Raw genomic sequence first — 137,511 nt, forward strand, 5'->3', positions numbered from 1 at the left:
CCTTCTGTCTTGGAGGAAGGCTATGGGGCTGCCCCCTGCTGCTCCCCACCCAGGCCCAGTGGCTTGGCCTGGGGACTGGGACATCTCTGTTCTTGAACCAGCATTTAAGAATATTCCTAAAAAGGAGAATCCGGCAAGAATCCCAGAGCCTGGCTGTCTTTCTAACTGGGGATCGGCAGCCTGGTACACCTCCGAAGGGCCCCTGGGTCGGTGGGTGGCAAGTGCACTGCCCTCTGAGCCCCTCCAGGCTGCAGTCAGCCTTCCCTCTGCCCTGCTGGGCAGTGACCCCCAGGTCAGCAGCCCATCACCCAGGCAGGAAGCCCAGGGACACAGAGGCTCCAGGAGGGAGGACCAGCTCCTTCAGTTCAGCTCCCCGTCCCCCTGTCCCCCCAGCCTGTCCCCCATCCTCTCCTGTGGTGCGGCCAGGCAGGGCAGGGAGGCAGGCTAACTGCACCGTGCTGAGTTGGGTCAACACGGACGCCCTTCCGAAGGCAGACTCCCCTGTTCACCAGCAGGCTTCTGCCCACTGCGGCTGGGGTGCCCAGCCCTGCTCCACGGCTGCCTCCAGACACCTCCTCTGCCTCCTCCTTCAGGCTCCTGAGGCAGCCCCTGCCATTCTTCCTGAAGGACAATAGCCAAGGGGTCTCAACTGCTGGACCACCCCCAGGATCCTGCCAGCGCTGCCTCCCCAACCCCTCCATCCTGGTCAGACGCCAGCCCCAGGAGGCAAAGCCTGGGGCACCCACAGCCAGGCTGCCTCCTGCCCCGACACCAAAGGTGTTTCAAAATCATACTCAACATGGAAGTGACCTCTTCAGCCAAACTCACTGTCCACCTCCAGAGCTCCCCCAAATTCCCAAGGGGAACCCACGCACCCACGAGCACTAGCTCCCAGCCCGTGCCCGTTTGCCTGTCAGCACAGGGCCCCACCAGGGAGCTGGTCAGTGGGCAGCTTTGGTCCTTCTGCGGTCAGCTCCCCATCCCCCAGGCTCACCCACGCCTGAGGCTGACAGGAGGCCTGGCCAGGCAGGCCAGGAGCCTCACCCAGGAAGGGCTGGCAAGCCAGAGCGACCCCAGGAGTGTTTGAGGCAGGATGTTCCGGGAGGGGGCACTGGGGAGAGGCCAACAGCACACTGACCTCTTCAGGCTCCATGTGGACCACACTCAGAGGTGGGGATGAGGTACGTAGAGCTGTACCTGAGCCCTCCATCGGCTAGTGCCGAGCTCAGCACCCACCCTGTGCAGTTGGAAGGAGGAGGGCGGGGGCCGCCGGAGCCCACCCTGACCTCACTCCCCTAGCCGCTTCCCTCCCAGCCAGGGCTTCCGAACCAGCAAAAGAACTTAGGGCTGGTGAACACAGCCTTGTCCTGCGGGTCCCCACATTCTTGTGCTGACCCCTCTGGGCTGGCTGGAAGTGCCCTGCCCTCAGGGGCTGTGCTGGGAGGCAGGGACAGATTGGAAGTGCCCCCAGCATCCCACCCCATCTGTCATAGGTCCATTAGGTCCTGACAGCTGCTTCCCGTCTGTCCAGTTAGGGGCGGGGCTGAGGCTTCCGGGTGCCCATCAATCAAAGGCCCTGCACCGTGGTTTAGGCGGGGGCTGGGGCCTCTGAGGAAGGACATCATGAAAGCAGCCAGGATGCTGGAGCACGTGGAGGGGAGGTGGCTCCCCATACGAAGAACAGAGTTGTGCAGTCTCCAGTGCCCCCAAGGTCACCTTGGTGGACATCCAAAACCAGGGCACCTGCCAGCACCACAGGGAGCCAGGTCCCCCACCCCTCACAGCAATAACTCTGGGCCTCAGTTTGCCCAGTACCTGAGCCATGGGTGCCTGGGAGGCTAACCGGACCCCACGCCACCCTGGCAGAGTTCAGCCACTGGCCTCCTGGGGCTGATTACTGATGGCCCTAGGCTGGGAACAGAGAGGGCCAGTGGCTCTTCTGGCCTCCTCCACTGGCCACCCAGTCCCCTGCCCCACTGCCATCCTGGGGCTGCAGGCAGGCCCAGGGGCAGGAGAGGCCTGCCAGGCACTACGCGCTCCTGGCCGGGCCTGGCCAGGCCTGCCCGGCAGGCGCTAGTTATTTATACAACAGGCTGTTTATTTATAGGGCCTGAAGGGAGGTGCACTTCAGCCTGGGCCCCAGACACCCACAGCCCCACCGCAGGGGCAAAGGGCCCAGTCTCTTGGGAAGCAGCTTTCAAGTGCCCCCAGCCTCCTCCCCTCGTAGGGACACGGAGGCCACCAGGGAGGATCAGCCCCTGCCCAGGCCTGCCTCCAGGCCCCATTGGACCACCCTCAGAGGTGGGGTGAGGAACGTAGAGCTGGGGACTGGCCTTCCGGCTGCAGGCTCCAGGCTTGGGAGGCTGAGGTGGGCCAGGGCAGTCTTCTCGTGGTCCCTCCCAGGCAGTGCCCAGGACCCCTGGGCTGAAATGGCGTTGACGCGTCCTGGAGTCTGAAGGTGGCAGAGCCTCCGGCGCTCCTGTGCTCCTGTGCGCTGGATCCGGCTACCCTCCCAGGGCGGGGGCAAACACCTACCCTGGAACCCAGCAAGGGGACAGAGGGAGGAGCCCTCCTCATGGGGGGGCAGACCCTGGGTGCAGGAGAGGCCTGCCGGGCACCACAGGAGAGGCCAACCCACCTGCCCACCCCAAGGCTCTGGCTCCGTATTTCAACTGCCCACTTGCCCTGTACCCCGCCCCTGCAGTCAGATTAATGTGGGAAGGACAATGTTTGTATTAACCATTCATTTATTGACGTCTGCTTGCTGGGTCAATGGCCAAATTTATTTTCTCACAAGATGGGCCTTATCGAGCCACAGTCTCCTCCCTCCCGCCAGCCCAGGGTGGACAGACACTGTCAATACACAGACCGCTGACCTTGGGCCTGCCAGTCTCTGCTGTGGGCTGGGGAGGCAGGAAGGGGAGCAGGAAGCAGGGGTCAGCGCTGCACCCACCACGGCTGGGACACCCCAGGAAGCCACACCCACACTCACGGCTCATGACGCATTGCACAGGCCAGGGTCTGACCCAGGCAGGGGAGGCCAGAGGACCCAGAAGATGGGGCCCAGGGACAGTGTCCACACCCTCACTGGTACTTGCTGAGGCCAGTCCAGCTGCCAGTCTGCTGGGGGAGGCAGTCACCCCAAGTCCCCATGAATCAGCGTGGCTACAGAAGGCTAGTGTCCCCATGGAACTGCAGGTCACTGGGGCACCTAGGACAAGGAGCACAGGGAGCCGGCTTCCCTCTCCCTGGCCACCTGACTGTGACAGCTGGGCAGGGAGGAGCTGTGATGGCATGGACACAGGTCTGGGACACCTGCAGAGCAGGCTGGGCCCCCAGCCAGGCTGAGGGGGGGAAGGGGACAAGGACGGGAGAGCAGCCATCCTCAGGACTGAAGGGTGAGCTTCCACAGAGCCAGGGACTCCCCAGGCCCCGCCTGCGCTCCCTGTCAGGGGAAGTCCTACTGCCTTCAGCACACCCCACAGCCCTGCTCCGGGAACTGGACCCCGGGACCCAGACAGCCTGGGAGATGCCCCAGAGGAGCACTCAGGCCTGCCAGGCCCAGGAGGGGACAGCGGGGTTTGGCCAGGTGACCCTAGGCTGGTTCACAGGGTTTCCCAGCCCATCCGACCCTTGTTCACTCACCATTCATCTGGGGTGACGCGGCTGGGTGGGTGGATCTGGCCACAAAGCAGAGGGGGGCTGACAGGTGTGGCAGAGAGTGTTTTGGCCCCGGGACCTGCGCGCTCCAAGGCCCTGAGGCAGGGCAGGGCAGGCCGCAGGTGTTTTGCTGGGGCTGGAGAAGGGGTGCACTCTGGTGTCTTCCAAAGGAGGGTGTGAGGGGAGAGGACTGGGGAGGAGGAGCCGCCTGAGGGGGCGGAGAGCGGCCTTCCTCAGTCTCTGGCCCTCTGGGCTGTGTTGTGCTCACCCTGCGGCCGCCAGACGGCGCTCGGAGCCCAGGCAGGCAACAAGACCCTGGGGGAGGCGAGGATTGGTCCATGGGCTCATTTGTCGGTGGGCAGGGCAGTCGATGAACCTGGGGCAGCCGCGTGCTGATTAAGAGGCCACACTTGAGGTGGACCTTCCTGCAAGCCGTGATGAGCAATTGATCAGCTCATCAGGGGAGAAGGGAGGGGTGGGAGACGGTGGGACAGGGAGGGAGAGCGGGTGGGGGCAGAGCAGCCAGGGAGGGTGGGAGGGGAGGCGAAGGAGGCCCACATCCGGGCCCACCCACCCTGGCTCTTACTCATGCCTCTGTCCCCACCTGTGGCTTAGGGACTGGTGGATCCCAGCTCCTCAGATTCCCTTTCCTCTCTGTCCCTTCCAACAGGGACGGGGCCGCCCAGGTTCCCAAGTCTGTGTGTGAGAGAGACTGGGGATCGACCCAGGGTGCTCTACCACTGAGCTGCATCCCTGGCCATTTTTATTTTTTAGTTTGAAAGGGGTCACTCAGTTGCCCAGGGGGGCCTTGAACTTTGCCCTCCCCCTCAGCCCGGGGTTACAGTGTGCACCACTGCACCTGGTCCTGGGCCTTTTCCTGTTTCCTTCTACGCACATAACTAATAGGTTTTATTTTTTGAGCATTTTTGGATTTACAGAAAGGTGAGTGGACGCTCCCGTGCTTAGTCTATTACTATAGCTTGCGTGCGGGTGTCTGTCTGGTGTGACCGATGACCCCGTGGTGACGCACTGTGATCAGAGTCAGTCCACGCGGGCTCTCTCCGTGTGGCAGGAGATGGGGAAGCGGATGCCCCCCCCCCCCGCCGTGCAGTACGTCCATGCCTGTCCGTGTGGCCTCCACTGCCCGTCCACTCCTCAGCCCCCCAGCCAGCCCTTCTCTTCCTATCTTCGTGGCCCTCCATCTGCAGAGGTCCAGGTGGAACCGAGGCCAGGCAGCCTTCTCAGACGGGCTTCTCTCCTGGGCACTGGGCCCTTAAGATGCTCCCCTGTCTTTTCAGGGCCTTGTAATTCACTTCTCTTGGTGCCGAGTGGTATTCTGTCAATATTCGACCTGGCCTGTCACTTGTCACCTGCTCAAGGCACTTTGGCCATGACAGTCGCAGCTGTTGGGACACTGCTGGCTTTCATGGAGACCTGAGTTTCAGCTCCTGGTTCAACTCCGAGGAGCGCACCGCTGGAGCCTCGGGAGGACTGCTTTGTTCTGCGGTCTGAGGGCTGCTTCCCAAGAGGCCGGTGGGTCTGAGGGGGACCCACGCTTCCTACAGTCTGCGGATGGGTGTTCTCTCCACCGCTGCTCTTCAGACATCTGCTGCTGGCTCCCCTGCAGAGCAGGGCACTCCACTGCTCCCCCACCTGGTGGCAGCCTGGGTCCCATCGCTGGCTGTGGTACAGCCCCAGGTCAGGCAGCTCGCTCTGGCCACACAGACGCTGGACCCTGCAGTTGACCCTGTCCTGCAGTCAGGTCATCTCTGTCTCTCCACACAACCTGGCCTGTGTCCTGGCCTGCATGTGGCCTGACTGCCACAGTGTCAGTGTGTGACTTCTGGGCCTTCTCCCTTGAGGGCCCACCACCTGGGAAGACGTGGTCACTTCCGGTGGCTGTTCCCTGAGCAGCTCCAGGACCAGTGTCTTCTTCCTTCTCGGTTCCAATCCCATTTCTGGGCACGCTGCCCTCTCGCTCCTGCAGAGTGAGCCGAGGCAGGCAGCCTGCAGGCCTGGCAGCCGTAGAGTGCCCTGTGCTATGATCCACGGCCGACGCTGCCCTGCACAAAGCTGGCTGTCAGGGGCTGTGCCTCACCTCTCCCTCACATCAGGTCTCTTCTCTGATCCCCTTTTTGTATACCACCTGCCCCTGTCCTGCCAGAAGCTTCTAGGGTCTTCTCTGTCTTCAGGGTTGTAAAATGTCATGGTGACCTAGGTCTCCTTCCCTGTGTCCTTTGCACTCACAGGAGGAGCCCCGCTGCAGCCACTGGCAGGGACTTGGTGTGAAGGGGGACAGCTGCAGGCTCCTGGGACCCACCCAAGGAAGTCCCCACCTCTCCATATAGAAGGGGGGTCCCTCTGCAGGGTCCCGATCCCCATGCTGCCCCCACCATGCCCCAGGCTGAAGCTACCTTATGGGGAATCCAACAGACTGTCCAGAGGTGCTGGGCAATGTATCCTGGACAGCAGGGGAGAGGCATGTGGGAGGTCTTGGGGTGCACCTCTGGGTTAAGATGAAGTCCCAACCTCAGGTGTATTAGTCATGGCCTAGCAGAGTGGCCTGGAGCCCAATCCTGCCACTCCAGGTGTCTCTGGCGGACCAGGGAGGGCTGGCCAGCTGGGGATGCCTCTAGAGTCTCCCAGGGACCCCAGCACGGTGGGGCAGAAGCCATGGTGGAGTGTGCTGGGCAGAGACAGCCAGAGGGCGGCACCGCACAGTCACGCATCAGTGCTCTGCCTTTCCTGCACCGACTAGCCCACCTGGTTCCTCTGCCTGCCTGGGTCCCAGCAGGGCTTGCCAGGTGCCACCTCCCCCAAGGAGCCCAGCCTCTCTGCCACCTTCCTGAGGCCCTGGTGATCCAGCCACATGTCAGCCTGGCCCCAGGCAGCTTTCCCCAAACCCTATGAGTCATCAGGCACCCTCTGCAGGTCCCTGATTCTGGGCTGCTCCCTGCCCCGCACCCTACCTCCTGCAGCCCCCTTCTTGGGAATCACCCAGCAATGATGGGTGCCACACTGCCTTCCCTAGGGAGACCTCTGCTCCTTTCCTCCCCCTCCCGCCCCTGCTCCCTGAATGTCAAGTGTCAGCTGGGAACAGGTAGCAGCGCTGCTGTGTATTTGTAAAAATGCTGACCCTCAGGCCTGCCTCGGGCCTTGGAATGCCCAGGGTGGGGCTGGGAACATGCCCTTCGATGGCTCTGGGTGCCCAGGGTCTGAACTCCTGTCCTTGGAGGGATCCCCCTAGGATCTCCCAGAACCAGAGCCTTGGGAGGGGCAGCCACGGGTAGCTGAGGAGTCCGCTGCCTGGCCTCCCCTGCCACACTGGTGCCACTTCCTGGACTGCGTCCCTTCCCTTCCTCAATAAAACGTCAGCAGATTGGACTGGGAGGCACTTGAGCTGGACTCTGTTGCTTTGAGGACGCACACTGAGCACTGGCTGGGCTAAATTCTTTGCTTTAATAGTGTGCAGGCCACAGTCATTTTAGAAGGCTGTGCCTCAGAGCAGGAGCCCCCTCAGGCACCCGCCCCACTGCATCCAGTCCTGCACAAGTGTCTCCTGCAATTCCTGGCTGGGCTTCCTCCGCCTCAGGCCTAGGGTGCTGCAGATTGGCTCCCAGAGGCTGGAGTCCTGTCACAGACAGCCCTACCCCCCACTAGCGGCAGGATTCCAGGGTCTGCAGGGGACCTGCCTGAGGATCCAGGCCTCCAGGGGCTCTGCAACCTGACCAGAGGCCTTGCCTCTGCAGCCTGGCTTCAGTGGCCCAGTGACCACCCCCCAGCAGCCTCCACCCCAGCAACCCTACCACTGCCAAGCCCTCTGCCAAGGCCTGGAGAGATGCATGGCCCTAGGGTCTCTGCCACCTCCAACCATCACCTCTGCCCCCACCCAGCATAGGACAGTGGGAATGTGGCTCAGGCCACCCCACTGCAGTGAGGAGGGAGGGGACCCCTGGTCTGCCTGGCCCACTTCAGGGCCGTGTGGGAACAGCTCTGCACAGGGCCTCCCTCTGGCCTCTGCTCCTCAGAGGCTGCCCGCCTCACCCAGGGGCAGCCTACTATGCCTTCCTGCCCAGAAGGCAGGGGCTTCAGGGACCCTGCCCAAGGTCTGCTCTAAGCCCAGGACCTGCAGGGACTCTGGTCACCAGCACGTCCCCCTGGTGTCCGACCCTCAGGCCAGGCTTCTTTTCCTACTGGGGCCTCATGAAGGCTCTGAGACTCAGGGCAATCGCCCCTTCAGGCCAAGAGTCACCATCCTGGGAACTAAGCCACTGTCCTGGGGCCCCCAGCCTCACCTGCTCTTCCCTCCCTCCCGCTGTCCCCCTCTGGCTGCCTAAGCTTTCTGTAACCCCCCTGGCCTCCAACCTGGTCTGGAACAAGCTAAGATGAACCTTGGGGGGCCACACATTCAGGACCTGAAGGGGACACAGGCACCAGCCCTGACCCAGTCCTAGGCTGGGCCTGGCCCTGAATGAGGGGTCTCACAGGGCTGTGGGTTCTACTGAGTGTCCCATTGATCCTTTCCAGGGACCCTCTGGGCAGGGACTGCAGCCGAGCCACACCTGGCCTTAGGAAGCTTCTGCCTGGACTGTGTGGAGCTGCCTCCACCTGACTCTGGGGACCTGCTTGGGCATCCCTGCCTTCCCTGCCCAGTGCCCTTCCGGCTGGGTGCTCAGCACCAGGGACTCTGGCCAGCCCTCAGAGCAAGGGCTACTGCCCAGTTCTGTCGAGGAATGGAGAGTGGTGTCTGAGTTGGTCAGCGGCAGCAGGGGCAGGGCCTTGTTCTCCAGCTCTCCTTCAGCCCCGGCTCTGCTTTGCTTCTGGGCTCTCAGGACGCCTCTCTTGTGTCCTACAAGAACTCGAATCCTTTCGCCACCCCACCCCAGGGATGGCCAGCTTACCTGGGCCCCATGGGACAGCTCCGGACGGGCGGGAGGGGTCAGCGGGAGCAGGGGACCGGTGCAGCCCAGGGGCTGGACCCTGCCCACTCCGCCCTGGAGGCGCTCCCCGCAGGAGCGGACTCGCGCACGCGCACCAGCGCCGGCCAAAGCCGCGCCGCTGAGAGCAGACGGCTGCGCGCGCCGCGGTTCCCACCTCTCCCCACCCGCCCGCGTAGGGACAGCCGCAGGCACCGGCGGTGGCAGCTCAGCGTGTCACCTCCCCTGTCACCCGCGCGGTGCAGCGGTCACACTACCTCTCCAGATGCGCAGAACTCAGAGCTCCCCGCACTTCCCTGGAGCGGCGCCATCTGACGCCCCCCACCTCCCGCGCCCCTACCCCATGCCCGCTGCCATCTGGCGGCAATGGAGTGGCGCCAGGCCACGGGCTCAAGGCCAGGCAGGCGCACCCATCCCCTCCCCGGACACCATGTCCCCCAGTCTAGGGGGCCTGCCACTTCAAGGTGTGGCTTCTGGGCGGGGAATGCAGGTTGGGGGGTGGGGCGGGAACCAGCTGGACCTCCACTGGATCCTTTCAAGACCCTGGTCGGACCTTCTCAAATTGCTAAGATAGGGTTCAAGACCAGCCTGCCCTGCCCCACGCGTGGCCTGGTGGGGACCCCAAGCCCACTCACTGAGCTTCAGCTCCCCACGAGCCCTCACTAAGCACCTCAACTTGGGGGCCAAACCTCCCCAAACCTCTGGAGCCCCCTCAGTCGCCCTTCTTGACACAGAGCCAAGAGGAAGTGAAGGGGACTCTCCGTGGGGCACATTCTCCTAAGGCCCCACCCTGGGTTCCCCAGGTTCCTCTCTGCTGCCTGGGGCTCCTGCTGTGGGGGGGTCCCTGTCCCCTGCTCATCCCAGGGCAGGCTGACACCACCACCTGCTCCACAGAGGAGGAGTCAGCCCCAAGGGAGCCTGGAAGTCATGGAGGCGCTGGAGGGCTGGACAGAAGTGGAGGGAGGTCTGTCAAGGCCGGCCACCTCAGGCACCTCATCTCCTCCAGCCCTCCTTCTCCCCGCCCGCACCACCCTCCACACTCAGCCCCTCCTGCCTCCCCAGGGGCCTACGACGGAGGGGCTGCTCAGAGGAGAAGGCGGCCCAGGGTGTCCTGGCCACAGCACCTGCCACTGTGTCCAGGCCACCCCCAAACTGTGGCTACTGGGAGTGGGGAGGGAACCTACAGTCCAGAGGGTCCCAGAAGGTCAAAGGTGGGCTGGACCCTGTGAGGGGTGAGAGCCATGGACAGAGCCATGGACATCCACCATCTCGGGAAGGAGTGAGGCCTCCATCACTGGACCAGGCCCATCTAGCAGGCCACCGAGGGGAGGGCAGGGCAGGGACTCAGGATGCGTGTGGCAGGAGAGGTGGAGACCACGTAGCCAGCACAGGGATGGGTGACTGGACAGATGGTCAGACAGCAGAGAGGATAGGAGCGGAAGGCCAGGACCAGAATGACACAGAAGCTGAAAGACCAGGGCTGGGACGAGGATAAGGCCATAGGGTGGAGACCAGGCCAGTGGATTCAGGGCAAGGGGCCCCCAGTGGCTGGCAGGGTTTGAGTTTGGTGCTGGGGCCATTTTGGGGGCTGCAGAGCTGGCCAGGCAGGGGGTGCTCAGTGCAAGATTGCCCTTCACCCTCCTCCAGTCTCCATAAAGCCACTAATTAGCATCCTGACCACTCAATTAATTAGGCAGCACGTGCTTAATTATGATGGGGTGGGGGCAGCGCCATCAGCCCCCACGCCAGGAGCTGGGGTTTATGGACCAGAACAGAATTACTACGAGGCCAGCTCCCACCCACGACTGGCGGGGCACAGCGGGTGCAGGCGGGCCCTCAGCCCCAGGAGCGGGGGCTCCTGCACCGCCCACTGGAACCAGAGGTCTCCAGGGCAGGCTGTGGCCTCTGGAGTGGAGCCACACCCTGCCATGTCTTCTCCCTGCAGCCCCTGAACTAGGCCCACAAGGCCACCAGCAATGCTCTTCTCCTGCCAGGTCAGGAACCTGTGGGCCACCCTGTGTGATGTGTCACATGTCCTTCTAGACCGGCAGCCACAGTGGTGGGCCAGCCCAGCCTCAGGACAGCTCAGCAGGGGGCTCACTGCCCTGTGCCCACCAAGTTCACTTGATGTCTCTTAGGAGTTCAGGAGGTCACGTCATTTCTTAACTGGATCCCAAACTAGCAGCGCTGCTCTGGAGCAGGCGCCCCAGGGGGCACCCAGGGGTGATCAGGTGGCAGTGGGGTGAGTGCTGTGGTCTGGATTTCGTTCGAGTGTGTCCCCCAGGTTCACGTGCGAAGCCTGGTCCCCAGTGCGGTGCGGTGACATTGAGATGGAACCTTTAGGAGGGAGCTGGTGGGAGGGCCACAGTGTTGGAAGTGCCACCACTGACGGGGCTCGCTGAGTGCTGGCGGGAGGGGGCTCAGTGCTCTGGTGGCATGGGTCCAGGGTCGTTCCCCCTCGTGAGTCAGGCCAAGGAGGGGAGGACTCAGGTTGGATTTAAACAGCACTGAATCTCAAAGTTCTTAATTCATTGTGGTAAATTTTCTTCATAACCTATGTCTTCATTAGATGTACGTCCTTGGAGCCGCACTCCCAACCCTGAAGACTCTAAATGCTTAATTTATTTTGTTTCAAACTATATTTCCACCCATGTTGCTAGTATGTGGGTCCATGGAGTCACTCGGAATGCAATGACACAAGTCTCTCTGGGGATCTGCAAGCCATACAATTTTTTTTTTTTTTTTTTTGTACCAGGGATTGAACCCAGTGGTGCTTTTATTTTTTATTTTTAGACAGGGTTTCTCTAAGTTGCCTAAGGCCTGGCTAAGTTGCTGACTCTGGCCTTATGATTCTCCTGCCTCAGCCTCCTGAGCTGCTGGGATCACAGACATGCACCACTGAGCCCAGGGGAACGATGCAGTTTTAATGCTGGAAGTCCCAGTGGCTTTTTATATGACAGTCACCCACATATTCATTAAATGTGTAGAATTACTACAAGTGTTGAAAATAAACCTCAAAATAAATTAGAAGAATCCTTGCATATTAGAAAAGAGTGATAGGGATTGAAAAAAATGCCATGGTTATTAAGGGATTAAGGTGGTTCCATGGGACCCCCTGATTAGTTCTTTTGAGAGGCTGCACTAAAGAGCAAGACCAGCCCTTCCCTGCTCTGTTTGGCCTCCATCATGCCATGTGATATCTGCCTCCTGCATGCATTCCCTTCATAACTTCTGACATGATGTGGTGCAGCTAAGGGGCCCTTCAGACTAACGTGGCGATGGTGGTGGTGCTGGTGCTGATGATGTGATGGTCCTGGCAGTGATGGTGGTGCTGATGGTGGCAGTGATGATGATGGTGGTGAGGGTGGTGGTGGTGATGATGATGGTCCTGGTGGTACTGATGGTGATGGTCCTGGCAGTGATGGTGGTAATGATGGTGGTGATGGTGGTGATGGTGGTGCTGGTGCTGATGGTGGCAGTGATGATGGTGGTGGTGATGATGGTGGTGGTGATGGTGATGGTGGTGATGGTGATGGTGATGATGGTGGTGGTGATGATGGTGGTGGTGATGGTGGTGGTGATGATGATGATGGTGATGATGGTGATGATGCTGATGGTGATGGTGGTGATGGTCCTGGTGGTACTGATGGTGATGGTCCTGGCAGTGATGGTGGTAATGATGGTGGTGATGGTGGTGATGGTGGTGATGATGGTGATGGTGGTGGTGCTGGTGCTGATGGTGGTGATGGTGGTGATGATGGTGGTGAGGATGGTGGTGATGATGATGATGGTGATGATGGTGATGATGCTGATGGTGATGGTGGTGATGGTCCTGGTGGTGCTGATGGTGATGGTCCTGGCAGTGATGGTGGTAGTGATGGTGGTGCTGGTGCTAATGGTGGTGATGGTGGTGATAGTGGTGATGATGGTGATGGTGATGATGATGGTGGTGAGGGTGGTGGTGATGGTGGTGGTGATAGTGATGGAGGTGGTTATAGTGATGGTGGTGGCAGAGGCAGTGGAGGTGATGGAGATGATAGAGGCCAGGGGTTCTTGGGGCTGAGGGCGGTGCAGTCCACTCTGCCCTGCAGGGCCCTGCCTGGGGCATCCTCACAGGCTTTGGCAGCCTCTTTCCAGAACACAGCCTGGGACTGAGAAGGTCACTATATTTGTCTGGCAAAATCAGGGCAGGGTTGTGGGCTTAAGAGCTCCCAGAGGCCTGGGAGGATATTCGGGGTCTGGGAGTCCTGACCAGAAGTTCAGTGAGTTCTGGGGCTTCTGTGTCTCCTGAGACCTGGCCTGACCTCACCCTCTGACCAGGGACCCTCAGGGCAGGGTTCTGGCGACCTCCCACCTCTGCCAGGGTTGGTGTGTCCAGGCACATGGGAGGGCCCAAACACAGCTGACTTGCAGGAACCAGTCTGGGTGGATGTGGAGCAACTGCCCACAAAGGAGGCCCAAGGAGAAGGTCCCTCTGTTGTCCACCCTGCACAACCTGCTGGGCCGGAAGCCTCTGCATTCATTCCCTATTCATTGAACAGGTCTGCAGGGGCCACAGCCAGGCCCAAGCAGGGACATGCCTTAGCAAACCAGGCCAACCAGGGCCTGCATGGCAGAGCCACAGGACCCCGGAGCCACCCACAATGGGGCCTCAGGGCCCCTGGGGAATTTTGGTGAGCAAGCTGGACTCAGATGGGATCCGAGAGTGGCCCCCAGGAGGAAGGTCCTGCCCTGTTCCAGGCTATACAGCCCCTCCCTGGCTCTGGAGGGGGGCCCCATTAGGTCAGGGAAACTGGTGGCCTACAGCCCCTGCAAAGTCAAGGGGCCCTGAGCTGGGGACTGGTGGCAGTCCGAGGGCACAGCTACCTAGGCCTGGAGGGCAGAGGGCTGTGTCCCTCCTCGTCCATGGTGGATGCTCAGAGTCAGATGCAATTACTCACTCAGTGTATCATAATTACTGCAAATAGCCCATTAAAGAGGAATCATCATCAGTATGATATTAGCAGACAGCGGGGGAAATGAAGAAAGAAAAGTGCTTATTCTCCCATTGTCCCCTTAATGGGGACCAGGGATGGGAGGCAGGGGCAGCTCCTGTTGGTTGACCTAGCCCTCTGCCACTGCCTGGAGCCAGGAGAGGTCCGGCAGCAGGGGGGCAGGTGCTGGTCCTGCCTCAGCCCCCTCTCCAGCGGCCCCAGGAAGTCTCCCATTCCCTTTCTTGCCCCTCCCCAGCCTCTTGGCCCTGGGGTAGCCCTGGCCTGGGCTCCCAGAGGACCCCCCAGAGGGCCTGCAGGTCCCAGGAACCTGGGAGCCGGCCAGAGTCTCCCAACAAAACCGACAGAAATGTCAGGGAGGTGCGGTCTGTGGGGAAAGTCGTGGGGCCCAGGGGTCAGTGTCCCCAGGGCCAGGGGCAGAGCCCCAAGGCTCAGCTGGGGGCCTGGCTGGTGACCTGTGGTACAACTACCTGATTCCTCCGGTGGCCTCTCCCAGCCACAGAGGACCCTGGAGAAACAACCTGGGCCAGGCTCACCTGGAGGATCAGTGACAGTCCCAAACAGCACAGCCCTCCTCCTGTGAAAAGGCGCCCAGCAGGCAGGAGGGTGAGGAGCCCCCCTGAGAGACCTCCTGGCCACAGGGAGAACTGGACCCCGACTGCTGCCCTGTGCCCTGTGGGAAGCTGGCCCCACCTGGGGCTGGGGTGCAGTGTCTGCCCGGGACCCACACAGGAAGCTGAGCACCAGCAGGAGTGACGAAGGGCCCACCATGAGGAGAGCAGAGGAGGACAGCGCCACAGCCAGCCCTGTGGGGCCAGCACTGTGGACACTGTGGACATCGGAACAGAGCCAGCTGATTGAATCCTAAGGACACATCCAAGAGGTGAGGGCCACTGTCACAAGAGCTGAGTTGCAGCAAGGCCACAGGACCCCCCAACCAGAGTCATCAAGGACTGACTGGCCAGGGTTTGGGACATGCTGGCTGGCCCAGAGGGCACACGGATCTCAGTGGCAAAAATGAAACAAGCAAGATACAGAAAGAGACAGAGAGAAGGAGAGACAGGGACAGAGATGGGGGAGACGCCAGAGGAGAGACAGAGATGAGAGAGACAGAGACAGAAAGAGGGAGAGGCGGAGACAGAGACAACCAGAGAGGGAGAGATTCCAGTCAGAGAACCAGAGACGCTCGGTGAGGAAATGTGCCAGCCAGCCAGCCAGAGGACAGAACGAGTAACCGAAACAGGAGAGAAGAGTCAGGAAACATAAGGTGACCAGGGACAGCTTCTGAGAGGAGTGGGAAAAAGAGGGAAGGAAAGGGGGGTGGACTGGGGCAAGGGCGGGGCAGGAGAGCCAGCGCCGCAGGGGCTCCGGGAGACCCAGCAGGGCATCCTGGAGCCTCAGGCCACCTGTGCCAAGGGGTGTCCCAAAAAAGTCTCCAGAGAGAAAAAATGGTCCAAAGATCAGCAGCAAGAACGAACTCAGGAGCCAACGACGCGGCCCTGGAGGGAGCCGGCTCCTGACACAGTTCCACCCCAGCACCGCCGTCCGCTGTCCGCCAGCACCAAGGCCATCTCAGACCTGCCTGGGTCCTGCCCTCAGGAAGCAGGCAAAGAGCCCCCAGGAGAGGGGTGGCCGGGGGTGAGGCAGGAAGGAGGCCTGGCAGCTGCATGAGTGCTGTCCAGGAGTGGCTGGTGCCTGCCACAAGGTGCCCAGAGAAAATGGGCTCTACAGGCCACCCGACGGAGATTCTGTGGGAACCACCACGTCCACAGAGATTCCCAGAACCAGGAGAGCACTCGGGAAGAATCTGCGCAGACACACAGCAGACCTGATGAAGGAAAGCCGGGAGGCACTCATCAACTCCAGGAGAGCTGGATCCCAATAGATCACTGTTTAGAGGCAGAAACAATACCTATATAGTGTCATAAAGGAAACTTGGGGTATTTTTTAACTAAAAATACTGAAAGAATATACGAAGGATATGGGGAGGGGACAGTGAAAGTGTGACAGACTGAAGTCTTGGAATACCGTCCACCCATCAATCAGTACCTGTGTCTGAACTCAGTACGGCTCGGAGCAGCAATAGAAGCCTCTTCTTTGACTTGGACATGAATACTCAAACACACGAGTGTCGAGCCGCTTCCTGGGATGGAGGAACGAAGGCAGGGGCAGGAGACTGCGGGGGGGGGGGGGGGGGGGGTTCTTTTCTTTCTTTCTTTTCTTTTTTCTTTTTGGTACCACGGATTGAACCCAGAGGCTCTTTACCCGGAGCCATGTCCTCCAACCTTTTTCAGTTGTCAATGGGCCTTTATTTATGTATTTTGATGTGGTGCTGAGAGTGGAACCCAGGGCTTCACACAGGCTGGGCAAGTGCTCCACCCCGAGCCCCAGCCCCAGCCCCTCCCTATGCCTTTTTGTGTTTTTATTTTGAGAAAGGCCTCACCCAGTTGCTTAGGGTCTCACTTATTTGCTGAGGCTGGCCTTGAACTTGTAATCCTTCTGCCTCAACATCTGCAGTGGCTGGGGTTGTGGGTATGCCCCATCATGACTGGGTTGTGATTAACTCTCATCATATCTGAGTTTTTTAAGAAAACAGATGTGTATGTGACACTTTGAAAAAGTAAAATTAGATGTGGCTGCCGCACATTAATAAAATGACATTCCAAAAGGCCACAGAAGGGCCAGATGCTGCCCACTGCAAGGGGCTCAGCTGCCTTGGAGGCCCTAGAGACCCCTGGGGCTCAGGCCTGGTCTAGGACCTCTGGCAAACATGGAGTAGAGAACGGGCCAGTAGAAGGGTCACTGGAGAATTTTTTTAAATATTTATTCTCTAGTTCTCGGCGGACACAACATCTTTGTCTGTATGTGGTGCTGAGGATCGAACCCGGGCCACAGGCATGCCAGGTGAGCGTGCTACCACTTGAGCCACATCCGCAGCCCCATAGAAGGGTCACTGGAACCTGCAGAGCAGCTACGGGTATGGCAGGTCCCTGCCTGGGGCCAACCCTGGGGGCAGCAGGTGGAACTTGGATTTCAGCCCTGGGGAGGGTAAGGGGGGCACAAAGGGAACCCACTCAGGGAGCAGCCTGGGTGACCCTCAGCAGGAAGTGGAGCTGAGGGCAGGGACAGGAGAGGGGGTCTCAGGACCACCTGAGTAACCCCGACTCGCCTGGGTAATGGGAAGCCAGAGAGGGTGTAGAGGAGACCAGCGGGCCAGCCATGACCAGGACACCTGAGGCTGCTGTATGGAGAAGCGGAGTAGCCGGGCTTCCCCACCCCAGGGCCGCTGGCCTCTCGGTCCTTCCCTTGTCTGGAAGTTTATGGAGAACCTCTTGGGGCCAGAATCATGGCAGAGTCCAGGAGCCAGCAGTGTGCACGCAGCCCCACTTGCTGCAGGGGGCAGCTTGTGGTCAGGACAGGGCTAGCTGGGGCAGATGGAGAGGGGAGGAGATCCAAGACAGAAGCCCCAGGGGGCGCAGGGCCCAGCCTGGGGGTGGTGTGGAGGAGGCCACGGAGGGACCAGGGGCCGAGCGCGGCGGCCTGACCTGGCCCTCACCCCACTCTGGGGCACCCCTGGCTTCCCACCTGCCCTCTGGTGGTCTCTTCTTCGTTGCCTTAACAAAACCTCCCGGCTGACCGCTGGGTCCCAATCTTGACGTAGCCCTAAGCTCTCTGTCAGGGCCCTGGAATGTCTGAACTCAGCTCCCCAAACTCTCGGGTTGGGGTGGGTCCATCCCTAAAAAGGACCCAGGCTCACAGACCAGGACAGGGCTGGACTTTACCTATTGATGGGCAGTGCAGGCTGGGTGGGTGGGGAACAGGCCCAGACTGGACATGCAGAGAACCGAAGGAGTGAAGGAGCGCAGCAGTGGCCACTGTGGTGAGGGGAGGGGAGGCTGCAGGACCTGGGCAGAGGTCCACAGGTCAGGCCCCACAGGACAGGCAGCTCCAGGGCCTCCTGCCAGGAGCCAAGTTCCCCCAGCCTCTCTACAGACATGGTCCAGGCGTCTCTGCTGTGGACCAGGAGCCGTCCCACACACCTGCTCCACGCCTCCTCCTCCAGGAAGCCTCCCAGTGGGCAAAAGGCTTGCCAAGACCCCCTTGTGGGGACCTCACAGGGCCCGATGCAGATGGGGGTGGGTGGAACGGCTCCATTTCTCTTTACAGATGAGAGGAGGAACCCAGGGAGGTTCAGCTTCCTCAGCAAAGCCCAGACCCGGGAGTGGGCTCAGCCTCACCAGGGCCGGCCTCCAGTCTGGTGGGGACTGGGGCTGGAGCAGGGGAGGTGCCCACACTACCCGCACCATCCAAGCAGGACTGAGACCCTTGGCCCAGCCTCTGCCCACCCACCTGTCTCAACCCACCTCCAAGGCCAAGACCACCCTCTCCCAGGCACTCCAGAGAAAGGGCACCTGCAGGCCTTTCCAGGCTCACACGGTCCACTCCTCCCTGCGCCCCCCTTCCTCCCCACTCCCCACCATTGGCCCTCCCCCCTTACCTTCCCCCATCCCCCTCCTTCCCCTGCCCCTCCCCCTGCTCCCTCCCCCTGCTCCCTCCCCCTCCCAGCCCTGCCCTTCCTCTTCACTGTCCAGCCCCCCATCTTCCCTCACCCCCTCCCCCTGTGCTCCAAGCTTCCTGGGGCAGCCCCACCGCAGCCTCACACACCTGACCCTCACTGAGACCAAGTGCCTGAAGTGCCACCTGTCCACACCCTGTGCCCCATACCCAGGCAAAGCACAGCTCTCCCCAGCTGCAGCACAGGGGCAAGAGACCCCAGTCCTTCTCCACCTGCTGCTGGCCACCGCAGAGATGGCCTCACCCTGCAGCCTTCCTTCTCTGCCTGACCTACTCCCTCTGCCCCCAGTCAGGGTTTGGTGCCTGGCCTGGCCAGCAGCACAGAATGTAGGGTTGGCCCCCCGCCAGGCTGGGCGCTGGACACTCCAGGGACACACAAGCTGTCCACTGACCTGAGCCCCAGAAAAGAGCAGAGACTTGGGGGATTGGGATAAGGAAGAACACACCTAGAGGAAGAATCAGGGTACATGGAGCCTTAGGTGAGGGTCAGATCCTTCTGGAGTGCAGGCTTGAGGGTCCTGGGCAGCCAAGGAGGTTCTGCTTGGAGAGAACAGCCCTGGGGTTAAAGAGAGGAGACCAGGGACATCAGAGAGAAGTTGGGGTGGGGTCTGGGTGGATGACCCTTCTGCTACTCCCTTTGGGGCCTGCCTGCCTGCAACAGAAAGTGTGTAGGACAGAGAGATGGCAGAGGTCAGCCCAGTTGCTTCGCTGGGAAGGCGGAGGCTGACTCCAGTGGCCTCAGGTCACCTGACCCAGTATCACCTGGCAAGGGCACGGGAGTCATAGAGGCCAGCCTGGGGGTGGGGGCAAGGGTTGGGGAGCACAAGTCTGAGAGGGACAGCAGGAGGGCTGCCCTGAGGCAGGGCACGGGGCTGCTCTTGGGGCTGGCACCTCCTTCCCCCTTTCTGGGGGCTTGAGCAGGTCCCCCACTTCAGCAGCTCCCAGGACCCACCCCCTGCCCACACTCCCACAACCTGCGCAGTGCCCCTCCTGGCTGCAGGCTAATTGGCTGTGACAGCCGGAGCCCTCAGCAGCTGAGTGGTGTCACTGTGAATTAAGTAGGCGCTGAGCCCTCCAGACACAAATTACCCTGTCACTGCACCCTACAGACTGCTGAGCGTGCGCACTGCGAACCTGAGCTCTGGAGGTGCGGTGCGTGTGCAGCGGGTGTGGGGTGCGCATACCGTGCAGCAGGTGTGGGGTGCGCGTACCGTGCGGCAGCTGTGGGGTGCACGTATGGTGCGGCAGCTGTGGGGTGCGCGTGCGGCAGCTGTGGGGTGAGCGTGCGGCAGCTGTGGGGTGCGCATGCACCAGGCATGGGATGCCTGTGCAGGGGCGGGGAACGATGCCTCCTGCCTCCTGATTTGACCCTGGGTGGGCTCACCTCCATACCTGCCTGCAGACCTCGGCCTGCTCCCCTTACCCCACATAAGGGTCCACTTCCTTAGCTCTGACTTGCCCTCCCTACCCAGCCCCATCTCTTACACCTGCCCCCTTGGACCAGTGGGTCCTCTCCCACCCCTGCTGCCCTCTCCCTCCATCAGGGACTGAGCTCTGGCAGGAACTCTCATCTCCGTGGCCCCTAGGGTCACTGCTGGGTTCCTGCAAGAGCCACACACCCTCCACCTTGAGCTCCCCAAGAGCTGGGCTCAGCCAGGCCCCACCCTGCCCACCCCCAGCACCCCAGCCAGCCCTCCTTCCTTCCAGCCTTGGCCACAGCCTCAGGCTGTCCCTGCTCACGCACAGCTGTCTAAACTCCCCTGCTGCTGCCCTGCACAGTCCAGCTGCCAGGGCACCACTCCATGACAGGGGGCCCACCTTCCTGTCCTCTGAGGTCCCCAGACCTTGCACCCCTTCTCCCCTACTCGCCCCTCAGCTCCCTCTACCTCCCCAGGCTGCCCTATCGGGGTTCTGTCTCCCCCAGGCCCTGCCTGAGCACTGACTGGGATTCCTCCCACCACCTCCCACCAAATGATACCATTACCTCCAGGCGGCAGGCTCTGAGTTCATGTCCCCACCCCTAGAAGAGCCCTCCCGCCATACATGGAAGATGCTCAATCAATGTTCCCATAACAGAATCCTCCCCACCAGAGCCTATCCAGAGTTTTTCCCAGTTCACCCCTCCCTGGATTCAGGGGCAGCAGGATTGGGGAGGTGGGCCTCTGTGGGGACCAGGAACTGGGCTGGGCTTGCTTCTGCGAGAGCCTTGTTCCTGCACCCTGGCAGGGCCTCCCTGGGCCCTGGCCCAGCTCCGTGGCCTCAGGAACTGCTGACCAGGCAGCTGGGCAAGGGACAGGAGAGGCAGGGCTGGTCCTGCAGTCCGAGTGGCAGGCAGGGGTGGAGGATGGGCAGGAGAAGAGCAGTGGACCCTGCAGGACTGATGGCCCTCCCCTGTCCAACAGTCAGCTTGTCACCCCCACACCCAGCTTCAAAGCGCCCACGACCCTGCTTCCCAGAGCAGCTGGCAGGTGAGGGGGTGAAACCAGCTTCCTCCTGACACTTCCTGACCAGGTCCCCGGCCCTGGGTCAGGAGCCCCGTGCCAGGACGGGAGATGCTTCACCTTTCCTGGGGGCTGGGGCAGCAGTGTGGGGTCCCAGGCTCCTGGCCCTACTCATGACCCTTTCTGGAGGAACCCCTTGGTGTGACTGTGAGACCTGCTGGTGGACACTTCACAGCCTCCTGCCCAGGCTGACCAGGTCCCCAGTGAGCAGTCGGGCTGCCAATAAAGAGCCCCCAGCTCAGGCACAGACATAGTTGTTGGGCTGGCTGGAGATGGCCCAAGTGGGGGGCTGGTCTTTGTGCCCCTCCTTTGTGCCTGGAATGGAGCAGGACCCTAGGAGGGCCAAATTAGCTTCAATGGTGAGCAGCAGGGAGCAAGGCCTCCATCTAGAAGAGATATTAGAACTCCCTGGTGGCCTCAAGGACAGGCTGGGAGAGAGGTGGCAGACTGGCTAAGGGCAGAACCATGACTGGGTAGGCGGCCCGCATCAGAGCCTGCGGTGGCCACGTGAACAGAATGTGGTGTGAGGGGTCTGTGTGTGCGACTGCGTCTGCTGGCACGTGCCTGTGGGTCTGTGCCCTTGCTCAGCTGTGGCTGAGTCTGAGCGTGCATGTGGCCGTGTGTGCTGGGCAGGCCCAGGGGTGCACCTGTGCTGCAGGGGCCTCTCCTCTGGGGATGGGGAGGACACCTAGGCCTTGCCCTGCCCAGCCTTAGAGCCAGCTGTACACAGGAGGCCAAGGGACCTGCCTGCGGCCAAGGGGAAGCACAGGGAGGCAGGAGGAGGCAGCGCAGAGGCTGGAGGGTTGTGGGTGCCCCAGTGGAGCAGCCTGGGCCTCAGAAACAGGCTGCGACCGGCCAGCTTCAGGGACCCGAGGCCAGGATCGGCCTACCTGCAGCACTGGTGTCTGGGTCCAGGTCTTCAGAGGCTTTGTGAAGATCTTGACCCTCTGGAGGGTCAGGGGTCTGGCCAAGAACTGTGTGTGCTGTGCTGTTGGGGGACCCTAGTAGAAGCCCAGCTGGGTGTTAGACCAGCGTCCAGGGAAGGTAGAGAGTAGGGGCTAAGCTTCCTAGGGTGGTCTTGTTTCAGCTGGGGCTAGAAGCAGGGGTGGCTGGTGCAGGGGCTACCCTGGGCCCAGCATCTGGGGATTCCAGGGAAAGGAGCGCTGGGCATGGGAACCTGGTGGTCCTGTGGGAGCAGGGGCCCTATCCTTCCCCAGGCCCACCCAGTGCATGGACCACACGCTTCACCCCCTGCAGCCTCTTTCCCCCATGGTGGCCAGTAGGAAGTAGGGCAGCCCTGGAACAGAAGGTCCTCTTGCTGCCTCAGCCAATGCATCTGCTTCCTCCTTCTACCCACCAGAGCACAGAGGCCGCCTCCAGGTTTACTTGGCTGGTTTTACTGTCATTATTGTAGATCTTACTGGGACTTCAAGAGGCAGGAAGGGGTGAGGAGGTGGCCTGGTGGGCCCTGGGCAGCCTTGTCAGTCAGGTGTGAGGGAGGCCCAGCAGGTTCGGGCTCCAGATGTCACGGCTGGAGATACTGGGACACATAGGCCCTCCTCTTGGAACATCCAGGTGTCAGCAGGGCTGGAGAGGGGCTGGGGGAACCAAGAGCCAAGTGGACACTTGTCCTGCTGCCCTGCACAGTGGTCACCCTGGCCTCAGGCCCAGTTCCCTCTAGCACCCTCTCAGACCAAGGGCCCAAGTGGCTCTGGCCCAGAGCCACTGTGCTGCCACTGCCCCAACACACCTGCACAGACCCGCACACACCCTGCCGTGCAGACACACACACACTCCTCTCGCACTTGTATGCAGGCTTGCTCTGCAGTGGCTCTTCAGGAAACTTCCTGCTCTTGATGCCCAGAGGTCCTGCAAGGTGGGCTCTAAACCTGCCACTTTCCTGTCCCCAGCCAGCCCACCCAAACCTCTCTGACCAAAAAACTAGAGTTGTCTGAGCCTCCCCTTCCCCCACCCCGGTTCCCAGCTGGCCCACGGGGAGGCCTGTGCAGAGGAGCCCCCCAGCCCCACGCAGAGAAGAGCCCCCAGCATGTGCCGTGGCACCATACAGAGGCCAGGCGCTTCCCTCCACTGCAGGCCAGGGCTGCAGTCAGGTGCGTCCCACAGGGGCTGGGGCTGGGGATGGGGCTGGGGGCCCCCAAATGGTTTCTAGAAAAGGTCTGCCAACCTAAAGCAAGCACTCCTCTCACCCCACGCAGCCCTGCTGTCCAGTTCCTTTGTGGGCTCCACCTCTTCCTGGCTGGAAACCAGAAAAAAGAGGGAGAGGGGGCCGGGTTGTGGCTCCTGGTTCAGTGGTAGAGCGTTCGCCTAACATGCATGAGGCACTGGGTTCAATTCCCGGCACCACATTAAAATAAACAAATACAATAAAGGTATTGTGTCCAATTACTACTAAAATAAATAAATAAAACAAAAAAGAGGGAGAGAGGGAGGAAGAGGAAAGAGAAGTCGAACCCGCTGCTGCAGACCTGGGCCCTGGCTGCAGAGAAAAGCTGGTGGCTGCTGAGGTTGCTGCCAGGCTGCTTCGTCCTGCCCCAGCAGCCTGGCAGCCAAGCCCCCAGGCACCCTGCTTCCAGGCACCCTTAGAGGTCCAGAGGCCGGGTGCTGCGCTCTGGAAGACCAAGGCAGGGAAGGGAAGGTGAGTGCCGCTGCTGCCGCCCACCCCTCCCCCCACCAGAAAAAGACTGCCCCTGCACAGGACAGCCCCTGCACAAGCTGCCCAGTGTCCAGCCTTGGCCCTATACTTGCACTTTCTCTTCCAGGATGAAGGTGCTGTGTAAAGACTCCTCAGAATGGTGACCGCGGTGTCCCATGTCACTCGCTGCCCTCTTGGGAAAGTGTCTTCTGTGGGTAGATACTCTGGCCTGAGGAGACTTCCTGGACAGCCTGGCGGAGCCTGCAGTCCCCTGTCACACTCTCACACAGTAGCTTCTGAAACACTCCCTTTAACAAAGCCCCTGCCTGAGGGCCTGAATTCCTTCTCTTCCCTCGGCATTTCCTCCAGCGGAGACCCAGGCTCCCCCAATTTGGGATTTTGCTCAATCCCCACCAAGAGCAGGTCGGACCTGCCTTTTCTGGGACCTGGGATTGAGCCACCGAAGTGCTCCGGGGCAAGGGAACCTCTGCTTCCCCAGGCAAAAGCCACCCTCTGGGGAGAGGCGTGTCCTGGAACCTTCAAGGAGAGGTGAGCAGTCCCTCCAAATCTGACAGCAGGAACCCCAAGAACCCTGGCCGCGGTGAAGGGGAGAACAGTCAGCCCTTCAGTGGACAGAGGCCAGTGGCCACTCCAGAGGAAACCAGCAGGTTTGGGGGAGCTGGGACGGTTCCTGCCACCAGGACGTAACTGTCCTACACCCATCCTGAACCTCGTCGGTCTTGGTGGGAGCACAGGGCCAGAACCTTCCGTCGCTTGCCCGGCGCAGCCAGGTCAGCCTCCTCATTCTGCACAGCCAGTTTCCACCACGTTAGTTTGGGGTCACCCAGAAATAAAGCAAAGCCCAATCCAGGAATCTCCTTTTCTTTCTTTTCAGGGAGAAGCATGGCAAAAATGAAAGCCACAAACAAAACAGCCAGGCTCCTGAGACTTTGGATCTAAACGGATTTATTGTTTGTATGTGTTCTTTCCTCAGTTTCGTAGCAAATGAAAACAAAAACAAAACCAAAAAGCAGCAACGCAACAAAACTTTTGACGAGTGGCTGCTGCCCGAAGGCCCAGCAGGAGCCGTGGAGGGTACAGTGTCGCTGGAGTCCCAACCGTGGGCCTGGGAGAACCAGGTCCCCTGACCTGACGGCGGGAGCTTCCACCAGCTTAGAGCTGCCGCCTCCCGTTCTCTCTCCGGGACAGTCCAAAAAGCGGACAAGCTTTTTAAAAAGATTCCACAAACAACGAAACACAATTTAAATTAAAACACTTTCTCTACCCGACCATGCCAGGAGGTTCAGGCCTAACCCTCCTCTTTAAATTCTTTCTTTTAGAAATACTGTGCATTACTTTATTTTCTTTCACTTCTCTTGAGAGTTAAAATAAGATATATTTCCCCAGGAATCATAAATACGATCTGGTGCATAGAGATATAGCAGCGCGGGAGTCCGGGCCAGCCCCCACCCGGCTGAGCACAGGACCCCCACCCCCTCCCCCCGTCGAGTACAGCAGGGCAGCAGGACCGAACGCGGCGCCGGCGTCCCTCGGCTTCGGTCTCCAGGGAACGCCGGCGGGGTGGGGGACAAGCGGGCAGCCGGGCAGGCAGGGAACCGGCCCCGAGCGAGCGAGCGACGCATGCGGGGACTCGCGGACCGCGAGGGAACACCGGCTGGGAAAGGAGGGGGCTTCTTCTGGGATTTCTTTTCCAATCACCAAGCAAAATAAATAAATGCTCCGAAAACAAGACCGGTTTAAAAAGGAGGAAGAGTAAAAAAGGGCAAGGAAAGGGGAGGCAGAAAACAGGGGCGGCGCGCGGGGCAAGAAGAGGCTGCCCGAGAGGACACCGCCGCGCGGCCCCCCAGCGGGAGGACGGCCGAAGGTCGAAACGCAGAGCCGCGCTGACATATGTACAAGTGGACGCTTGCGAGGAAGTTAGACCTGGCCCGGGCTTCCCTGGACATCGCCGTCCTCCGCGTGCGGCGGGATCGCGGCAACGTCAGGGCTACGACCCCAAGACCGCGCGGAGCAGGAGGGCGCAGGCGGTGAGGAGGGCCTCCGCCCGGCACCACGGGCTTCGCGGAGAGGCGCGCCGGTCCCAGCGCAGGCTGACCACCGCGTATGCGGCTGCACTGGCCCCTTGCGCGCGCCCCGAGCCATTGAGTCCGAGCCGAGGACTCGGCTGCCTGCGCGAACTTTTCCCCGGTGGCGGTGCGGGCCCGGGGTCCGGCGCTCACAGGAAGAAGTCGGGCGGTGCACCCTTGGCCCCGCCGGGGCCGGGCTGCGCCGGCGAGGGCTCTCGCGGGAAACCGGCCCCGCCCGCGCCCCCGGGGCCGCCCCGGCCCGCCAGCTTCTCGTATTTCTCCTTGTACAGGTCCCGCTCCTTGGCCAGGCGCCCCACCTCCAGCTTCAGCTGCTCCACCTGGCTCTGGAGCTGGCACTTCTCGCTCTCCAGAATGTGCCGCTGCTGCACCCGCTTGAAGCGGCACGACTGTGCGTAGCCGCGGTTCTTTAGTGTGCGCCGCTTCTGCTTCAGCCGGATGACCTCCTCCTTGCTGAAGCCACGGAGCTGCCGGTTCAGCTCTCGTACCGACATAGACACCAGCTGGTCGTCGGAGAAGCGCTCCTCCAGGCGCACGTGGTGGCCCGCGCCGCCGCCGCCGCCATGGCCCGCCCCGCCGTGGTGGCCTGTGCTGCTGTGGTGGTGGTGGTGGTGATGGTGGTGGGCGGCGTGGTGGTGGTGGGCAGTGTGGTGTGCGCCGTGGTGATGGCCTGCGCCCATGTCGTCCGCGCCGCCGCTGCCCGCGAAGCCCTGGCCCCGGAAGGCCTCGTAGGCCGCGGCGGCCGGGTGATGTGCCCCATGGTGCCCGACGTGGTGACCACTGCCAATGAGTGCCTCCACCGCGTCCTCGGGCGTCAAGTTGAGCGCCTCCGGGTTGAGGTGGTGCTGGTAGCCACTCATCCAGTACAGATCCTCCAGCGCCGGCTTTCCAGAGGCGCCCCCGACGGCGCCTGGGCCTCCGCTCGGAGGCCCCGGGGCACCGCCGGCCTGTGCTGCGCCGCCGCCGCCCCCCGCAACGCCGCCGCCGCTGGTGCCGGGGCTGGGCGCACAGAAGCTGGGCGAGGAGGGAACGGAGGAGCAGGGCGTGCTGAGCGGCGTCGAGGAGAGCGAGCCGGGTGGCAAGCGGTGGCAGAAGCGCTCGGCCTCAGGCGGCTCCTTCTTCACCTCGAACTTCATCAGGTCGAAGTCGTTGACGTACTCGATGGCTAGTGGGCTGCTTGGCAGCTCAGCGCCCATCGCCAGCTCCGCGGCCATCGCCCGGGGCCCCAGCCCCGCCGCTGCACCCGGCCGCGCCCCGACGGGCGGCGGGGGTAGTAGCGGCGGGCCTTTCGCCTGCCGAGCTCCCCAAGGGCTGCGGTCCCGGCGGGGGCGAGCGGGGGCGGGGCGCGGGCTCCGGGTTGGGGCACCTAATGGCGCAGGGAAAAGTTTCGTACAGCCAACTCAGGAGTGGTGCGCCGGGAACGGTCGCCAGCCGGGCTTCTAGGGCGGCCCGGGGCCCGCTCCCGGCGGGCGGCGGGCGCACCGCCCGACACCTGCTCCTCCTCCTTGTCCTCGTCCTCTGCTGTCCCTGCCCGGCTGGTGGCTGTGCGGCCACGCCTCGGGCCCTGCCGCCCCGCCCCACGCCCCGCCTGCGCTGCTGTCCGGCCCCGCCTCCCACGGCCGAGCGCGGAGCCTCGCGTGCCTTTATAGAGCCGAGCGCCCAGGCCCGCCTCCCCGGGAGGGGGCACGCGCCCCCGGGCCAATCGGAGCCCCAGCCCTGCCGCTCTCATTTGCTTATCCCCATGGCAACCCGGAGCCCAGCTGTCAGTCTCCTGCGGGAAACAGCTGTGGGAAGGGGTGGGGATAGGCCGCCGGCAAGAGAAGCGGGCAGGGCCCCCTGGCGGCCGCGGCGGAGGACTGCAATCTCGGAGAGCCTGGGGGCGCGGTGGTGCCAGGCTGCTAGGCGGCCTGCGACCTCCCGCAGCCTCGCGTCCGCAACCCTGGGACGGGAGAGTTCCGGGAGCACAGAAGACAGTGTTCAGGAGACCCTTGGGCGCCTCAGGGTCCCTTAGGCCACCCGTGCGGCCGAGCCTCCGCGGTCCCCTCGGGCTCCGCCGGCCTGGAGCCACGTCCCGCTCCGCTGGCGGCGTCCGCACGCGGGGATCTCCGGGCATCCTGACACGGAATGACTGCGCTGTCCTCGAGCTCGGCGCGCCGGCTATTTTTAGACCCGCGGTTCGGGCGGGTTCAGGAATTCAGTCAACAAAGTTGCTGGCACCCCGGGCGGCGGGACGCCCTGCACGTGGGACTCGCTGGGCGCTGAGCTCGCGGCTCGGGCGGAGAGGAATGCGTGGGGCCACCGCGGTGCCGAGGCCCGGGTGCAAGGGGCGCGAAGGTCCCTGGAGCGTGGGGGACAGAGGGCCTACGCCTTGCTGCGTAGGAGCGGATGGACCGACCGTGTCAGGAAGCCGGTGACCGATGCTTCCCAGCACCGCGGGGCCTGACACCTGCGGGAGGCAGCCTAGCGCAAGGAGAAACCCGCAGGGTGCGGGGCCGCCCGGAGCCAGAGAACAAGGGGACAAGGATGGGGACCCTGACGATTAAAAAACTAAATTTTATTGTGATCCCAGAAACTGGGAAGGCTGAGGCAGGAGGATGGCAAATTCTAGGCCTTCCTTGGCAACTTAGTGAAAACCTGTCACAAAATAAAATAGAAAGGACTGGAGATGCAGCTCATCCCTATAGGGGGTAGAGCATACTGGGTTCACTAGCACCAGCACCACAAAAAAGAAAACACCAAAAACAGAACAAAAACTAGATTTTAAATGTGACCATCTTCAGGGAGGATGGTGCATACCTGTAATCCCAGCAACTCAGGAGGATGAGAGGCAGGAGGGTGGGCAATTTAGGGAGAGCCTATCTCAAAAATAGGAAGGGCTGGGGATGGAGCTCAGTGGCAGAGCACCCCAGGTTCAATTCCAAGTACCTAAAAAAAAAAAAAAAATGTAACCACCTATGCACAGAAAAAAAGACTGGAAGGGTGTACACAGGAAGTCACAGGGCTGGCAGGCATGCCAGCAGGTTGTCACCAGGGCTTTGCTATGCTCCCTCTACAAGTGTCTTTTATAAAAATGCCAAGCAGGGGCTGGGGGTGTGGCTCAGTGGCAGAGCACTTGCCTATGGAGACCCTGGGTTCCATGCCCACATCTGCAGAGAATGCCAGGGGTCTGAAGTGATATTCCAAGGGTGCTCTTTGACCCTCCTCACCGCCATTCCTCAGGGTGGGGCTGGGGCTGAGGATTTGGAAGTCCAGGCCTTCCTCTCTGAAAAGGGCCCCGGGCAGCCTGAGCTCCCACGGCCACCTCCGCCCCTGAAGGAGGCTGCCTTGGTGGAACACAAGCTGTGCCTGTGGCCTCACAGCTCCCTCCAGGTGATGGGGAAAAGGGGTTCTGAAAAGTAACGCGCCTTGCCAACGATGACCTGTGGCAGGTGCAGACCCACAGTCCCTGCCAGGTGCTGAGACTGACCACTGGGTTGGTCGGACATTGAGGCCAGGGAGTGGGTCCATTTGTCCACCTGTGTTCAGAGTAGGCTGTGGATCAGGTGGAGCAGCCCACTGTAGGAGTGGGAGCAGGTGCCTCCTGCAGCGGCCCAGCGGCCTGCTGGGTACTGCGTCCTGTGTGACGCTTAGGCACGCTGGAAAGGAGCAGAGGAAGGGGGGATGCTGGCATTGGGCAGGCTGTCCACCCGGGCCTGCCTCAGGTGTGGCTCCAAGTCCTGTGGACAAGGTGAGGGGGTTCAGTCACAATCCCAGGAGGGTGCCAGGGAGAGAATGGCGGAGGAGCCTGCCCCCAGGCAGGTAGGAGCTCTCCCGGGGCCACCGCTCCCAGCCTCAGGCCCAGGGATCCTGTGCTATGGTCAGCAACACCCCAAACCCACCCGGAGCCTCATCTTGCCACGAGGTGCAGGAAGCTGGATCAGGCTGGGACCGCTTTGCTGATTGGCCCTGACCCCTGTCCACCTCAACCCACTCCAACTCTTCCTCTAGCCAGGACAACCTGCCCTGGACTCTGGTTGTGGAACCCTGAGCCCGTCACCCTCACCTCTCCATCCCCCACCCCTGCCTGTGCCTGCACCAAGCACAGGTCACTCATTCATTTCCTCACCCAAGGCAGGGGTTGGGGGTCGCAGGAACAAGAGCCCTCCCGGCAGGGCAGAGGAAGCAGTTGGTACAGGAAACAAGGGAGGGCACTGTGGTGGGTAGAGGGAGGTCTGGTCAGCTCTCCCAGGACCACCCTGGTGACCAACAGTGAGATGAAGTGACCAGGGTGCCACCAGTGGTGGTGAGCAAGGACTTCAGAGCTAGCAGGTGGGAGATGCAGGGAGACGGCAGGGTTCAGTCCTCCTCTGAAGCCGCCTGGGGTGGTGGGGGCCTCCTGGGGCAGAGCACCAGCCCCTGCTTCCTGGACCAAGCTTCTTCATAGCCCTGGACTTGGCCTCTGGAGGCCAGCAGGTCGGACTGGCTTTTTAGAAGTTCCTTGAGCCAACAGAGCCACCTGAGCTCTTGGCCTCCACGTGGGAGCCGGGCTCTTGTCCTGCCTGTCACCTGTGTCCTCCTCGCCTCCCTGCAGCTTGTTAGCCCTTGGTGCTTGGTCTGAGGGCACAGCACCCTTCTTGTTTGTTGATCTGTCAGGCTGGGTGGTCCCCCCAGGAGAGGCTTCAGAGGACTCCCAGTCCAGCTGGACCCTGCAGACACCCTGCAGAGTGAGCTCTAGGGTCAGCAGTTCCTGCCTAGACTGGCCCCTGGTAGACCAGTGAACACTCCTGCCAGGCCCCAGGGGACTGGCAGAGAAGGTAGAAAGAAAGGCAGCACCCTGGGCCTTGGGGCTGCTTCCCATCACGCCCACCTCCCTGTCCTCAGAGCTCCTCAGAGGCTCCCTGGGGACTTGGTGAATCTTCACTGAGCACCTACTGTATGTCAGGGATTCCTTGTAGAAGAGCAAGCCCCTGGAGCTTAGCGTCTCAATGTGGCCTCTCACTGTGTCCACGGGGTCGGTCAGGACATCTGTCCTGGGAGTGTGGGGACAGCTGTCCCTAATCCCGACAGCTGAGAGGACTGGGAGGCTGGGGTGACGGGACTTTTGAGTGATGCAGCCATGGGCAGTGTCTTCCCACAGGGGCCTGGCGGGTGGGGCTGCAAGAGTGTCCCCACACTGTGAGCCTGTGCCTGGGGCCTTCCACTCAGCATGTTGGCTGGCTCCCCTCAGAAGCATCCCAGAGAGCAAGGCTGTGCATCTGAAGCCACCCCCAAACCTTACGGGGACACCCTTGGAAAATGCAGCTGCCAGGGCAGGCTTCAGAGGACAGAAATGAGCTCACAGGTGACTTAGCCAATTGTTTCCCACTGCTGGGGCACGACTCACCACACGCTTTCTGGGTCAGGGAAGGCTATTATGGTTTGGACATGAGGTGCCCCCCTAAAAGCTCACATGTGAGACAACGCAAGATATTCAGAGGAGAAACGAGTGGGTTGTAAGAGTCTTAACCCCTGACAGGGATCTACGGAGTGGTCAGTGAAGTGACAGAGTGAGTGTGGGTGGAGGATGTGAGCATTGGGGCGTGGCTATGGGACATATATTTTATATATAGATTTTTCTTTTTTGGTGGTGCTGGGGATTGAACCCAGGGCCTTGTGCATGTGAGTAGCACTCTACCAACTGAGCTGTGTCCCCAGCCCTGTATTTTTTCATCTTGAGAGTGCAGCCTCTCTCTGCTTCCTGATCACGCTGTGAGCTGCTTTGCTCTGCCACACTCTCCAGCCATCATGTTCTGCCTTGCCTCGAGCCCCAAGGAATGCAGCGGCCTCCTATGGACTACGGCCTTCTATGGACTACGACCTGAAACTGTGAGCCCTCAAGTAAACTCTCCTCCTCTGAAGTTGTTCTGGTTGGGTCCTTTAGTCACAGCAGCAAAAAAGCTGACTAAGACCAAGGGTCCTCCCCAGCACAGTCTGGCTGCAGAAAACACCATTCCTTGCTGGCTGGCGGCTGGAGGCTGCCTGGGCTGCTTGCCACGTGGGGCTCCCACCACGGTCTCCAGCTTCCTCAGGCTAGCAGGGGCTGTGCCACTGGTCTTAGGTCCAGTGGTGACTGACAGTGACAAACCCAACCCAGACCTCCCTCCGCCTCGGCATGGACTATTAGTGAATAGCAGGCCACAGGTGCTGCTCCCAGGAAAGGGCACCTGTGATGGTCTGGATATGAGGTGTCCCCCCAAAGCTTGTTTGGAGGTGAAAGCTGCTGGGTTGTGAGAGCCTGGTCACCCCAAGCCAGGGCTGCGAGGAGCGATCACTGCAAACGCTGGGGCTGGGGCAGCGAGGCCTCAGGGCAGGGCCGAGAGAGCCAGCGCACACAGACCGGCTTCCTGGAAGTGGCCTCAGCTGCTCCCCGCCTGGCAGCCTCCTTGTCCTGCCCCAGCACTTACAGGGTACCTGTTGCATGCTAGGAACCTTCCTGGGGTATGCACCCAGGCATGAACATATCCATGCTTCCCCCCTCCTGGGGACAGAGTGCTGCACCAAGTGACGTAAGTGCCCTCTGCCCTGGGGAACACCGGGGAGAGAGCAGCAAGACCAACCAGGACAGTGCAGAAACAGAAAGAGGCTCCAACTAGCCAGGGGGACAGCCTTCCTGGCTCCTCCCAGCCCCAGGTGAGTCCACCTCTTCCAGGCACAGGGGGGTGGCAGAGCCACACCTGGGGGTCACATTTTGCCTATACCCCCAGGCCCACTTCCCTCTGCCGGTTGACTCTGCCCCACCACCTCGAGGCGTCCCTGAAGTTCCCTGGAGAGGATGCCACAGCCAGGGCCTCCTGTCAGCTGTGGTGGGAAGACACTTGGCTGGGGGCTGGACAGTGGAGCCCTGCATGGAGCCTTGTCCCGCCCTGCCAGCAGTCTGAGGACCGCCCAGGTCACTTACAGCCTTGGGGTCCCACATGTTTCTGCTGCAGGGTCCCTATCCAGCTGGTCCCCAGGCCACCAACCTGCTACTGCTGGTGTGGACCTGGGTCTGCCTGTGTTCCTCCTTGGGACTGGAAGGGAAGCCTGTGTGAAGATAGGCCACAGGCTGGCTGCCCACCCGACATAAGGCAGCCTACGCCCCATGTCCCCCGCATCTTGGCTTTGGTACTACCAGCAGGTATCCCCGCCTCAGCCTCAGGAGCCCTCAGCCCTCAGCTGTCCTAGGAGGCTCGGAATGGGGGCCTGCTCTAGAGACCCAAGGGAAACTTAGGATGAGTTGGTCCCAGGTCCCTCCTAAATGTCATTTTTACTACCCCCAGTCTGGGTGGGTGCTTGGCTGACCCCACCTGCCTCCAGGTCTCTGCTGGCCCCAAGCAGTATGAAAGTCATGGTCACCATGGAGCCAGGGGCAAGTGGCCTCCAGGGTCCTTTGGTCAGTCTCTATCACCTGATGATTGACATGTGCCCAGGGTGACCAATGGGCTTGGAAGAAGCACAGGGGCTGTAATCAGGCAGGGCCCGCAGCTACACTGACCCCCAATGGCATCCCAGAGCAGTGGAGAACCAGGACTCAACGCAGCTCCCGGAGGGCAGTGCCACCTCTTCCTGGGCCTCAACCAGCAGCTGCAGGCAGTGGACAGCACCAGGGGCAGGGGCTGTGGGCCTAAGCCAGCACCACACCTCACCACCTCCTGTGACGCCCAGTCCTGTGTGGGCCATGTGGCTGTCCAGTGCTAGTGGAACTGGGGCTACAACAGCAGACCTGCGGGGTGGGTCTCCCTGTGGTTCCTGGCAGGCAAATGGGTGATGGTTGCCCGTATGGCTGTCTCCTGGGCTGCTAGGACCCAATTGCAGTGGAGACCCACTGGGGGCATGACCACGAGGATTGAGAATGTGCCCACATGTCCACCTGTGACCACCTGTGAAGCCAGAAGTTTCCAGGGAGTCTTGACCTGCAAGGCCAGCCTGAGTCTACTTTGCTGGTGGTGTGCGCAAACCACTACAACTCTCTGGCTGGCTGGCCAGACCTGTGTCCCCTCGGCCCAGGGAGACAGGGATGACTGCAAGCTGTCAAAGGCCTGCTCTCCGTGGGGAGCCTGTGGGAGCAGGTGAGGCAGCCCTGCAGGCTGGCCACCTGGGACCAGAGCCACCAGTGCTGTTATGGGTAGCACTTCTGAGTGGCCTGAGGGTGCCCTCGCCTCTGCCATCTCCTGGGTCCGTCCAGACTGTCCCGGCAAGCGGCTCTATGCCCTGGCCGTCTGGCCTTGGTTGCCAGAGCCTGCTGCTGCTGTGCAGGCCCCAGCCCTGCAGTCCCTTGCTAGCCCCCAGCCTGGACCCTGCCCGCCAAGGCAGGCAGGCTCAAAGGCAGCCACCTAACAATCTGCTCACCCCATGAGGCCATGTGGGCATGAAAGGACCCTAGCAAGGTGGCCAGGGGTGGTGTGTGGTCAGGCATGGACACGGGCCTTGCAAACAATTGCCCCCAGGTGTATCTGGAGGCCACTGGGAGGCCCTCTTGGCTCAGGCTCCAGAGGTCAGCAGCAGGGACTCTCTTCAGCAGGGGCTGGGGCTGGGGCTGGGGCTGGGCTGGGGCTGTCCTTCCTGCCAAGTCCAGGTTCCAGCATCTGCTATCCTCTCAGATACAGCTGCAGAGGGCCCATGTGGTGGGGACGGGACCAATCAGCCTTGGTCCTGGCCCCCTCTGAGGCTGGTGTCATGATGCCCACTTCATGGGCAGAGGTCTGGTGGACATGGTATGGTCAGAGGTTGAGGGGCCCATACAGCAGTCTGAGGTTCCGGATGATCACCCCAGAACTGTTGAGCTGCCTCCCTGGGGGGGGGGCTCTGGGAGAGTCTGCAGGGTAGATACCCCAATAGCCCTGTGCCCTCCAGCCTCACCCTGTACCGAGTCCTCTCTGGGTGGCTGGGCTTCCTCTGCTCCTGCCTTGACTCTAGCCTTTCCCACCCATGTCCCCAGAGTGCCCCTCCTGACCCCAAGCTGTGCTGACCTGGGCATCCAGAGAGATTGCCTCCAACCCTCTCGGCCACCTGGGGTCTCTGCTTTCTAGCTGCCCATCTCCCTCAGAGCCAGGGCCCTGTGAGCATGGGGTAGTCAGGATGGGCCAACGACACAGGACAGAACCTTTATTGCTGAACATAAAATGCCTGTTGGGGGGCCTGGCCAATGGCCTCTTCCCCTGGCAGGGGTCCCGGATGGGAAGGGCAAGGGACACACATCGCAGGGCTACTGCCCTACCCACAGGGAGGTACAGGCCTTGGGGTAAAGCCCACATAGCACCCCAAGGGGCAGGGGGTGGGGGGCAAGTCCTGGGTGCGGGACTGAGGCCCAGGGGCAGGGAGGGTAGGGCAGGTTGCCTGCTGCACAGGGCTGGCCCCAAGGAGGAAGATAAGGCCCTGGGCGCACAGGCTGCAGAAGGCAGAGAGCCAGGCAGGCAGAGCGGCGCCCCTGTGATCCCTGGGGGACTTGGTGGCAGGTGGCTCCTCTGCGGGGGCAGAGTGATGGACAGAGCCTCTATCCTCTCCAGGGGTGAAGGTCTGAGGTAGGTGTGGGCTGGTCCCTGGGGTCCTCACAGACGCGGTTTGATGTGTAGTGGCTTACCTGCATAGAGAGGGCAAAGGTCAGGTGCTAGGTAACCCCAGCCAAGAGGGACCACCACATCCATCCCCCAAATTTCTGGTTAGGGCTCAGCAGAGGGGAGGCCTCATAAGCCCAGGCCTGCCCAACGGGGTTTTAAAGACCAGGCTACCGCCTCCCAGTCCCTGCCCACTGCCTGCCTGCTGCTGCAGAGCCCTGGCCAGCCTCTGCCTGAGGGATCAAGATGGGAAGGAGTCTTTGGGTCTCTGCAGGTCCAGGGCTTGGGCAGTCCCTCCACAGTGGCTAGCTCACAGGCGGGAGCCACAATACTCTGCAGGCTGAGCTATAAATACCAGGTGCACAGAGACGCAAGGGCACACACTGCTCACACCTGGGAAGAAGGCTGCCAGACGCACACACGCGCACGCACACACACACACACACACGCAGGCACACACACACACGCAGGCACACACACACGCAGGCACACAACGCCTTCCCCGTGAAGAGCTGGGTTGGTGCCAGCAGGGGCTGGGCAGGGGCAGGGGCTGAGCCGAGAATCCACAGGGTGAGTTGGGCAAGGCCCTAACAGGATGCGTGGGAAGGGGCAGGGGCCTGAGGAGGGAGGGGCACATCCCAGGCAGGTATATGCTCACTGGGCATCAGCCTCTCCTCCCTCCCATAAATGTTCCAGGTCTGTCGGGGACCCTCTCAGGGGTAACAGCAGCCTGTGGACTGGTACTGCTGCCCATAGGCATGATACCCACGTGCCCCTGCAAGGTTCCTTCTGACATCCCTACTCAGCTGAACCAGAACTGGGTGCCAGGCCAGCAGCAGCAGCAGGCCTAGATGCCACTGGCCTGCCCCTCCACGGGGACTTCCTGCTAGACTGCCCCAGACCTGACTACACCTGCCCCTCACGCTGCCCTCTTGGCCAAATCCTGCATGGCCTTGAAGTCTTTCTCCTGACCACCCAGGCTACATGCAGGGCCTCCAGCACCCCATGCCTCCTCTGGTCCTGGGATAGGCTGTTGGGTTCCTGACCTTTAAAAAAAAACATAAAGAGATGGCTGCCCTCAGGGTCCCCAGCTGCTCCCTGCTGAGGGGCCACCCAGATGGGAGGAGCTGGTGCTCCTCCTGGGTCGGGCTGGGAGGAGGCCCGGCTGTGTCTCTGCGCTCCACCAGGAGGACAGGGCCAGGAGGCAGCCCCTCCACGCAGGGCTCGAGTGTGCTCAGCGGGGCTGTTAGAGAAGCCTGCAGCAAGCATCTTCCATTAACGTTACGACCGTGAAATATGACAATAAAATGATAGCCGTATGGTCGCAAATTTGCAGCCCGCCGAGCTGCGTGGGGTTTATCGTCACTCAAACGCGCAGAGAGCTGTAAAATGTTTACAGAAAGGGTCGTTTGCAGCCATAAAATCCTCTTTTCTCTCCTAAACAAGGCTGAGTGGAGCCATTTACCAAGCCCCAAATGCTCACTGGGGAGAGGGAACATCTGTTCTCTCCAGGAGTGTGCGGAGATCTTCCAGAACAAATTAACAGAAAATGGGTGCTTTCTAATTAAATCAGCCCTTGGCTGGGTGGTCTGCATGGTGGCCACTGATGCGCCTGTCCTGCACTGGCCCTGCCCCTTGCCAGCAGCGGCATACAGGGCACCCACTGACTCACCAGCCCCCACCTGGAGACCCCCTTGGTGGGGTCGAAGTGCATATTTAAAATGACCCCTGGTGGCACCAGCCGGGTTCAAGAACAGCCAGGCTGCCTACCTGAGTCCTTGGTGAGGGGGCCTCTTGGAGCCCGGACCCCGGGATGGCCTCCTGGGCTTGGTGAGGACTGCAGGGAGATGAAGGACGGCAGCTTGCAGAGGCTACCTGAGCCTGTCTTGGATGAGGTGGCTCTCTCTTGGAGAGATGGCTCCTCCTGGTCCAAAGTAGGGGGGGGAGAGGAGGGGGCGGAGGGGGTGGAAGGGGAGGAGGAGGCAGCCTTTGATGACAAGGGCGAGGCTGAAGCCAAAGCCTGTGGGGAGGGGGAGAGGGAGGGAGAGGGTGGGACTGCAGCCCTGGAGGTGGGGGAGCTGGGCGTCTGTCTGGTGGGACGCTGCGTAGCCGAGGGCTTCCTGTAGGAAAGAAAGGGAGCAGCAGTAAGGGTGGGCAGCTGCCTGGCAGTCAGGGGCTCTGAGGGTACTAGCAATCTCCTGTGTGGAACCATCCCAGTGACAGGTCTTCTGGCCCCTGGCCCCCACATCCTGTCACAGCAGCCACAGGTGTCTCCATCCAGGTCCCAGCGTGACCCTTGGCCCCAAGGACAGGCTGGTCTCAGGGCCTTTGGCTGAGGCAGCTGGGGTCGGCTAGCTAGTGGGAAACAGCTCCGTGCTGAGTTTTGTCCCTGTCTGCAGCCAGTTTCCTTATCTACGGGGGGCTTCCCATTCCACAAGCCCCTCATGGGAGCCCAGCTTCATCCCCTCTTCTGGGGAGTGGGTTTCTGAAAGCCCCCACCTCCCTCCATTGGCTGGGACACCCCCTTGGGTCTGAAGCTCTGGGACCTCCACTCCATTTCCTGCCTCAGACTGACATTTGTTTTTGGATCTGCAGTTACAAGAAGTTACTGGGTGGGGACTCACCCCAGAGGGTCAATGTCCCCAGGGGAGGGTTGGGCCACCTCTGTCACAAACAATGCAGCACCCACTACCCCATCACCTGGGTCCGTGGCCAGCTGACATTCTGCTCCTCAGAGTTGTTTCGCTGGGCCCTGGGGTGGGGGGCGTAGCTGCCCGCCGGCCGTGGCGCTTGTGGTTGCGATGGAGCAGCTGGCACTGGGTGCCCCGGGGACATGCACCCCTACGGGCAAAGTCTGGGCACAGCAGTGTGTGCTTCTTCTTGCACTGGGGGAGAAGGGACACAGCTGGGTGTGCTGCACGGACGTTGTGCATGGCACTGGGAGGCGTCCCTGCAGCTGCAGGGTGCCCCCTGGGTCTCGGGCTGGAGGTATCTCACTGGAAGGATGAGGTCACCAGGCCAAGTGGCTCGCCTGGGCCCCTGGGCATGGCCTGAGGGACCGGCCATCCTGAGGACTCCCAGAGCCTGAGGCCAGGCCACTGTCCAGGGCTCTGCCTGTCTACCACCCCCACTTGACAGCCTGTCCATCCTGGTGGGTGTGGCGAAAGCCCAGAGGAAGGCAGGTGGGGCTTGAGGCCTCAGGGGACCTTGCCAGGCAGGGTTCAGCTGGAGCCCGGGCTATGGGGTGCGGCAGGTCGGCTAAGGCCGGGCAGCACTGGGTCAGGGCTGGGTTGGGCACTCGATCCACAGCACCTGTCGTGGGGCTAATTATACCCAGAGGAGAAGGGGCGCCAGCAGGCAGGTGCTCCGGGCAGCCACTGGGCCTCGGCTCTGTCACCAGGCCACAGGGAGGCGAGAAGCCTTGGCTGCACCCCACTGAGCGGCCCCAGGATGGGGATGGGCACTCAGGGCCTTCCTTCCTGGCCCCTCACTCCTACCTCCCACCTGAGTCCAAGGTTTTATTAGGGACAAGGTCTCCCCACTGTGTCCCCCCACCCTGCTGCAGCTGGCTCAGATAGGCACAACTCGGAGAAGGGAGCCACAGTCCACCTGGCCTGCAGCACCCCTACTGTGTCTCCCCTAGACTGGTGACAGGCCGCTCCACCTTGAACTTAGATCCTACAGAACCTACAGAGCCCACAGAGTCCAACTCAACACCAGGCCAGGGCCCCAGCGCAGATCCCACCTTGAAGCTTTTCATCTCAGGCCCCACAGAACCAGTCTGGCCCTGCTTCCAGCGCCCAGGATTGAGGGCCTAATGGGGGACGGCGTGTGGAGCATGAGGGGCTGGCTGCAGTGAGCGGGCTGGCCAGGCAGATGCCTTGCCCCTGCCCCATGCCCATCTTGCCCAGTGGCCACCTACCCTGCCACAGAGAGGGCAGGCTTGGGCAAGAGCTCCCAATTCACTCACTCATCCCCACAGAGTCAAGTCCCCTCTGTGCTGGGCCTGGCCGGTGACACAGGGCCCTGAAACCCAGGGCAGTGTGGCAGGCAGAGGAGAAGGGGACAGCACAGCCAGAGCCCAGGCAGGCAGGAAGAGGCCCACCGGCAGGATGCACATGAGCCCAGGCCCTGTGAGCAGAGTTGCTTGCCCGTGCTGGCCAGCAAGTGCCTTAGGGATGTCACCAGGGCTCCACAGCAGATGACAGAGGCGCAGGAGTGGACGGGGTGCTGGACAGAGTGGGTCCAGCTCCACAAGGTGGCTCTGGGCCCGAGACACAGCCTGTGTGGAGGCCAGACTTCGGAGTTCAGACTCAACAGAAAAACAAGAAGGTAGAATACCAAATTTGCATTTTTTCCTTAGTTACACGTTGTGATATACTGTGCTTAATAAAGTATATCTCACCTATTATTTTCCTTTTTTCACTTATTTATTTGGTGCTGGGGATGAACCCGGGGCCTTGCTCATGCTGGGCAAGCCCCTGCCATGGAGCTGCACCCTCCAGCTCAAACTACCCATGGGGCTCACATGTTGCCACCAGACAGTGCTGCTCTGAAGACAACCAGAACTCTAAGGTGGAGGGTAAAGACATTCCCCAGGCCACCCGAGAGCCATGAGGAGAAGGTACAAGGAGGAAGAGCCCCTAGGAGCACAAGGGCAAGGGCAAGCACAGCCAGCTAACCACCGCGCCCGCCCCCCCCCCCCCCGGCCCCCAGCTTGCAAGACCTGCAGTATGGAAACTATCATTGAATAATTAATCCAACTAGGAGTGCGGGGCCGATAACACTCAGCACCCAGTGGGGCAACCAGAGCCTCACACAAGGGTGCTGATGTTACAGGGAAGCAGCGTACCTGGGCAGAAATCAGTCCCAGGCTGCACCAGGCTGCTCCTGGGAAACCCTGATGGCCAGGGGCATGTCAGGTGAGACAAGAAGCGGGGAGCAGGAGGACAGACGGCAGGCCAGCACCTCGGGGGACAGACGGGCACATCCAGCTCCAGACAAACTAACAGGAAGAACACCCAAACCTGCGTCTTCTTACAACCATAACAGAATCTCCATCAGTAGTTGAGAAGCAAAGAAAGCTATATCCCAGAGTTCTAACATATTTATGAGGCACATAATTCTGATCTTTCATAAACTGACTCATAGAATGGGAAAACAGAAAAAAAACTGTTTGCTTATGAGGCCAGAAAAGTCTTGAAACCAAAACCTGACCAGGACCGTATGATAAAAGTCCACTTGGGGCAACCTTACAAAAAAAGGTGCCAGAGCACCCCGCCTCCCCAAGCCAGAGGTGGTCTGTAACATACGGAGACACTGATCTCCCGGGATCAGGTGGAATGCAAGGCTGGTTCAACACCAGAAAGTCAGTGCACAGAGATTAATAGTACGTTAAGAGGCTCAAAGGGCAGAGTCATATGAACACCTCAGTAAATAGGAAAACAGTATTTAATAAAATTCAGCCTTGATTCAAAGTTGAAAAAAGGAACACTTAGCTAATTAGTGGTGGAAGGGGACTCCTTAGCATACTCTAGACAGCCTTCCATAAAGCATCACTGTCAATGGGAAAGGCCAGAAACCCCATGGCCACCAATCCACATGTCCTGGATCTGAGCCAGTGCACCAGGCAAGAAAATGCATTTGGACTCAAAAGAATACGGGCTGTGACTGTGGCTCAGTGATAGAGCACTCGTCCAGCATGTGTGAGGTCCTGGGTTCGATCCTCAGCACCACATAGAAATAAATAAATAAAAATAAAGGTACTGTGTCCAACTACAACTGAAAAATAAATATTGAAAAAAGAAAAAGAAATAAGAAGCTGGGCATGGCAGCCCAGCTTGTAATCCCAGTTACTAAGGAGGCTGAGGCAGGAGGATCCCATGTTCAAGGTCAGCCTCCGCAACTTAGTGAGAACTTGTCTCAAAATAAAATAAAAAGGGATTGAGCTCAGTGACAGAGCACTCATCTAGCATCTGTGAAGCCCTATTCAACCCCCAGTACCGACCCCCCGACGAAACAACATGCCAGAGGTACACCTATCAGAAAACAAGAACTCTAGACATCCAAGAGAGGCCTGCACAGGGAGGACGGGTGCCACCCTCCTGTCCACAAGGCTCACTGTGGCACAGGCAGCAGCAGCTATCACCACCTCCACCACAGGGTCCAGACGACGCCTGTTAGAACCCCAAAGGGGCCTTTCTGTGTTTCATTCTTGGTACTGGGGATTGAACCCCGGGGAACTGCACCAGACTTGTTATTTTTAGTTTGAGACAGGGTCTCAAAGTTGCCCAGGCTGGCCTTGAATTTGAGATCCTCCTGCCTCAGCCTTCCGAGTCACTGGGATTATAGGCATGTGCTACACACTTGGCCAAAGTATTTTTTTTAAACTTAATAAAGCGGATTTAAAACATTCTTTTGCCTAGCATGCGTGAGACCCTGGGCTCAATCTCTAGCACCGCAAAAAAAAAAAAAAAAAAAAAAAAAGAGGTTAAAATACATGTTTGGAAGAATAAAAGGTAAGAACCATGAAAACCTCCCTAAAGGAAATCAGTGAGGTGAAGGAACTTGCTTTATCATGAATCATTTTTAATTTTTTGCATTCCTGAGGATAGAACCCAGGGCCTTGCACATGCTAGTCAAGCACTCCACCACTGAGTCACGAAGCTCAGATAACTTAAGTGTGGTACTAGCGCAGGCACAGCCAGCCGTGAGGAGACGGGAGCTGGAGGCACCCTGCACTCATGCAAGGGCTGGACTGGCAGGCTGGCACGAGGGCCGCTGGGAGCACCGCTGCCTGCACAGGGCACTGTGCCAAGTGCGGCTGGGTTCTGCCTCGCATCCCGGCCAAACCCAGTTCTAGAGGATTCCAAGTCCCAGCCCTGCCCTGGGGTGTGGCGCGGGACAGAAGCTTGCCTAGTGTAGAGAGGCCCTGGGTTCAGTTCCCAGGATCTAAAAAAATAAGATCCTAGTCCTAAAGACAGAAGGCAATTTAGCATGCGTTGGCGTACAGAAGGTTTTCTTGTACAAGATACTAAGGGTGCAAACTGCAAAGGAAAAGACTGATAAAGCTACATCCATTAAAGTTAGGAACTTTTGTTCTTTAAATCATACCACAAAAAGACAAAAAACCACACCACACACTGGAAGAAGATGCGCGCCATGGTGTGCCTACAGAAACCGAGTACCCGTTTATACTTCAGTGACATCCACATCTTGCACTTGCAAACCTCCTGAAGATGCCCACCCCTCACCAGAAAGCCCCCAAGAGAGGTATGAGGGCTCCTGGGAAGAGGGCCGGCCTCACCTCAGGTCAGAAATGCAGACCGACAGGCACAACACTGGCCAGTGCTCTCAGTGGCCAGGAGGGAAGGAGGCTGAGCAACCCCGAGGGCGGCTGGAGGCAGGTCCTGCTGTGCTGAGGGGCCTGGAGAGGGGCTGTGGCTGGCCCCTGGGTGCAGGCCTTGTACAGCCCCAGGCGTGGTACCTGAGCGTCAGGTCAGAGGCCCGCAAAGCCAAAGCCATGTTCAAGCAATTCACTAGTCAGCCGGCTTCTTCACCCACCTCAGGGTGCTGAGGAAGGTCATCAGGGCCTTCAAGGAAACCCCACAGTGGTGTCAGACTGTGTTCTGCCCCATGGAGCACATATCAGACAGCGAGGCCTCGCACATGACGGGCACAGGGGCCCTTCCTCACTGGCTGCCACTCTAGGCCAGGGCAGCCATGGCGGGTGGCTGCGCTGGCAGATGGCCTGCAGGGACCAGGTGGGTCTGCTCGGCATACTCCTCTCTGGGTGACTGTGTCCACTGGCCTGTCCACAGCAACCCCCACACCAGAGAAGTCCAGGGCCACTGCCCCTCTACATCACCCAGTGCTTGACACAGGCCTTAAGCCATGGCCAGCACCGTCTCCACATATGAACTGTTGGTGGACCCTGTTCACAGTGGACACACCAGCCTCCTTCCCACTGTCCAAAGAAGATGCTCCAGACCCTCACCCCACTCTTGCTGGCCTGGCCAAGTCAAGGCCTCCCTCACCTGCTCCCTGGTTCACCCTGACACGGGTGACTACACACCGTGCTGCACCCTGGGACAGAAATGGGCATCAGGGAGCAAGGAAACCCCGTGCAGCCTTCAGGGAGGCTGGCAGAGGCTGGCAGGGCTATGCCCCTGCTGGCTCCGGAGTCTGGATGCTAGCTGGCTAGCTGTGGTCACGGAGGGTGTCATCAGGATGGGAGGCGGGAGCTCCCTGGAGGCTCTGCATGTTTTTGGTAAATCTAAAATGATTTCAAAGTAAATGTTCATTAAACACAATAAGTGACCATGAGCTTTGTGCTGAAGTGGGGGCAGTACAAGTCACCAGAGGTACCCAGTGAGGCCAGAGTGGGTGGGCCCTGTATTCATCCTAAGGCACCGAGGCCACGGGAGGAAGAAGCTCCACAGCAACGGGTCTCTGCCCAAGGACGGGCGCAGCAGATGGGGACAGCAGAGGATGAGGAGGAAGTAGGGCTACAGGAGGGACCTGGTCTAGAAGCCATCAGTAGCCCCAAATGAGCGAGCATGGGGAGGGAACCGCCCACTTCAGGACAGGGCTGAGAGGCCCCGGAGGGAGGGGCACAGGGGCTGAGGCTGTGGGAAGGGTGCTCACTGGGGAGCAGCATGAGGGGAGTGGGCAGGTCAGCTGGGACAGAGCACGCTGGAGGGCAGCTGTGTGTGGTGAGAGGTCTGGGGAGGGCTTACGAGGAGGGCAGAAGAGGTGCAAGATCTGCCAGTTGGGGGAACAGGAGGCAGAGGTGGGAGGCCAGAGCTCTGAGAGGGGCAGAGCCAGGTGTGGCCCAGGGTGTGGTGGACAGAGGAGACTGGGAGGTTAGCAGCAGCGAGGACCGGGGTGTGCAGTGTCCCTGGTCTGGGCCAAGACACCCCACAGGCCAAGTCAGCCATGCAGGCAAGACCACGGCAAGTGTGCAGACGTCTGGCCATAAGCAGAGCAGGGAAAGAGGGCCTCAGGGAGGGGACAAAGATCCAGGCCTGTCCACAGGAAAGGGGACACATACAGGAGCCTGAGAGCTGACGGCAGGAACCGGAGTGGAAAAATGCTCAAACAATAGTGAAGTTATCAACATCATGGAGGACAGAAGTAGGAAGCATGACATTTTTCAAACTGAAAGAACTGTCAACCAAGAATCTTATATTTGGAGATATGCCCCCACCCCAAGGAATAAAGGGGAAATCAAAACATTCTCAGATAAAAGAAAAGTTAAATAATTGGTCATCGGTTGATCTACCATGAAAAGTAAGGGTCAGGCACAGGTGGTGGCAACACCTCTAATTCCATCTACTTCAGAGGCTGAAGCGGGAAGATCACTGGAGCCCACCAATTAGAGGCTCACCTAGACAACTCAGCAAGACTCCATCTCCAGTTAAAAAAAAGGAAAAAAATGGATATAGAAGTCCTCTAAACAGAAAGATGATAGTAAAAAAAAGTCCTTGAACAGCAGGAAGGAATAAAGAAGAGGATAAACAAAAATATGGACAGACACAGTGGATTTTCTTTCTCAAGTTTTCTAAATCATGTTTGTGGTGGAAGTGAGAATTATAATAGTGTCTAATGTGGTTCTAAATGTGGAGAAAACACTTAGGACAACTACACATGGAGAAGGCTAAAGGGACATAATGCTTCCCACCCTTGATTCAAACTGATAAAATGCCAATACCATAGGCTTTGATTAGTTATGAATATATAACACCTAGGAAAACCATTAAGAAAACTATATAAAGACATATACTAAAAATATTATAGATAAATCAAAATACAATTCTAAAAAGTAATCCACAGAAGGCAGGAACAAGACAAAACCAAGAAACCAAAAACCAGAAAGAACAAAACAACAACCAAACCAATGACAGACTTAAGCCTTGATAGATCAAAACTACACTAAGTGTAAATCGCATAAATACACTAATTAAAAGATAACAAGTGCATAGTGGATTTAATAATGTGACAACTATTTGCTGTCTATAAAAATGATTGGATGGCATTTGCCAGTAAATAGTTGGAGTTGGAGAATATCATGCTAAGCAAAATAAGCCAGTCCCACAAAACCAAAGGGAGTGTTTTCTCTAATGTGCAGATGCTAACTCACAGTAAGGAGGGCGGGGGCGGGCACTAGGGAAGAATAGCATTACCTTAGATTAGGTAGAGGGAAGTAATGGGGGGGGATGGGAGGGGAAGTGGGGACAGGAGAGAGAGAATGAAACAGACATTATTACTGTATGTGTATATGTGACTGCTTGACCAATATGATTTTGCAACGTGTACACTCAGAAAAATGAGAAATTATATCCCATCTATGTATGATATATCAAAGTGCATGAATGCATCCTGCTGTCATGTATAACTAGTTAAAATTAAAAAATTAAAAAAAGAATGGTTACTTCAAACATAATACATTGGTAAAGTGAAAATAAAAAGATGGAAAAAAGATGTATCACACAGACTTTTTCCAAAGAAATCAGGAGTGGTTGTATTAGTATCTGAGAAAGAAAACCCCAGGGCTGGGGCTGGGGCTGCACTCAGTGGCAGAGCACTTGCCTCGCAGGTGTGAGACCCTGGGTTCGATCCTCAGCAGCACATAAAACAAACAAACAAACAAATAAACAAATAAAGATACTGTGTCCATCTACAACTTAAAAAAAATTTTAAAAAGAAAGAAAGAAAACTTAAAAAAAAAAAAGGGGGGGAAGAACTTCAAATTAATTATCAAGATCCCATCTCAAGAAAGCTACAAGGGAAAAAGAGCAAAACAGACCCAAAGCAGTCAGAAACACAGTAAGAGCAGAAAGCAATGAAATCAAAAGAAAAAACAAATGGAAAAAAATCAGTGAAATGAAGAGCTGGTTCTTTGAAAAGATCAATGAAGTTGACAAGTCTCTTGCAAAAAAAACTTTAATGAAAACATTAAAGTCACCTCTTTCCAGTACCAGGAAAGAAATTTTTTTTTTTTTTTTGGTGATGCTGGGGATTGAACTTTAGTTGGTAAAGGCAAGCACTTTACCAACTGAGCTATATACCCAGCCCTGAAACTGTGATCACTACAGACCTGAAAGACATGAAAACAATAACTGGGAAATAATTTAAAAATTTGATAATTTAGATGAAATGGACCAATTTATAGAAATACACAATCTATATCAAAACTGACTCAAATAAGTCTGCATTAACCTTTATATAGTTAAAGAGATTCAATCAGTAATCAAGAACCTCCCAAGAATGAAAACCTGAGAGCAGAAGGCCTCACTGGTGAATGAGCACCAATTCTCCCCAAATTCTTCCCAAGAATTCAAGAGGAGGGAATATTTACTAACTCATTCTGCAAGGCCAGCATTATCCTCATATCAAAGCCAGAGAAAGACAGTATAAGAATACCATGGGCTAGATAGGGGAGAGGGATGGGAGGAGAAGGGAGAGTGGGGAGAGGGCAGGGGGTTAGCAGTGATGGTGGAATGTGATGGACATCATTATCCAAAGTACATGTATGAGGACATGAATTGGTGTGAACATACTTCATATACAACCAGAGGTATGAAAAATTGTGCTCTATGTGTGTAATATAAGTTGTAATGCATTCCGCTGTTATTTATTTTAAAAAATCAATTTAAAAAAACTGGTGCAAAATAGTAAAAAAAAAAAAAAAAAAGAGAAAGAAAAGAGAAAAAGAAAACCACAGACCAACATCCTTCATGAATATTAATGAGAAAATCCTGAACAAAATAATTGTAAACCAAATTTTCCAATATGTTAAAAGGATTATATGTCATGACTGCATGGGATCTGGTTTCAGAATGCAAGGATGGTTTGACATACCAACATCGATATGTTGATTGTGACTGATTATGATTCAATGTGGTCAATGCCATGAACTGACCAACTTAATAGAATGAAGAAAAAGCCCCCCCTCAAGATCATCTCAATTGATGTAGAAAATAAGGTTTGACAAAATTCCACACCCTTTGGTAATAAAAAAACACCCAACAAACTAGTGGTCGAAGGGAAAGTCCTCAGCATGATGCCATACATGAGAAGCCCAGTGCTACCATCATATTCAATGGCGAAACATGAAAACTCTTCCAAGATGAAGAACAGGACAAAGGTGCCCACTGTCACCACTTCACCTGACACAGTACTGGAAGTCCTAGCCAGAGCAATCAGGCAGGGAAAAGTAAGAAAAGACTTTTGAATGAAACAGAGAATACAAAATCACCTCTGATTGCAGATGACATGATCATACATACGTGTGTGTGTGTGTGTGTGTGTGTGTGTGTGTGTATACATACGTATATACACACTCCAAAAATTTCAGGAAAATTGTTACCAATTCAACAAGAGGCAGGCAGACATGGAGAAATCAAACCCTCATGCACTGCTGGTGGGATGGGAAAGGGTTCAGCCCTTGGGTGGTTTCTCAATAAGCTAAACAGGATCCCCACATGGTCCAGCAACTCCACTCCTGGGTACACACCAAGACTCGTGAAGGCAGATGGATGTGTGCCAATATCACTGTGGCATTATCACGGCAGCCCAAAGGTAGAACCACCATGTGTGCACAGATGAACAGAACCTGTGCACACACTGGATAGAATACCCTTGAGCCCTGAGACAGAGTGAAGCTGACGCCCACCACCCATGCGGATGGACCTTGAAGAGACAATGCCAGTGGAAGAAGTCAGGCATAAAAGGACAAACACGGTGTGATGCCATTCATGGGAAATGCCTTGGACAGGGTGCCAGGGGTTGTGGGTGAGAGGAAAGGAGAGTTACTGCTTAACATTTCACAGTGTTCTTGCTTGGAGTGATGAGAAAGTTCTGGAAACATCTGATAGCAGTGATGGCTGCACCACACTGTGCAGAGACCTTCTGCAGGCACGGGCTGCCTGCCCCACCTGCTCTCCTGTGCCAGCTGACCAGCCCAGCACTGATGGCCTCACTCAGCTGGCCACCAGGGCTGCCTCCCACACCTGGCGCCCCCAGAGCAGCTCCTGCCTCCTCCTGGCTCTGGGGGCGCCGCGGCACTGTCCTCAGCCTCTCACTCTGCAGAGTCCTGTGAGGAGCCGGGAGGACAATACCTCTGGGTCCCACCCGGCCCCAGGCTCAGCTGGCTGCGGGGGGCATTGGTGCAGGCTTCAGCTTCACTGCGTGACCACAGGCCCCCAGGGCACTGGGGTGCTGGGAGCCTTTCTGTCTAGAGCTCTGCTTGGGAGTCAGCTGCCCCGTGGGGGCTCCACTGCCATGCCTGGCAGGCTCCTGCCTGTTGGAGGGGTGCAGTGGCAGGCATGCCCAGGGAGGCCCCCCGCCAGCACCAGAAAGAAAAGAGAAAAAGAAAACCTGTTGCCCTGCCTCTCCTCTGCGGGTGTGCGTGAGGGAGCCAGGGACCCCAGGCCCAGAACTCAGGGCTCCTCAACTCTCCATCCTGTCAGAAGCCTGGACCGTGGCAGAAGACCTGAGACCAGGTTTCCTGATCAAAGGTCCCTTCTGTCCTGTCTTCTCTGGGATCTCAGCCTCTGGACTGCTTTTCTAGAATCAACCAAAATATGTTCTTTGTCCTCTTGGTTAGAAATGGCACCTGACCCTCTCCCCTGCCCTCCATTCCTGAGGGGGCATTCTCTGTGCCCCCTCTTCCCTGGGCCCATCTGGGGGCTGGGTGTGCCCCAAACACTGCCTCCTCAAACCTCCACCCAGGCAGCCTGGCTGAACTGGGCTGAGAACCTGGGCTTCTTGTGACCCAGCTGCTGTAATGACCCACGATGAGCATGAGCAGCCTAGAGCAGGCTGACCCAAGTGGGGCCGCAGCCCAGGGCTGAGCTAGGCCACAGCGTGGTTCCCCCCAGTGCCCTTGGGAGCAGAGGTGAGTGTCCCCCAAGCCCGTGAGCTGGAGCTGGAGCTGGACCCTGATGCCCCTGCCTCTCTGCCAGCTCCCAGCTCCTCTGGCTTTGGGGCAGGACTGGGTACGCAGCTGACTGTGTCTCCAGAGCCCAGGGGCGTGGAACGATGGATGGGACCACTGCATCAGGGCAGCAGGTACTCTGAGTGGCCCTTGGAGGAGCTGCCATGGCTATGAAAAAAATCCATGCCACTGAGTTGTCCACTAAAGATGGTGAAGATCGTAAATTCTGTTATATACATACTGCACCAAAAAAAATTTTTTTGATGGTCTTAGAGATTGAACCCAGGGCCTCCCACATGCTAGGCAAGAGCTCTACCGCTGAGCTGCACCCCAGACTTTAAAAATTTACTTTGAGGCAAGGTCTTGCCAAGTCCCTGAGAGGCTGGCTTTGAACTTTTGATCTTCCTTTCTCAGCCTTCTGAGTAGCTAGGATTACAGATGTGAGCCACCACACCAGCTGTAGCACAGTTTTTAAAAAGTCAACAATGTTGCTAAATGCCATGGGGCAAGCCTGCAATCCCAGGAGGCTGAGGCAGAAGGATCGCAAGTTCAAACCCAGCCTCAGCAACTCAATGAGACCCTAATAAAATATAAAAAAGGACTGTGGACACGGCTTGGTGGTTAAGCATCCCTGGGTTCAATCTCTAGTGCAAAAAAAAAAAAAAAAAGTTAACAGTGTGGGAGCCTGCAGTCCACCTTCACATTCGAGTGCTGCCTGCTGTGTTTGAGCCCTGGGCTCAGTCCTGAGCACTGCACATAGAATCTGTATGGAACATAGAACCCACCGAAACGGGTTTCTACACTTAAATGTGGGAATTACATGGTATGTAAATTCTGTCTCAAAAAAAAAAAAAAGTACTTTATTATTCTTTTAGGGTCACCACAATCAGAGGGGAAATAACAAACAGGGAGAAGTAGTTTGGGGAGAAGAGGAGCACTGAGTATGATCCCCGCTGACTTGCCAATTAACAACTAACTAACCCCAGTGAGCATGCAGGAGTGTGGCCCCTTTACCACAATGGCCTTCTAATTTACAAAAAGGAAACAGCCCTGGAGGGTGGCAGGACCTGTCACCACACTGCCTTGCTTGCCATGGCCAGTGAAGCCAGCAGAAGCAGAGGCAGAGGCTCTCGGAGAGCGTGGGTGGGGCAGGCCCTGCACAGACCCGCAGCCTGCAAGCCAAGAACACCACGCCAGGTGGACACCACGCCAGGTCTACGCCCCACAGAAAAAATAAGGATTTTTGACTGAACAGAGGACACCTGGCGAGGGTGATGTGTGGCAATGGGACCACTGCATCAGAACAGCAGGTACTCTGAGTGGCCCTTGGAGGAGCTGATGTGACCTCTGCTTAGAACAGAAGGGTAAGGGCGGGGTTCTAGGAGCACCAGAGTGGGCAGACTACAGGAGCTGAAGCCCAGCACTTGCCAGGCCATGGAGGTGGGTCTGGCCACTGGCAGGCATGGCGAAGCAGGCTGAGCAGAACACACACACACACCCTGAGAAGGACAGCTGCCCACACGCACACCTGCATCCCCAGCTCTGCGCACGGGGCTGGTGACAGGGCGCTCTGCCACATCCAAAACCTGAACACCCGTTTTAAACAAGCCCCAAAGGAACCAAGACTCTTGGGCAAGTGGCCCTTCCAGAGCTGGAGCTTTCTGTGAGACCAGAAATGAGGGAAGAGCTCTAGACACTCTGGGGCTGCACGTGGAACAGGAGACAGCAGCAAAGGCCTCGGGCAGCCAAACGGGAGCGGTAAGTTAAAAGTGCATGCTGACGCACAGAAGAACGGAGAGGCAGACGAGGGTGCTCTTCCACGCAGGGCACCCGCTCACAGTGGTGGGAGGAAAGGAAACATCAAGGGCTTCAAGATTCCCACATAATGTGCAAAACCAGGAGGCGATAGGCAGAGAGCCTCTCTGGCCTCATATCTATCCAGCGGTCAAGGCTAGCCCCTGTGACTACTGCCAGGAGGCAAAGGGAACACAGCCCACACCTGCCACTCCCTGCTCTAGGCAGAGGTCATGTCAGACCCCCAGGGTGAGAGGCATGCAAGACAACTGGCCTGCGGTCACCAATCTGTCCAAAAGCCTAGGAGGGTGGGGACAGCTGGCCTGGGGCTGTCTGTCTGGAGGAAGCTGACTTCTGGGCCTGGGAAAAGGGAAGGAGCATAGATTTACTCCCAGCCTGAATTATTCAGGAGAGAAGGGAGTGCACCTCTTTAACAAGCATGGCTTCATGAAGCAAGGTTAACAATTCCACTTGATTCAGTGGAATATCGCAAGCTCTCTGGGGCCCACTGAGGACTCGCACTCCAGGCGCAAGGTGACGACTCAGCATTTTTCTTATTATTTAGAGAATAAAATTAACCCTTCCAGGTCCAGGCTGCTGCCTCCCTGCTGCTGGATCTGGCCTGCTCAGCGCTTTCCCCTATGTAATCACAAGCTGCTATCCATCATGTGGCAGGACGCAGCCTGACGCGCAGAAACGTACACAGTAAGCACTTCCACTAATAGAAGCAGAACTTAAATATCGCTTTGATACTTTCATTTAAATTGGAATACTTTACAATAATTGTCTGTTGCCTCCATGGGTCCTGCCCCCCTACCTGGACCAGGGCCTGGAGGGTTTCCCTGCCCAGTGCCCAGGTGCCCATCAAGGTGACCCCCAGCTCCACGTTAGGGCCCATGTTGTGAGCAGGCAGTGCAGCAGCAGGAGTCAGGGCTGGCTCCAGGGACCCACTGTCTCAGGTCCTCCCTGGAAGCGGAAGTCAGACCTCTAGGGAGGCCGGGCAGGTGTTGGCGAGCTCCTACGTGGGTCCTCTCAAGTGCAGCCAGTGAGGGAGGTGCTCCTGTGCGTGCCACCTGGGCCTTTCCAGCTCTTGGGGGGCATGGCCCAGCACCCACACAACCCTGGTGCCTGGTGACCTCACCTTCATTGGGGGTCCACCCTCCAATCTGCAGGCCCACCACAGGACCATGTTCCCAGGCTTTGCAGCTAGAAGGGGCAGCAGTGGGCCTTGCCATAGGCCCCTGGGTTGTGCAACAGAGATGCTCTCAGGGTGCCAGGGACTGAAGAGTTCTCTCTATGGCCCCTGGCCCAAGTCTTGTGGGAGGCTGGGGAAAAGGGTCCCACTGGGTCGGGCCTGCAGGGACCTCTGGGCAGCCCCCTGAATCAGGAAGGATCCTAGTGAATGAGGGGAAGGCCCCGCTTGCTCGGCCAAGGAAGTTCCCCACAGGTGCTCAGCCACAGGCGAGTCTGAGCTGCCCTGGCAGCCAGACAGGCAATTGTGAGGGGCTGCGACAAGGCAAGCCAGTCCCCTGAGAGCAGTTCACTAACTGCCCACCTGGCACTGCCCACCTACTTCCAGTAGGTCCAGGCTCAGTCACCCTAGGCTCACCTGCCCCTCTGGACAACCCCTCGGCTCTGCCCAGCCCTTCCATTCCAGGCAATGTGGGTGTGGGCTGCCAATACCTGCCACCCAAAGATGGCCACGGCTCCATACCTACCCACAGCTCTTCCAACCCTGACCTTCAATGTCCCCTTCACCCCACAGCAGTCTCTCAGGGGTTTTGCCTCCCCAGCGACACCATGCAGTGGGGTGAACCCACTGTACACCCTGCTGCCCTGGGGGACCTGGGTACTCTGGCCTCGCTTTCCCTCAGCTCACACTGCACAAGCCCCTGGCGAGTCACTGGGCCAGAGTCGCCTGTGAGAAAGACGGAAGGTCAGGGCTGTGGGAGGCTGCCCATGCCTGCCTGCGGGCCTCACCTTGGCACCCAGCGGGCAGTAACCTTTGAGGAAGTCGCTGCAGACCTCGGCCTTCCGAGACACGTACACGTGGCTGTAGGGGCAGTCACTGTTGCTGCAGATCCCCTTCAGAAAGTAGGAGCACACAGGCATCTGCAGGAGGGAGGGCAGAGGGTGAGGGCCAGCGACCCACGCCCTAGCAACCACAGCTGCTCTACAGGCAACAGCACAAGGATGCAGAGGCCCTGTCCAGGGTCCCACTGTGGCTCCCACAGGGGTGAAGTGGATGCCTCCTGCTGGGCAAGGGAGCTGCTTGCTCACAGTCAGACCCCCCTTCCTAGGTGACCCAGAAGCACATCTACCCTCACTCTGTCAGCCTGAGGGGTCTTGGGGCAGGTATACTATCCCCCAAATCCCTCAATGTCCAGGGCAAGACGGCAGTCTGGACTTCCAGCCACTAACCGTGGCCCGGATGCCCGGGAGTCACAGGCCACGGGGCCAGTGTTCACACAGGAGAGCCTTGGGGCCAGGCATCAAGCTGGAGATTCTCTAGCCACCTGACACGTGTCTTGGAGCAGGCTTGGTCTGGCCCTGACCACAGGGTGGCACTGAAGCCTGGCAGCAGGAGGGGCTCAGGGGAGATCTGAGGGCCCAGCATAGGCAGCATGGATGCCCCTGGCAGGCTGCATAGATGTTTATGAGCCCAGCCTGACTTTCCCTCTTCCTTCCCCAGCACAGAGCCGCAGCCCCACCGACCTCTGGCCAGGGCTGCTGCTTGTCATCACCACCTGGGTTGGGAGAGGTAAGAAATGCAGTCCACCCCTCTCCCAGGGGGCAAAACTGAGGCCTTCGTGACCAGGAGCTGGGTGGGGTCACCCAGGGAAGGAAGCAGGGGATGTTTCTAAAACTTCCAGGAGACTCCCTGCTCCCCTTGTGGGCCAGACACCAGCTCCTTCCTGGGACATCTGGGGGAGTGCAATGGTGTCACTTGCCCTGGTCCAGTATGGAGCTCACCCAAAGGCCTCAGCAGGACTTCCCTGGGACCCCCTCCTGAGGCCCTGGGCCAGACCTCCACTCTCACCCCTAGGGAGTCACCTCCTTGCCCACACTGAGAGTCCTGGCTTGCCCACATTGCTCAGCACTGAGGCCGGCGGTGGGCTTGGGGAGCCCTCCATGGTTCTGGGGCACCCAGAAGCTGTAAAATGTCACTTTTCTAGGGTGAAATATAAGGTAGGGGCAGGAACCTGTCTGAGGGCCAAGAAGGGAAGAAAAGGCCTGGGCAGTAGCCCTGGAGCTAAGGGGGAAGGAGGGAGAAATCAAAGAAACAAAGGGTGATTTACTGAGCAAGAGTTTATTTTTAATTGTCTTTTAACTGCAGCCGCAGAGGGGAGAGGGGCTGGGGGCCCTGTTTGGGGCTGGTGGTGGTGCGGCTGCAGACAATTCCCTTAATGTGGTTTTTGATATAGAGCCCAAATTAGCTCTAATAAAAAGGGATAATAAAGCCAACTCTTACACCAAACGGAGCTCCTCCTGGCTGTCAGAGCGGGGCCGTTACCAAGAGGAAACTGCGTTCTCATTTCAATTAACCTTGTTTGCACCCTACCACGTCCACACAAATAACAATAACATTAATTCAGGGCGCTGGTGCGGGCCCACACATTAGACAGCGTGGAGTGTGCACCGGCTTTGGAGCTGGCGCTTAATGAACCCGAAACTCGACGTGAATTTCCAAATTGCTCACGACAGAGTTTCGAAGCGCGATTAGGGAGAAAAATGCTGATTCTCTCCAAGCTCCTCAAGGGGAAAAGCTGTCGGAGCAGCAGTGGGCCTTGCCCACACGCCTCCTTCAGCTGCAGCCCCACACCCAGCCCTTCCCCACACTCATAGCCAGGCTGGGTTCCCAGGACTTGTGGGCAGGCCTCCGCATGGGGCAAGGCCTCCTGGCCTCCTGCCCCAGGCTCTGGGAGCTTTAGCCAGCATGAATCACAGACCTCAGCACTCTCAATCCCCCAGGTAGGGGACCCTCCCTGGCTTGAATAAGTCTATGGAGTCATGCAGGCCAGAACACCCGAACCCTTCCAGCCATGGCCGCCCTAGAGGTGGTCCCTTCCCAGTTCCCTGTGGCGGCTCTCCTGTCCCCACCTCTGCCTAGGGGAACCTGCAGCCTCCAGTAGAACTCTCAAAATGCCCACTACTAGCCAAATCCAGGCCTGAGGAGGCAGGTGAGGTCTTGGTCCTGTACTCCAGGGGCACGCACAGGGTCCCTTCTCCTGGGCATGAGGCGGTGATGGAAAGGAGCCTGGCATCACTGGGGGGCCTACACCTCTGGCAAGGCTGGGTGCTGGAGGGACAGGGAAGACCAACCCCTATGTGTGGTGCAGGGGACCCCCCCAAAGTCCCCAGTTAGCTACTTCAGCTAAAAGGCAGCCATGGCACCGCCCACACATGGGGATGAAGGGCCCACAGGGGCAGGGCTGCTGGCCAAAGCTCAGGGGACAAGCAATAGCACTTACCTTCTCTTTGGACACATGGTGGGAAAAGGGACAGGTCCCATCTGTCTTCTTGCATGTTCCCCGGACAAACCTGTGGTAGCACAGGACAGGGGAGTTGGAGAAGGCTGGCAGGGATGGAGGCAAGACCCCACACAGACTCCCTCACCCAGGGCGAAGCCAGGTGGGCACCTGGTGCACACGGCCACCTTCTCAGGGTCGTGGATATAGGGGCAGCGCTCGCCATGGTTGCACCTGCCAAAACGGTTGTAGTACATGCAGTACTCCTTCCTCTTCTCTCTCTTCTGCCTCGCCTGGCGGATGATGGCCAAGCTGCGCTGGATCGCTCGGCTGTGGACAGTGAGAGATTCATGAGCCCAAGGATGAGCAGTGAGCCCCACCTGCCCAGCCCCCGAGGGACGCACCTGGCATGGGAGCGGCTACAGCTGCTGGTAGGATCCATTCGGCCTGTAGCAGGGAGAGGAGAGGGTCCTATCAGGCCGCAGCCCAGCCCACCCTCTTTCCACTGATCCACCTGGCCAATACCCGCTCAGGGTCCTCAGCCCTGAGCTCCGGCACTGCTGCCTCCTGCAGAAGGCTGCCCACAGCCCCGCCCTCTAGGGACACAGCATCATGGTTGGGGCCAGGCAGGGCTCCTGTTGGTGCCCTCAGAGCTGGCATGCCAAGCAGCCCCCTACAGGGGACTGGACTGCTCAGGGATAAGTGAGTGGCCTGCAGCCAGTTGGGTTTCCCAAGCCACATCCGAGGCTGGATGGGCTATCCCACCAGCTGGCTTCCGCCCACCTACAAGCCCACCCTGGCAGCCAGGCGTCTCATGGGGCAGGTCCTCAGGCTGAGGCTCTTTCCAGGCTTTGACACTGGTGGGGGCACCTCCTCCTGCCAGAGCCCCAGAGTAGGACCCAGGAGGGGTTTGCTTAGACAAGGCAGTGAATGTGGACCACATGTGGCCTGTCTTTGGAAATGCAGATGGTTTGGTGGGAGCCTCACCTCAGGGGTCTGGCCCAGGTGCAAGTGTGGCTTATCACTTGCAATTTTGGAGGTACCTTTCCAGATAGTCCCTAAAATCCCAAGCATGAAGATGAGACTGAAGATCAGATCGGCTTAGCTTTTCTGAGATCATTAATATGGTGTGAGGATAGCAGTGACATGAATTGGGGTCCCCTTAGAGTTAAAGGGACCAACCTGGGGGACAGCGGTCAGTGAGGAAGGGGGCCTGCAAAAGGAGGGGCCTGCCTTTTAAAGGCACAGGCCAGTCCCAGGATTGCGGGGAGGCCCAGGCAGGGCAGGGCCTACTCAGACTGTTTTCCTGGGTTCCTCAAATACGCACATGACCCTTCCCAGACCAGATCCCATTTCCTGCAGGGCAGCTGCTGAAATGAATATGGTGCTAAGAGGCAGAAGTGACATCATGCAGAAATTCTGAGGGCCTGAGGTGATGACAAAACCATCTGGGGTTTTTAAAAGGGATGTTCCAGGGTGCCTAGACTCACTCAGCTAGTCCCTGCTCTCACGGCAGACTGCCAGTGCAGGTCTGGGGGACAATGCTTCAGAGCTCCCCTCCCCCAGGGCATCTGTGAGCCTATCTCCAGTGTGGCCCCTCTCTCCAGGTTCTGGCATGACCCATGGCCTCTCCAAACCTCAACTCCTTCACACCCCACTGGCTGGGACCTCAGACCCTCCTTCCTTGGCATCCAGGAGTTAGTTGCTCAGCCCTTGGAGTTCCCTGGGCCATGTTGGGTGGTGCTGTCACACCCTGGCCCTCCAGAGACAACGGGACCAAGTCAAGCACAGACTGTACCCACCAGGCGAAGGCTGCCTGCTGCTCTGAGTTGCAGGAGACCCTGAGGGAAGACCTGGCACTGCACTGCTGGAGCTCTGTGGGCCCCTCAGACCAGTGGATCTCCTACCCTCAGCCTCAGCATCCCCCAGTTCAGAAAGGGCATCTCCAGGGTTAAGCGGCAAGATCCCCAGTGGGAAGGAGGAGTTCTGCTGCAGGGTGGCCCAAGCCGGGATAGCTGGGCGAGTCGGGGCTGGAAATGATGCCTGTGGGTAGGGGGATGAGGGCACAGGGAGGGATGAGGGGATGGGGGGGAATCAACAAAGACAACGGGGTGCGGGGGTGGGGTGGGGATGCCCAGGGTGGCCTATGTTCCCAGCTGGGGACACCTGTCCATAGGGTGGCAGTGCATGCCTGTCCAGGTGGCACAGACGCACCCTTGCACCTGCCAGCCTTCACAGTGAATGACGTGCAATTTGATAGCCTGTCAATGAGCTCTTGTTTCCTGGGCTGTCACCCAGGCTGCTGGTGACACTGGCGCCATCTGCTCCCAGTCAGGGACACGGTGGTGTCACGTGCTGCCTGTCAGGACCTGAGGGGGGCAGTTTTTTCCTCTTTCCACTTTCTGCTCTTAAAAGCACACCAGTGTGGGGTTCATGGTGGGAGCTTTGACAAGAACAGGAGGCACCTTTCCAAATGCTGCACAGTGTTAAAAATGCACATAAAGCAGAAGTAGCTTAAAACAGGCAACTGGAGGTGCAGAAAACTCAGGCGAGCCCCGACCTCGGGAGCGCGAGGTGCTGCCTCTGCTGCACATTCTAGAGAACTTCACTTTCCTGGTGCTTCCCAAAATAGACACTGGCTCCCTCCAGCACCACCCGTGCCTGGTGCCCCCATCTGCTTCCTGCCTCCTGCCACGGGCCCTCCAAGGGAACCACTGGGCACCAGGTCCTCAGTACCCCTGGCTCTCACTAGCCCTGCACAGTCCGGGGAGCATAGGGACGAGCTCACTTGCCATCCCTAGGCCCACTGCCAGGCTGGCCTGTCCATTCCCAGGAAGTCAGAGGAGGAGCTACCCAAGCCGGGGCCTGCTCAGCTGAGAAGACCTGGAAGGCCTGGGAAGAAGACCAAAACAGCAGAGGGCGCCCCAGGGACAGGCAGCAAGGGGCAGGGCCTCAGTGACCCAGTAGCTCTGACTCTGGGGGCAGCAGTTGGCAGGGCCTCCCTCATGTGCCCTTCTATGACCTCGTGGCACCTAGGAGGAGTGAGAAGGGCACAGATGAGGAGCCACAGAAAGCCCACTTGCCCAGAACACGCGATAGGTAGTCGGCAACCAGGTGGGGACCACAACCCGCTTCTGCCTCACTTGACCCACAGGTCTGGGAGCTCAGAACAATCCCAGAGCCAGCCCTGCATCCAGCGTGAGCCGAGCCTGAGCCCAGCAGCTCTACCGACAGACTTGGCACTTGTACCCCACTGCAGAGGCGGCCAGGCTCTTGGTGGCCCCAGTATAAACCAGTCAGCTGAGGATACAGGTTCTGGGCCAAAGTATGTGGGAAGGGGTCTAAGGGTTGTGCCCTTTGAGTGGAAGGTGGGCCTGGGAGGGAGGGGATTAGCTAAAGCAACCCAGGGTGACCAGGAGCAGATGCTGACTATTCTTGTGGACCCAAAAGGGCAGCTGAGAGGGGAGAAGGAATCCCTCTGCCTCCAAGGAGGGCTACACTTTTCTTGTTGAAGTCAAAGTTTCGCTGACACCAGGGGAGGAAATTTATTTCTTTAATTATAATTCATCTAAGTGGGCCAGTCAGCAGCAGCCCACAGCTGGGAACCATCCACCTTCCTCCTCACAGTGAAGTGGTGGCCATGCAGGGGTCCAAGCAGCTGGAGCTGCCCCATTCGCCCACTACTTCCCTGTCTACTACCTCCTTGGAAGGGTGTGGCTTTGTCAGGCTGCCTCTGCCCGTTTGCCCCACACCCCTTCCCAGGAGGGAAGGCCAAGCCCAGGACTGCCCCAGTGGCTGCCAAGGCTGGTCTGCAGGACATGAACAATTACAGCCCTGCTTGGTGGTAGGCCTTGACCCCCCAACCCCACCACCTGCAGCCTGCAGGGAGGAGGCCCTGGGACCCGCCCTGCTCTCTCCTGATGCTCCCTCATACAGCTGGGCTCCACAGTGGCAGGCTCTGGATGGCTGCCAGGACAGAAGAGTGCCAAGCCAGAGCGGAGGCCAGTGGGCAAGGGTGCCCGGGACAGACTGTTCACGGCCTGGTGATGTCAGGAGCTCTGTGGCCACCAGGGCTCTACCACATGTGCAAGTGGGAAGGTGAATTCTGCGAGCTCAGCACTTGGCCCGGGGGTCCCGGGAGCAGGAGGCAGCTTCCCAGTGAGCTGTGACAGCCCAGCCCTCCCTCCCCAAGCTCCACCAGCCTCAGGGCAGCAGCCTGGCTTCAGTAAAGGACACCACATCTATGAAGAGACCAGGTCCAAACCTACCACTCCCCTGCTGGCCTTCAGATCTCTCCCAGCCATCTTCTGTGGCCATGAGGGGATGTGAGGAGTCAGGACAGTGGGTACAGCTCCACCCCACAGTCATACCCAGTTCAGCACATGTGGGCAGCAGGACCCAGCCACAGGATGGTGCTGGGGCCTGAGGTCAGGACCTTGAGGAGAGTCCAGAGGAACCACTGAGCCCTGGTGTGAATGTTCTGGTCTGTCAATGGCTACATGGCAGGGTCCGGGCACAGAGACTGCAGCAGGGCCAGAAATGCTGCTGCCAGTAGGCAGTGGTCACTCCTTCAGCAGACATGGCTCTGGGGTCAGAAGTGACCAGAGTGGGCACTCAGGGTGATGAGAGGACCTGTACCCCAACCCAAGGCAGCATCCCCTTGGTGGTCAGAAGACCTGGTCACTGAACACTGGAAGAGTGAGGCAGAGGTGAGACCATAGGCGCGGAGAGAAGAGAATAGGCCCAGGGGCAGAGCAGAGCCAAGCCCTCTGGAGAATTTACCTGGCTCTTCCCAGCCCAAATGCCACTGTCAGGAACCACCTCCCCAGTACATCCTGGCTAGAAAACCGGCAGCTTGGAAGCCCCTGGGCCCTGGAGACAGGCCCTGGGAACACAGTCGGGTGGGAGCAGCCAGAGGGGCCAGCTTCTGGGAGGAAGGCTCCCTTATATCTGCCTTGCCCGCTGCAGACGCTGCCTTGGGCACCCCACTTCCCCCTGGGACAAGCCTCTTCTTCCCCCAGCCCCTCTGGTGGGTAGGTAGGGCTGTTGGGTCCCAAGGCTGGCCTATAATCCTTTTTTTGATGGACGAGGAGGTAAAACTGAAACCAAAACATTCCTCTAGCTAATTTATGAAAAGATCATGTCCAGAGCACTTCCTTTTTCGTGCCCGTCTCCTGGGCAGGGAGGTTTGGGCCTGTGACAGTTGGCAAAGAGGCATGAGGCCCCAGGTGCTCGCCCGCCCAGGCGTGCTCCCTACACCTGGCTTATCTTCTGTCCATGAGCAAAGCTCATGGAAAACCAGAGGCTGCTCGGCCAAGCGAGAGGCAGGCGCTGGCCTTCCCAGGGGATGGCAGGGCTGCAGGCCTCCCGGCGCCCTCCCTGCCATGCTGTCCCATTGGCCTACCAAGGCTAGCACATATACAAGAGGAGAGCTCGTCCAGCTGGGCTGTGCTCCCCTGGGGAGCACCATGAGCTCCAGGCCTGAGGGAGGCGGCTGGAGCCGGCCGAGACCTTCACAGACAAGCTGGCCTGCAGTACCCCATCACATGCTCCCCAGTGCCCAAGATGGCCCTGCTGCCCCCATCACCTGGCCGGCTGGAGGTCTTAGACAGCTTGTTGGCAGACACCTTGTACATCACTCCTCCAATGCAGCGGTAGCCTTTGCCCCACCGAGGGGACCCGGGTGGGGCTTTCCCGCCCCCGGTCACAGTAGGACGCAGGCGGTTCAGCACCAGGGACCTGCAGAGACAGCAAAATGCCCATCAGATGGGACCCAGGAAGGCTTGGAGCTTTGATGGTTAATGCCAAGGTCAGGGAAGGCAGGCCAGCCTAGAGCACTTGCTGCCTGGGACACCCTGCAGTCAGGGCAGTCCTGGGCCCGGAGTCCAGCCACCAGGCCTCTGTCCCCTGCCCCTTTGCAGGGGTGCTTTTGTGGCAGCAGGGAATTCTGACAAGAAATAACAGAAGGTGGTGTTGCCCAACCTGGCTGGGAACTGGGGGTCCCCTCGGGGCGATGGGGAAGGCCCTTCCCTTGGACACAGTCAGCCTGGGCTGGCCCCCAAACTTCAGGGAGGACAGTTGCCAGGGTACCGACATCATCTTTTTTTTTTTTTTGTACCAGGGATTGAACCCAGGGGCACTCGACCACTGAGCCTCATCCACAGCCCTATGTTGTATTTTATTTAGAGACTGGGTCTCGCTGAGTTGCTTAGCACCTCGTTTTTGCTGAGGCTGGCTTTGAACTCGCGATACTCCTGCCTCAGTCTCCCAAGCCACTGGGATTACAGGAGTGCGCCACCTCGCCCGGCAGTACCTACATCTTGATGGGATGCAGGGAATGGCCTGGTCACTTGTCACCTGTAGAAGGCATTACTGAAGTCTCTGCCAAGGCTGGTGGCTCCCTTTCTCAGACCTGCCCCAGAGGTCACAGGGTCAGTAGGACTGCCACTTGTCCTTCCCTTCCTTGTCCCTCTCCCTGAGAGAGCCCTGCACTAGGGCCTGTGGAGCAGCTGGCAGACCCAATCAGGTCAGCCATCTGGGGAAAGAGTTCCCTGGAGGCCATGGGCTCAAGAGTCCCGGAGCAGCCACAAGATGAGCAGAGCGCAGGCCAGGAGGAGAGATGTGGGCTAGAAGGACCTCCAGTCCCAGTGGCCGCCCTACTCCCTTCCTAGCCCCATCCTGCCAGACGCCCGGCATTCCCCAAGGGAAACCAGAGCGCAGACCAAGATGGGGAAAGGCTGTGATGACGCCACTCTTAGAGAAGGCTTCTGCAGCTGCCCACCAGCCCAGCAGCCTCTGCCCAGCTGTGACAGGAGCAGGCTCTCCCCGAGGAGAGGACTCAGTGCCCAGCAGCCAGGTGAGCCCAGGGGCCTGGCACAGAGACTAGTTGACTCAGGAAGCATTTCAAAAGTGAGGTGTTTCCACAAATCAAGCCTAGATTCTATATGTGCTCAGGCTTTGCTTGGGACACAACTTGACCATCGACTGGTTATGTGGCATCCTGTGGCAAGTCTGGGCCATGGGCACAGTTGTATTTTTTTTTTTTTAACCATTGAGCTACATCCCCAGCCCCCCCCTTTTTTGAGACATAGTCTAAGTTGCTGAGGGCCTCGCTAAGTTGCTAAGGCTGGCCTCAAACTTTCTATCCTCCTGTGTGGGCCACCGCGCTCAGCCACGGGCACAGCTATCTATCAACAGAGTCCAAGGCAGCCTTCACATCAGCTCAGGGAGCAGTCAAGGGGACAGCTCAAGTGGGAGGGAAGGTCAGTCAACCCAGGAATGTGCAGGGCTATGCCCTTCCCACGGGCCCTCACTGTCCTGCAGCCCACAGCCCAGTTCCTGAGGGAAGCAAGCTATGAAAAATGCTCCCCGTGGGGAATGCCCGGTTCTGCAGTTGTAGGAGACCCTTCCCCAGTCATCCAGGCCAAGGAGGAGTGATCTCAGACTGGGGCTGCTGAGGAACAGCAGGTGGGGCTCACTTGCTTGGCTGGACAGGTGAGTTGTAGATGGCCTGGTCACAGCACTCGCACACAGCTCACCCTGCCACCCATGGGAAGCCACTCAGAAATGTGGGTGCTGAGGGGTGCACCAGCCCTGTTCTCAGACTACTGCTGTCCCCTGAGCTCAACACCACTGTCTCTGTGGACCTTGGTCTCTCAATCTGCAAGCTGGGGTAACTCTCACTAGCTGGTGGCCTCTGCGGCCCCATTAGTGAGATAATGTGAGCGAAGTGAGCGAGCACTCTGGGGACCAAAGCTGCAGTGTAAGTACAAACAGGCAGGCAGGCCGCGGAAGGCACTTGACCCAGTTTCCCTTAATTAAAATTCAAGTTTACGAACACTGGTCTTAGAGGGAAGGAGTCCAGCCAAAGGGCACCCATCACATGCTCCTGTGGTTCCCCAGGGTTCTGTCTGGCAGGAGAGAAGCACCTGCTGGACCCCTGTGCCCTTCCAGGACAGGGTAAAGTGGGCCAGACCCCAAGCTCCAGGTTCCCATCAGACTTTGGAACCCCATGGGCACCGGCCCTATACCCTGGGCTTGCACTAGGGGCTGAGGCACGAGGAGTGGGGGCCACAGCATGAGAGGTCTTCTCCCATACCAGAGCCCTGCTGGTTCTGGAGGCTCAAAGGTGGGTGCCACATGAGTAATGTCTATCTTGATCCCAAATCCTGAGTCACAAACTGAGCTCAGGGGGCTGGCAGGCCCCTAGGACTGCCCTGGCCCTCACTACCCAGAATCCCTAACTGTCTCACTGCCCAGAGTCCCTAGGTATACCATTTTTCCCCCTCCCCACCAGGCCAGTCACATCTCTGCCTCTTGGGCCCTGACCTGGGATCCAGGCAGGTCCTGCCCTCACAACAACCCTTCCAATCACCCCCTTCTCCCAAGCATGGCTGTTTGTCCCTGGCCACCAGAAAACATGAGGGACAGGAGGCAGCCAAACCTGTGCCCAACCGCTATCCAAGGCCCAGCCCTGTGAGAATTCACCTATAGAAATGTGTCCCAACTGAGGACCCCGCCAGGCCTCTCTCCAGAGGTGTCCTGGGGCAGGTGCTGAACCTGTTCTCCACCTGCCCCTCCCTAAGGGCAGCTGCATAGGCAGAGCCCGGCACTAAAAGCAATGTGACAAAGCCACAGGGTCCCTGCCCCACCAGCAGGACAGGGAGGGGTTTCCCCGGTAACATGAGTCTCTGCCCATGAGGCCTACAGAGGGCCCACCCTGAGGAAGCCAGGAGCCAGCGAGGGGCCTGGGCCAGGTGGTGGTAGGTGGAGGATCAGCTTTGTAGAGGAAAGCTTTCCACCCTCTGTCCACAGCCAAGTTCTTGGTCATTCCATATGCTTATTCTTAAAGACAATCATGAGCAACCCATCTGTCCCCCTCTGTTCCCTCCTAAAATCCACTCCCTGGATTTTGAATGTAGCTACAGGACATCTGTGGACCCATGTGGGCAGTCCAGAGGGGTGGCAATCCCCAGCCAAGGATTAACATGCCTGTGGACCCAAGTCTGGGAGCAGCAGTGGAGCTCAGGCCTCCAGGGGATGGGGACAGGGCTGCCCACGGCTCGGCTCTCCCAGAAGCCCAGGAGCCTTGCATGGAGCACTCGCACTTAGGAAGCTGATGTGGGCAGCCCCTGGGGAGGCCTGAGGTCAGGAAGGGCTGCATGGGCTTGCCCTCTGCCCCTTCCCACAGCTCTCCATCAGCCCTACTGGCTTTGAGTCTGCAAGGCAGGGTGCGGGGCGGGGCCTTGTAGCTTTTCACTGCCATGGGTGTCACAGCACTCCAGTAAATTGTCACCCTAATGGAGAGGACAGCCTTTAGAAACGAACTGTACAGAGAAGAGGGGATAGAATTAATGAGATAATAGCGGGGCCAAGGACCCTGTGAGCGCCTGCCCTCACGGCACCGCTCTGTAATTCCTTTTCTGCAACGGAGCCGCAGATCTAAAGGCTTCTCCCATCCGTCCGGCAGGCCCATGCCGCCAGGAAATTTCATTAACGCTGGAAAATAGGAAAGGTATTAAGCGTGGATAATGAAGGCCAGGGAGGGAACAGTGCCTTAAGATAGTCTTCTTCCTCGCCTTTGTAATGGGAGGCATGAACTTTCCCTTCAAATCCATTTCTAATCCATTTGAAATACTACAGCAAATTATCTTTCCTTCAGCCCGAAAGCGGCCAGCCAATTTACTCCGAATAGAAGTGACAATGCCCCAGGATTTATCACCATAACCTTGACTACACCGGGGTGAGGCTGGGCCTCCCCTCTCCCCCTGGGGGGGCACAAAGGACGGACAGGGTGGGGGGAGATAACATTTCAGATGAAAAGTGGTGGTGGGGGGAGAAAGACACACAGGCACACACGCCACAAAACTAGGTCTGCAGAAAGACTGCGTCCACTCCTCAGAAGCACTGGCAACTTCCAGGAAAGAGGCTGTTCAGGACAGAGGGGCAGCTGAACCTGGCTCTTACTTCTGAGGGGTCTGGGCAGGACAGAGGGAGGCTGTCCTTGAGGCCATTAAGTTCTACTTAGCCCAGAAGTCATCTCAGTGCATCCCCGATGTATCTGCTGGGTCCCTGAGCGCAGGCCCCGGAGTGCCCACTTGCTGGGCTCTCACACGCTCCAAGCCACACTTGGGTTTAAGGGCCAACACTGGACACCATGCTCTGCCCTCCCTGAGGGCACCACTGGGGAGGGTCAGCATAGCCTCCAACACAAGATGCCAGGGCTCCCTGTGTGGCTGAGGCAGGGACTTACCTAAGACTCGCACCTCTTGGACACTGACATGCAAGCATGCTGGCCTGAGACCAGACTGGCGGCCTCTTGGGCAGGGCATGGGAGTGCCCACCAGACGAGCAAACAGCCTCCACACGCTCCAGCAGTATACGCCTGTGCATGCACACATGCACCCCAGGGGTGGCTCCCGCACACTAGCAGCAGCAGCCTGAGGCTTGGCGGACATTCACTTGATGAACAGCGGCTCCTCCTGAAGGCTTCCACCTGCCCCCCTGCAAAAGTCAGCCCTCCAGGGAGTCTGGCCCCTCTGCATCTCAAGAGTCTATGCAACAGCCTCTCGGCCCCGTGCCTTCTCTGTGCATGCGATCCAGCCTCGGGACTGACGAGAGAAAGAACAGACCCCTCTCCTAGAGACCAGCCTACTAGGACAGGGTGGGGGGTCAGTGGCTGATTCAGGTACAGGTGGTAAAGGGGCCAAGAGGGCCTCTAGGAGACTGCAGGCAGGTACAATAAGGTGGACCCGGGAGGCACAGGCTACAGCCAGGCAACTTTCAAACTTGGATGCTGTGTCCCATGCTGACCAGATTCAATAGCACTTCCAACAAACACTGGAGATCAGGTGGGCACAGATCCTCCAAGAATAGGGCTGGGCCCTAGAAAGTGGGCCTCTCACGAACCAACCCCTCATCTGGCCCCAAGGCCCAGGTGTAGGAACCAGGGTCATTCAGCACTGGGGCCAGGCCAGGGAGGGGAGCAGATGGGAGAGACCTGTGGCACCACAGGGACGGGGCTGGATTTCCTTCCTGCACACAAGGCTACATACAGTGCCGTGGGCAAAGGAAAACTGGACGCTGGGAAGAAAACTGAGACAGGCATCCTGTCAGCCCCCTCAGTGAGGAGCCCCCACCCAGGACTTGGCTTCTCCCAGCCCTACTCTGGATCCTGCTGTTATCCACCACCCTCGAGTCTTACCTGTTAAGAAGATAGAAATGCCTTGCTGGTCCCCCTCCCCTGCCCTCCTCTCACCCTGGATCACTCCCCTCCCTCACAAACTCACCCCCAACCCCCAGAATCTCAGCCTGGCTCTGCCTGAGGGCCGACCATGCAAAGCCCTCATCAGTCCAGGCTTCTGCACCAACTGCACGGCTGCCAAGCAACCTCGGCCGACACTGCAGAGCCAGCCTGGCCTCTCCTGGGCAGGCTGATGTCCCTGCTCTGCTGCACAGCTCCTGGGGGTGGGGGGGGTCCCCAGCTCAGAACTTGCTCTGACCGTTGATATGAAACTACATGTTTGATCGAGTTCCCTCAAACCCTGCAGTGGGTCCCCTCATTGTCACAAGGCCCTGGGGGCTTGGACCTTGGGTCTTCCCTGGCCACTGCTTCTATCCCCTCCCACCAGTCCAGAATGCCAGCCCCCTGCAAAGTTCCACATCCTACAAAGTACTGTGCCCCCTCCTGGCACTGGCCGGTTGCACACATGGTGCACCTGCCTGGTGTTCTGAGCAGGTCTGAGCCCAAGCTCAGGAGCCACGGCCTGTGGGAAGCCTTCCCTGATCTAGGATGAGCATGGGACTCTCAAGCCTGGGGGGCTGCCCAGCAGCCACAGCCTGTTGCCAGGACTCCCTGAGGCCTGGCCATGTCTGCTGGGGGTGCCTGCCTGTGCTATGAGGCTTGCAGACAGCTCTATAATATGTGCCAAGGGGACAAATGCTGGTTGTGGGGCAGGGCCTGGGGACGGCTGTGGATACCACCCCTAGGGCTCCCATAACCTCTGGGGAGAGGTGTTCAGCAGGGGAGGGATCTGTTACAGGCAGGGCAAAGGGAGACAGGAATGAGGCAGGCTTGCTTGGCAGAAGCCAACAATGATGAGCCAGTGAGGGACACAGCCTGGCAGCACAGGCTGAGCATACAGGGAGTGGTGGGATGGAGAGAAGGACAGGGGTTAGAGGGTGCACAGGGCCAGGAACTAAAGCCCTCCAAGTAGGGTGCTGAACCCAATGTGGTCGGTTGGGGAGGGGTAGTGCATGGGCTGCAGAGCCAGTTGTCCCCTAAGCCAGGGCACTCTGGCCACTGGTGACAATGCAAGAGATGGGCAGGCCAGCGGGGGAGCAGAGAAAACGCCCAGGGAAGCATTTTTCAGGAAATGGAGCACGGTTTTTGAAGCTCGAAGCTGAGCTAGCGGGAGTGCGCAGTCAGCAGAAGAGGCAGCTCGCACGGCGAATCCCCAAGTAGGTCAGGCGAAGCCGCCGTGACAGGCACTAAACTGCTTAGCGGGGCTTTCCACCGGAAACGACGACGGCCCACCATACTGCTTAGCCAGGGAGGGCGAGCATGGGCGAGTGTGTGCATGATGGTGTGTGTGTGCACGCTGAGTAGGTGTGGTGTGTGTGTGCACGTGTAGGTGTGCGCGTGAGTAGTGGGGTGGACCAGCTTGCCGCCTCCCTCTTGCTGCACAGCACGGCCCCCTCAGCCTAGGCCTCACACGCCCCAACTAGGGGACTCACCTCAGCAGGTCAAGCCCACGCGACCTGGGGCAGTCCAGTACCCTAGGTCCCTGGATGAGGACAGTCCTTCAGGGGAGGGCCTGGCAGGGCAGAGGCATGAGGCTAGGGTGACTAAGCAGGCTCGGTGCTCTGGGACCCATTGACTATGTACCCATGGACCAGGCCTGCCTCTGCATTACCGAGCTGAAACCTGATGACTCGGAGGACACACAGGCATGGGTTCATGATGGCTACGGCCTCCTGACCTCAAAAAACCTTACTCCATCTGCCACTCCACTGCCGCCTCTCGTGCCCAGCCCACCATGCCCCAAAGCCCATGGCCAAACCATGAAGACACGCAGCTCCTGCTCCAAGGCTACAGGACCTGACTGAGGACTGCTCAGGCTGCACTGGGCAGCCTCAGGTCCACCCATGGCACGTGTGTGGAGGCTGTCCAGCAGCTCAGCTACCCAAGACAAGTCTCTAGCAGGTGGGCAACAGGGCCACAGGCCTGTGTGGGAGTTGAGACCGCGCTGGAGTCCTGGGGCCACACTGAGGAAAAGGGCCTTGGGCTGGACCAGAGGCCCTGAGGCCTCCAAGCCTCCAGGCATCATCCCTACAATGGGATGATGTGATACCAGGCTCACAGTGGCAGGCAATGGGCGACCCAGGCCCAGTGCTAAGCAGGGAAAGGAGGCCACGGCCTGGGCTCTGGTAGGCTGGCCGGTGGGAAGGGCTGCAGCCAGGTGTGTGTGAGGACACAGACTGAGCCAGGGCAGAGGGCAGCCCGCTGGGCTCCTTGGCAGGGCTCTACTGTAGCACCTCGGGCCTCCTTCGGGTGGGAGGGAGGGACCCAGCCCCACCGTCGCTCCCCCGTCGTGAATAACAACGATTCAGGGCCCCCCCATTCCAGCTGGCGTGGTGGTGGGCGATACTAATTGCACTGCCTCCATTACAAACGCTGCTGCTCCATCATGAGGGACCGGGACTATTCTATGTATTTTATGTGCTCACATCTATTCAATTGGTATTTCGATCAATGGATGCATTACAAGCTTTCCCTTTAAGAGCCTAATAAACAACAAGATGGAAAGTAAAATTCTCCATAAAATGACACTTTTAAAAATCCATTTCAGCTGAAGCTATTGGTGCTTTGTACGTCAACTGCAAAAAACAGGTACTGCTGGACCTTAATGGCCCTACTCCAGAAAGCAGAGTTCAGCTCCATGGGCAGAAAGCTGGGGCCCTGTGGCCGGTGCACTCGCCCTCTGTGGGCATGGCTGGCATGGGCCCTGGACAGTGCCCTCAATCGTCTGTACTTAGTGCCACCCAGGTTTCCTGGCTGCTGACCCAGAACCCACTTGACGTGTGCAGCTCATGAGGGGCAGGGCTGGGCCTGGTGTCCAAGCGGGTTCACAGCGACACTCTCCTGACCTGTGAAACAGATCTCCTAGGATCAGACAGCAAATCCAGCTGGCTGCCCGGACGAGGTGATGACCTCCGCAGGCCCTAATGCAGCCAGGAAGCCTTGCCACCACACATGCAAGGAAGGCCTATGAGGCACAACAGAGTGCATTAGATTCAGAGGGTGAATAGGTGGCGATCGAAAAGTAAAGACACGTGGAAACCCACAGCCTCCTGGCATCAGCAAGACCCGGGTGGAACACGCAGGGAGATCTCCACAGCGGGGGTGAGAGGCTCACAGAGAGAAGCCCAGCACAAGGCTGCTGCTGAGGTACTGAGAACAGGAGGCACATGCAGTGAGGCTCGGCCTCTAGGACATTGCCCAAGTGGGTGAGAGGGCAAGAATATAGAGCACATGCTGCTGGTTTGGAGGATGGTTGCTGGGGAAGGCTGAGGTCAGGACCCAACATTCCTGAACTTCACTTGGAAGAATAAACATCTAGGAATCACGGAGAACACAGATCATGAGTCTATGGTAAGGATGGGAAGGCCAGAGACAGCCCTGACATCCTGTACCTGGGTGAGAGCTGATACCCCTGCCCTTGGACAGGTCAGGCTCATTTCAACAGAGTATCTCCGTGAGGAAGCAAAAGAACCTTGAACCACACCTACTTCTAGTCACAAGCAAAAATTAACTCAAGCTGGGCGCCTATAATCCCAGAGGCTTGGGAGGCTGAGGCAAGATCCTCAAATTCAAAGCCAGCCTCAGCAACTTAGTGAGGCCCTAAGCAACTCAGTGAGACCCTATCTCTAAATAAAAATATAAAAAATGGTTGGGGATATGGCTCAGTGGTTAAGTGTCCCTGAGTTCAATCTTGGGCACCAAAAAAAAAAAAAAAACAACAACAACCCAACAAAAAAACACTCCAAAAGGATCACAGGTTTAAATGTGCATGTTCCAATAACCTTGTTAGGCAAATATTTCATACGTAGAATACAAAAACACTATTTGTAAAAGAAATGGTCAATAAACCAGACATCATTAAAAAGCAAGTCTTAGCAACGGGGTGTGGCTTGGCAGTAGAGTTCCTGTGAGAGAGGACTGTGTCCATGATACACAACGAACTCCAACAGATCAATAAGGCGAATGTGAAGAGAAACAAAGGATCTGAGAGGCGCTCCCCCAAAGAGCACAGCCGTGGAGCACTGAGCGTACGAAAACATGCTCAGCATCTCTTGCTCATCAGGAGACACCAAGTAAGACCTCTGTGCAATGCCACCACACATCACCAGCATGACTCCACCAGGAAAGATGACCTAGAGGAGCTGGCCAGGGCCCTGGACCCCTGAACAGTTGCACTGGAGTGACCAAGGCTGAGGCATCACCAAGGGAGACCAGCGGGCTCAGCATCCCTCCCGGAGGCAGCAGCTCCACAGGAACACAGCTCCTCGCCACCCAGAGACATGCCCAGCACAGCTGAAGGCACCCTGCACCCGTCAACAGCAACACAGACCCACAATGGCCCATCTGCACCGTGGGGCACAACCCAGCTGGTAGGGAAGGTTGGTGCCACACTGCACACCCAGAGCCTGGAGACCCAGGCTGGGGGGCGGGCACGGGCTGCCCCCTGGCTTTCTGGTGAGGCTCTCCTGGCTGCAGGTAGCGCCTTCCCTCCCACTGCTCTCACGGAGCTGCCCCTCCTTGTGGGCATCATCTCTTCCTCTCCTCACAAGCACCCACTCAGCCCGACGACAACCATACACACCTGACTGATCCTTACCTTTATGCCTCCTGAAGACCTCATCTCAGAGAGAGTCAAACCAGGGTCTGGGCTTCAGCACTTAGGGGCTCTGGTGAAGCACAATCCAGTGCACGGCAGTGTTGGGCAATGGGAACAGCCACTTTGCTCCCACCCTATGCTTCCACGACTGTACACTCTGGGGCCCCAGAGGCCAGAGGCACTGGGGCTGCTGCAGCACCCAGCCGGCAGGAGGAAGCTGCTCTGAGCACCAAACACATCAGTCTCTGAGCAAGCTGACTCCGTGCAGGGAAAAGCAAAGAGCTTCCAGCGTGAATCCTCACACACCGAAAGACAAAAGGACCACTAAGGAACAGGACCCAGGGACATCCTCAGCACCGAAAGGGCACTTCAGATCCGCAGGGAGGAGGCAAGCCAGAGACAACAACGAACCTGAGAAAGGCTATGAGCCAAACTAAAACGAAGCCCGGGACACACTCTCCTCTGCTCACTGTCCAAGCACTGATCTGTCTGAAAGGCCTGCCTGGCCTGGCCGACCCTAAACCAGTGAATGCCCAGGCCACCAGGCCCATGCAGTGGCCCAGTCAGTGGAGAGGCCACCTAGGCCCCCCATAAGAATAAGGAAGAACAGAGGTTCAGATCTCAAGACCAGGCCCCAGGTGGATGGCAGCAGGTGGCCCAGCTGTGCCACCTCTGCATCCAGACAGGGGGCACATAATTTATGGGGGCTTCCCAGTGAGACCCCAGCTCTGTTCTGCACTCTGCTCCACAGGCATGCACACAAGGGCCATCCTGGCACCTGCTGGCACTGCGGGGCAGTGGCTGCTACGCCAGCCCCTGAGCAAGCGGGAGCCAGGATGGAAGGGCTGAGCCACCAGCCAACCTCCCAGGAGCCCCCCGTCCCCCCAGGCCCAGCACTTGGTCACATGCCTGTAGCCCTGTGGAGTGGGGGAACAGTGGAGAGGGCCAAGGCCACAGGCCTGCATCTCCCTTCTATCCCAGGCTGACCACAGATGGGCCTGTAACTTGGAGCCCCTGCCCCGCCCAGGCCCACCCTCTCAGACCCGAGGGGAGGAGCGGGCCATAATTTATGCTCCCCGCCTGTGCTTTATGGCTTTCTTAATTCGGCTCCTGCTACTATTAATGTAGTTAATGCTGAGATTATATCTATTTTCTGGCGTCGGGCAGTGATTTATTCAAGCCATTTTTCCGGTGGAGGCTCCCACGCTGTTAAATCAAGCGCCTTGCCAATTAAGTGCTGACTTGGGAAGTGGACGCAATCTTAACAGACATCCCACCGCAAATTACACTGGGGGCTGCCGGCTCTGGGGAGTGGACGGGCAGCCACAGGCACCCTGCTGACTTGGGGAAAGCAGCAAAACAACAGGCCTGGCTGGACCCCAGTCCGCCTGCACCTCAGGAAACACCCCTAACCTGACTCCTTAAAACTGCCCCAGATGGCACATGACACAGATAAGAGACTCCAACGGCCTCGGGGCTGGGGGAGGGTGGCATGGAAGGAAGAAGCCTCAGGAGCCAGGGGCAGGAAGCCCACCTCCCTCATGGGCACAAGGAGAGACCCCTCACCAAGGGCCCCTAAACTGTGGGAGGGGAGTGGAGATAGGTGTCACTGAAGCACCATCTCTGAGGACACAGCAATATGAGGGGGGAGAGGAGAGGCAAGGTAGAGAGATGGGGAAGGACAGCCCAAGGAAAGGACCTCGCCCCATCTCCCAGGGGCCCAGTGCCCCGCGGGAACCTCGTTCCCTCTTCCATCCCACTATGTCATGACCCTGGCACCCTCCTACTCAACAGTGCACAGCAGGACCCTGGTGGCCCACCTGAGCCCTGCAGTATGGCAGGCAGCACATGAGCCTGTCCCCTGAGGTGCCGTGCTCTCCCAGGCCCTGGGCATGGCCATGCCTGCCTGCCAGTCAGACCCTGGTCCCAGGCCTGAGAGGCGAAGCGATGAGGTGATCAGCTGAAGGGTTGATATATGTGAGGAGTTAGGTATGATATTGATTATCTGAACAATACTTTACTACCACTCTAAAACCAGGGTAAAAGTGCCACTTAAAATGGTATTTAATGGAGTAGTGCAGCCAGGTGGCGCTGTGACGAGGGCAATTTGTCTCCTACTGTCAGGTTGGTGCCTCCACTCTCCTCTACTCCGCGTCTCAAAGGACCCTCCTACTGGATCAGTGGGGTTGGGGAGACAGTCGGTGGACTCCCCTCAGGCTGTGGGCGGCTCCCCACAAATCCCACAGGAGAGACCTAACGGGCACTTCTGGGCACTCCTTGCCAACCACCTTGGGCCAGATGAAAGCGCACGCCTGCCAGCTCTGGCACTGCATTTCCCAGGGCCCATCCCTGTGGGTTACTGCAGACCACAGGAAGGCCACATGTTGCCTGTGGCTTTGCTGTGGCAGTGTCTCACAGGGCCTTCCTTAGTCTTGCCACTCAGGGCTCACCCACAACAGGGACAGGGATGCCCATCCACAGCCAGACCCAGAAGTCACACCTGCCTGACTTTGCGATGCTCCTCCTGGAGGCCAGCCTAGAGGCCTGCAGCAGGACCACAGCTGCCCACAAGCCAATGAGAAGGGCAAAGACGTCACTCTCCCATCCCATGGATCAGAGTCCATGTGCTGTACACAGGGCTCAGGAGCGGGTGCCATAGTCAGCCCCTTCGAGGGCAGCCCCAGTGGGTGCAATGAGAATCTCCTCACCCTTGATGGATGCCCCAGTCCCTCGCTACCAACCTAGCTCAGCAGGGATTGGGTGGACAGTCGGGGTGGGAATCAGGGAATACATGGGACTGCAAGGTTCCAGCCAGAGAGGACAGGGTGGGTGGGCCTGGGAGGAGCGGAGCATGGAGCCTAGGCTGTCCCTCAGGCCTGCACTCAGGAGCGCTGCGGCAGGAGTGCGCCTCTGCTGGGGAGCCCCACCTCCCGGGCCCAAAGCACACTCCCCAGGAACACTGGGAGCGGCCCGCGTCCCCTGCTGGGGCCACAGCACCCGAGTATGGCTGGATGCAGAGAGAAAAGAGAAAATGAGGGCACAGAGGACTGCCACAGAGGAAAGTGACATGGTGGAGGTGGAGCAGGAGCAGGGCCAGAGAAATGAGCAGAAAAGACAGGCAGATGCCAAACACACAGCACAGAAACTGAGCCAAGAGAGGGCCTGGATGGCAATATGTAAATCAATGGATGTGTAACTGATGTGATTCTGCAATCTGTATATGGGGTAAAAATGGGAGTTCATATCCCACTTGAATCAAAGTGTGAAATATGATATATCAAGAACTATGTAATGTTTTGAACAACCTACAATAAAAATTAATTTTTTTAAAAAAAAAAAAGAGAGGGCCTGGAAGACAGACAGGAAAGGGGCCAGCAGAAGAAGAGGCCATGCAGAAGGCCTCAGGGCAGAGTTCAGGGCAGGGAAGAGGTACGGGCATGAGTCTTTGTGGGACTGTTGCTCCCAGCACCTCCAGTGCCCTCCAGGTGCCCTCCTCACCACCCACTCCACCAACCTATTGCTGCACTGGAGGGCCACTGAGACCACAGGAGGCCCACTGGGTTGGAGAGCAGGTCTCCACCTGAGATGGGAGCAGAAGGGGACTGTACCTGTCCTGCCCTCCCTCCCATAAGCCAATTTCAAGGCCCAAGTTCATGACCCCAACTGTTGAGCTCCTCCTCACCCCTGGACCAACCCTCCCCCTTCCCCTCAGCTGGTGTCACACCCCCTCCAGCCACAGGCTTGTCTCACAGCCCACTGAGGAAGTAGAGGTACAAACTGACTGCCAAGTTGCAGGGGGCTGCCATCGAGTGGCAGAAGAGTCCACGGGCCTCAGCCCTGCCCTGCCCCATTCCAGGCACCTGTGCTATCTTGGGAGGCAGCTGGGATATGGCTCAGGCCCTGCCTCTGCCTGGGAGCAGGGGTCCCTGCAGCCTACCAGGGCACTCTCAGTCCAGAGCACACTTACCCTGGCCGCAGGGCCAACCAAGAGCTCCCCACCAGAAGCTGCCCATCCAGGTGGAGACAGACTGGCTAAGAACAGAAGTGGACCCAAAAGTGCCAACTGGCTTCCTGCTCTGATGCCAGGATGGCCTGGGGAGCACTGCAACTTGCTGTCCACACCTGTGTGGGCACTGTGTGGCGTGCACGCACTATCCGACGGCAAAGGAGCAGGAAGAGCTGTCTTGGGCACCAGCAGGGCCCGGCATCCAGGGGCTCCTGTCTCAGGCCTGACTCTGGCCCACCTGTCAGCAGGGTTGGATTCTAAGATCTCTGAGAAAAAGTCCCCTCCCTTTCTCTGGATGAGGTCCCAAGGATTCAGCTGACCTTCAGGGATGTCCCAGCCTTGGGGTGCTGCTCGGGGCCAGCTCATGCCCTGGGAAGGCTGGCTCTCCTCTCCATCCCTCCCCCAAAGGCCATAGGAGGACATGGGGTCCTGGGCTGCCCATAGCCAGGAGGGGCAGCAGGCATGCAGCTAGGAAGGCTGCCAGCTCAGCCCTACAGCCCCAGTTCCACTGAGGGCCTGAGCTACAAGGCCAGCCGGTCTGCCTCCAACAGACAGAAATAAATAAATAACCACGGCGCGCTTCAGAACGACTTCCAAATTAAGAGCTGCACGGTGCTGTCAAGCCCCTGCCAGCAGCGTCTGTGGTACCTTCCGTGCAAAAACGTATCTCGGCCCATTTATTAGAATGATGAAGGCAAAGGGGTCTAAAAATTGCACTCCTTCCTTAATGAGCAGCCGAAGGGATCGGTAAGCATAATTTCAGAGGCCAGTAATATTTTATATAATCGCCGAGTGGTTTAAATTGAAAACCCCCAACTGAATCAATATTTACTGCATTGAAACGAAATGAATAGTAATAAGTCACTAAGCTCCCTGTCCTGTTTCATAAAATAAAAAATTATAAAAATGAGCACAGGCGCAGGGAGGCCATCACATTAACTTTTACAGCACTTGGGGAGCCGTAACCGCCTGTTCTCATAAAATAAAATTCTAAAAAACCTGCCGAAGGAGACCTGCTTCAGCACCATGTGGGGAAGCCCGGGAAACATGGGGCAAGGGAAGGGGCTCTGGGAGTCATCCCCATGTGCCCTCCACTGGGCCAGTGTGGGCTTGAGACCCTTGCTCACAGGCTGACCACACCTGGGGCCCACCAGACTCCTCCTTCACAGGGGCCGGGGGCTGCCTCGGCAGACTCCTGCCTCCTGCAGCAAACATCGTGCTTTGGTTTCTTTACCTGATTCTCAAATTCCAGAATGTCAGCTAGAACATGAATGAGCAACCCTGGCAGTAGGGACAGATGTGCTCAGTCAGCCCAGTGTCTGGCCAGGTTTAAGAGGGACACATGTGAGTAGGCAGGGAACAGAGGGTCAACAATGTCCCTGAGATGTGAGCACGGGACCCTGCCCCACACAAAATGGGAAGGAGCCTGTAGCCCCCAAGTGGGTCCTAGCAGAGTCAGCACAACCAGGGCCTAGAGTTTAGCGACACTGGTGGGCAGCAGCACCTATCAAGAGCTGGGCTGGCAGGGAAGTGCTCATCTGGGTGCTCTGCATCCTCACTGGACACTGAACAGAGGCTGAGGGAGGGCGCAGGCCTTGAGTGGAGCCCCAGCAGACAAGCAGGGAATGGCAGTCAGAGAAATATGAGCCCCCGAGGCCACAAGCCCCCATCCCTGTGCCCACCATGGGACTCTTGCGCCTAAAACTAAGCCCCAGTTAGGCTGACCCAGCAAGGGGAGGCACGCGCTCCTATGGCTTAGGGATGGAAGACAAAACACCACTCAAAACACACACTCAACATGGACACCTCTCACAGAGGAAGACAGAGCTTCGAGGTAGCCCATGAGCATCATCAGTCACCAGGGGAACCAGAGACGGTGCCACAGGCCACAGTGTGCAAGTCAAGGCGACCAAGACCGCAAGCCTGACGGGAACAGAAAGGGTCCACTGCTTTGGGACGAGGCTGGCCCACTTCATACAATCTTGACAGGCACTTTGCCCAGGCCCCAGCAGCTCCTATCAAGAGCTGGGCTGGCAGGGAAGTGCTCATCTGGATGCCACACTGAAGGGGAACAGGCGCCAGCAGCCCTCACTCATGCTTCCCGAACCAATACCAGCTCTAGAGCCCACCCAAAGAGGATCCATGCACCATGTAGCACAAGATGAGGGACATACCTTGACAGTAACCAGCAACCACAGAGTCAGGCCCCCCACTGGGCTAGGAAGGCGGGGACTGTCACACACGTGTCACTCCAGAACAGGCGAGCCAGCCCACTGTGCAGAATCTGAACAGGGCACTGCCAGGGCTAGAGGCACACTGGCAGGGAGACAGGAGTGCACCTCCACAGAGGCACACACTGCATGCACAGACACCTGTCCACTCACAAATTTGGACACCTGGACTTCCACATCTAACAGTATGCAAATTTTACCTGAAGAAAGAACCAAGAACCAATGGGAACTCTAGTTGGTATGCTTCTTTTCTCGGTGGTAACTGCAGTTCTAAAAGCTGCACTTCAGGCTTGAATGAATAAGCACATGGCCACGAATTGAGGCTGGTGGAGGAGGGTCGCCCACCCCAGGCAGTAGGGTTAGAGTGTGACTGACACTACAAGCAGGCACCTGTGCGTGTGTGAGGGCGAGACCCAAGGGCCAGGAGCAATGACGCACAGCAGGACATGCTCGCTCAAGCCTGAGCCTCAGCACTACTGGTACTTGGCCATCGGGGCTGTCCTGTGCACCATAGAGAACTAGCTGGATGTCACAGCATGGCAGGGAGCCACGATACTGCACGTCCAGGGCCATGGAAAGGAAGTCCAGGGTGACTCTGAAGCACCCTGTCAGGCAGAGAGTGAGGTAGCACCCAGGGAAAAACAGCCACGTCCAAGGTCCCAGGGTGGCCGGGAAATGCTTCCCAGGTCAAGCACAGACCAAAATAAATGATGACAACAACAGATTGTAGCAACGTGGGCCCTGAGCTGTTATAAATAAGACGCATGTAGGACAAAGCAAGGGGTCACTGCTTTGTCAGTGCCACCAAGCAGCACAGAAGGAAGGTGGGGGCGAGAAAGCCACAAAAAGATGTAAAAAACCGGAGTGAAGCTCAGCGGGGGAACAGGATGCGGGAGTGTTCTGTTCTCCCCACGCTGCTCAGAGCACTCTGCACTTCAGAAGCCAGCCAGCAGCTCTGGCCCTAGTGTCCATGCAGGGCAGCCCAGGGACACACACCACTGGCCATAGTTTCCCTGTCAAAATACCTCATTCTGCAGGCATCAGATGAGTCCAGTGGAGGGACATTCCGCACACCTGGTCTCTACTCTGAACATGTGCTTGTAGCAAGACTACACACGGCCTCAGAGGCCACTCCTGCTTGGAGGCTGATGTCAGCCAGAGACATGCCCTCATATGCGAGCCCAAGGGGCACACAGGCTCCGAACGGTACAACAAAGAGATTGGGACAAATGCCAACAACTGTTAAATTCAGGTAAAGCATGTGTGGAAATTATATGAAATATTTTTGCAACTTTTATGCAAGTGTAGAAGTATATCAAAATACAAAGTAATCTAAAGATATTAAATGCAAGACTAGTTAGGAGAGGGAAGGAGAATGAATCCAGGAACCACAGGGCAACACTCCTCTCTCCTACTAATACAAAGTGAGGAGAGAGGCAGCCTGCGGTTCCCTTGGGCCAGAAGCCAAAGAGCAGGTCAGCTTCAGGCATGTGGCAGCCCTGGGCCAGCATCATCCACCTGCCCAGACACAGTGCCACTGCCTTTCAGACCTGTCAGAAGCAGTTGTCTACAGGCTGAGGTCTTAACAGGCCTAGGGTGGGCAGGGCAGACACTGTGCTGTAGTCAGCAGGGCTCTGGGCACTCAGTGGCCAGAATAAGCCTGGACTCAGATGTTATGCCTGCCAGCTGACCATCCCACAAGGGGAGCTGGAACAGGGAAGCTGGCCTACCATGTCCAGGGCCACTCGGTCACTCTAGAACCTCACACTTGCCCTCCGAGGCCAGCTCCCTCTGCTCGAGGTCCCGTGGAGCCTCTGTGTAGGCACTTGCCTGGCCTCCTGTGGGCTCCTTGGCATCTCCCAGCATGGGCATGCCACTTCCTATGCCAGGGAGCCCCAACTCTGCACATGGCTGCTCACTCACTGACAGGGGCCACAGCTACCAAGAGGCCTGAGAGCAGGCTCCAGGCCCTGCTGTACCTCTCAGCCAGGGACGGTGATCTGCTGTGTTACAGCGTCCAGTCAGGAGCAGGCCTCAAACAGCACTGGTGAGTGAAAGAACTACTGGATGAGCCAAGGAACAAAGCAGGAGCCCTGGACCCTGGCCAGGGGAAACAGTGCCTCTGGCCGAGGCCCTGGGCAGCGAGGCATCGTCTCCCAAGAAGCCAGGCCCTGCTTATTGCCAGGTTCTGACCCAAGTTGCAAAGGCTCTGACTGGAACCTCTGTGCCCCTCAAATTGGAACTTGAGGGCATGTCTCTGTGGCTGAGCATCAACCTTTAGGCAGAAGGGGATGCCAAGGCCTTGCCTGGTCTTGCCATGCTCACGTGCCTAGAGTGGAGGCCAGATATGGTGCAGAATGTTCCTCCACTGGGCTTCTCGGATGTCTCCAGGCAAGTGAAATACAAGGGTGACCTAGTTAAAAACCTCAGCCCCCACAAGAGCCCCCCTATGCTGACCATTCGGAGGCCTGGCTCTCCCAGAATCTGCAGTACCAGGCACTGCACCCTTTCCTCTTGGCCTTGAGGAAGTACTTCAGATTGCTTGTGTCCAGACCTCCTGGCCTAGGGCAACGCTGTGGGTGTCTTGACTTGTGTCTTTAATGCTGATACTGAGGTGAGGAAAGGGGGTCAGGGAGGTTGTGGTGGCTCCCAGGTCTCGAGGAGTACAAGGCACCCAAAATGGACAGCAATGCTCCTAACCATGTTCTCGCCACATGTGGCACCATACTCCTGGATGGAGGTCCCCTGTTGTCCTGCCAAGGCTACCCAGGCCTATTGATACCCCATAGTTCATGGGGACTGGGAAATGGAGCTGGGCTAGGACAACCCTGTAAGAGTGACAGGCACAGTGGAGGATCTGGAACAGGGCTTCCTGGGACCAGGGGATAGAGAAGGAAGGCTGAAGGGCAGAGCCATGGTTTATACGCAAGTCCCAGAGACTCTCGTGAGAAGCCCCTTGACCTGCTCACACCATGCAGGTCTGCCTTCTTGGGGACCCTACCGGTCAGGGCCCCCACTAAGCCCAAAGTTGCTGTGAATGCTGAGGGACTTGGAAGAGAAGCTCCAGGCCTCAGAGGAAGCCTCAAGAGAACTGGGTGTCCTGGGTTCCAGGACGAGGGACAAGCAGGCCTGACAGTCTGTGGCACTGAGGGACTTCAGCCTTCCACAAGACTTCAACTGGGAGAGTAGCCTGTCCAGGCCCAGCTCTGCCATGACAGTGCCACCCTTTCCTCCACCACTCACAGCCTGTGGGGCACCCCAAAGCTCAGTGTTTGGAAAGGGAAAACGGAGACTGGGGTAGACAGAGGACAGGATGAAGGCAGCAGTCCATGCAGTCTACCTCCTAGGAAGCATTTGGCTAAGCTGGCTCCCAGCACTCAAAGCCTACAAGGGGAGGCCCCTTGGGGAAGAGCTTCCTGTGACACTCCACAGGGGGCTTCCCCTGGCACTGTGCTCACACAACAGAGACCACCCAGCAGCAGCTTCCCTGAGGACCCTGGAAAGCAGGCATGGAGCAGCCCAGCCCAGGGCCTCTTTCCTGAGGAGTTAGGCATGGAGCCAGGCAGCTACATGAGGCACCATGATCCTATACAGCCCCTCTGCTGAGACCAGCAGGAAAGCCCTGCCCAGCCGAGGAAGCACTCTTGGCAGGGCGGAGGGTCCAGGCCAGGCCACCCCTTCTCACAACACAAAACCAGGACAGCCCTGGCTGCAGGTCTGGCAGAGCTTTCTGGGTCACAGCTGCCCTTGGCCCTTGTAGGCTGGCCCTGAAGCAGGCCTTCTGGACCAGTACCGGTGCTGGCACTCAACACAGAAGCAGTGAAAAGGGCTCCTTCCCTGAGACAGAGACACTTTCATTTTTAATAGAACCAATTCAAAACTCTGCTACTCCATTAACCCAAACCAGAAATGTCAATCCCATTATTCTAAGCATTTCACAGGCCTATGCGGCACTGTCTTCAGCCCCAGGGTCCTTTAGACTGTTTGTATGAACTGCTCACAAGCACAGCCACTGTGGGGCCCTGGGTCACTACCCAGGTGCTTGGGGACTGGACTGGACCAGGCACGGCTGACAGCAGCCCTTCAACACCCCCTACCTCCAGGGGTTAGGGTTGGGTGAAGGTCCAAAGCATCCTGGGCTCCATGTCCAGGGAAAAGTTGGGGGAACAGGCAACTCACCCACTAGGAGCAAACCCTGGAGATATCCACAGGTGGCTCTGAGGTGTGTCCAGAGCAATGCTACTATCTTGGCAGCTGCTTCTCACCTACCCTAATACCCCCCTGGACAGCCCGTGGGACTGCCTTTCACATAAACCCAACCCCTCCACGTCTCATCACCAGATGTCAGCAAACATTCTGGGTCCTTCGCCAAGCCTACAGGAAGGCCCTACTGGCACAGACTGTGCTGCCTTTGCCCCATCCATGTGGGTCCTGCCTTCAGAGGAACCCTCTGTGAGCCTGCCACCCCAAATCCACCCATCTTGGACAGGTCTCAGGGTCTCTCCAGCAGACGCCGTTCCTGAAACCACCTGCTTCCTGACTGCCTTCCCCGCAGGACCTGCTCCCTGCAAGCCACTAAACCTTAGTGTCTGGGGCCATTCCCAGCTAGCCTGTAACAGGGTCCCAGCCTGGGCTGAGCCAAGCAGGGCTCTAAACACTGTCAGGGACCAGAGGGTGAAGGCACGAGGCAGGCCTGCCAAGGCAGTGCGGACCCAGGGAGAACTGTGAGGGAAGCAGTCCTGGAGGAGGGAACACCGGTCTTGTGAGGGTCACCCCAGGCTCCTCGCACAAACACACCCTTTGGGCCCGTCAGGAGGCTGTGGAATCTCAGCTCCAGTTGGTCTTGGCAGGGCACACCTTGGCATGGACTGAATGTTTGTACCCCTTAAAGTCCCTATGTCGAAGCCCTAGCCCCAGAGAGCATGCCTCACAGCTTCTCCCTCCTCTCCTTCCTCTTCCTTTCCCTTCTCTCCTTGCCTGTGACAACGACAGAAGACCCCAGTAAACCAGAATAGGCCCTCACCAGATACTGAATCTGTGGGCACCCTGATCTCAGACTGCCAGCTTCCTGAGCCTTGAGAGGTGAATGCCTGCTGTTAAGTGGGCAGCTGGTGATGCTGTCAGGGCCGCCATGTACCAGGGAGCAGGCAGGAGGCAGAGCAGTGCAGTGGCTGGTGGCTGGGCTGTGTGGGCAAACCCCTCATTAAGGAGACACACACAGGGGAGCACGCGGGAGCCAGGACTACCGCGGCAGGGACGCCTCCCGTCACCAGCCTGAATCCTCTTTAATGAGACGTCACTTCGGAGAAGTGTTTCAGAGCCTTTCAAAATCTTGGCCTAAACCTCGTCAAACTGCACACAGATTACTTAAGATTTACTGCTCAGACACAAAATAAAATAAAATAAAATAAGGCAGCCCAGCCAGCAAGAGCCTGTGACAGGACCATTTGTAGTCGGATGGAAAAGCCTCCGATTCATCTGCTTAAGCACAGCAGCTTCTGTTTATTTCGCACTTTCATGTCAAACGAATTTAGAGAGAGAAAAAAAGTGACAGGCAGTTTAGGGATATAAGTCACATTTCAGCTTCAGTTCAGATTAATGAACTTGCTGGGAGCTGGCGACGACACAGCAAATCCACAAATCTCAGAACCACAAAAAACTGACTCGCGGATGTGAGCCCCGGTCCTGGGAGGGCTCGGGAGGGACCCTCTGCTGGCCTCCTGCCTGTGCACCTCAGATCCCAGGCCTGCACAACCCCCTGGGCTGGTTCTGGGTCTGGCTCCCCGGGGACAGGCCCTGTGCCCAGGCAGCAGTGGTGATTCAGTCCTCAGGACTGCCACAGGAAGATGGGGGAGTGCAGGGCAGCCTGTGCTGTGGGTTCCCAGGGACTGGACCTGAGCAACAGCTCTGTCCTGTTGAACTTGTCCAGTCTAGTTCCCCAGGCAAGAGACGGGCACCTCATTCCACAGAGCAACCTGATCCTACACAGCAGCCTCCTAGGGCTGGGTGCCACATGGCCTGCACTGCTCCCATCATCACCTGTCCCTACACCCAAGCAGCCCCAAGGCCAGACGTCTGCAGGACAGGATGGATGTTAAACCACCGACACTGCCTCTCAAAGGCAGAGTCCCTTTTGCCCTCTCTCTCTCTCTGTCCCTGGCTTATACATGCTTGTCTGGCCAGGGCAAATGGCCTCAGTGGGCACATCGATCCTCAGAGGTGCTGGCTGGCAGCACCCAGAAGACCTAAGGGCTCTGCTCAGCAGCCTCTGGCCTCCTGTCTGGACAGGGACAAACACTGACTAGCTGAGACAATCTAAGGCCACCAGCTGACTCCCAGATGACCTTCTGTGCCCCTGTTGCTCCATGTCCAGTGCAGAGAGCACTAGTGGTGGGAGGGAGCTGCCCATCCCTTCCTGTAAGCATGGCTGTCAACATGGCTCACAATGCCTGCCACCTTTCTAAGGTGCCGAGAGCAAATGCCTCACAGGGCAAATGAGCAGGGGCAACAGCCGCAGGGGGCAACTACGCTACCACCCATCTCAGGCCTTGGAGCTGCCACATCGACGGGAAGAAGAGCTTCTGCGACTTCCCCAAAGCAGTACAGATGATCACCCTGTGTCCTCTCCCCAGAACAAGAGGAGCGCTGACAGCCCAGGGCACAAAGAGCTCCCCTTCCCAGCACAACAGTGAGGCCTGAAGAGGGGTCCTGAGGGCTCTGGCTGGTCCAGCAGACCCAGGGCCTCTCCCAGACCCCTCCCCAAGTTGTAAAAGCCTTGGCACTCAGCAGGGAGCAGAAGAAAGGCCCCAGGATAGGACCGGCAAGAGCTGCATAGGCAGCAAGAAAGGAGTTCTGGGGGACCTGCCCAAGCTTCCCCATAAACTGCGCTACCATTTCCCTGTCCCCTCCTCAAATCAACAAAACCCCAGGCCCTCAAGGTGCGGTCCTTGTCCTGCGCTTTCTACCAGACTCAAGCCTGGAAAACCTCTGCAAGGAGGGCAGGGACATGCCAAAGCCGAGGAGGCCTGCTCAGCACGTGGCCAACAGGCTGCTCGCCAGGCAGCGGCCCCAGGCTCTGGGGCCCCATCTGACTCCACACAGGTGCCCATGGCCACTGCACTTACACCTGCCATCCCCTCACAAGGGCAGAGTAAGAAACTGAGGCTCCAAGTGGAAAGAGGCTTGCCCATGGTAACTCAGCCCATCGTGGGATGGCAGATTCCCCTTCCCTCTCAAATCTGCAACACAGTGAGTGTCTGCCAGGGGTGAGCAGGGGCCAGCCACCCCACACTTGGGCTAGCACCTGGCCACTGGGCCACCCTGCCTCACTTCCCACCTGGGTCTACAGCCTGCCTCCCAGGGTGGGGACCGAGCACGGGGAAGTAGAGTTCAGGTAGCCAGCCCTGCCTTCTTACCACGGCAGTAGCCTTTAGTCTGTGGTAGCCTGAGTCCCATCAGTGGCCTAATCCTTCCCACTGCTCAGGGAGGGGCAGAGTAACTGCAGGGTCAAGGCCACAGTGAGGTGAATCTGCCAACCACATGCAGGTGGTCCTGGCTCGGATGGAGTGCAGGTAGTAGGAAGTCAGGCACCAGCTCAGCCACTGGACCCAGAGACAGGCTCTTTCTGCTACCTCAACAAGCCAGGCCCAGGCACATGCAGCCAATAGCAGGCCAGGCAGCTGGTTGGCAGCCACACTGCTGAGCAGGCAGCCACATCAGGGCATGATGACCTTGGGGAAAGAAGGCCCAGCCCACTGGCAACCCCTCTAGCTAGGCCTCCAGAGACCTGCATTCATCCTTCAGCTCAGCTCCCTTCCCCAACCCACCCCAGGCCCAGGGATCATAACCTCAAGGGTCCTGGATGTCTAACAAGGTGTTGGACAGAACCAGGGTGAGGCAGTCAGGAAAGAGAAAAAGGGCCTCTTCACACACCCTCCCAGGGGAGGCTCCACCCTGCTTCCATGTGCAGGAAGGGCACTGAAGCCAGGAGCCCACAGTCAGGCTACTGGACAAGGACTGAGGGACTTGAGCCATTCAAGGGCACTGTCCTCCCTGCCTCCTGCCCAGCCACACTCACAGCTGAGCCACTGCCTACTCTCTACCTTATGAGCTCAGTTCCGCAGAAGGTCTTGCAACTCACAGCTGACATGCATGGTACAGGTGCACATGCAGCCCTTGGGCCGCACCAGCCACCTTCCTGCAGGACCTGCTCACCCACTAGGGCCTGGCCTCAGGTCCCTGAGGAAGGTCACCTCAGGCCCCTGACCATGCATGCCCCTGGGAGAAGAGGGGCATCAGGCCAAATGCCGATCATAGGAGGGGAGGTTCTCAGGAGCTGAAAACCCATAAATCTGAACCTCATTCACGATGATCTGGAGCTCTTATTAAGTAAATTAATTTAAGTTAATTTAGCTCGATCATGACTCCCGATCACAGTGATTTAGTGAGGGGGAAATTGCATTAGGAAAGGCCATGCTCACCAGATAGAGAAACGGAAGAAAATTAGATCCACTTAGCAATGTGAATTAATATGGAAATAGCAGGTGTAAATTTAACCTTATCGAGAGAGTAAAAATTATCTTCATAAATTTGTAGAAATAGCCCCCAAGATGCATATAAATCTATTTAAAACAAAAATATTACAAAAAGTGCAGTAAAATTAATTTAAAATATACTTCCAGCTATTGCCTCCAGAAAAGTCAGCAGCAGGGCCAAACCTAGTGTTGCCAGAAGTAAGGGAGGCCAGTAGGCCTCAGACAGAAAACTGGGTGGGCTGGCCTGCCACAGGCCCCAGACCCAGACAGGGCTCTGTCCACACAGCCTGGTGTATCCCCTGGGATTGGCCTCAGGCCTGGAATCCTTTGGGGAGCAGCAGGGGAAATGGCCAAGCAGCCACCATATAGAGGGTGGCAGGACCCTGCATGCATCACTTGGCCCAGTGGGCCTGCCCCACAGCCTCTGGCCCCTCCATCCCCCAGAGCTGGACTTGGCCACTGCCTGCTTCCCATCTCCCTACCACTCCTCCCCAGGCTGGAGGTGGGATGCTCCCACTGCAACAAAAGGAAGGGACTCTTGTGTCTTCCAGGGCCTGGCTTCTGGGGGCCCAGAAGTTGGGCCACCTCTATTAGTGGGTGGCAAGACCTCAACCAGAGGGAGGCCCCAAGAAGGCAGCACAGGCTCCTCTTTGGGGACTGCCCGCCCCTGCCCCCACCCCCCCCAGCTTTTGGACACAGCAGCCGCAGCAGGTCAGCATGTGCTCCAGCCGGGGCGGGGCAAGGAGGAGCCACACAGCACTGCCCTCGACAATCGACACACTGGCAGCTTCCAGACAGGCTACTCAGGGCCTGGCCTCTCACCAGAAGTTTCTCTCTGAGAGATGACCAAGGGAAGACCATCATGGGGTCCCCAACTGTCTGGGCAGTGGCTGCTTCCATAGCACTGCACAGGAGGCCCCACCAGCTAACAGGCTTGCCAACAACAGGGGAGGGTGTGTGCACACGTGCACACACACAAGCATAAGTGTCTTTGTGTGCGTGTAGTACACACAAGCTGGCCATATGTCTGGTGCACAAATTTCTAAACAAACAGAAAAAACAGGCTGTTTGCCAGCCAACATGCTATACACCATGCAGCTCCCTGGGCGCACTCTGTTCCTGCACCCCTGGGACCCCACCTGCAGCCCTCAATGCCCAAACAGCCCAGGAGTCTGGGCCAGGTCCTCCTACCTGGATAGTGAGAGCCGCCTGGCTCGCCAGGAGGGTGAAGACAGGGTGAAGGGTGGGGCACTGAGAGGAGAAGCTGGTGTCTTCTTGACGATGCGGTAGCGAGTCTTGATCACCTTGCTGGCGGGTGGAGTCCGCAAGGTGTGCACGCCAGCCACTACAGAGAAAAGTCAGGGCACAGGTCAGCTTAGAGGAGGTCAACAGGGGTCCTGGGGCCCAAGGCTGCCCTTGAGCTGGCCATCACATCACCCGCTGGCTCTAACCTGGTCCTACATGGCCCCATGGTCCCAGAGAGCCTGGCAGCCAAGGGTTCGGTGTGGCCTCCAGGAGAGTGGGGCACAGACTCCACATAACCTCACAGTCACAGTCACCTGACAGGCAGGGTGAGAATGCTGAGTGACCGACCGCCTAGCCTAGGGGAAAACAGAGAAGCCCAGCAAGCCAGGTAACAGCCCACAGGGGGGCGTCCCAGGTGAGCATCCATACCGGGAACCCCCATTTCCCCCCCAGGCTCCAAACTCCAGGGCTGGTACAGGAGGCTGGGGCAGATGGCGCTCCGGCATTGTGGCCCCACACGTGGGAGGGGCCCCAGAGAGCTCACCTGCTCTCCAGGCACCTTGCCACCACCAGCCCAGGCAGATTTATGTACTTAATCACTGTTTTCATAACATTCTGCAGGGCGATATCCACAACAGCTTTTTTCTTGCTGAATGTTTCAGGCAATTAGCAAGGATCTGTTTTGCCTGAGTTCCTTTCCACTTGATAGCCGGCAATTTCTCCATAGCTTCAAGGAACGAGTCTAATTGCCCGACTTTCATAATGTACAGCTCTAACTGCCCAGATAATTAAAGCTTACACGGCCACCTCTCATGGCTGTCCCTCCAGCCCTGGGCACATGGCCCCAAGCAGGAGCCCCTGCCTGGTCTGCCTGGGTGGCCTTGGCTTCCTTCTCGTCTGTGCCCAGCTTCCCCTTGCCCTGGGGACCCTCACCTGCCCCCCCTTCCTGCTCTATATGCAGAGTAGCAGCTGCTACAGTTCCTCTGACCCCTTGCCCAGAGCTCTGCAGCAGCAAACCTCCTCAGCCCAGACTCCTGAGGTGGCACCATGGCCATGCAGTCCTCAGGAAGAGCAGGGAGCAGATGAGCCCCGTGCCCCGTGTGACCTCACCCATGCAGCCTGAAGTGCTATTGCCCCTCCTCGTCCAGATGTTGGCAAAAGCCCCTCAGGGTCCCTCCAACTTCTACTGGGGTTGTAACCTCTACCAAGGCCTCCACTAGCCCACATGCTGGTGGGTCAGGCAGAGGGCAAGGCCACCCAGAGGGCAAAGCCACCCAGAGAGCCTGCCCCAGTGGCGCAAGGGGAGGGAGTGTAGGCTGCACTTGCCCAGCCTGGATCAGGGGGATGGTGGGGCCAGGTGGCCTAGAGTGGTGGATATGGGAGCCACTTCTAGTCCCCAGGATTGAAGGCACAAACTAGAGGCAGCTGCCCACTGAAGGGAGGCCACAGCGACAACTGGATGTAGCCAGCTCCTTATGCCTGCCACCACGCCCAGCAACAGAAGCCCTCCACCTCCCCTCTCTCTGTCTGTCCCCCTTGCTGTCTCTCCCCTTCCCTGCCTGCGCCCCCCACCCCCCAATCCTATGATGACAGTGACTCTGGGGTAGCAGGGGAAAAACAGGAACTTGGAATCCCCTGGTCCTCACTGAGAGACCAAAGCCAGTGAATCTTAAGCTCTGAGCTAAACGTGCTTGGTACACCAGGGACAGCCTGGTATATTGTGGGTGTCAATAAATAAATGTTTGTTGAATTGAATTTTCAAGGTCTTACAAGCAAGGAGAGACCAACAAAAATCAATAATAGCTAGTTCCAACTAAGAGCTCAAGAACATGAGATTCCTTAAGTTATCAATAACCCCAAGCCGACCTCAGCCCCCATGAGACCAGCCCCAGGCTCCCTGCTTCTGTCTGAAAGAAGAGGGCAGCCTGGTCCAGCTCCTGCCTGTTTCTCTCTTTCCCCCACTCTCTTGTGTGGCATCTTGCTGGGGAGGGGGTGCCCACCAGAACACAGCTTAGGGCTCCACCTGCCTGTTCCCCAACCCCAGGGTGCCCAGGTGTACAGGGAGGCATCAGGCCACCCACCTGCTGTTCTGCAGCCACCTCTGACTACATTCCATTCAGGCTTCCAAGGGCTCCCTACCTTACTGCTGGGACAGACCACGAAGCCAGGCACAGGCACACCCCTTGGTATACCACATAGCCAGGCTCTAGCCCACTGGGGCCTGCGCTCCCCTCCTTTAGCCTGGGCCAGGGAGTCCCCAGACGTAGCCAGGCTCTGCTCCCAATCCCCAATGCACATCTTCGCCTATCCTGACCTCAGAGGTCAAAGTCCATTCTCTCCCCGTGGTCTGGCAGATACTACCTCCTCTAGGAAGCCCCTTGCCCCCTCTACCCAGAGGACACCACTCTGAATTCCAGAAGCTCGTCCCCAGATGGAACAGACAGGAGCAGGCAGCACCTGGATGGCAGCAGGGAGCTGAGGCTCTGGCCTGCCCTACCTGCTGGGCCCACCATCAGGTCAGAGGTCTTCACTAACTTCCTGCGCTGACTCACCAGAGCCCAATGATCCTGCCAAGAAAATGCAAGTAACAAAGCTGACCCCCTTTTAGAAAGTGGCCTCTTGTCACTGGTCAGGGTTGGGAGGTGTGCTTCCCACAAATCCTCACCTCTCCTGTGGTCCTGGGGGGCAGGCCTCCCATCGGAGTGGGACACAGAGGGGAAGACACAACCCTCGCTGGCCCCACAGTGGAGCTACATCCCCTACAGCCTGCCCAGCGGGGGACTTCGTCCTGCCCTTCCCAGATGGCAGTGTGAATACACTTAGTGACCCTAGAGGACACAAGCTAAACAAATGGGCTGTGGGGTCAACCTGGGCCAGGCCCCAGAGACAGGCAGGAGCCAGGACTCCCAAGACTTTGCCTGGTACACAGAGACTCCGGAAGCAGGCTGGGGCCGCCCCGTGGGCAGAAGGCAAAGTTGCAGGGCGGCTGGACAGCCCAGCTTGCAGACAGGAAGGGCTCGAGGACACAGGCCGCCCACCCCTTGCTGGCTGAGGGTTTTGTGTAGATAATCATGTTATTTAGATAGGATGTTGGTTTAATTCCCTTCATTACAGACTCCCAGGGCTGTGATTTTTTTCTCTGCATGATGTATCCCCCACGGCACGCTTCACTCAAATCAAGCCCCTTGTGCCTTTATTGCCGCCAATGCCCGCTCCGCGTTATCAGGCCCACACATGCAGCCCTCTCCGCCCGCCGTCCAGAGGTCACTTCTAATGACTAATCGATCTCATTAGCTTTCCTAATTAAAAACTTTACTACCGCAATGGAAGACAAACTACAGAAAAACTGCTGGCATCATATTTGAATGGGATATGAGCCCCATCTATCAGAGGGCTCCAGCTCCTGCCCACAGCACTGCCCAACTGCAGACTGCATCCTCCTCCTCTCCCCTACTCCCAGGAAGGGCTGGGGCCTGCAGGGGTAGCCTGAAGGCACCCCAAAAGCTAGTTGTACAGGAGTACTTCATTCCTGGAGAGCAGACGGGGAGGGAGGCCGCTGGACCCAGAGAGGTGGGACTGCATTGGGAAACAGGAGGTGACAGGAGCCCAGCAGTCAGATTCTACCCCATCACCCACTGCTCACAGTCTGCATGCAGGTACACTAACCTGGCTTTCCCTCCTTAGGTGGCTCCACCACAGATGGCGGAGTCCTTCAGACCAAGGTCACACTCTTTTTTTTTTAATTTGTCACATATGACAACAGAATGCATCACAACTCACATTACACACAGATAACACAATTTTTCATATTTCTGGTTGTATAAAGAGTAGAGTCACATCCTTCGTGCCTTCATGCATATACTTATGACCTTCGCATTCCACCGTCTTTCCTACTCCCATGCCCCTCCCTTCCCCTTCTCCCCTTTGCCCTATCTAGAGTTCATTTAATCCTCCCATTCCCCCCCCACAGCATATTACAAAACAGCATCCTTAAATCAGAGAAATCATTCAGCATTTGTTTTTTTGGGAGTGGCTAACTTCAGTTAGCATTATATTCTCCAGCTTCATCCACTTACCTGCAAATGCCAGGACTTTATTCTCTTTTAATGCTGAATAATATATCAGTGTGTGTGTGTGTGTGTGTGTGTGTGTGTGTGTGTGTATGTATACACACACACACACACACACACCACATTTTCTTTATCCATTCATCTACTGAAAAGCATCTAGGCTGGAAGGCCACACTCTTAATCTGCTTTAGTGCAGATGAGAGTTGAGAAACAGTTCAGATTTTTATGGAACCGCAAAGGGAAATAACTAGCTAAAGAAAATGAGTTGCTAATTTCACAACTGGTTAATGAATAAGATGAACCTGGAACTACTACTTTGTGCAAAGAACCATTTGAGGCTGATGGTGAACCCAAGAGAGAAGAGGTTGCCCCTCCTCCTCCACAAACCAGTCTAGGAGCCGGGAAGCAGCACCAGCTGTATCAAGAAAGCACAACACAAGTTGGCGCTCAGGAAGAAGCTGCAGACCCAGCTTCCTGTCCAGCAACCCCTAGACCCCACTGACACCAGAGCCCCAGAAACAGGCAGGGAAGCAGGAGGCCCCTGTACTAAGGCGGCCCATAGGAAGTCAGGAGGAGCTGTCCCCATTGCCCTGTTCTAGAAGCCCCTAGTCCCAGCTTGGGGATGAAAACAACTAGGAAATGGTCCCTGACTCACACCTGAGCACAGAATTTGCAGGGGTCACCCATGCCAGTGGGCCAGGAAGATAGGGCCTCCAGGGAGAATGACCTGCCCAAAGGGACCCTGGAAACCACATCAAGTTCCTAACAACAGGGGCCCTAGGGAGTAGGTCCATATGCAGGCAGAGTGGGCAGGGCAGGGGCAATCAGGTGCTAGCTTCTCAGGCCTCTGCAGTGTTGCCCAGGCTGAGGGCCTTTCCTGGGCTGAGGGCAGGCCACAGGGATAGCTGTTGGGCTCAGGCTTTCAGTCCGGTCAGGCTTCTGCCCCTAATCTGGTATGATTCAACTTTCTTTGTATATTGCCTAATCTGCTTTTTATCGACAGCTACCCTGACACTTCTTCAATATCTCCAAACTGTCTATGTACCCTTCCCTGGCTGAAGACAGCCCTCAAAGGCTGTCACGGCTCAGCCCTTTAGAAGCCATATTGATTTCTGCTCTCCTGCTCCATACACCTTCCTCCCTCCTAGTCCACTTACATCTCAGCTGACAGCACCCTTTCCCTTGGCCTCTGATGTCCCCTTGAAGGGAGGGCCCTGGGGCCAACCCCACCTCAAGTTCTGGCACAGCAGCCCTGAGCAGTCAGCATTACCAGCCACAACAGCTTCCACAGGCCCTAACTGCTTTTCCTGGCACCGGTAGTCCAAAGGGCCTTTCCTTCCCCCACTAGCACTGTCATTTCTGACAAAATGCCAGCTGTGTGCCAGCCTAGGGCCTATCCTGGTACCTGTGCCCTGAGAGAGGTGACCTGAGCCTGAGGTGTGAGCAGTGAGCAGCAGCTACGGGCCCCATCCCTCCACTGGCACAGCTGGGTGGCAGAGGGCTGCTGAGTGCTTGATAGACAGGTAGGGTACGGAGAACCTGGAGGGAAGGCAGAGGTCCCAGGTCAAGTGCTCCCTAGCGGGCACATGCACCACCACCCACACCTCTCCTGTGCCAACCTCCCCTGTAAGGCCTCTTCCTCTATCTACCTCAGGCACCAGTTCTGCCACCCCACAGCTCAGGTGGCCACACCTCCACACTCATAGCTGCAGGACTTAAGGCAGAAGCCTCCTCCCAGACCAGCCTTTAGTTGCCAATCAGTGTGGTTACAACAGACAGTGTTCCACAGCGCAGGGTACACCAATGAGTGGCACCAGGAAGTGCACCTCCAGAGCAACTCTGAGCCTGGCTTCGAAGGGGCACGAGAGGCTGGGGTTTCCAGGCACAGGCCAGGATTATTGGAGAAGTGCAGGGCCTCAAGAAGTAGGGACAGTCCTAGGCAGGAGTGCCCTGGCTCCTGCTGGCAGAAGCAGGGAGCGAAGCTGGGGGTGGCTAGGAGTTGGGAGGCTCCCCCCAACCTTGGCTGGTATGTGCTCACCCAGCACTCAGTAAGCACCTAGCTCAAAGGCTCAGCCTCAGGGACTATACTGTCCCTCCTTATTCAGGTTAAGAGAGTGCTGAAGGGCAAGGCTGGACAACAGTAGGAAGAGGGGCCCGGCAGCCTATCTGGGCCAGGATGTGCAAGATGCAGAGAACAGTAGGAGGGAGGAAAAACCTGAGCTCAGTGACTGCTGGATAGATTCTCAGAGGGCCCCGAGACAGCACAATGGGGCTCCCATCCCTTCAGGCCTCTAGTTTCACTCCATCCAAGTCCCACTTCCTGGGTGGGGACAATAGAGGCCCCTTCTCCTTTGCTGCAGTCAAGAGGAACCCCAAGTTCCCCTAGGCTGCTGCAGACGGGCCGCACACTTCACACAGGCAAAGGCACGCAAAGCCCGCACTCTGGGGCCCTGCCTACAGAGCCAGTGCAGCACGCAGTGCCAGCAAGGTCTGTCAGGCAGCCTCCTCTCCAACAATTGCTGAATTGCACTCTTAGAAAAATGGCCACAAAATCTTAAACAGAACGTGTGGCATACATTTCTGAGAGGCCTCTGCTCCAGCATTTAAAACCGTGACGTACATCTGAGCTGTCTGCAAAGGCTGCAGGCCTGGCGGGAGCACAGTGCCCATTACTGTAGCCAGAGTGGAGGCAGTGTCAGCAGGATTTCCTGTCCCTCACTGAGGGTGGCATAGGCAAAGTGCCTCTCCTACCCCAGCACAGGCAGGGAGGTCCTACCCCAAGCCTGGGGTATCCCAGGCAGGGCAGCCCAGTTCAGCACGTTATAGCTTATGTGTGGCCTGCTGGGATGGAGAGGACTACAGGGATCTGGAGCCACAGCAAGATCCAGCCAAGGAGTGGAAGACGAAGTCGGCCAATTCCCTATCACAGTGTCTCACCCCCGCCCCAGAGTGAGGGCCACTCCACTGAGACATGTTTCAAAAGGCAGGGCTTCCAGAGGAGCCATCTGACATGCACATTTGTGGGAGGAAGCCAAGAAGATAGCCGAATAGCGTGACTCAAATACTCATGTCACAGTGGGGCCCCACACTCCTTATGGGACACCTAGGCCATCTGACCCCACCACTCCACCCATCCCAGGAGGCCACTGCGGTCCCTCCTGGCTCAGGCCTGCTTCTCCCCAGCCTGCTCCACCCACAGCAGACCCATAACAAAACGTGTCTAGAATCACAGCCTGGAGCCTCCCACCCTCAGCCCTCAGTATCTGACTGTGGCTTTGCCACACAGCAGGCTTGCTCCTGCCCAAACCGCAAGTGCACACAAAGGACACATTGTGTGGGGTCATTTCCTACTTCCATGGCTCAGCTACCCACTTACCAGGCAGATTGACCAGCAGCTCCTGTAAAATGACAGGAGCAGGGCCGCTCATGCCCTGCCTGAATCTCTCACTCCTGTAGCTGCCTCAGTTCTGTGCCAACCTAAGCCACCTCACCACGCTAGGACTAGGGCACTGTGCTCTGGGGCCAGCCAGAGGGAATAACAGTCCCGGGGACCCAGCCCTGAAGCCCCTGAGCTAACAGCCTAGGGGTGTGTCTGGAGGGTGAGGCGCCCATGTGAGGCACCATCAGCCTGGTTCCTACAGACATCAGGCAAGGTGGTTTCTCAGCATCCCAGTTCCAGGGGAAGGGAGCCTGCTGGGTGGGCAGTTCAGGGCTTGGTGCATGCCGCAGCTCCCAAAGACAGATGGCAAAGAATGGCTGCAGACAGGCCCAGACAGAGGAGAAGAGAAGTGAAAAAGATGAGAGAGATGAAACGAAGAGCAGCAAGCAAGGGACAGGGAAGAGCCCTGTGCTTCTGGTCTTGGAGAGGCAGTGTAACCAACTCTACCATATGAACCCAGGTGATGTAAAGGTCAGACCCTTAGCTTGGACTCAGGCCTGCCCATGGGCTCCTGCCTTACCCTGCCCAATCCAGAATCCCAGCCTCTGCCTCCTCCTCCCAGCACCCAGCCAGACATCTGCAGCAGCTGCTCTCCTCCTGAAAGAGCATGGACCCTGTGGGAGAATGCCCCACCCACCTTGCCTCTGGCCCTCCATCTTGGCAGGTGGCCAGTAGCAGGGCCCTCAGGGTGCAGCAAGGGGAAGCAGTGATCGGTGGTGATGAGCACAGCACTGTGAGCTGATCATGCATGACACCCATTCCCTGCTGGTGGCCCAGGGGGCTGTGGAGGCCAGACAGCTCCTGGGGAAAGCAGAAACAAAGTGGGCCCAGCAGGAGGCCTCCTCCAGGCCCCTCCACTGTTCTGGAGGGAAGGATGTGGCAGAGGGTTGTTTCTGCCTGGTTCTGGTCAGCTCAGATGGAACATCCCTGCCCTGAGAAGGGAGAGCCCTCCATCCCCCACACCCTCGCAGAACTCAACAGTGACAGCCACAAAGCAGAGCTGAGGGGCACACCAGCCTCTCAGTATACTAGGGGAAGCTGGCAAGGCCTTAGAGGTGAGGAACAGCCTGCCCGTGATGCCAGTACACAGGTCCAGACTGGGCCAGGCTAAGTGGGCACCTGTACAAACAGCCTTTGCAGGGGCCTCTCAAGGATATAAAAGGGCTGAACTCCCACAGTCCCCAGCCTGGAAACAATTGAGGCGGCACCCCACATCCTCCATGACAACCTCCACTGGTGCCCACAGAGCCCTACCTGCTTGCACACAGGGGCCACGCCCACCCCAGGGCCTACCCATACTCAGTGTCTCCAGGCCACTTCCAGTCCAAGTTGCAGGTGCAGAGGGCACCAGGGGACATGGCTGCCTCCTGTTCTTGCCTTGATAACTCAGCAGTATTTACCTAACAAAGACCCCTGCCCACCCTCCTTTGAGAATGGTCGTTCACGTGCTTCCAGGGTCCTGTCCATTTCTCTAAATGAGCCAGGATGGCAGCTAAGGCAGGGGCTGCTGGTGAGCACCCCGCCCCCACCCTGGCGCGGCAGGAGCTGCCAGGGACTGTGGTCTAACAAGCTTCAGATGTGGCATAACTGGAATCACAAAGTATGAATTTTTATGAGTCTAATAAATCACTCTACTTTTCTTGCACTTGATGTTTCCAGTGCTTCAAACCCGGGAACAGGCCTATTATAAGCAGAGGGCTGAGTACCTCACACCTAGTGATGGCCAAAGCAGGGCAGCTGGATCCCATTCTAAGCACCCTCAAATACCCTGATCCTGAACGCTGAGGCCACCAGAGGCCCCTTGGGCCAGCAGATCACTTAGCAAGGCAGAGCAGATAGTGGGCTCATCAGCTGCTAGAACAACCCTACAAGACCCCACATGGGCAGAAAACTTGCCTCATGACCTGGCCAGCACAGAGGGAAACGCTAGTTACACAGATGGCTGCAGGGCCAGGCCTCTTGCCTCCCAGTCAAAATCTATGTAAGATAGTGACATGAATGTGCACGTGCATGCGCATATGCACGCGCTCACCCCCTGACAGAGATGGCAGATAGATCCAGGCCCTGAGCGGAGGAGTGGGTCTATCAAGTGTCATAATCCAGGCCCATCCAGGAAGCCTGGTTGGGGACTGAGAAGCTCCAGCCGCTTGGGAGCACCCCAGGTGATGTGGGCAAGCAGCTGCCATAGGTAGGGAAAGCCCTGCACCCCCGCCCACAGCTGGCTGCTCACCAGCCTTCCTCGCAACACCATGGAAATGGGGATCCATCTTTGACAAACGCTTACAGGTTATCCAATCACAACAGCAGCCCAGACAGGGCCATAAGTCACCCTAAGCAGCTGTCCACACGGCAGTCTGACGAGTTTGGGCAGCTCAGTGATGACAAATAACTGCTGCCAGTTGCCCTGTCCCCCTGTGTGGGATCCGTGTTCTCTGTTGTTCCACGCTACCTGGTGTTTAATGACAACACTGTCAGCCTGAGACACGGCGCCACCGAAGCCGCCACTGCTGCCTCGGACTGTCAGAGCCCTATTAGAGGGAAGATTGAGACCCTACTCTTCCTAAAGTCACTCGAGCAACACAAGCAGCTAGTTCCTGTAATTATTGTGCGCAAGCCATCGATCGCGCGCTGACACCTGACCCGCCTGTATGAAATGGGAGTAGTTTGCTGTGTGACAGTCACTATAGATTACAGAGGGTGGGTCTTCACTCGCCTTTAGCCATCGCTCTACCTGACCTCAAAAGCAGGGCAGGGGAGAAAGGAGGTGGCACTGCCCAACAGCACAGGGTCTCCCATGTGCTGCGTGTCCTCCATCGAAAGGTAGGTCAGCAGAGCCTGTCAGACCAGGAAGGCGACACCTGAGAAGTCTTCCTGGCCTCTACAGACTGGAGTGAACAGTGCAGGGGCAGTTGAGGGGATTCTCAGAGGGTGACCACAGGTCAGGTGAGGCCCAGAGCAGGGCCCTGATAGGGTGTGAACCAGGCGTGAACCCTGCCTCACCTCCCTCTAGGCTTTCCTGAGAAAGGGGCCAGGCCAATGTGAGCTCACTGGGCAAGTTCACAGCCCCAGCTCTTCCTCCCCAGCAGCCCCTCCCAGCCCAGGGCCACACCCAGACTGCTCCCACACTGCTGGGCTGCCTGGATGGAACGTGGCCTCCCCCGACCGTCCTGTCTGATCTCAGACCCCAAGGAGCACCTGGGATAGGACACTTCTTCCCTGGGGCTGGGAGCCCAGGCTGGACCACTGTGGCCTCTCCACCCTGTCTGCTCTGACTCCTGCTCCCTCTCTAAATGTCTAGGCCCAGCTATGGCAGCACATGTGGGAAGAAAGGGCAACTTGCTCCTCAGCTTGGCATTTCTATCCCTATATACACCATGATCCCAACTCACACAGCTGGGCGCCCCCTCTTTTCCACAGGATGCTTATGTCCCCAGGACCCTGGGCCCCCTGTGCTCATGAGCTGACCAGACTCCCAGACCTGTGTTGGTAACAGGGCAGCCCCAGAGGACAAGGCCTGCCAGGGCTCGCACAGCAGCTCATCAGGCCTAAGTGAAACTCAGGAAGAGCCCCTGGGGCCTCCTCAGACCTTAGAAGCAGCCCCTCAGCATAGACCTGCATCCCCTCGATCATAGAACTGATGCAGGGGAGGCCCATCCACAGGGCTTCAGGCCTTTCAAAGTGAGCACCAGCGATGTAGGTGCCACAGGGGAGGTGGGACCCTGGGAACCAGTGTGCAGGAGACTGCCCAGGAATCCAAACCACTGAAGCCGCTAGGTGGTTCTTGGGTAGCCAGGCTAGGAACCAGCCTCAGTTTGCCCCAGGGAGCACTGAGACTATTCCCCCCAACCCTGGCCATGAGCTGCACCTGACCCTTACATGGACAGTGCCAGGCTGGACTCTGGGGTTGAGGACAGACAACAGTCTGAATGGCCAGGTGTCCTGTGGCCCCAGCTTCAATGTGCAGTCCCACCTTGTAGCTCCCACAGGACAGGGCGTCCTGTGCACCTCAGCTGGCCTTCTCCTGCATCTCTCCTCTGCTTCCCAGTCACAGCCCAGGGAAGACGCTTCTGAGAGAGCCTCGAGTCATCATCTACACAAAGCAGCTGCAGTCAGTGGGGAACTGTATGTTCCTTCGGAACCCCAGACCACCAAGACTTTCTTGATCACTCTTCAGTTTCCCTCTGGGCCACTCCTTGACTTTCTGGTGGCCAGAGGAGCAGGGCTACAGGGCAGCGAGGGGAGTCCCTAGAGTCAGGCAATGGGTGTGCTAGGCCCCATTCATCTGTAGGCCACACAGCCTGCCCTGTGGACAGCACCAGGAACACACCCACCATGGTGGCTGGAGGTGGCAGGGAAAGCCACACCCTTAGGACTGCCTCAGCTCATGTCACAGCTTCTAAAAGGTATTTATACACTTGATTTTGCTTTAGCATGCACACATGCACAAACAAAAACTGCCTACAGAGCTGCAGCACTGAGCTAACAGCACAGCCCAGGGCCCTTGAGAAGATGGCAAGACATTCTCTTACCCTAGCCCAACAAAGACCACGGGAAGACTGGGGTTCCCCCAGCCGGAAATAGAGCTTTGCTGGTATGCCAACCCATTAAGGCAACACTGCCCTTGAAAGCAGGGCCATCCTCTTCTCTGGAGTCCCCCAGCCGCGGCAGCAGCAGTGCCTGCTCCTGGCTCCCAGGGATATCTTGGAAGAGATATCTGGGAGCAGAGAGGTTGCTAGAGCAGGGAGCAAGGGAGCCACACCAGGCCAGGCACAGAATGTCCCGGAGAGAAAGGGGCTTGGCACAGCACAGCCCAACCCAAGCCTACGAAAGCAAAGGATCTTCCTCCCTGCAAGGGCCTTGGCAGGAAGGAGTAAGGGAGAGGGGAGGCGAGGGGTGTGCTGGGCTGAGGAGGCTATGGACACCAGGGCAGTCCACATTAGGTTAGGGTTAGGGCAAACAGCTGCAGTGTCAGGCTGGAGACAGGTCCCCAAACAGGCCTCATCAGCTGCAGCCCCCCTAACTCATCTGCCTGGCGTGAGAACCAGGGGTCCCAACCCCTCCCCACTCTGGGCAATGGTATTTCAGGTGCCACAGGGGTTGTGGCACAGCAGCCAGCCTGCAACATCCAAATGGGCACCAACAATCTGGCGGCCCACCTAACCCCACCCACTAGACCTGGTAGGAGGAACTTGACTGGGCTCCTAAGCTCAGGAGCTGTCCCCACTCACCTGGAAGACACAGAGGCTAGGTAGCCTTCTCCAGGGCCCAAGGAAGGGCCCAGCAATGACCACCTGCACCTCACATGCCCCACAGAGCCCTGATCCTATTGCAACCTTCTAGGCATGTAATGACAGAAATTTGTGATACGGCCACAGCTCAGAGGGGCTCACCAGAGACACCCCAGAACTCACTCTCAGCCAGGGGAGCACTTCCTGCCCAAGTCCTCAGAAGCCCAGGCAGAGCAGGGCCGAGCAATTTAGAGTCCCTACAAGGTGTACAGTCCTTCCTTTCTTTTCTGTAGGCCCAGCTGAGATCCTCGAGGCCCTCCCAGGTCAGCTTCATGGCTCCCAGATGGGTAGGAGGCAAGGCAGCAATGTAAATCTGCAGCCACCTCATGGCCCACACTGGTATCTTCACAGGGCCATTCAGAACTCCAGGGCATCCTGTGAGTCACACACAAAGCGTCTCTGCCAGCTGCTGGGTCCCCCAAGTCTTTATAAAGCTTTCTTCTAGTTGCTGGGCTCCAGGAAGTAGATGCAGTCATGCTTTGCCCCATTCTCTACAGGCAGCCTCACCCTGACACAGGAGCCAAGGCTACTGCTCACTCCCATGGACACCTACCACTTAACTGCTCTGCAGCTGAGGCAGAGAAGGCAATTAGAAGAAAGCTGCCAGGTCCCATGGCTGCTGCAGACCCATGCAGTTCAGAACACACCATGTATGAAAGGAAAACAGCAGCCCAGGACTGACCCACAGGAGCGGAGCCCACAGACAGGCTGCTAGGAGCTGGGGGTCCTGGCCACAGAGCCCACAGCAGCCTGGAGGACCTGCATAGATGCAGGGAGGGAGGGCACAGCCCTGGATGGGAGCCAGAACTCTGGTCTATTCCAGCCCAACTTGTACACAGCAGCCTGACCCTGGGGCAGTCTCCCTGTCCACACATAGGCAAGCAGAGCACTCGGGGCAGCATGTCTCCCAGATTCCTTCAAGGCCCACATGTTAATGGGCTGGGAGAAGCAAGTGTGCTAGGGACACAGACAGCTACGCACAGTGCCATACCCCATGGATGCCCCTCAGCACGTTTCAGATGGGCCCTGGAGCACGGTGACCAAGACAGAGCAGGCCTAGGTGGCCCTGAGTCCCACTCCTGCAGTCCTTCCCCTCAGCACAGCTGCAACAGGTGAGAGCTGATCCCAGAACGCAAGAGCTGCCAAACCCAAATGCACTCCCCAAAGCCAGACTGGGACCTTCATGGCCCCAGAGAGAACCACCCGGGGAGGGCCTGGCCTAGACACAGGCAGGAGCACAGCATGGCCTGGGCTCCACTGCACTACCACATCCACCTGGCTGAGGGGCTCAGAACTCACAGCCCCATCCCCAGAGCCCACTCCCTTCACACCAACAGAAGGGAAAGTAAAGCCTGAGATAAGATACAGAGCAAAGGTGGCTCAAGGGGTCCATGACGGCCTGTCCACTGGCCCCAGGAGAGAAAACTGGACCCGAAAGGTCTGGGCACAGAACCAATACCTCCACATGTGCAGCCCTCAGGGCAAAGTGGGCAAGCCATGCTCCCTTGCACTATGGCTGTGTGGTCTGGGACTCAGCAACCTGGAGGAGATAAGAGAGAATGGGGAGGGCGGCAGTCTGCCTCTAGCCAGGAGACCCCCCATGGCAGGATGACCTGACCACCTCCCTGAGCTGGACATCTTACCCCGAGGCTGCAAGGACTAGCCAGCAGTGGAAGCAAGTATGTGGGCCATGCCCATCCCCTTGTTTCTGTACAGACCCCCTAGGTCAGAAGCTCCAAAAGGGAGCCTGAGGCACAGGGCTTATCTCCAAAGCCAGGGCTCCTTCCTGCCAGGTCTGAGAGAAAGACTTTCAAGCAAACCCACAAATAACTGGACACTTAATGATCAGAAGCTGCTGGATTTATAGTCATTGTACCCAGTTATAGATTTCCTTTACACATTCCATCAATTCTATGCACTTAGACTGTTAAATTTGGAAGATCATGGGTCCTCGGAAGCTCTGGGCCACGTTGCAGGTGATACCCAGATGGCTCTACAGGGCCCAGATGTGGCTACTGTTCCTTCTCAGTCCCTCTTGGCATCACCGACTCTGCCACCCAGGAGGCTCTGCTCTGCTCATGATTGGCGAAGGCACTAGTCTCCTGCATGGAGTAAGTTTCTTGTCAGCAACACAGTCACGGCTGGCAATCACTGAGGGCACTGTTGGCCACCGCCCTCTCCAAGCACACAGAGTGTATGGAGCAGAAGGTCACAGTGTACACAGACTCCTCTCTCAGGATCTTCCTAACATCTAGAAGCTCTGACAGCTGAAAAGGCACACACAGCCTGGCCCTTTCTGAAACAGCGGCACCCACACAGCTGTTATTCCTCCTTAGGCAGATCCACCCAAGTGGTTCAGCAACAAAAGAAGGGAAAGCTCTCAGCTCAGAGTCCAGCAGGCAAGGCCATCCTTGGAACCCATTCTAAGAGGGAATGCCACATTGACATGCTCCCAGGAGTACACAGGCCAGGGAGCTGCAGTCATGGAGGTGGGGAGGCTGAGGGGCCTGGGGGCTCCAAACGAGTCTGGCCGGCCAGCCAGCAAACACTGACAGCCAGCACATTGGCTCCTGCGAGGAGCAGAGAAAAGGGCCTGGCCAGGTCTCCCAGGAAGAAGTCCCCCATCAATCCTGGCCCTGCTCTCCCCGGGCTACCTGGCCGAGGGCTGCCCCAGCCACAGTGGGATGCAAGAGTTGGGACAAGACCCACCCAGTCTAGCCTCACCCTGTGGGTCACCCTTAACCCCTACAAGTGGACGCCACCCAGAGCCCTACCTAAAACCAGCAGAGCCCCCTCCATCCTATAGGGCACCTGAGGCCACCAGTTCCTGTCAAGGACCTCAGTTAGAACTGGAGACCACTCCCCACTCCCTCACAGCCTGAGCACTAGGGTCCTGGGCCACCCTGAAATCTAGGCTCTCCCTGGAGTTCCCTGAGGGGTCTCCTGCATGGGCATCATCAGAGAGCACCCAGCCTCCCTGAGCAGCCCCCAGACGCACACTCCAGATGTCCTTGGCAAGGCGCACCAGCCACAGCACCTCCTCCTCAGCCCAGCCTCCACGCCTCAAGTCCCACTCCGGTTACTCGAGGACGCTCCACAAACCTCTCCAGGGTGAGGAGCCACAGGAGGAAGGCTGCCCATGCACCAAGCAGCCCTCCCACCACTTCAGTGAAGAATCCTGACAGGCCATAGATCAGTGAGCCACTTGGTCTCCAATACAGGTCACTAACACACAGAGCAGCCCTTCCTCTCCCACTATCCATAGTTGGTAGAGGCTCCAATGCACCTGCCTATAGACGGGAAAGTGGACCACCAGCTGCAGGGCTGGGCTGCAAGAGCTCTGACTGCCCACTACGGCCCCTGGTCCTGACATGGACCCTGTCCACCATACTACACCATCAGGCACAGTGAGCAATGAGGGCCATGCTGCTGAGGGGGAGGTACAGGCCCATGAAGGGCCCCACAGGCTGCCTAGGGCTCCAGGTGTACAGGCCAGCTCACCCTCTCAGCAGGACACTACCAGACAGCCTGCTAGGCATTCTCACTCCTGGGTCACGACCCCCCACTGCCCTTGACTCTGTAGGTCCTGTTGCCCATCTGGAGGAAGAAGACATTATCCAGCTTCAAATTATCTCCAAAATTTGCATACACAAAATGACCAAATACATACAAAGAAAAATAACGACAGACAGTAGAAAAGACATCCCAATAATCGTGGTCTTTAAAAGGACAGGGAGCTGAGGGTATGTTTAGGATACAGCACTTGCCTAGCATGTGTGAGACCCTGGAGTCAATCAGCACCACACACATATAAAGTAGGATTAATTTTTTTCTTTTACACACTTGAACTTTAAAAAATAATTAGAGGGCTGGGGGTGTGGCTCAAGCGGTATCGCGCTCGCCTGGCATGCGTGAGGCCCGGGTTCAATCCTCAATACCACATACAAACAAAGACGTTGTGTCCGCCGAAAACTAAAAATAAATATTAAAATTCTCTCTCTCTCTAAAAAATAATTAGATGAACTTGGGTGTGTCCTTTGGAATCTCCACTTCTCAAGATCCTGAGGCAGGAGGAACAAGTTTGAGGCCAGCCTCAGCAACTTAGCCAGACCCTGACTTTTACAGACAAGTATAGGTGTTCAAGGAATTAAAAAGACAAGACTGCAAATTTTTGGTGGAGACCTAGAAATTATTTTAAAAGACAAATAGAAATTTTAGAATTTAAAAACAGTTAACTGAAATTGAGAACTCAAGGAATGGATTTAGTGGCAAATCATACAATGCAAAATGGCAAATAAGTAAATTAGAACTACTGCAAACCTTAGGCAGGATAAATTAAAAGCACACCTAAGCACATCTCAGCAAAAGTGCTGAAAACCAAAGGTGGAGGAAAATCGTACCAAGGGGAAGAGAGAGGTCACGCCTTCCCAGGCAGGCCAGCTGGCCTCAACAACAGCAGCCAAGTCAGGGGCCATGAGACAGAGCACCAAGGAACACACACACACAAACAGTGGCCATCCTAAAATCTCTTCTTTACTTTTTTATTTGTAATTTTTTTTTTTTTTTTTTTGCAGTGCTAGGACTTAAACACAGGCCTCACATGGGCTAGGCAAGCACTCCGTCAATGATCTATATCCTCAGTCCATCCCTAAAATTCTTTAACCAGCAAAAGCACTCTGCTGCAGCTGTGCACACCTGTAATCTCAGCTCTCCAGGAGGCTGAGGCAGGAGGATCACAATTCCAAACCCAGTCTGAGCAACTAAGCGAGGCCTGTGTCATGAACGTACATGCCATCCTTGGGCAGGGCCATGCTCACTGGTACATCCTTCCAGTTTGGGTATATGTGCTGTTGAAGCAAGCACAAGAGTTCTTCTCAAAGAAAAAAAGATTGAGAAACTAAGACAAATGTAAAATTGTTTTAAATAATTGTATGGCCAGACGTAGTGGCGCACTCCTGTAATCCCAGCCACCCTGGAGGCTGAGGCAGGAGGATTCTAAGTTCAAAGCCAGCCTCAGCAATTTAGCAAGGCCCTAAGCAAGACTCTATCTCTAAAGAAAATATAAAAAGGACTGGATGTGGCTAAGAGATTAAGTCCCCCTGGGTTCAATCCTCAGTACCTAAAATAAAATAAAATGATCCTATGTATTTGTGGGATACAATATTTTTATTTTTATTTTACTTTCTTGGTACCAGGGATTGAACTCAGAGGCACTTAACCACTGAGTTACCTACCCAGCCTTTTTTTTTCTTTTTTTTTTTTTTTTGTGAGACAGGGTCTTGCTAAGTTGCTTAGGGCCTCACTAAGTTGCTGAGGCTGGCTTTGAACTCACGATCCTCCTGCCTCAGCCTCTGCATGCTGGGATTACAGGCATGCGTCACCACATCTGGCTGGTTGTGTGTGTGTGTGTGTGTGTGTGTGTGTGTGTAGGCGCGCGTGCATGTTGCTGGGAACGGAATACATTGCATGTGGTAGGCAAGTGCTCTACCACTGAGCCCCAACCCCTAAAGACATTTTTCAACAAACACATATTGCAGGAACTGGTCCCAAGTAGACCTGCATTATTAAGGGATATTCTTCAACCATAAGCAGAGAAAGGAATAGAAAGAAAAGGAAGAACAAACACATGAGTAAGTCCGCACAGACGCTGGCTGCAAGTTCTGCCTCATGCCTTCTGGAACACAGGGAGAGTTATCATCACAACAGTGCCAGTGCATGACGGGGAAGGCGAGAAGCCAAGGGACACATTCTAAGCTGCCACCATCCAACTAGGGACCATGCTGTGTACAAGCACCAGTGATGACATGAATGCACACTGTCACCTGAGGGGACTGCTAGATGCAGAATGAAAGAACACACAGTAACAAGCCAATAAGAGAAAATGAAAACTTTCAAATATCCCAAAAAAATAAATAAAGAAAAGATACAGAGCTGGTGAAACAAAGAAAAAGTACACAAGAAAATGGCAGATTTTAATTTATGCTAATTAACACATCAAAAGTACATACTAAATTTTGTGGGGGATGGGGGTACTGGGGATATTGAACCTAAGGACACTTAACCACTGAGTCACATCCCCAACCCTTTTTATATTTTATTTAGAGACAGGGTCTCACAGAGTTGCTTAGAGCCTCACTAAGTTGTTGAGGCTGACTTTGAACTTGCAATCCTCCTGCCTCAGCCCCCCAAGCTGCTTAGACTAAATATTTTTTAAAGAATTTTGAAAAAACAACTCTTAGCCAGGTGCAGTGGCACACTCCTATAATCCCAGCGGCAGGGGAGGCTGAAACAGGAGGATTGCAAGTTCAAAGCCAGCCTCAGGCTTGGTGAGACACAAAGCAACTCAGTGAGACCCTTTCTCTAAATAAAATACAAAATAGGGCTGGGGATGTGGCTCAGTGGTTGAGTGGCCCCGAGTTCAATCCCCAGTACCAAAAAAAAAAAAAAAAACCCCAACACTTTGCTATATAAAAAGTCCAAACATAATAGAGAAAAGGTGAAAATAAATGTGTACATATACAAACTTCTCATACATACACATGTACGTATGTGTGTAGGCTCACACATGCCGCAAACATGAACTAACATAGCTACACGGTGTCAGTAGAGCAAGCTTTGAGGCGAGGAACACTACAAAAGACGCAGAGCACCTCCCAATATTCAAAGCTTCAATCACTAGGGAAATAAAATTCCAGATTGGTCTGCACCCAGCAAAGTATCTTCAAGATATTTAATGTCAGATTGACACCTGGAACTGAAGAAATTCACAAGCACACTGGAAGATTCTAACACAACCCTGTGTTAGACTGTGGAAAACCAGAATCAGCCCTCCCCTCCAGAGTTGTAAGAACACAGAAGGCTTCAACAGCACAACCAACATTGTCTTTTTGGCACTGAACACAACTCCTGAAGACCATGCATTTTTTTTTGGTACTGGTGACTGCACCAGGGGCACTTTACCACTGAGCTACATCCCCAGCCCCTTTAATCTTTATTTGGAGAGAGGATCTCACTGGCACTCTCTCAGGCAGCTTAGCCCACAGCGCAGGGAGAGGGGCTCCCCACTTAGCGACTGTCCCTCAGAGTCTTAGCAGGCATCTCTTAGACCCCATGGCCCCAGTTGTCCCCTGACCAACCATGGGGTACTGCCCCAGAGCCTGCGGTGCAATTCTGAGGGGACCCCAAAACTCTTTCCACTGAGTGTCCTACACTAGACAGGACCAGGCCAGGTGCCGCCTCTGCATGGCAGCTCCCCACTCGGGAGGTCAGGACATACTTGGCCTGAACAGGGGAAGGGGCAGGAGGGATCTGGCAGCTTCCCACTATAGCAGGAAGATATTCTTAACAGTGGGAGCTGAGAAGAGCCAAAGGGGCAGCTGGCCTCAAGAACAGCCCTCCCAGGGTCAGAGGATGATGCCCCGCTTGTGCACAAACTCAAGCCTCCTCACGCTCACCACACACTCTGCTCACAATGTCCCCTGACCCCAATCCCAGGAACTGAGCCAGCTGCCACCAGGTCCTTCCATCTTCCAGCTAGAGACCCAGGCACACAGCCTCCCTCTGCTCTTGAGGACCGCGTACCAAGAGTCACATCAGTGCCACTGGGTCTCCAACGAGAGCAGGGATGGCACAATAAGGGACAGTGGCAGGAAGACAAGGCATGCTGGGCTGGGGCTCTTCCCTCTGACAGCAGGGCCACCAGTGCTATGCACAAGACACCAAGGGAAGCCAGCCCCAGGTCTTGACTTCAAGGCTATGATGGCACCATGAGCAGCACACATGTGCAGTCCCATGCCAATTCCTGTGGAATAATTCATTAGAACGGCCACGACAAACGTAAAACTGGAGGCCTCCAGCGCGCCTGATAATTTATGCAAGATCCAAGGATCGCTGCGGCTGCCTTTCCCAGAGCCTAATTCAGCATTTTCTTTTTCCCTTATGAAAGCAGGACTCCAGATTTAACTGCTCTCACGCCCTTTAACGGTGTTCGCCATAGTAAAATCGAACAGCCCAGCTGCACACCAGTGAGCAATGATGGATCGCAGACCCCCAAGGTGCCAGCACAGCTCCCAGGCAGCATCTCCAGCAGCCACGCAGCACGCAGGAATGCAGGGCTGGTCCAAAGCACCCCAGAGTTCTACCCCTTAACCTCCCAATCCCAGGAGAATCAACCCTTGGCCACTTTACAGATAGGGAATCAGATATCCGCACTACAAACACAAGGGGCCCAAGTTCCCCAGCGAGGCAAATGCCAGCACCAAGCCTGAACGCTCAAAGTCAGGATGTACCTGGCACCCTGAATACAGCCTGCTCCCAGCACCCAGCAACAGAGGCGGTCACCCAGCTCAGCCTCCCTGCTGAGCACACTGGCTGTGAGCCCTACCGGGCCAGGCCCAGCGAGCCACTGTGAACACTCTCAAAGCCAGCACCTTGGACCTGGCACACGTCCTCTATGGCATCTGTCTGCTCAGCTGGGGCTGCAGAACAGCACACACCTCTGCACACAGGCAGGGAGAAATGGCGGACTTGGGTCCATGACCACAGCTCTCTGCTCCCCCACAGTGAGAACCCATGCCTTCGCCTGACATAGAAGAGCCAAGGCTCAATGCCCATGCTGGGACTGGGCAAGGACCCAAGCCACCCTGACCAGGCTTCCACTCCTGAAGCCCCAGGGACCTCTAAGGATGGGAGGAGGGGCCTTGATGGGCAGGTCCTTCAAACCTAAGCACACTGTGCACACAGCCAGGAGGGCATGAGAAAAGAGTGTGAAATAGTCTGTAGACACACCCCCACTAACAGACTGGGGAGGCTGCCTTCAGGTGGACAGAGGCTGGGGGGCAGACCAGTGCCCAGAAAGCACTGTATGCCCGAGGGGTCCCCAGCCTCTCCACAGGTGACAGCCTTAGGGCTGGGGAGGGCAGGACAGCAAACCGGTGAGTGGTGAAGGGCCTAGAAACTGGGCAGGGCAGCAGGGAGCTAAGAGGAGGTCAACAGAGGTCACATAGGGAAGACTCCCTGAGCACTTTCTTGAAGCACTTGGACTCTAAGAATGGGCAGTGGGCCCCAGAACTGGTGACACCCAGCCAGAAGGGGGGTCAAGATCCACTTCTGCCCATTCTGCCAGTGACTGAGGGTGATCCTGCTTCTTGTCCATAAATGGTGAAAGTGGTTCCTCTATCCACAGAGCCAGCACTGTGGACTAAGAACAAGGTGGGAATCACCTGTCATATGCCAGTGAACTCTAGGCCAGAGGCAGATGATTCTGCCTGGGTGGCTTATGTGAAAGCCTGTGCAACCTACAGGTCTTGGGCCAGCCTACTGTCACAAATTGTCACATGTAAGAACACCATGAAACCCGGCCCTTTCTGCCCATGGCAGGTATGCCTGTGGGAACCCCAGCCCCATCCACCTTCAGCAAGGCCTCATCTAAGCCCTCCACTCTAGCAACTCATCTGCCAAAGTTGCTGCTTCCTGGGCAGGGCCCCAGGCTCACCATGGAGAGCAGGAGAAGAGGTGGGCTGTGACTACATACCCACAACCCTGAGCAAAAAAGTAGAGGGGTCTCCCACCCCGGCAGATCTCCTCAAAGTCTTTTCCTTGGCATACAGCAGCAGACATTTCCAAGTGGCTGTTAGGAATCCCCAACTAAGCCAGGCCCGGTGACACACAACTGTACAACAGTGATGCCAGCCGAGGACTGGGGAGGGCAGGACAGCAAACTGGTGAGTAGTGAAGGGTCTAGGTATTGGGCTGAGTATCTAGACGGAAGGCTGAGGCAGAGGGAGTACAAATTTGAGGCCAGCCTCAGCAACCTAGTAGGACCCTATTTTTAAGCAAAATCAAATGGACTGGGGATGTAGCTCCATGGCAGAGGCTTGCCTAGCACACCAAGGCCCTGGCTTCAAGCCCCAGAACAGCAAGAGAAAAGGAAACATTGACTTGTTGGCATCAAGCAGCACCCTAGCCTGGGGCACAGCACCCCAGGCAGCACCCCCTCTGAGGGCAGCTCAGCCACCTACACGGTGTCCTCAGGCAGCCAGATACAGCACTGGGCCTGACTGGGCCTGGCTGGGCCTGAGGAGAATGAGCCTCAGAGCTGACCCTGAGCCCCTCAGGCCCCACATGCCTATACCAGAGTGAGAGCCCAGACGGATGGTTATCACACTGGGTAACTGATGGCAAGAATTATGGGGACAGTAAATCAGGCACCATTTTGCAACCCCTAAAGGTCTCGCCCCTCTTGCCCCAGACTCTCCTGCAATATCCATGGCAGACAGTCAGGCAGATCTCCACTCAGACCCACCACACGCTCCAGTTCCATAGAGGCCTACAGAATCTTAACCCTTCAACCCCAGGAGAAAGGGAAGGAAGAGACAGAGACAAGGGGCACAGGGTCAAGAGGGTACCCCAAGCCCCCCGCACTCCATTCAAACTCTGATTCTAAATCTCTGGGGCCCAGAGAACTCTTTGGAGGCAGAGGAGGCAGGGTCAGGAAGGGACTCCCTGAGTCAGGCTGGAACCTTCCTGACACTCTCAGTCCTCAGGCTGAGCGGCCGCACGGCTGCTGAACAATGCAGTTTTGAATTCAATTAAAGTGATTATCTGTTGTGCCAAATAAATTGTGTACAGCATATATCCTGCGGCACTTTACACCTCGGGGCTCATTATTCCCTAACTGTTTCCTCCTGTTTATGTGCTCTCAAATTAAATTGCTGATAATATGCGCCAAAATAAAAAATGAGCGCACCTTGTCCCAAGAAAATTGATTCTCCCTTCTCCTGAACTGGCGATTGCCAGGTTTTATATACTCTGTTCCTGGTGATCATTAGTAATTCAATTTTCTTTTTATTAGCCCCCTTATCTGCTGAGCAATATAGTGGCAGGGCTGACCTCTTTCGCACGGGTAAATGTTTAAAATCTTTTCCCTGATTAATTTTGCCAGTTAAGAAAAAGAGGAGAAATGGCCCGGCTCTTAGCCATCACAATGAATAAAGCTTAATGTTGATTGTGATGGAATTTCTAATGCCAGGGAAATTGATTGAACGCGGCAATTACGCTGCAAGAGTAACTCGAGGGAGATGGGATCGCTTTCTCCTGGCCGTAGCCTTTTGGTTATTTAAAACAATCCAATTTGCAAGGATAATTATGTATTAGTGTTTTATCTGCCACTTGAAATGAACAGGGGAGTTTCGATACTGGCCCAGCATTAGCAGGTTATTGCTGCAAATTACTTGATATCTGCTTTCTTTCACATAAAGAGGAAATTAGGCAATCAATTACTAGAAAAAGGTGGACTTAAGAATAAGAGAGGCAAGTGCGCCCTCTGCTGGCAGCAAGGCCACAAAGCAGCAACTTTGGCAGATGAGTTGCTAGAGTGGAGGGCTTAGATGAGGCCTTGCAGCTGCCAAAGGCCCCTCTCCCTCCCTCCCAGGCACAGAAGCCCATTAGGAGGTCAGGTCCCTCCCTGGACATCAAGACACTGCTTCCCTGGAGAGTTGGAGCTGGGGCTAAGCATTTTCTGGAGGAAAATGGGAAAAGAGAATATTCCAGCCAGATGAAGGAAGGGGCAGCCCCTGACCAGTGACCCCATCCACTGGGAGGAACTGCTACCTAGGAGCCACACAACCTTGGGTTCCACACCCTCCTGGAGGCAGAACTACATCTGAGCAAGATCCCCAGCTTGGGGACCCAAGACAGCCCTAGCCAGGAGGGAGGGAGACAGCAGGCCTTGCAGGAGGAACCCTGGGAAAGCCTCACATTGGCTTCAGGATCACCCAGGCTCCGCCTAGGTCCCAACCCAGGGAGATGCTTGTCCTCACTCCCACCCCCTCTCATGATGCCCTAACCAGGCCCCTGTCCTCCTGCAGCAATCCCAGCTCGTGGCCTCTGCTGTCCAAGTTTCGGGTGGCAGTCTCTGGGACCACCTGGTGTGCCTCAGCATCTCACACCTCTTATGTCCGTCTTCCAGAGGCCCCAGCCCACGTGGGAGGTGAAGACACTCACATAGCCTGGCACACAAGGCCGCACGTGCAGGCCTATGACTCATAACCTGCTCCAGCCTCCAGAGCACTGTGGGCCAACACCACCACCTGCTATCCATGAAAACACGACCCAAGTCCCAGCTAACCCTAACCCTCTTCTGTCCCACCCTGGCTTCCCAATGTAACCAGAAGCAACCCTCTTTTTCTTACTGGGACCTACAAGAACTTTCACATTGTCTGGTGCCCTCACCTGGGACAACATGTCAGCTACGTAGCCTCCCTCTGTTCCTGGAACACAGGAAGCTCAGTTCCCACCCTGCCCTCCACTTGCAGAACTGAGAGTCACTTGCTCTCTCTTCATTCAGGTCCCCTCCTCAGGGAATCCCTCCCAAACACCCGGTCAATGCTGTCCAGCCTTCCCAAGACCCACTGCTAGACTCTTCTGCTTCCTCATTTTCAGAACACACTGAGCACCCAAAAGCATCTTTCCAGCCCGTCCATAAGGACACAGATTGCCACCTGTCTTTACCACCAGAGCATGGCTCCGGCATCCCCTAGGAGCCAGCATGCCGCCTGGCCCCGAAGTGACCAACATGTGGTTGGCGAGTAGGCAGGCAGGGGAGGGGGTAGGAGACCTTCCCAGAGGCCCATTACCACAGGCCCTCCCTTAAGTCACCACACTTGATTATGAGGTTGCTCGCTCCCCTGGTCCTATCAGGGCAGTGACCATAGCAGCCCCCACAGTTCCCAAGAAGGCCTGACCCAAGGCTACATACTGTCCAGCAGGGAGAGGTGGGAACCTAGGGACCCACATTCCTTCCTGCCTGACTACCTGTGGGGCTCACGGCAGTGCCAGCCCCTGCCAGCAGAACCATCCCCAGTCCATACCCCACCCTGCCCCAGGCCAGAGCGAACAGGCCAGCTGCAGGCACAGAGTGTGGAGCTGACTCAGAGGACACCCATGAGGACCTCACTCAGCCATCCTCCCACCACGCCTTCCCATGACACCGGCAGGCCCCTCCACCCAAAGCTGGAGTCCTCCTCCACCTATCCTCCCTACTTGACCATGAGCACCTGCCCTCTGTCCAGTCAAGTCTTTTTTCCACACTCCCATCCAGCCACTGCACTGCAGCACCAGGTACCTCTTGGTTCCCCTGCTCCCTGTCACCTGGGAAGATCCACACTGGCCCCAGCACATGGCAGGAGTCAGCCACACAAAACAGCAAGCAGCCAGCACCCTCCAGCTCTGCTGCCTCATGAGCCTGCAGCCCCAGTCCCAGCTGCACAAGCCCCTTCAGTCCTCTGGCTGGGCTGTGGGCCCCACACTCCTGTACCCAGCTCTCCACACAGGCTCTCAGCTCTGCCCAGCAATGCCCCTCCCAGAGCCTTCCCCAGAACCTTCCCGGTCAGCCAAGAATATTTCCTGAATGAGAGCCAGTATCCACTCAGACTGCCCATATCCATGCTTGCTAGTCTCCAAGCACCCCACCCTTTCCAGACTCTACACACACTCGGCCACATGTGCCCAGGTGCTCCAAGGAGAATGACAGGAGATGCCGCAGGGTTAGGTGTACCCAGACAAACCCAGCTCCCCATGGCCACACCAGGTGAGTGCCACCCCTAGGACTCAAGACCCCTCACCACAGATCCCGGAGCACACACTGGCCTGGAGGTGGCCCCCCAGTGTCAGTGTATCCTGACACGTCTCCTCCCAGTGGGGGACAGGGCTGTCCTCAGAGGAGTCATACCTACAACCTGTAGGCCAGGATCTACTCAGGCAACCGCAGGGAGCTCTCAGGACCTCCCACAGGCTTCCAGCTGCTCACAGCAGAAGGTGACTCTGGGAGAATGCAATGAAGACTTCCAGGCTGGCCCAGGACAGGGGAGCGGAGCCCTGTAGGCCTCCCTTGGAGGAAGCGAGGCTGGGCACAAGGGCCCTTACCCATCACCTCCCACAGGAGGGATGCAGTGGGTACATACTGAGGACTGGGCAGAAAGGCTACCACACTCCTGACTAGCTGCACTAGCCCCACCCAGGCACAACACTCCCAGTCCCTCTCCTGCACTCATTACCTGGCCTCCCACTGCCCACCAGGCAGAGCCCTCTGGGTCCACAGCCCTCCAACAGCATGTTCAGGAGACAGCAAACATGGTTCCTAAAAGGCCAGGGAGGAGCCAGATGTGGTATGCACCACTGCAATTCCAGCAACCGAGGAGGCTGAGGCAGAAAGAGTGCAAGTTCAAGACCAGACACTGTCTCAACATAAAAAATAAAAGGGGCTGGAGATGAACCTCGGGGTTCAATCCCAGGGAGGGGTGCAGCTTGCAACCATTCCTATCCCATGATGAGCTCCCCACCGGCGTACCTTCCTTGGAGGGGAGGTGGGCCCGGCTTGGTGGCAGATGGCACAGTCGATGCCTAGTGACCTGCACCAGGCCCTTATTGGGAGTCCTCTTCAGAAAAGGGTTGTTCTTCCCCCGAAGGACCTGTCTCCGCCGCAGGTTAAGGTGGCTCTTGGTAGTGGCAGGTAAGGGGCCATTCTTCTTGTCCCCAGGAAGGCTGTAGAGACAAAATCAAGCAGATACCAGTGGAATCACTGGTGGCTCTGTCCACCCATCCTTCCCTACCCAAGTCTTCATGGGAGGGCATGGACCCAGAAACAAGCAGGCAGAGCTCCGTGGCTTCTTCCAAAGCCCTGCCTTCCCTACCCAGTCTGACGCAGCGCCCACCCGGCTGCTAGTCCACTTCCCTTCTCCCCCTCCCCTTCCCTCTGCAGCCAGGATGAGCAAGCAGGAAGATCCGTAATCAGAAGACCCGGGCCAGGGCAGGCTGCCACACTCCCCACCATGGCAGAGGCCTCAGACCAACCCCTCCTGGAATGCTCACTCCGCCCCACTTGCCCAGTCCAATAACCTCATGCACAGGATGGGGACAAGCAGCAACAGAAAGAGATGCAGCCCTTGAGGAGGAGCTGCCACCAGGCCCACAGGCCAACCCCGCCCACCTGTGAGAGGGGTGCCCCAAGGCTCGCTCTCCACACTCCCCAGAACAGAGGAAGCACAGGCATGGTACAGCAAAGCCACTCTCCAAGAATTTGAAGAACAGGGACTGGGGTCAGAGGAAGGGAGCCTACCCTGAGCCAAAGACAAAGGTCAGACAGAAGAAAGAGCTCCTGCAGGGCTGGGAAGGCACACTCCACAGCAGACACTCTGCCCAGCAGTGCAGCCTCATGCTTCTGTTTGTTCGCTGCTCATCTGATGAAGTCTCAGAACCCAGAACAAGACTCTGGGCTACAACATCATCTTTGAGTCTCTCTACAACTCATGAGGATGGGAAGCTCAGAAAGGACTGTATGCTTGTGAGGTGGTAGCACCACCTAGTCACCTGGCCACCACCAAGAGAGTGACTGGGATGTAAGATCATTTTGTTCCCTCTAGGGATGGCCACCTGCCACCTCGTCACTTTCTGAGGGTGGCCAGAACTCAAATCTGAGAAATTCCAAGAGGCTGCAGTGCACCAGCCCCACCCAGCTGCTGCCCACTGCATTGAACTGGAGCAGCAGGCTACCTGGCCCTGGGCAGAACACCCAACAGGGCCGGGCCTCGTGGGGCCCAAGGCCCAAGCACCCCCCCACCTCAGGGCCAGTGCCCAGAGCCCCAGGCCACCACCCAGCTCAGATGCATGGTCCACAGCTCCAGACTTGGGGCAACCACAGGCTCCCACACAGCCTCCCCCTCCTGCTGCACTCTGGGCAGACTATCTATGGTGGCTGCTCCCCAGAAGCCAGACTGGTACCATGCCATCTGTACCTACAAATGTGGAAGGGAAACCATGCCTCACAAGCTTCTGGCCATGAGACCAGGCTCCCACCCCACCACTGCCTGGCTGGATCCAGGGCAAGTTCCTTAGTCACCCTGAGCCTCCCCTTATGCAGCTTTAAGAGTCTCAAGCACGACATGGCTCTAAAGGACAGTAATACCTACAGCCTACTGGACACAATCCCACACACGAAGCCCCTAGGTCAGGCCCACAAGCCAGTGGTGCTGATCACGCCCACCATGAGCCCCAACCCCCGCTACCCCTCCCTCCCTACACTCTTGGAGGGAACAGAGGCTAAGGGCTTGCCCCAAACTCCACAACTCAGGGGCCAAAAGGATCTTGCTGGTCCCAGCCCCCTCCGCACACCCAGATGGGACACTGGGCAGTGGAGATGCACACCTGGTACTGCCCCGCCTCCGGACAATCTTGGTGCGGCTCTTTACTTTGTAAGCTGACAGTGGTGTCTCCCCAAAGAGGGGCTTCAAGCTGCCAGGTCCCACTGCTGGCCTGTCTCCTGGTGGAGACCTAGATGGAACTGGGGAAAGTTGAGAAGCATGATCCTTGCTGCCAGCCTCTGACTGCCAACGGAAGGAGGAAGAAGAGGAAGCAGAGGGGCTGGATGCCTTCCACTTGTACTTGCTGGGAGAGGGTCCGGTCTTGGAGTTCATGGCCAGCCTTCTGGGCCTGGCCTCTGGGTCAGCTCTGGGCTGTGGCTTCTCTGTCTTTCCAGATGTGCCAAAGGAGGCCCTGCTCACATTCTCTGTAACTGCTCTGGGACTGAGAGTCCTCCGAGTGGCCCGGGGGCTCTTTGCAGAGGAGGCCACCCATTTGTAATTGCTTTTCCGAAACTTGTTGGTTCGACAAGACACTAGCAGTGAGGTTTCCCGGGCCTGCCTGGGCCCTGAGACTGATCTGGCTGGGGCCACCACTGAGCCCAAGGGAGCTGGCTGATCCGGAAGGCCAGCATTCACTCTTTCATCCCTAAGGGGTTGCACAGCACAACTGGCTGCAGAATGAGGGCCCACCTTCCGACCCAGGGCCATCCCAGTGCGTGGGGGTAAGGTGGAGGTCTGCAAGCAGGCCTGGACGACAACTGCGCTCTCACTGACTGTCCGCCGGGGCTCCGCAGGGCCATCATTCACACTGCCCACAGACTTCACAACCCGTGGCTTGCCAGGCTCCTTCTGGCAAACCAAAAGGGGATCCTTAGCACTGTAGCTCCCCCTGCCTCTTCCTGGCCTCAAGGGCTGCAGCTTCCCAACAGGCGGCTCACCCTCGCCTTCCTGGGGTCTTTGGTCACTCCAGGGCATGTCCTCATAGTCTTCCAAAGAGCTCCGCTGAGCTCCTAGAGTACTTATGGAGCCAGACTTTGATGGTGGTTTGATTTTGATGACCATGTTCTGATCTGGACTGAGCTGGACCTGTCTCTCAAGAACATACGGCTGAGGGTCAGGGTCTTGGCTGCCTTCCTCCTTGAGGGGTGCTTGCACAGCATGGTCACCAGCTGGTTCTGAGGATCCCGGGGGCCGGTTCACAAGGGAGTATTTCTTACGCCATGCAGGTCCATGGTGAGATGAGAAGCCCCTTCGGCTTGGACGAGGGTAGCGGGCAGCAAAGGCCCTGCCACTATGGTAAGAGGGTGGCTGCCACTGGGAAGCAGATGAGGTGCCTGGGGCAGAGGCATTGCCATGGAGGTTTTTGTAGTCATCGATTAGACCTAAGAAGACAGAATTACAGACTCAGTCAACCAGAGGTGTGAAGACAGCAGCATTAATCACTATAAGGGAGGGGAATAAGCTGGCAAGATGCTCTCTGACCCTGCCTGCGGAGTCCCTGCCTGATTCAGGGGGCAGCCCCCAATGCTTGGGAACAGTTCAGCTCAAAACCCCAGACCTGTCTTTTGCACAAGACTTTTCCCCATCTGTTCTATTTCAATATTACTTCTGCTGGTTTATCCTGAAAATGCAGCCCTGTGGTAGGTCAGTTTCTATTTGCTGCTTTGTTAGATCCACAATTCTTTAAGGGAAGTGTCACTCCATATGCAGAGATCAGCCAGGTCCCAAGCTGCAATCTCTGGACAAGGATACAAGTCAGCCAGAGTGGACCTCTGCTCTGCCCACAGAGGGGAAGGATGCTTAATAACTTCCATGGAGTGTAATGGAACCAACGCCCCCAACCCTGGTACTTGACGGCAGATAAAAGAACACTCAATATACAGGCTGGTGACCTTCCTGACGTGTCACTGTCTTCTCCAAGACAGGAGGCCTGACACCACAGGCTTTCCAAGGAAGTCCCCAGTGGCTGGCCTGGCGCAGGGAAGCAGGACACAGGCACCAACACTCAGCTGCCAAACCAACAGGCAGCCCTCCAGTTACGGACACCCCCAGGCCGGTCCTGCCCAGACAAACAGAAAGCCATTCCAGACCAGGCGCCCGCGCAGGGCGAGTGCGAGGGAAGCCCAGCGGCGGCAGCGGAGGCAGCCCGCTGGATTCTCACTCCTGAGGCCTCCCTCTGTGGGGATGACCTGGAAGGGTTTTAACCCTAGAAAGACCAACTTAGGTTCTAAGCCGGAAGCTGAGGGCTGGGGAGTCGGCCTGGAATCCGAGGGGCTGCGTCTGTACAGAGGGAAGGACGGGGCCCAGCCCGGCGCCAGCGCGCTACCCCGAGCGACCGGCCGCCCCTGCCCACGCCCGGCCCGGGACCCGCCGGAAACCGGCCCAGGCCGATCCCGCACAGACGCCGAGATCCCGAGCGTCGAGAGAGCGCGGGCGAGGTCTACCACTCCGGAGAGGCCCGCCAGCGGTGAGGGGGGAAAAAAGGGAACGCACGCCCGGCCCGGCCGGGGCCGACCCACCCTGTAGGAGGCGGATCTGCCGCCGCAGCTGCTCCTTTTCCTCCATCTCCCGAGTCCGCGACGCCCGGCCAGGCCCCCGCAACGTCATCGCTGAGCGACTGCGCCCGGCGGGCGGGGTCGGAACGGCAGAACGCCGGGAGCACCCAGACCGCGGGCGGCAGACTTGCGCCGTCGCCTTAGCAACGCGGGACTTCGCACGCGCAGAGCGAGCCTCCGGTGGCGTCATCAGGGAGCGCCGGCAGCGGAGACTCGCAGTGTCTGCGCACGGGGCAGCTGGAGGTTCTCGAGGGGCTCCGGGTGGAGATGAAGCGGTTAACAGTTGCCTTGGGCCCGGAGGCTCTGCTGACGCCAAGCTGCGGCCGGAAGAGAACGAGCGAGACGCCCCGAGGCCTTTTACGGAGACATGAAAGCCTGGCTTGTGGGTGGAAAGAAGTGTTGAAACGTGTAAACCCTTGTGCACTGTTGGGAACGTGAAGGTGCAGCCGCCGGAGACGGCCGTGGGGTTCCTCAGAAAGGTAAAGGTAGGACTGTGGCAAGCCCCCACCTGGTGGACACCCAGGAGAACCGAAGGCACCGACTGGGCGTGTCGGTGCGACTCGGCAGCCTCGTCACCACAGCCAAGTGGAAGCAGCGCCAGTGTGTGTGCAGAACAGAATGCCCACGTGCATGTGATGGGATGTTATTCGCCCTTGGAAAGGAATGAAGTTTGACCTGTGCTATAACGTGGACGAACTTTGAAAACTATGCTAAGTAAAAGTGTGGGTTCCACTACTCCCTGCCAGAAGAATCAGATAAAAGCAGAAACAAGACTTTATTCTTAGGCTTGAGCATGAAGGAGGGGGAGACGGACATCCCAGGCTGACTCAAAGGCAAAGGTGTGCAGCTTTCATGACATCCACGGGACTGCTGCTCGATGTCATGAGGGCAGAGGCACAGTGTTCGCTGGGCCTGGTCTTCATCGGGCCTCTTGAGTGCCATTCATACCTGTCTCAATGGGCAAAGATGCAACTCATACAGTTGAGGGGGAGAAATAAAGAATGCCCATGCGCTTCTGCCCCTTTCAATGTTTTATTCACTCAAATCACGAAATACAATTTTACTCTGTAGGTTCTTTTTTTAAAATTTTTTTTAGATGTAAATGGACACAATAACTTTGTTTTATTTTTATGTGGTGCTGAGGATCAAACCCATTGCCTCACACGTGCGGGGCAGGCACTCTGCCCCAGAGCTACAGCCCCAGCCCACTCTGTAGGTTCTTAATCAAGAAAATGTAATCCTTAATGCTGGGCGCTGAAAGAGACATAATCAGTCCACAGCAAACAATTCTAAGTTAATTCCAAGCACTGCAATCACACTTAATCGTGACAGATTGGTGGCAGACATTCCCTCTGCATGCTAAGCTCAAGTGCCAGATCTAAAGTCTCAAGCCTTAGGCTTTAAGACAAGCAGATGCACACTCTCTCAGACCTCAGTGATCGCGTGAGGAACCAAGGCAGGTTTCTCCATGAGGAGAGGGTCATAAGGGGAAGTTGCTGTTCTCACCAGGGTTAAGATGAGGTTATAGAGTTTGAAAGAGGTGAGGAAGATGCAGAGGATCAGGCAGATGATGAGAAGAGCTGGCATGTCAGTCCGGGTCCCCATCAGGCTCTCAGTGAGGGTATCAGTGTCACTGGCTGAATGTCTATTCATTGGTCCCATCATTTATACTAAATTTTTTCAATCCCTATCAGCTGTTACCAGGTTTCTCAGTGACATCATTTGTCCTGAGTTTAAGGCATCTGGTCTGGTGATTCCCACCCTGATTTTGTCACCTCTTGCCTTTATCAGGGCAAGGGCAATGTGACAGAGACTTCACTCTTTGAGTTTGTCAGAATTTTGAGAAGTGACTTGCTTTTATCAGGCTGTGTCTGATGACCACATTGGAGGTCTCCCTAAGTGTACCTCGTGGGGACTGCAGTTTTGTTTCAAAATGGAGTTGTGGCTCAAGCGGTAGCACGCTCGCCTGGCATGCGTGCGGCCCGCGTTCGGTCCTCAGCACCACATACAAAACAAAGACGTTGTGTCCGCCGATAACAAAATAAATAAATAAATAAATGGAGTTACTTAAGGCCATCCTTACAATGTCTCATTACCATCTTAACCCATCTGCCCATTGTCCCAGAGGTGGAGCACCTATAAAGCTAAGCAATAAATATGCTACTATGGTAACTTTGAAGTAACTATTTTTAGAGTTTTAATGACAAAATATTATGTACTATGTACTAAACTGATACATAATATAAGAAATCATGGAAGTATTTTTTAGAACTGGGTTGTCGTTTTATTTCAAGGAATGCACTGTATTTCAAACTGTATTTCAAATTCAGTGGTGGAAAATAACTGTCCTATACATAGGACGCTGGGACACTGTGGACTGCACAGGAACAGGCATTGGATTACCTGAAAGTTCTGGGCCACAGAAGCAATATTCACCTGCCCTCATTATCCTCTTTGTACATCAAAATTCATCTTTGCCTCTGCCTGGAGTTCAATATGGCCTGTGTTTTCCCTCTGGCTTCCTGTTGGACTTGCCCAATTAAAGGCACAGCCAGAAAGGAGATGAGGGTCAGAGTGTTATTCTCCATGATTGTTGTGTCACAATCTCCATGACTGTTGTGATGGCCCACTGTTTAAGTCCTAATTTTCAGGTGCATCTTTTAACCCTGTAAGACTGGCTGAGGCTGAGCACAGCATCTGCTGCCTCAGCACTGGCTGGTTTTACTAGCAGCGGACAATAAGGTGGGTAATAATTGCCACCTCTTTTGCAGTCCCTGGTGTTTCACCATGTCTGGTCAGTTCCCACAATCCTGTCTGTATCTTTGTAAATGTTCATTTTTTTACACTCTCTTCAAACACCCCTTTTCTGTGCCATTCTTTTGACATTAAGGCCCTGGTTACTGTACTGCCTTTAATAGTCATAGCAAGCTAGATATATAAATAAATGTTTTATGCCTGATGCTGTAATAAACATAAACCAAAAGCACACTGGATGTATAATTGAATATTTCTAGTCATCTACTCAAAATCCATTTTCCAGCCAGGCACAATGGCACATGCCTGTAACCCTAACAGCTCAGGAAGCTGAGGAAAGAGGATTGCAAGTTCAAAGCCAGCCTCAGCAAAAAGCAAGGGACTAAGCAATTCAGTGAGACCCTGTCTCTAAATAAAATACAAAATAGGGTTGGGGATGTGACTCAGTGGATGAGTGCCTCTAAGTTCAATCCTTGGTACCCCCCAAAAAAATCAATTTTCCTTTTCTTCCTTGAGAATAAAGTGGTTCTATAAATGCTTGAAATAGTCAAGAATGCACAATCACACTCTGAATCACAGTCTTCTCCGACAGTCTGTTCACTGCTTATGATTTGTTGATACACCTTTGAAACGTTGGATTCTAAGCACCAGGCACTGTGAGGAAAAACAGACTGCACAAGTACCTTCTGAAACCAACGACCTTGATGATAAAATAAGCAAGAGGGTCACCTGATTACAGATTCAGTGCTCATGATGAAGTCCTTGCTGTAAAATGGTGGGATAATAAACGTGTCCTTGTTGGAATGAACTACAGTACAATGGAGTACTCCGCAGCTGTCCGCAGTAGAGAACTGCAGTGAAGAGCAGGTGAAGGCGGGCACCGTAGCACATTCTGCAGTCCCGGTGCCCTCACGTTGAGCTCCAGACCCAAAAATGAAAAGGGCTGGGGATACAGCCCAGAGGCAAGGCACCCTTGAGTTTAATGCCCAGTACAAAAGAAAAGGAAAAAAAAGGTTGGGGCTGGGGCTGGGGCTCAGTGGTAGAGCACTTGCCTAGCACGTGTGAGGCACTGGGTTTGATCCTCACCACCACATAAAAATAAGTAAAATAAAGGTATTGTGTCCATCTACAATTAAATAGATATTTTAAAAGATTATGAGCCAATGTACCCAGGTAGTAGGTACTTATAACAATTTCAGCGTGGTGCAATAGACCTGATTGGTTGGTTTCCAAGTATTTCACTTCTATTTGAGGTAAACAATGATATTGGACTCTTCACTTGAATAATTGATACACGTATCATAAGTGTATGAATTATTTACCGATTTGTGAACAAAGACAAAAATCTCAAATCTGTTAGATTTCAGAAGAGCCATCTGCCTAGCTCTCTAAATCACCAGAGGAAGAAAGGGTCATGCTCCTGGGGCTACTATGTCCACAGTGGTGTCAGACTGGACATGAGAGGCCATCTTGTCTTCAAACTGTGGGAACAGTGATGTGAGAACAAGTCATGGGAGACAGCAGACATCAGGAATTCAGTGTGACCCTGTATCTGAGGGGGTTGGCTCCTTCTCACTGTTGTGGAGCAGGTTGTCACAGCCGCTTCTTCGTAAACTCTGGGATGTGCGCCCAGTGTCCTGTTCATTGGATGGCTTATATATTTCTAAGATAGTGTATTGTTCCAGTGTCCTGTTTGTAGGTATTTTTTTCCTCACTGATAATAAATGACAAATATGCTGCAGGTGATGGTAATGATTTCCAATGTACTATAATGCACCCATGTCATTGAAATATTTGCAGAAGTAAAAACTTGGAACTGGGCTGGGATTGTGGCTTAGTGGTAGAGTGCTTGCCTAGCATGTATGAGGCACTGGGTTCGATTCTCAGCACCACATACAAATAAATAAAATTTAAAATTTCATCAACAATTAATAAAGAATGTTTTTAAAAACTTGGAACTAAATGGGTTAAGTCTTCATGTTGGGGTGTGCTTTTTACTATGCTGATAGCGTAAAAGTAACTGCGAGTTACTTCAGTGATGATTCTATGCCTACTTGTGTCCTTCCCATCTAGAATTTGCTCCTTATCAAATCTGGGAGAGTCCCTAATATTTGCAGAACAGGGCAGAATATTGTCCTGTACCCTAAGTTACAAGGGTTTGGTCTTACTGACTGTGTCTTGTCTGTATCTGCTGACCACACCATCTCAGAAGCCTGAACTAATGTCCCAACCTGCCATCTCCTTGAAGATTCCCATGACCTTGAAGACTGGCCCACTGTTTAAAAGACTCAGAGCTAGGTGGGCTGTCTCATTTCCTGCTGAGAGATTTTACTCCTTAATCTTGAGGTGTTCTGTTTTTCATGGGGGTCTCTGTCTTACATTCCCCCTGAGTAATTTTCACCCTTATTCTTTTTTTGGGGGGAGGGGTAATAGAGATTGACCTTAGAGGCATTCAACCACTGAGCCACATCCCTAGCCCTGTTTTATATTTTTATTTTTTAGAGACAGGGTCTCAGTGAGTTGCTTAGCACTTTGCTTTTGCTGAGGCTGGCTTTAAATTCGCAATTCTCATGCTTCAGTGTCCTGAGCTGCTGGGATCACAGGCGTGCGTCACTGCACCTGGCTCACCCTTATTCTTAAGAGGTGAATGCCAAAGGTCTCTGCTGTAATTTCTTCAAGCTGACGTATAGACACTGGCCCTACCCTGGGAAGTTATAAATCTGTCACCGATCTAAAGGTGAAGAGGACAGTAGCATAGGTGCCTGACTGGGAATGCGTTGGGGTTCCTAGGTAACCATCACCATTTCTTGAATTGGTTGTAGAAGACACAAGTCAAGTCAAGCCAGTGTGGTGGCAGGAGGATAACAGTGTGGAGGCCAGCCTCAGCAACTTATTGAGGCCCTAAGCAAATTAGAGGCCTCAAAATAAAAAGGGCTGGGAAATCTGTCTCAGTGCTAAAGCACCCCCAGTACCTAAAAAACAAGTTACATGGGCCAAAAATAAGAGGCATTGCTAAGGCGGCAAGCACAGAGGGCTGCGCAGCAGTCTTCCTTGTTTGAACCAGCTGTGAAATACTGCCCAGGTGCGGTCCCCAGTGTTTTTAAGATGGTCATGTGATCTTTAAGATTTTGATGTTTTCTTTTATCTGCCCAGAGGTACTAATGTAAAGGCTAGAATGTTTCCCACAAGGGGCTGTGGCATGGCCTATGGTCCAAGGCAAGGGAGGCACAGGATTAGCACTGAGCGCACTGGACAGACACCGGGAAGTCCGACAGAGCCTTTTTAACCGTGTTCTAACCACCCTGGGCCATCTTTTAAAAGCAGCAAGATCCTTAAGCCTAAGAGCAAAGCACCATAATAAACTCCAAGAACAGCCCAGCAAGTCAGAGCCAGAGGCGTCCCACCAAGCAGTGGGGAGCCCCAGGAGGGGGGGTCGCTGGGAAGACACTGGTGGGGTCTATGAAACAGCCACAGTGCTGCCCTCTGTGAGGCGGCACCTGGTGGACGGGCCTGCGCGTTGGCGCCCTACCCTTCCCTCTGGGCGGCCATCACAAGGCTGTAAAACTGCTCTATCTGCGTGAACCTCAAGATCTGGCTTTCTCCAATAGCAGTTCTGTAAGAGAGGGCTCAAGTTGATTCAGGGCAAACTTGTGATTTTGGCAGAGTTTTGGGGGTAATCACCAGGATAAGAACCCTCTACTTACTTTTTGGGGTCTGACTAGGTGCCCAGACTTTCCTCATATCCCCCTCGTCCTGGTGAGACAGTCCCTGAAGACCTCACGTGTTGGAGCTGCCACATAGGAACCAAGAGCCCCTTCGCCTTGAGTGATGAGAATGTGGAGATGTGGCAAGCCAGCCGTGGCTGTGTGTGTGTGAACTATGACCTTTTTAATATTTGGAAATATTTTGTCTTGAGAAAGAAAAAAATACTTTGCAATTCTAGAGACCCTAAATAAATGTAAAAATTATTAAGATGATTAATGGGATATATTGCTAAGTTCAGTCCTCTCCCATGGGAAAAGCGCTTTTGTGGACCTTTTGGATTCTTTTTGTGAATCTTTATATTTTGAAATACCAGGTAAAGATTTTTTTTTGGTTTAGAAGTCTGCGCTTGGAGAGTGAGGAAAAGGGAAGGAAAATTTTGTGATGAGACTTGATACAAGGATTCTTTGGTCTGTAGAGAAGCGAATTTTATTTTTCTATTTTTGAGAATACTCGGTTTATACTGAACCTCTTTGCTACATTCTTGTCCTACAGATCAGAATGGCTGTAACTCAGCCGCTGGGGTCAAAAGCCTTTAGCGGCTGTTCCCTATGGGGTCAGGGCTTGTAACCCTGAAGCAGCCTGGCTGGGTGCCCAACGCAGATGCCTAAGATCTGACCCTATCACTGGCATCTGCTGTTGAAACTCATTTTGAGGTCCCACATACTGCACAGGTCGCAAGCCACTGCCCGCCATAAGATCCTGTCCATGGGAGAAAATACAGTCAAATCAAATGGAAAGCAACTGGTAGGGAAGTTGCCCAACTGTGGGCTGCTTCCATCACCATGGTAACCACCAAAGCCTGCCCTGCAGAGCAGGCTTCCTGGTCCCGCCTCCCCCGTTTTCTCAGGCTTCCCATTGGTCCTTCCACTGTCACACAGACAGTACCACCTTCAGCCACTAACCTGTACTTCCTGTTTCACACAGACCAGCTACTGAAACCAGGAGCCTGCATTATTAAGAATGACCACCTGTAAATGCTATGGAAAGATCTTTTTCAGACAAAAATCTAATTCCACAGGTTTCTATGTTACAGCCCTGAGCCTAACTTATTTTCAAAGCTAAGTAATCTATGTTTTTCTTTATAGCTGTATTATTTAAAACATTGCAGAGGTAATGTAACAATTATAAGAAACACACATGCTTCTTTACATTTTGCTTTTAATTTTAAAGGTTATAAGGATGCATTTGCTTGTCGCAGGAACAAAGCCGGCAATGTTCCTGTGATAATCAAGGAATCCTTATTCTCATTCCTGACTATATAAGTAATATATAAATAAGTATATGTATACACAAGTATTTTATTTTTTAAACATTTATTTTTTAGTTGTAGGTGGACACAATGACCTTATTTTTTTTAATGTGGTGCTAAGATGGAACCCAGTGCCTCACCAAGTACTCACCACTGAGCTACAACTCCAGCCAACACAAGGATTTATTATGTTACATCACAAATATAAAAAAGTGCACTACTAATCCAAGGAAAATTAAAATGGATCCAAAATATCTTAAGAATCACATAGCTACATAAAGTTTGTACAATTATAAGTTATGCCCTTATTCTTAATATATATTTTTCTAGGTATTTGGATAACCTATAACTATAAATCCATAAAATAATTAGCATATATGTCTAATTGTTTAATTAATATATGTTTATCTAATTGTTTTTCTTCAACAGAAAACATATAATTTATATATTTCTTATACATGCATTTATCTGATGCTCTGCCTTTTAGTACAGATATTTGAGATAAATATATATATATATATATATTTTTTTTTTTTTTTTTTTTTTAGTTCATGTCTTTTATTATCTCAAATACATTACTTGTCTTCTGGTTTGTTGAAGCAGTAAGTCAGACAACACTTGCCACATAGTGTCTGTCAAAGTGGCTGGCCATAAAAACTCCTGCACCACATTCACCTGAAGGACACTCACGACGAAGGCGGCTAATTTTGCCATTTTCATCCACCTTATAATATTTCAGGACAGCCAACTTAACCTTCTTTCTCTTATGCTTATTCTTCTTGGGAGTGGTGTAAGACTTCTTCTTCCTTTTCTTAGCACCACCACGAAGCCTCAGCACAAGATGAAGGGTGGACTCCTTCTGAATGTTGTAGTCAGACAAAGTACGTCCATCTTCCAGTTGCTTACCAGCAAAGATCAGTCTTTGCTGATCAGGAGGAATTCCTTCCTTATCCTGGATCTTGGCTTTTATATTTTCTATAGTGTCGGAGGGTTCACCCTCGAGTGTAATAGTCTTCCCTGTAAGGGTTTTTACGAAAATCTGCATCTCGGCGGCGGTCCCACCGCAGATGGCGGATCGGAAAAGCGAGATAAATATATTTTACTATAAATTTACTTTCAAGAGATAATCAAATAATCCTTAATTCTCAAATTATTGTACAAACTTTATAAGATGAAAAACAAATATAATTCTGTCTGCAGAAATATCCAAGGGCTTTAACTACATTTTCATTGAGACATTTCTTCTTATCAAGGTACAATAATTTGTTTAGAGTTTAAGGTTTTCAGAAACTGTTCCAAAGTATAAGCAGAAAAAATTCTAAAAGGAAAAGAAGATTCTTCAACAGAGAGGAAGCACACACTGGAGGTCCTAAGGGAAACAAACAAGTCATCTTTGGGTAAAGCAAGGTCTTTATATTCTAGATTTTAATGATAAAAGTATTTTCCTAAATAGGAAGATCTCTATATCATCATCTAGGCAGATGATATAGAAAGTAAAAGCAATTTAAAAAGAGATTTATATGTGCCAGGGTCGTCCCCAGCGGGGTCCCAGGGGTCCTGAAGGATGAGTGGCATCAGCGCAAAGGATGAGACAGGACTCGTTCCTTGGGCGCCATCTCCAGAGAGGGGCTCTCACGCAGCTTTCTCTGGGTCATCTTTTATGGCCATTTTTCTCATCGTATGGATTCAGAATATGTCATTGATTTTACAACTTACAGATTTTGCCAAGATGTGACATTTCCTTAACAGTCATTAGGGGTATAGAAAAATGGGACATCAATTTACATTTTTCCAGATGTTACATTTCCTTATCAATTATTATGGGTACAAAATCATTAATAAAATGCGTCACTAATTTCATTTTTCAGATTTTCCCAAGATGTACTATTTTCTTATTAACAGATGTCAAACTACATAAGACTCGAAGTCTCCTAACCTATCATTAACCTTTAAGCTTAAAGTACACCTGTACTTTATTTCTTATCTAAGATTCCAATCTAAAGAAGTCACCTTAAATCTTTTTTTTAATATTTATTTTTTTAGGTGTAGATGGACACAACACAATGCCTTTATTTTTATGTGGTGCTGAGGATCGAACCCGGGTCCTGGACCCGTACAGCTAAAAACCTAAGAATTCTAAACTTAAGAATCTAAGTAAGTGGCGATATGGCTCAAGCGGTAGCGTGCTCGCCTCTCACGCGTGAGAACCGGGTTCGATCCTCAGCACCTGGAAACTAAAAGATAAGGATTAGAATCTAAGTAAAATAATATTCATAACATATGTCTAAATATGTCTTATAAAGCTACTTTAATTAATTTCTACATTTATTCTCATAAAACTGGTTGGGGCTACTTTCTCTAAGAGTTTCTTTGTTTCTTGGTCAAGGTACACTAGTTCTTATGTTTTTGTAATCTCTCTCAGTGAAAGGCAAGTTCTGAACATCAGTCCACTTACCGCCAATATTAACTATGTTCATCATAAGTCCCTATGTGAGGTAAAAGAGGATTTATAGAAAAGAGGGGAATGTATCTTTATTTACCTTAACTTTCTTAAGTGCATAACATAACTTTCCCTTAATCAAATAAAACTACATATGGTGGACTCTGTGTAGTAAGCATGATGACTAGGCTTTCTAAGGGGCTGGAAATTTGGGCTTGGGTTCTTAGTGATATAATTAATGTGATGCCTAAAGTTCTCATGACCTTTTGAAAAACGATTATTGTTCATTATATCAGTTTTGTCCTCAATGTACTGAAATAGAAGAGCAGCCTTCTGTTTGTCCCCGATGTGCTGAGAGGTAGTAGGACAGCCTTCAAGGTGTGAACTGCCTGTTAGGCTCTAGCCCTCTGAAGTTTAATTTGGTTTGGCATTAAGCACACTCCGGCCTCCTGTCAGGAACACGAGCGTGAAAATGAAAAGTCCCAAGGACATACAAAAGGGTCTCATGGCTCCGGTTTCCCACTGGCGCGGCTTTACCAGCACTTATCCTCACTGTGACCTTGTCGAGACAGTGGGCAGCGGGGAGGTGCCTTCACCATATATGTCCTGGACCGACTATAAAAATTCTAACTATTTCCCTGATGTGAGCTGAGATTGTGTCCATATTTTGACATGATAAAGACCTATTAAGATGTTAAGTTTATTTCCTTTAAGGAAGGTCTTTATTGCCTAGTGATTCTTACTGTTTAAGACAAGGATTCATTTTGGTGAATAAACTCACATCCTTGATTAAACACTAAAATATATTAAACTGCTGACTTTGATCCCAATTTTGACAATTCTCCTTGGAGACTAAATTTGATTGATGGAACGGGACACTGCTGATTCTTGAACATTACTTTTGTTTGTTGGATAGTTATGAGATTTGGGAGAACATTTTATTAGGACTAAGGTTCTCCAAATTAAAGTTGTATGTTAGTTTTGAACAATAAAAGTTACAAACTTTGTTGGAAATTTATTGATATTATATAAGTTCTCTGACTGGACCTATTATCCATAAAAATATGGTAAGATGAATATACTACTGCCTATACTTGGATTTAAACTTAATCATGTTTTCTAAAAGACAATTAAGAGACGCCTAATTAAAGGATAATATTCTGAAACATAGAGATATTTTGAGACCTTCTCTCAGAAAGAGATTGAGGGTTTTTTCTAAATCGTTAGGATAAATTATCTAGTCTATATATTGGGAACTTACAATCAATAAAAAGTTTCTCATTTTCAACTCTAACCTCAATTACTACTAACAAAGAAGGTCTTTGCTCAATTTTATTAAATAAAGAAAGGGGGAAACAGAACCCCACAGACACATACTAGATCTTATAAAATGTTTTAAAACTTTTTCTTAAATTGTGATTCTGAGAGTTTCACTGCTGCTGAACATGATTCAGTAAATTAAATCAGATTTCAAAAGATAGACTTTAAACCTGTCATTGTGAAAATGACTGAGAAACCTGGCCCAGGAAGGTAAATTTCCAGCTGCAGAGTTCACAACCATGCAGCTTCACAAGCTCATCAGGTAAGTAAAAATCATGAAGAGACTTCTATGGACCCATTTCCCAGGTCTGTTTTTAATGTACATTGTGGTGTGGACTGGAAAGTCCACCAAGGAAACTAGATGAATTGTGCTGACGGTAATGGTCAGTTATCCCTAGCTGTTGATCCTATGGTAACAGGCTGTCTGGGAGTATCCTTTGAGAAAAAGTCAGCCTATCAGAAAACTGAACCAGCCAATCATGCTGGTCCTTAGAGATTAAGACTATATTTACCTGTCTGAACAATTGTCAGAAAGATTACTACAATAGATTTTCCCTATACAGACCAGTTATTTACACAGAACATCCACCAATGTATTGTCGCCCTAATAATTCTACAGTAGAAAGTGGCACCTTTCCTAAGTGGATGGACTGTGCATGTCAGTAGAACACAAGATATCTAGAAATAGTGGATATTTTAGGCTGGTCTCTAAAATGGACAAGAATAATCACATGAGGATGCCATAATTCCTAGAAACTTTAACTCTCAGTGAGATGGCACCCAAAAGGATGTTTTAATGTTTGACTTCTGCCTTCAAAATATTTATATTACTGACAGACCAATAAACTCCCTTAATGTGAGAATTAAGAGGAAGGATGATGAATATCCTGTAGCCTGTAAGAAAACTTATCTTATTGTATCACTAGTTATTGCCAGCTGATATTTCAGAGCAATAATATGCTGAAGTTAATATTCAGGCTTTGAAACAGGTGCAAGTCAATTAACCAGAACTAGGCAAGCTGCTGGTCTCATGATCCTTAAAGTCACTACTTTAAATATTATTCCTTGCTTCTACAACACAGCCTTTATGGCTCTGTTTTAAACTTGCAATAGGTGAATTTTCTAAGATTTGACTTAAATTACTTCCAAGATCCTTCACAGTCAGAGAAGTGCTGATGGAAGGACAGAAACTAAATTAAAATGCTCTATAGAAGCCACAGTAATAAATATTGTGACTGAGCCGTCTGCCCTATGGTTTGTGGAAAGGCTTAAATGCCATGCCAAATAAACATGTCTATGTTACTATGGCTAAATGCAATGCTTCCCAATAAAATTGGGAAAAGTTTAAAAATATTCTGATGAGTGTTTGGCAGAATAATAATAATAATCTGGATCTTCCAAGTTGATTATGTTGTTAAAATCTGTTTTCTACTAATTCGTTTGTGTGTCAATAGTAGATCATAATGACCTTGGACTAAGAATCCAGTGACTGGAAGATATCATTCCCCAGTTGCTCCTTTTTTATATATTTAGAAAGGGGGAATATGTCGGAAGTTGCCACATAGGAACCGAGTGCCCCTTAGCCTTGAGCGATGGCAATATGGAGATGTGGCAAGCCAGCCATGGGCTGTGTGTGTGGACCATGGGCACTGAGCCCGCAGGGTGGACAGACCCGATGTTGCCCCTCTGTTTGGCTGGGCCTGGCTCTGCCATGATCCCCACACAGCTCATGGGATGGGTGTGGCCTCCCTTTGTGGAAGGTTTTCATTGTCCCTGCTTGCCAGGATGCTGTCCTAGGCGTGGTCCCACACTGAAAAGGAAATGATGAATGTTGGACTCAGGATCAAAACCCTAGAGCTACCTGTGGGCAATACAAAGTCTCCAAAGGAGTAGCTCCTAGGCTAAGCCTAACTGGAGCCAGGGCTCAGTGTAACTTCCCTCCTAGGCTAAGCCTAACTGGAGCCAGGGCTCAATGTAACTTCCCTGTTCTGAGGTGATGGCTAGCAGCCAAAAACACTGGCTCAGATAATATCAGTAGTAGTACTTCTGCAGAATTTTAAGAGGAAACCATAAGTTTTAAAAGAGAAATAAAAAACCAACAGGCAAATCCAGGTCATATGATAGTTCCAAACCAAAAACATAATTTTATTTTATAATAATGTCAATTTTCTCAATGACATCTAAAGAAAACCCAACTAGTCTGCAGAAAAATGGGTCTCTCCTTGTCAGGAAGACGTATTGAAGAGCAGTCATTAGAGGCGTCTCCGTGAATCTGTTGACCAGCGCTTCAGAGATAGGAAACTGTGGGTGGCAAAGGACTTCAAACAGCCAGGATTGGATGATCCAGTAACTGTCAGGCAATTTGATATTCCACTGTATGCAGCATATCCTCGCCCCCTCCAGAACCTCTTCCAGTTTACCATCCCAGTGTGAATGTACAACACAATCCTCCCCGTGTCACTCACTGACCACAGGCCATTTCTATCCAATTGCACAGCATTCAATGGCACAAATAAATCCCAATGCAACTTTGTCTTTTAAAACTAAAAGAAATGAGGGCTGGGGCTGTAGCTTAGTTGGTAGAGTGCTTGCCTAGCACGTGTGAAGCACTGGGTTTGATCCTCAGCACCACATTAAAAAAAATAAATGTATTGTGTCCATCTACTATTTAAAACTAAAAGAAATGAAGCCAGGCATAATCCCAGCAACTCAGGAGGCTGAGGTAGGAGAATCATAAGTTTGAGACCAGCCTCAGCATTGCAAGACCCTGAGCAACTTAGACCCTGCTCAAAAAAAAAAAAAAAAAAGGCTGGGGATGTAGCTCAGTGGTAAAATGCCCCTGGTTCTATCCCTAGTACTGAAAAATAAATAAATAAACAAACAAAAACGTGCTGGGCACAGCGACACAGCCCTATAATCCTAGTGCCATGGGAGACTGAGGGAGGAGGGTCCCAAGTTCAAGGCCAGCCTGGGCAACTTAGTGAGAAACCGTCTCAAAATAAAAAAATAAAAAGGGCTGGGGATGTGGCTCAGTGTAGAGCTCCCCTGGGTTTCATCCCCAGGACCACAAAAAAAAATTTTTTGATATTTAAAAAGTAGAGTGTGTTTTGTTTGTAGGTTCACTTCCTAGGTGACTAGTGCCCATTCGTTTAATTTCCAGAGTGGTGCTGCTTGAGATAGTGTTTAGGCACATCCAGTACCGTGCACAGAGGTGAGAGTCACAACACAGCAGAAGCACACAGACATAAGCCTGGAAAAAGCTGTCCCTGCAAATGAGTCTTGTCTGGAAGACACCAGCTTGGAAAAACGCTCTCCAGGCCTTGAACACTGGGAAACACAGATATATTTAAACTACAGGGAAGCCCGTAATGGATAGCATCACAGCTACACAGAAGTTCTTTATGTATTAATTTAGCTTTTACTTTCGAAGCAAAATTTAGAATCCATAGCTCATTAGGAGAACTATAACTGTGAGGTTCTGCCTTTAACAGGACTACGAAGACTAACAAAATTGAAAAAAAAAATCAAAGAATAGCTTTAGACCTCTAATAAGATTAGGAAACAGTGCTAATGACCACAAATAGATCTATTGCCTCATGTACAAGTGCATCTAATATCTCAATAACTAACACGCAGAGCAAACAGGTGCTCAACAGGTTTTAATGGTGGACTTCCCAACTGGTAAGTTTCTTTCCATCTTAATGGTACCGAATGAAAGTGGCATAAATGCCAAAAGTTTTACTGACTATTTGATATGCTGAAGGTCCAAATACAATGCACATTGTGTGAAAGAAAGCACTTAGGGTCTGCCGCAGTCTGGCTGGGCACAAATCACAAGCCACCACACAGCTTGTAGATTCAAACAGCAATTCTTTATTCCCGATCTCACACCGGCCTTCTACAAACACGTTCTGGGGAAATCCACGTTCTCTGCCCAAATCCACACCTCCACTGGGCTTCTGTCTCCCAAATATTTTCTGAATCCCGTGAGAACTCAAGGGGAACTCAGGCAGCAGGATACGCCCTATTCTAAACAGGGAACGCCCTAATCTTGGATTATGCTAAACCGGGAACACCCTAAACACGGATCCACCCTGGTCCTTGAGCAAGGTCACCTTACATGCAATGTCGCTGCAAAATGTCCTATTTCCATGAGTCCTTCCACTAAAGAAACATGGGGGTACGCTGGCAAGGAAATTGTCATACCTACTTGGCTGATGGCTCCCAGCAAGGGACACCTTGCCCATGCTAGGCCTGAGCAACCTTACACTTAGGGACGAGCTTGTGGTGACATTTGGAGAAACCTCGGCTACACCGCGGACATGGCTCTGGGATGGCAGCACAGCTTGACTCACAGACACAGTGTCAACTTACAATGACTGTTGTTGATTTGATCAGAGTCATTAAGTGGTCACTTCAAAGACTTTAAAATGAACAGACACACGACCTTGGCCTCTGCCGGCACTGGAGGGGGCACTGTCCCCGACGAATTGTTCCCGGAAGGCGACGGAGGAAACTGAGGAAGAGCTGGAAGAGGACGAGCCAGATGGGACCCTTCGGAGAGACTCTGTCGGAGACGTTCCCGGAGAGGGTCCGGTCAGCGGCCGGCCGGAGCCACTTTTGATCTCTCCCTCTTAGTGGCTCAGAAACGGCCCAGGTTTTCCAGGGCAGCCAGGGATGAGCGCCTCCTGTGTCACGTCGTCCTCAGAGAAGTCACCCAGTGGCTCCAGCGGCGGACACCTCTAGGCTAACCAGCTGGTCAGGCCGCAGGGGAGCTGCCGGAGGAGAGCAGGGCTCTGCCCTCAGGCCTGGAGGATCGGTGGCGACTGCCCTCTCCATGGGAGAAATTTGAAATCCAATTCAATCTGAACCGCTGACTATTTGGGGAGAAAAAAAAAATCTCTTTCAACTGTGGCACATTGATCCCCACCTGGTGGGAAGAATCCTCCCTCCTTGTCAACCGTGCCCTCCTGCTGTCCTCAATGTTCCTTCTGTCCTTGCAGGGACACCAGAGTGCAGCTGTGCAGAGGGTGTGCCAGTGCTGGCCACCTCACCCTTCCTGGCCATGGCTCCCAGGGAGGATCTCACTGTCTGTCTCAGTATGGGTAGAAATGATGCCCACAACCAGAGGGAAGGGTCCCTGGTTTTCTTTCTTTTATTTATTTTTTTTAAGAAAGGAGATGTTGGGGAGGGACATGCACATATTATAAAACTGACAAAGAGCACGTGGCTGTCTTGAAAAGCACCAGGAGCCCCTTGTATTCTGAAGAGAAGGGAGTCTGCTTACCGCTTCAGCCACAAAATGGGGACAATGAGCGTGGAGGACAGAGCAGAGGCTCCTTTCCTCTGCACATTTTGGCTATTGGACCTGTGTGTAAAAAAAAAAAAAAGTCAGCGCTCACTTTTTGTATTTATTAAAAATGATTCCAACTCAAAAATAAATAAATAAAATGAATAGACACTTAAACCTTGGCTTTGCTAAGACTCATTTTCCTAAGTAATCAAAAGCTTAACAAATGCAACAGAAAATACAAGAGATCATCTCAATAAAACACAAAAGCTTTGTTCCTTAAGCCAGTTTTTATAAACTTCAGCTATAGCATAAAATCTAGCTGCCTTAAACATAATCAGACCCTGGTTTTCCATCATGCATTAAGTGTAGTCCTCCTTGCCTGTAGCTGACTTAGCCACACTTTCCTTTCTGAGCTGTGATGTCTCAGATCCCCTGCCACATGCTGTGATCCTCTGGTTTTGCCTTGTCTTTCTTTCTTTTCATTTTGGCATTTTATCTTAGAGCAAAAACCTTGTCATAGAAAAATCTTTCTTCTCCCCAAATATTCTCTTTTATTTTGAACCTTCATTATCAAAATTGTGGCCTCATACCCATAACTTGCTTCATGTTGTTCCTTATTTCGGACTTATTGGTTCTTTCCTGCCTTGTTTCCTTTTTAAAAAAATTTTTTTAAGTTGTAAGTGAACACAATACCTTTATTTTAATCTGGTGCTAAACATTGAGCCCAGCGCTCAGGCATGCTAGGTGAGTGCTCTACCAGGAAGCCACAACCCAGCCCCCTTGTTTCCTTTTTAAATTTACATTTTGTAACAATCCTTACAAGTTATCTTAGTATAGATGGGAGAGGGAGGGGGAGGGGGAGGGGAGGGGGAGGGGAGGGGGAGGGGAGAGGAGGGGAGGGGAGGGGAGGGGGAGGGAGAGGGAGAGGGACTGAAATCAGATGGAGAGGCAGAGAGTCACAAGGTCTTACAGTTAACCACCATTGCAGCCCTAGAGCTGTCTCAAGGTATTCACCGGAAACAGTCAAGATGTCCATCCATCACAAGCAGGGAGAGTGGGAAACCACTGCACCAAGCGGAGCTCCTCTTCAATTAAAGTACTGACGCGCAGAGGGGCTACTCCTAGTGCGTCCAGCTCAAGAAAGTGTGCAGAGAGGTCCACTGCCTCCCAAGGTCCCATTTCATAGGGTTCTATCTCTTTCAGACATAACGGCATTTTTTGTTTTAACTAAATCTTAATGGGCTCTACATCCGTAGTTTAGCCAGAGACCTCAATATTTTAAATTGAAGTGGGCATCTGGAGATTGTGTTTGTGGTGCTGGGATGGACCCAGGGCCTCTGTGTTCTGGGTGGGTGCTCTGCACTGAGCTACACTCCAGTCCTCTTTTTTTTTTTTTTTTTTTAACTTATTTTGAGAAAGGGTCTCTAAGTTGTCCAAACTTAGGATTCTCCTGTCTCGTCCTCCCAGTGGCTGAGATCACAGGGGAGCGTCACCACACTTGGTCAGCACCTGAGCTTTCACAGGCTGCAGAGCTGAGGCAGGCGTGGCCTGTTTTTTAGGCAGGGCCAGCGAGCAGGGCCCTCGGTGAGGGCTGACTCTGGTCTGACTCTTTCCCTGGGTTGCCTCCTTAACTTACTAACCCCCAATGCCTTTCAGAGGCCCAGGAGACTGGGAAACCCCGCCCCTTGAAGAAGGAAAAGTAGACTAAACCAAACAGGGTGGTCCCGGGTTCCTCCGGGGAAATGGAACTGTCCCCTGTAGCAGCATTAAGTCTGGGTAAGGGAAAGAGCAGCTGAGGAGACACAGCAGGCCCCAGTGCTCCCAGAGCAGGAAAGCGCAGGGCCACCGTCCTTCAAGACAGGACCTGTGGGAGACCCAGGGAGGCCTGCCGTGGAGAACCACTGGCTTCAGGACTCCAGGGGAGGAGGGCGTGTTCTTGGGAAGAAACTGGCCACCAGCAGGGGCACATGCCACATGTCGGCCTTGGGGCAGTGGCCCTGTCTGCTGCCCTGAATGAGTCAAGCTCTGGTAGTGACGCCCTTATATCCCCAAGATGATGAAAACTCACCTCACCACCTGAACCAAATTTCTCAAAAGCCTTTAAGTACCCTG

General features: G+C 55.5%; 2 protein-coding genes and 1 pseudogene across 3 annotated transcripts; all 3 read right to left on the bottom strand.

The window, feature by feature from the left end:
• Positions 1–24,789: 24,789 nt before the first annotated feature.
• On the bottom strand, positions 24,790–27,025 carry Mafa (MAF bZIP transcription factor A). The gene has a single exon (XM_076835877.2). It carries the CDS (start codon positions 26,634–26,636, stop codon positions 25,554–25,556), a length of 1,083 nt encoding a protein of 360 aa, XP_076691992.1. The 5' UTR covers positions 26,637–27,025; the 3' UTR covers positions 24,790–25,553.
• A 7,509-nt stretch (positions 27,026–34,534) lies between these two features.
• On the bottom strand, positions 34,535–118,619 carry Zc3h3 (zinc finger CCCH-type containing 3). Of its 2 annotated transcripts, XM_076835657.2 has the most exons (13): positions 118,543–118,619; positions 116,962–117,405; positions 116,088–116,223; positions 114,235–114,428; positions 87,037–87,190; positions 60,763–60,914; positions 55,580–55,622; positions 55,347–55,505; positions 55,179–55,248; positions 52,687–52,818; positions 37,674–37,858; positions 36,744–37,093; positions 34,535–34,999 (listed from the first exon to the last, which is right to left on the bottom strand). In XM_076835657.2, exons 1-13 carry the CDS (start codon positions 118,586–118,588, stop codon positions 34,968–34,970), a joined length of 2,097 nt encoding a protein of 698 aa, XP_076691772.2. In that variant the 5' UTR covers positions 118,589–118,619; the 3' UTR covers positions 34,535–34,967. The 2 variants fall into 2 exon arrangements, with proteins under 2 accessions (XP_076691772.2, XP_076691771.2); XM_076835656.2 differs by having other exon boundaries at positions 116,088–117,405.
• Positions 118,620–126,953: 8,334 nt separating this feature from the next.
• LOC143382112 (ubiquitin-ribosomal protein eS31 fusion protein pseudogene) lies at positions 126,954–127,416 on the bottom strand (annotated as a pseudogene).
• Between the last annotated feature and the right edge of the window lie 10,095 nt (positions 127,417–137,511).

Source organism: Callospermophilus lateralis, chromosome 16 (genome assembly GCF_048772815.1).
Source record: "Callospermophilus lateralis isolate mCalLat2 chromosome 16, mCalLat2.hap1, whole genome shotgun sequence".
NCBI classification, from domain to species: Eukaryota; Metazoa; Chordata; class Mammalia; order Rodentia; family Sciuridae; genus Callospermophilus; species Callospermophilus lateralis.

What these genes read in the sequence shown, in the direction of transcription:
- Mafa (XM_076835877.2), bottom strand. Translation starts at nt 26,636, where the DNA reads ATGGCCGCGGAGCTGGCGATGGGCGCTGAGCTGCCAAGCAGCCCACTA.
- Zc3h3 (XM_076835656.2), bottom strand. Translation starts at nt 118,588, where the DNA reads ATGGAGGAAAAGGAGCAGCTGCGGCGGCAGATCCGCCTCCTACAGG. An exon ending in CCACCTCCCCTCCAAGGAAG is followed by an intron (nt 87,191 to 114,234) that starts GTACGCCGGTGG and finishes TTTTCTCTGTAG; the next exon opens with TGGCTGGCGTGCACACCTTG. An exon ending in ACTGCCCGCTGGGTGCCAAG is followed by an intron (nt 37,859 to 52,686) that starts GTGAGGCCCGCA and finishes CTTCTCCCCCAG; the next exon opens with TGCAAGAAGAAGCACACACT.